We start from the raw sequence: 144,179 nt of genomic DNA, 5'->3' as shown, positions 1-144,179 counted from the left end.
AAAGGTTGGTGGACCCCTGACCATCACACTTAATAAATGGTCAAAGGTTGGTGGACACCTGAGCATCACACTTAATAAATGGTCAAAGGCTGGTGGACACCTGACCATCACACTTAATAAATGGTCAAAGGCTGGTGGACACCTGGCCATCACACTAACAGATGGTCAAAGACTGGTGGACACGTAACAATCACACCGTATATATAAATATCGCCAAAGGTCGGTGGGCACATGACTATCACTCTTATTATGTGGTCAAAGGTTGGTGGACACCTGGCCATCACACTAACAGATGGTCAAAGACTGGTGGACACCTAACAATCACACTTAATATATGGCCAAAGGTTGGTGGACACCTGAGCATCACACTTAATAAATGGTCAAAGGTTGGTGGACCCCTGACCATCACACTTAATAAATGGTCAAAGGTTGGTGGACACCTGAGCATCACACTTAATAAATGGTCAAAGGCTGGTGGACACCTGACCATCACACTTAATAAATGGTCAAAGGCTGGTGGACACCTGACCATCACACTTAATAAATGGTCAAAGTCTGGTGGACACCTGGCCATCACACTAACAGATGGTCAAAGACTGGTGGACACCTAACAATCACACTTAATATATGGCCAAAGGTTGGTGGACACCTGGCCATCACACTTAATAAATGTTCAAAGGTTGGTGGACACTTGACCATCACACCTAATATATGGCCAAAGGTTGGTGGACACTTGACCATCACACCTAATATATGGCCAAAGTTGGTGGACACTTGACCATCACACTAACAGATGGTCAAAGACTGGTGAACACCTGACATTCACACTTAATATATGTCCAAAGGTTTCGTAGACACCTGACCATCATACTTAATAAATGGTCAAAGGTTGGTGGACACCTGGCCATCACATATAACAGATGGCCAAAGGTTGGTGGACACTTGAACATCACACTCATAGGCGTGTGCAGGGAGTGTGCCAGGTGTGCCTGGGCACACCCTAATCACTGTGCAGTGCTGGTTCCCGCTACTGCCGTGGCTTCTCCCTGAGAGTGGGGTAGGGGCTAATCAATATGTCATTTGCCAGCCCCTTCCTTTTCTAAATGAACATTGTGAGCAGATTGATTCACAAACTGTGTTTACTATGCTTCAGTTTGTGAATGAACAGAAAGCCGCTCAGCACAGAGCACTTCCCATTTATTCACTGTCCAGTGCAGCTGAGGCTGCAGAGAAAGGCATGTGTGTTTGAGTTTTGAGGTGCACACCCTAATGCAATAGCCTGCGCACACCTATGATTACACTCAATATATGGCCAAAGGTTGATGGTGTAACAATCCTACAGGCTCACCTGAGTCAGAGGACTGCGGGCCGGAGGTAGGAGTGGAGCCCAGTGGCAAAGACCGCAGGCAGTTAGTAGGTGCTGGATACCGGATGGACACATCGTAGTACTCTGATGAGGACACGGGTTCATAGGACACGGGTTCACCTGAGGTGCGGAAACTAAGTGCTAGCTGGTTTTCACTAGAGCCCCTGATGGTGGGGATAGACTGCGCTGCAAGCTAACACCAGGACGCGGTCCTCAGGATCACCCAGCCAGGCAGAGTGCAGGTTTGGTCCGAAGGCGGAGGAGCAGACAAGGGATAACCAGAGAGAAGTCAGACGAGCCAAAGGTCGGGGCAGGCAGCAGTAAGCGTGGTCAGACAATCCGGATCGGCAACAGAGGTAGCAGTTCAGTAGGTAGGGACAAAGCAGAAGAGTAGTCAGTAGTCAATTCCTGGTCAGCGTTGGATTTGTGGTAGTAGATAAGAGCAGCAGGTGAGGAGAAGCTTGATCAAGGCTCAGGAGCTCGATAATCAGCAAGCTGGTGTGCAAGGGGCTGGACTTATATAGGGAAGTACCAGGTGTGGGGAATCAAGGGTGATGAGCATGGCTTGGCAAGACTAAGGTTGAATAATAGGCTTCAGGGAAGAATGTCCAGAGAGGAATGTCCAGAGAGGAATGTCCAGAGAGGAATGTCCAGAGAGGACGGTAGCCTAGTAAGCAGGGCTACCGCCTGGGATGTGGCTGGTCACAGGTTCGAATCCCGACAGATGGACACCTGACAATCACACCTAATATGTGGTCAAAGGTTGGAGGATACTTGGCAGTCACACTTAACAGATGGTCAAAGGTTGGTGGACACCTGACCATCACACTTAATATATGGTCAAAGGTTGGCCAAAACCTGACCATCACACAAAATTCATGGTCAAAGGTTGGTGGATACCTGACTATCACCCCTAATATTTTGTCAAAGGTTGGTGGACACCTGACCATAACACTTAATATATTGTCAAGGGTTGGTGGACACCTGACCATCACCCCTAGTATATGGTCAAAGGTTGGTGGACACCTAATCATCATACCTAATATATTGTCAAAGATTGGTGGACTCCTGACCATCACACCTACTATATTGCCAAAAGTATGGGAAAACCCCAAAAATGATTAATTTAAGAAGTAAAAAGGTAATGTTAATACTACAAGATCCAAAGACATTTTGGGTAATTGTGCTCTTCCAACTTTGGGCCACAGATTTGAAGGGCCCTAAAAGCTCTTTTGCAATCCACCCCAGCCCTTACTTCCATTAAGGACTGAAGGTTTACAGCCTGCTCTTCCTGGGTGCAAGTCTACTCCTCCCGACCTCCAGTTTTGTCCAGGGCCTACACAGGCTGTTTATATCCATGCTGGTGAGAGGTGTTTAGCTCCCATATCCCAAGTGAACTAGGGCTCCTCCAAACCTGACTTACAACTGCTAAAAACATCTGTGTGAGAAACCCCTATGGCAGGGGTCTCCAAACTATGGCCCTCCAGTTGTTCAGGAAGGACAATTCCCATCATGCCTAGTCATGTCTGTGACTGTCAGAGTTTTACAATGCCTCATGGGACGTGTAGTTCCACAACAGCTGGAGGGTCGTAGTTTAGAGATCCCTGCCGTATGGTTTTATTTAACAAATGAGACAATGATGGCCTCAAAAAGAGGAACTGGCAAGTGGATGAGTCCATGGATGGGCTACCTTGAGGTAATCATCCCATACTTGGTATTTTCTTGGTTTTGGAGTAACTCCAACAAATAACTGGGCTATAAAGTTGAAGGTGTGGGTAATTCCAATGTACAGAAGAAAAGACAATCCATCTTTATTCTTGGATAGACTCCTCAGGGCCTACACAGGCTGTTTATATCCATGCTGGTGAGAGGTGTTTAGCTCCCATATCCCAAGTGTACTAGGGCTCCTCCCAACCTGACTTACAACTGGGCACTGACTCACCCATTCCCATGTCAGGGAATGTCCGAGTTTTACGATGCCTTATGGGACGTGTACTTCCGCAACAGCTGAAGGGCCGTAGTTTGGAGATCCCGGCCCTATGGTTTTATTTAACAAACGAGACAAGGAAGGCCTCAAAAAGAGGAACTGGCAAGTGGATGAGTCCATGGATGGGCTACCTTGAGGTAATCATCTCATAGTTGGTATTTTGTGGGTTTTGGAGTAACTCCAACAAATAACTGGGCTATAAAGTTGAAGGTGCCGGTGATTCCAACAGTAAGAAGAAAAGACAATCCATCTTTATTCTTGGATAGACTACTCAGGGCCTACACAGGCTGTTTATATCCATGCTGGTGAGAGGTGTTTAGCTCCCATAGCCAAAGTGTACTAGGGCTCCTCCCAACCTGACTTACAACTGGGCACTGACTCACCCATTCCAATGCCTGGGAATGTCCGAGTTTTACAATGCCTCATGGGACGTGTAGTTCCGCAATAGCTGAAGGGCCGTCGTTTGGAGATCCCGGCCCTATGGTTTTATTTAACAAACGAGACAAGGAGGGCCTCAAAAAGAGGAACTGGCAAGTGGATGAGTCCTTGGATGGGCTACCTTGAGGTAATCATTCCGTACTTGGTATTTTGTTGGTTTTAGAGTAACTCCAACAAATAACTGGGCTATAAAGTTGAAGGTGCCGGTTCCAACAGCCAGAAGAAAAGACAATCCATCTTTATTCTTGGATAGACTCCTCAATATTCATCATAAATAAATTAATACACAACTTGCCCCGGCAATTGGCCTCAGACTCGCCACAAATGTTTCCTCTTGTCTCCTCAGCAATTTTTTTTTCGGGGCAGATACAGAAATAAAGGCATATTCTTAAAAACCTATTGATTGACTGATGTTCGCTTTATATTTGACATTCGTGGTAAAACCAGATGACTCGATCAATAGAAAATCTCATTCGTCCCCACAATGCTCTATTAAAAAAAAAAAGGAGAGACATGGTAATAATGTTTCAATAACTGCACATTTCTCCTTGGTGAAATTAAAATGTGTCCTGGGAGACCCGGGTGAAAAGTGACACATCGTCTTCTGTTCAAATATTTTTAATGAAATATTTGTTGGCTGGGAATTGGAATTCCCTTTCAATTTAAGCGGAATGGGCCGAATGGTCTCTTTCTTCTTTTTTCCTTGGAAATAGAAAAAAAGATGATGAGACTCGGTTCACGTAAAATGTGAAGACACGGCGTGCCATTCATTTCGGCTTATGAGGGACCTGTCAGATAGAAGAGGCAAAGGCCCCCACAGAGCCAAGGGTTGCAATTATTCACGGGGATAAGACAAATGTTGCCTAGAGTGGAGTTCTGTTCATAAATTCTGACAACCTAATTAAAAACTTTGATAAAACAGTTTTGGCCAAGCTGTGCTAAGTACAACTGAACTGAACAATACACTAATACTAGAGGGTGCAGTGACAGCCATAATAGACTATGTGACTTCTGTGGGGTCCAATGATTTATGCAAATGGTAGCTACATATATATCAAATTAATATTGACTATATGACTAACGTATGTGGATATCCCTAGGAATTATTTGGTTCAAGTGTCTCCAGTGGAGGGTCCTGGTAATACTCCATCATCATAGGTACCTTCATGTGGTAACAGTTTGGTGAAGACCCTTTTCTGTTCCAGCATGACCGTGCCTTCCCCCCGTGTACAAAGTCAGCTCCATAAAGATATGGTGTGACCAGTGTAATGTGAAGGAACTCAAGTGTCCTTCACAGAGCCCTGACCTCAACCCTACTGAACACCTTTGGACTTCAACCCTACTGAACACCTTTGGGATAGATTGGAATGCCAATTGTGAGCCAGGTCTTCTCTTACAACATCAGTAGGCAATTGTTCTCTTCCAACCTTGTGGTAACAGTTTGGTGAAGACCCTTTTCTGTTCCAGCATGACTGTGCCTTCCCCCCATGTACAAAGTCAGCTCCATAAAGACATGGTGTGACCAGTTTAATGTGGAGGAACTCAAGTGTCCTGCACAGAGCCCTGACCTCAACCCTACTGAACACCTTTGGACTTCAACCCTACTGAACACCTTTGGATTTCAACCCTACTGAACACCTTTGGATTTCAACCCTTCTGAACACCTTTGGGATAGATTGGAATGCCAATTGTGAGCCAGCTTTTCTCTTACAACATCAGTAGGTAATTGTTCTCTTCCAACCTTGTGGTAACAGTTTGGTGAAGACCCTTTTCTGTTCCAGCATGTTAACCCCCTACCCCGTGTACAAAGCCAGTTCCATAAAGACATGGTGTGACCAGTTTAATGTGGAAGAACTCAAGTGTCCTGCACAGAGCCCTGACCTCAACCCTACTGAACAGCTTTGGACTTCAACCCTACTGAACACCTTTGGGATATATTGGAATGCCAATTGTGAGCCAGGTCTTCTCTTGCAACATCAGGACCTGTAGGGCACTGTTAATACTCCATCATACAAAGATATCGTAGGCAATTGTTCTCTTCCATCCTTGTGGTAACAATTTGGTGAAGACCCTTTTCTGTTCCAGCATGACTGTGCCTTCCCAAGTACAAAGCCAGCTCCATAAAGACATGGTGTGACCAGTTTAGTGTGAAGGAGCTCAAGTGTCCTGCACCGAGCCCTGACCTCAACCCTACTGAACACCTTTGGACTTCAACCCTACTGAACACCTTTGGGATAGATTGGAATGCCAATTGTGAGCCAGGTCTTCTCATACAACATCAGTAGGCAATTGTTCTCTTCCAACCTTGTGGTAACAATTTGGTGAAGACCCTTTTCTGTTCCAGCATAACTGTGCCTTCCCCCCATGTACAAAGCCAGCTCCATAAAGACATGGTGTGACCAGTTTAGTGTGGAGGAGCTCAAGTGTCCTGCACAGAGCCCTGACCTCAACCCTACTGAACACCTTTAGACTTCAACCCTACTGAACACCTTTGGACTTCAACCCTACTGAAGACCTTTGGACTTCAACCCTACTGAACACCTTTAGACTTCAACCCTACTGAACACCTTTGGACTTCAACCCTACTGAAGACCTTTGGACTTCAACCCTACTGAAAACATTTGGGATAGATTGGAATGCCAATTGTGAGCCAGGTCTTCTCTTACAACATCAGGACCTGTAGGGCACTGTTAATACTCCATCATATAAAGACATCGTAGGCAATTGTTCTCTTCCATCCTTGTGGTAACAGTTTGGTGAAGACCCTTTTCTGTTCCTGCATGACTGTGCCCTCCCTGTGTACAAAGCCAGCTCCATAAAGACATGGTGGGACCAGTTTAGTGTGGAGGAACTCAAGTGTCCTACACAGAGCCCTGACCTCAACCTTACTGAACACCTTTGGACTTCAACCCTACTGAACACCTTTGGACTTCAACCCTACTGAACACCTTTGGATTTCAACCCTACTGAACACCTTTGGATTTCAACCCTTCTGAACACCTTTGGGATAGATTGGAATGCCAATTGTGAGCCAGCTCTTCTCTTACAACATCAGTAGGTAATTGTTCTCTTCCAACCTTGTGGTAACAGTTTGGTGAAGACCCTTTTCTGTTCCAGCATGTTAACCCCCTACCCCGTGTACAAAGCCAGTTCCATAAAGACATGGTGTGACCAGTTTAATGTGGAAGAACTCAAGTGTCCTGCACAGAGCCCTGACCTCAACCCTACTGAACAGCTTTGGACTTCAACCCTACTGAACACCTTTGGGATATATTGGAATGCCAATTGTGAGCCAGGTCTTCTCTTGCAACATCAGGACCTGTAGGGCACTGTTAATACTCCCTCATACAAAGATATCGTAGGCAATTGTTCACCAAATTGTTACCACAAGGATGGAAGAGAACAATTGCCTACGATATCTTTGTATGATGGAGTATTAACAGTGCCCTACTGAACCCCTTTGGACTTCAACCCTACTGAACACCTTTGGGATAGATTGGAACTCCAATTGTGAGCCAGGTGTTCTCTTACAACATCAGTAGGCAATTGTTCTCTTCCAACCTTGTGGTAACAGTTTGGTGAAGACCCTTTTCTGTTCCAGCATGACTGTGCCTTCCCCCCATGTACAAAGTCAGCTCCATAAAGACATGGTGTGACCAGTTTGGTGTGGAGGAACTCAAGTGTCCTGCACAGAGCCCTGACCTCAACCCTACTGAACACCTTTGGACTTCAACCCTACTGAAGACCTTTGGACTTCAACCCTACTGAACACCTTTGGGATAGATTGGAACTCCAATTGTGAGCCAGGTCTTCTCTTACAACATCAGTAGGCAATTGTTCTCTTCCAACCTTGTGGTAACAGTTTGGTGAAGACCCTTTTCTGTTCCAGCATGACTGTGCCTTCCCTCCATGTACAAAGCCAGCTCCATAAAGACATGGTGTGACCAGTTTGGTGTGGAGGAACTCAAGTGTCCTGCACAGAGCCCTGACCTCAACCCTACTGAACACCTTTGGACTTCAACCCTACTGAAGACCTTTGGACTTCAACCCTACTGAACACCTTTAGACTTCAACCCTACTGAACACCTTTGGACTTCAACTCTACGTAACACCTTTGGGATAGATTGGAACTCCAATTGTGAGCCAGGTGTTCTCTTACAACATCAGTAGGCAATTGTTCTCTTCCAACCTTGAGGTAACAGTTGAAGACCCTTTTCTGTTCCAGCATGTCAACCCCCTACCCCATGTACAAAGCCAGCTCCATAAAGACATGGTGTGAACAGTTTAATGTGGAGGAACTCAAGTGTCTTGTAAATACATAAAAAAAATGTTCATAATAGTGAATGCAATGTGTGTAATTATATTTTTTATTTTTTCCCATTGTAAATGCATTAAAAAAAAAAAAAAAAAAAAATGTTCTTATAATAAAACGGACACAAAAGTGAATGCAGTTTGCACCCCGCCACCGCCACTCCGGCAATCAACGGCACACATATCCTGAGCCGCCCGTTAACGAGCCGACAACTCTGCTTGTAGACCATTAAGCCTATTAGTTATTAAATTGTTACAATTGTTATAAAAAAAAAAAAACAGGGAAAAAAAATAAGAACTGGTGAAGCTGTGATGACTTAAAAGCCGCCTCACTTGTGATTAGTTTTATGTAAGAACAGAATGCACATTCATATATTGTACGCAGGGGAAAAAAAAAAAAAAAAAAGCACTTGATCTCTAAAGAAAAAAATTAATAAATAAATCTGTAAAGAGAAAAAAAAAAATCTGTAAAGAGAAAAAAAAAAATCTGTAAAGAGGAAAAAAAAAAAAAAAAACGAAAAAATCAGAGGACGGAACATCGATGGCGCTCTTTTTATTTTCTATAAGTACACTTTGTCCTGTTTCTTTGCTGCCGTGCCAAAGTACAATAGACATAAAAGTAATTTTTGCTGAGCCCAAGGTCACCATTGGGATGACAATACAGAAATCTAATTATAGTTTAATGTAGTGAGCAATCTCCGAGTGCTGGAGCTGGCAGACAAACACCTCCTTGTGTGACCGGTGCCAGGAATGCCACCAGGTCCTCATAATAGGCTTGCAGCAGGATTGGCTGTAATTGGGGATCCTTCGCATTCCTTACATTAGAAGATGAGAACAGCTTGAGACCCGGCTGTCAGTACTGTAGATGGTTAATGGAGACGGGGGAGGGGGGGGGGATAATCTTCTGTCTGTGCAAGCACACAGGGGCCCCTGAGGTCTTCGAGCCCGCCTATAATGGGCCCCAGGAACATGAATATTTAATGAGCAGATTTTCAAATACTTTTACTCAAGTATGGGTTTCGAGTACTTTATACAACTCTGGATAAGACCCAGTGTTGCATTAACCGCTTGCCTCACAGTATATTTACTGCGGCGGTCAGCCCCTCACAGGCAAAGCGACGTAGGTCTACGTCGCTAGCCTGTGAGGCTATGGGGAGCGAGCGCGCGCCCACGGAGGCACGCTCCCGCGCGGTCACGGACCCCCCCCCCCGCGCGTGTGACCGATCACTCGGCGATCTTCGGGGGAAAGGGAGAAAGTCAGGCGGCTGATGTAAACAAGCCGCCTGTCATTCTCATTCTCCCCGGTGTAGAAACACTGATCACACGGTTCTACAATGTAGGACCGTTGATCACTGTTCCTACAGCTCAAGCCACAGCCAATCACAGTAAGAATCACGCCCCTAGGGACACACACAGCCCCTCCCTCTCAAATAAAGTTAACCCCTTCACACCCAGTGTATTTTTACAGTAACAGTGCATATGTATAGCACTGATTACTGTAGAAATGTCACTGGTAACCCCAAAAGTGTCAAAAATGTCAGTCAAGGGTCCGATCTGTCCACCGCAACGTTGCAGTCCCGCAAAAAAACAAATCGCAGATCGCCGCCATTACTCGTTAAAAAAAAAAAAAAAAAAAAATCTTTCCCTTTGTTAGTAAACGCAATAACTTTTGCGCAAACCAATAAAAATACGCTTTTTGCAATTTTTTTTTACCAAACATAGGTAGCATAAAACAAATTGGCCGAAAATGTTAAAAAATTTTGATTTTTAAATTTTTTTTGGGGAATTTCATATAAAAAAATGTGAAAAATATTGTTATTTTTGCAAATTTTAGGCTCTTTTTTTGTTTATAGCGCATGATCAAAAAAAATCGCACAGGTGATCAAATACCACCAAAAGAAAGCTCTGTTTGTGGGAAAAAAAGGACGTGAAATTTGTTTAGGTACAGCGTTGCACGTCCGCGCAATTGTCCGTTAAAGTCACGCAGTGCCGAATCGCAAAATACCCCCTGGTCAGGAAGGGGGTAAAATCTTCCAGGGCTTAAGTGGTTAAGTATTGCAAGTAAATTTTGCTACTCAAGTACTGAAAGTAAAAGTACAAGTACTGTGTTATGTAGTTATTAAAGAAAGAAGTCAAAAGTTTGGACATCATATTGTTTTTAATTATTTCGAATGCAGCTTTTATTTATACATACAGTAGCATTTATTTTTGTATGCGCTGATAATACACAATGTTTTCAGCTTCATGAAACTTCCATCTACTGTTCTGGCAGTGGTAATTTTTATAATTGTAACGAGTAATGATGCAGCACAAAAAAAAAAATATCGGAGTAGAAGTATTGAAATCATTGAAAAAATGTAGTGAAGTAAAAGTGGAAGTAGGAGAAAAAAATTCTACTCTAGGAAAGTACAGATACCGCCTTTCCGTACTTAAGTACAGTAGTGAAGTAGTTCTACTTGGTTACTATACATCTCTGGAACCCAGGGTGAACATGCCAAACTGCCCCCACTCCCCCACCCCCCCATCTCCTTGTGGCTCTCTCCCACCTCACATGATACCACAGTGCCAGGGCAGTCGTCCCTCCTGCCCACTCCGGCCCTAAGGGTGGCTATTGATAAATCCACTGCAAAATTCATGCTAAGATTCTAATTATTCGAATTCAAAGGAGAAAAAAAAAAGTTAGCATTAAAATACAGCCCGGAAAATGATGTGCAAACTCATTTCATCTTTTAGTGAATTGGGACTGATAAGGTAAAGTCATTTTAGAAAAACTGCCAACCCGGCAACGCTGGCTTTCACAAAGCCTTGGGTTAGTACATCTAAGTGTTTGATCCACTTTCTGAACTTGCAGGAATTTTAACTGTGTTCTGGTGCAGTTCCCTCTCCTCCATGAAACTCGGCTCCCAGTGTTCTGAAACCCAGCATTGTCCCTAATGAGCTCCCCGGAGAGTTTCTCTTATTTCCTTTTCTCTAGTCTGTCTTCTGGAAGAGGCAATCTTTAAGAATTCTCCCATAATGTAGGTTGGCTGGGGCCCCCCTAAAAAAAAAAAACAATGCTTTTCTTGTACCTTTTCCTACGGGACGCTTTCATACAGAATCTTTAAGTTCAAAAACAGCAGTTCTACATCTGATAATAATCACGTTAAAATTGAATAATCGGTAATTTAACATTTTGAAAGCAAATCTGTTGCTTGCAAGGTAAGGGCAATGCATTATATAGGAGATTGAGGTATTGAAAAGATCGCTTTTAGTTTTAAAAATGATGCCAACATCTTAAGGAGCTTTCTTACAAATGTCCGATTTTGCAAAAGTTTTTGAACACCGGACCATATGAGCTTGTTGGACATCCCATACCAAAGCCATGACCATTATTAATATGGGGGCGGTCGCCTCCAGCTAAAACAGCCTCTACTCTTCTCTCTCTTTTCTCTCCACTCTCTATGTGACCATTTATGAGGTCAGGTCAGATGAAAGAGAAGACCTGGCTCAAAATCCATGTTCCAATTCATCCCAAAGGTGTTCAGTAGGGTTGAGGTCGGGGCTCTGTGCAAGAAGCTCGAGTTCCTCCACACCAGCAGAATTAGGGTCCAAAGGTGTTCAGTAGGGTTGAGGTCGGGGCTCTGTGCAAGACACTCGAGTTCCTCTACACCAGCAGAATTAAAGTCCAAAGGTGTTCAGTAGGGTTGAGGTTGAGGTCAGGGCTCTGTGCAAGACGCTTGAGTTCCTCCACACCAGCAGAATTAGGGTCCAAAGGTATTCAGTAGGGTTGTAGTCAGGGCTCTGTGCATGATACTCGAGTTCCTCCACACCAGCAGTATTGAGGTCCAAAGGTGTTCAGTAGGGTTGAGTTCAGGGTCCTGTGCAAGACACTCAAGTTCCTCCTCACTAGTAGGGTTGAGGTCCAAAGGTGTTCAGTAGGGTTGAGGTCAGGGCACTGTGCAAGACGCTCGAGTTTCTCCACACTAACAGAATTAAGGACCAAAGGTATTCAGTAGGATTGAAGTCAGGGCTCTGTGCATGACACTCGATGTCACAAGTTAGCCTATAGTTTTGTCTGTATATTTTTACCTCCTTGCTGCAGTGCTTCTGTCTTCCTCCCTTCACATGTGGTGTTTGGGCTTCTATGGGCGTCGCCTGCTCCACTGAGTTATATCCTGTTCCTGTCTATTACTTCCTGGGTCACCTCCCTGTGTGCTTCCCTATATATACACATGCTCAGTGCACTGCTCCTTGCTTGAGCAACATCGCTGTTCTCTGAGCTCCCATCTGTGTACCCCTTGGCTATTGTATCTGATCTCCTGTGTACCGACCCGGCTTCGTTTCTCCGTCTATGTTCGTCTGCTGCCTGTCCTGACCTCGGCTTGTCTCCTGGTTCTCCTTATAGTCTCCTGTTTACCCTGCACACGCCAGCGGTCTCCACATCCTCAGCTGGGCCTACCTGGGGGCCGCGACCTGGTTCCAGTCTGCTGCAAGTCCATCCCCACCATCAGGGGCCCTGGTGAAGAAGCAGGCTGGGGCTTAGACTCCGTGCCCTGGCGAATCCTGAGCTGGGGATCTATAAGGGCTCACTACCACAGACTTGTTGACACTCAAGTTCCACCACACCAGCAGAATTAGGATCCAAAGGTGTTCAGTAGGGTTGAGGTCAAGGCTCTGTGCAAGACGCTCAAGTTCCTCCACACCAGCAGTATTGAGGTCTAAAGGTGTTCAGTAGGGTTGAGTTCAGGGTCCTGTGAAAGACACTTAAGTTCCTCCTCACTAGTAGTGTTGAGGTCCAAAGGTGTTCAGTAGGGTTGAGGTCAGGGCTCTGTGCATGACACTCGAGTTCCTCCACACTAGCAGAATTGAGTTTCAATGGTGTTCATTAGGGTTGCAGTCAGGGCTCTGTGCAAGACACTCAAGTTTCACCACACCAGCAGTATTGAGGTCCAAAGGTGTTCAGTAGGGTTGAGTTAATGGTCTTGTGCAAGACACTCAAGTTCCTCCTCACTAGTAGGGTTGAGGTCCAAAGGTGTTCAGTAGGGTTGAAGTCAGGGCACTGTGCAGGACACTCAAGTTCCTTCACACTAGTAGGGTTGAGGTCCAAAGGTATTCAGTAGGGATAAGGTTAGGGCTCTGTGCAGGACACTCAAGTTCCTCCACACCAAACTGGTCAAACCATGTCTTTATGGAGCTGGATTTGTACTCAGGGGCACAGTCATGCTGGAACAGAAAAGGGTCTTCACCAAACTGTTAATACAAGGTTGGAAGAGCACCATTGTCTACAATGTCATTGTATAATGTACTATTATCAGGACCCTACAGGTACTGATATTGTATGAGAAGACCTGACTCACCATCGGTGTTCCATTTCATTCCAAAGGGGTTCAATAGGGTTGAGGTCAGGGCTCAGTGGAGAACACTCAAGTTCCTCCACACCAAACTGGTCAAACCATGTCTTTATGGAACTGGACATCCCATTCCAAAAAACAAGGCCATTAATATAGTAAAGATACATTTCATCCCGAAGGTATTCAGTAGGGTTGAAGACAAGAAGGCTCAACAAGACACTTGAGTTTCTTCAGTGTAAAACAGGGGGTGTGTCTCGCCATCTGTGCCTTGGATCTTCATGCTCTTGAGGGCTGCACCAGCAGAATAATCTTCAACATAGGACACACTTCTGGGGGTATCTGATGCCTGGTCCTCAGTTTGACAATGTGGTTTTACCCGCTGACTTCTGATGTATCGGCCATCAGGTGATAGCAGAGGGCTGATCAGGGGACTATACATCCCTTAAAGGCTAATAGAGCATTTCTGAGGTCTGATTTAGATGTTGGTTGAGAAGACTTGGCTCAAAATTCCAATCCTTCCCAAATATGTTCAGTAGGGTGGAGGTCAGGGCCCTGTGCAGGACACTCGAGTTCCTTCATGACCTCAAACCTACTGAACACCTTAATGATAGGATGACCTCATCTCAAAGGTGTTCCGTAGGATTAAGGGCAGGTGCTCATGTTGGATGAGAAGACCCTATATCAAAGGTATTCCACAAGTAGGGTTTAAGTCAGGACTCTTTGCAGGACACCTAAGTTCCTCCGCACCAAACTGGTCACACCATGTCTTTATGCAGCTGGCTTTGTACACAGGGGCACAGTCATGCTGGAACAGAAAAGGGTCTTTATGTTACCACAAGGATGGAAGTACAGAGTCTAAGATGTACCTGGGGGGGCATAATCAGGTATGGTTCCATAATATTGCTGATTTTTGCCCCTTAGGTCTGCCTTACTATTGACAGATGACAAGCAACCAAAGTACAGTACCAAATCATCAGGCAAGATTACCCAATATAAACAATGTAGGCTATGTGGGACTTTAGGTGAGACACCAGCAGGTAATGCCCAGTGTCTCCATCCCTGTATGTAAAAAAATAAAGTTGAAAAGGATTAAAAGAGGTGCATGGAAGCCAGGCAGCCCCCCATCTGATGTACTCACCCTCCAGTCTGCCACCAACCAAGTAGACCTGTCTCATGATATAAATAAAGAACAGGGGTTTAGTATACCCAATAAGCTGGCAGATGCCATGGCATGCAGTGTTCATGGGGACACGTATCACAAATAGGGTTGTATTTACCATGGCACCTTTAGTTCATAAGGTACTTAGGTCTAGTTAGCCACAATATCTCTACAAGGATACACTGACATAGCCACATGTAGCCCTAAACCATGGCTTCTAGTGTATTCCATCCCATTATAATTAAGAACCATACACTCAAGCTTTGAAGATGGGGGAGACCTTGTACCTCGAGATACGTTGGCTGTATATCACGTACCTGGTGGAGACCAAGCTGTAGAGGGGACTTCTCTTGCACCTCCTGTCCAACACCCCTGGTAGAGATGACAGGCGATGTAGGACACAGAGTGGCCCGAGGGCCGGTATAGAAGGTGGTGTCTTGACAGGAGACTGATGGCTGTGGATCACCGGATGAACACCTGGAACTGGAACACGGTGATGCTGAATGAGAAGGCAGGAGCGGAGCCGGAACACAAGCCAAGGAGTCGTCAACAGCCGGACAGCACAGGTACAGGAACGTGAGACAGAAGAGGAGTCAGGATACAAGCCGAAGTCGGTACACAGTCTGGCAGTGAGGTACATAAGCATAAGGCAGGAGCAGGGTCAGACACAAGCTGTCAAGGGGTCTGTGGTAGTGAGCCCTTATAGATCCCCAGCTCAGGATTCCCCAGGGCGTGGAGTCTAAGCCCCAGCCTGCTTCTTCACCCTTGCCCCTGATGGTGGGGATGGACTTGCAGCAGACTGGAACCAGGTCGCGGCCCCCAGGTAGGCCCAGCTGAGAATGTGGAGACCGCTGGCGTGTGCAGGGTAAACAGGAGACTATAAGGAGATCCAAGAGACAAGCCGAGGTCAGGACAGGCAGCAGACAAACATAGACGGAGAAACAAAGCCGGGTCGGTACACAGGAGATCAGATACAATAGCCAAGGGAAACACGGATGGGAGCTCAGAGAACAGCGAAGTTGCTCAAGCAAGGAACAGTGCACTGAGCATGTGTATATATAGGGAAGCAAACAGGGAGGTGACCCAGGAAGTAATTGACAGGAACAGGATATAACCCACAGTGGAGCAGGCGACGCCCATAGAAGCCCAAACACCACATGTGAAGGGAAGCAAGACAGAAGCACTGCAGCAAGGAGGTAAGAATATACAGACAAAACTATAGGCTAACTTGTGACACAAGCCGAGGTCAAGGGCAAGCCGGGTCGGTATAACAGGAAATCCAGAAGCAGGTCAGGGCACAGGTAAACAGGGACAAGCTGAAAGACCACTCAGCAATATGCTCCTGTCACCGCTCAGTATAAATAGGCCGTTTGGCGCCAATTACGTGCGCACGTTGCGTACGCGCGTTCGTGCGATCGGGCATTCGCGCATGCGCACATTTTTTCCTGTGTGCCTGGGCATGCGCACAAACGTCTGTTTGGTTCCAGCTGAGCGTCTCTTATACTGTATTTGATGTTCCTAATTAATAAACATTTGAAATGAACCATCAAGCTAGATGACCATTTTTGCTAGGTGCTCCTAACCCCGCATCCAATCATACTCATATGAAGAATGGCGAAGTCCAATTTCTACTGAAAAATCCGTTTATTTAGTATGTGTCAACCATCTGTCATAACATCCTTGCAGTTGTACTCGGCAGAGGTCTAAGCATGTTTTATATCACATCTCTACACTGCAGTTATGTCATTTTCCTGCTCAGAAAAAAATGAACAACAGCTGGAACAAATGTGTGCGAGCAAAAAAAACACAAAGGCAACTTTTACTTTCTCACAGCTATATTCCAGCGAAAATACTTCCAGCTTATCGCTCCTTCCAGTGTGATATACGCTGACTGTGACAACGTGTGTTATCATTGCTACTGAGCAGAATTGAGGATATCAGATATTGTAAGGTGTAACGGGATAAGCGGCATTATCACGAGGGACAATATCCTTGGCAGCTTCTGGGGCTGATAGCGGTGTCAACATATTTTTTGCTCCTTCTCATTATTTCTCACTACAGAGTGAGAGCCAAATGTATGCATAATACAGAAACTCCTTCCCTACCACATTCCGTTGTCTTCTCGTCTATTAGCTATTGAAATAAAATGCTCACAGGGGTATGGCCTGACCGTCACAGTAACAGGCCAAACATTTGTGCACCCTCCTTCCAAATGATTCTGTTAATACTACAACATATAAAGACATTTTAGACAATTGTGCTCTTCCAACCTTGTGGCAACAGTTTGGTGAAGAACCTTTTATTTTCCACCATGAATGTGCACCTATATACAAAGCCAGCTCCACTAAGGCATGGTCTGACCAGTGTGGATCAGCTTCATAAAGGCATGTTCTGAGCAGTTTGGACTAGCTCCATAAAGACATGGATTTACCAGTTTGGACCAGCTCCAAAAGACATGGGTTGACCAGTGTGGACCAGCTTCATAAAGACATGGTTTTACCAGTTTGGACCTGCTCCAAAAAGACATGGGTTTACTAGACTGGACCAGCTTCAAAAAGACATGGGTTGACCAGTTTGGGCCTGCTCCATAAAGATATGGGTTGACAAGTGTGGACCAGCTCCATACAGACATACATTGACTTGTTTAGACCTACTCTATAGAGACATGGGTTGACCTGTTTGGACCAGCTCCATAAAGACATAGGTTGACAAGTTTGGGCCAGCTCCATAAAGATATGGTGTGACAAGTGTGGACCAGCTTCATAAAGACATGAATTTACCAGTTTGGGCCAGCTCCATAAAGATATGGTGTGACAAGTGTGGACCAGCTTCATAAAGATATGAATTTACCAGTTTGGACCAGCTTCATAAAGACATGAATTTACCAGTTTGGGCCAGCTCTATAAAGACATGGTCTGACCAGTGTGGACCAGCTTCATAAAGATATGAATTTAACAGTTTGGACCAGCTTTATAAAGACATGAATTTACTAGTTTGGACCAGCTCTATAAAGACATGGTGTGACCAGTGTTGAACCACTCCAAAAAGACATAGGTTGACCAGTTTGGACCAGCTTCATAAAGACATGAATTTACCAGTTTGGACCAGCTCTATAAAGACGTGGTCTGACCAGTGTGGACCAGCTTCATAAAGATATGAATTTACCAGTTTGGACCAGCTTCATAAAGACATGAATTTACCAGTTTGGACCAGCTCTATAAAAACATGGTGTGACCAGTGTTGAACCACTCCAAAAAGACATAGGTTGACCTGTTTGGACCAGCTCCATAAAGACATAGGTTGACCAGTTTGGACCAGCTCCAAACAGATATGGGTTGACCAGTGTGGACCAGCTCCATAAAGACATGGGTTGACGAGTTTGGTGTGGAGGAACGTGTGGGTCCTGCACAGAGCCCTGACCTCAACATTACGGAACACCTTTGGTAGGAATTGGAAAGCCGATGGTGAGCCAGGTCTTCTCATCCAGAATCAGTACCTGACCTCACAAATGACCAAAAATTCCCACAGACACCCTCTAGGTTCTTGTAGAAAGCCTTCCCAGAAGAATGAAGCCATTTCCATAAAGACATGGTTGGACCAATTTAGTGTTGAGGAACTCAAGTGTCCTGTACACTGACCTCAACCCTACTGAACACGTTTGGGGTGATTTGGAATTCCTACTGTGAGCCAGGTCTTCTCATCCAACATCAGTACCTGACCTCACAAATGTTCTTTTGACTGTAGACTTTGCCTTGGAGGGATGCCGGGTCCCTTACTCTGCATTTTGGTTCCATTCCATCTGCTGTCTGTTACATCAGAAGCCAGTGGTTAAAATTACATTACCAAACTGAGGACCAGGCATCTGATATCCCCAGAAGTGTGCTCCATGTTAAAGATTTTTTTAGCTGGTGTAGCCCTCAAGAGCATGAAGATCTGAAGGCACAGATGGGAAGACATGTAAGTATTATTTTTCCTATTCTTACAATGAAGAAACTTTCGTGGTCTCAACTCTACTGAACACCTATGGGATGGATTAGAATGCCACAGGCTTGACCAGTTTGGTGTGGAGGAACTGGAACTCGAGTGTCCTGCACAGAGTTACATAGTGAGGTCGAAAAAAGACATCCGTCCATCCAGTTTATCCTATGATGTGCGTGTGTGTTTGCTGTTAACGGTACATTGTATACCCCTGTATGTTGTACATTGTATACCCCTGTATGTTGTACATTGTATACCCCCTGTATGTTGTACATTGTATACCCCCTGTATGTTGTACATTGTATACCCCCTGTATGTTGTACATTGTATACCCCCTGTATGTTGTACATTGTATACCCCTGTATGTTGTACATTGTATACCCCCTGTATGTTGTACATTGTATACCCCTGTATGTTGTACATTGTATACCCCCTGTATGTTGTACATTGTATACCCCTGTATGTCGTACATTGTATACCCCCTGTATGTCGTATATTGTATACCCCTGTATGTTGTATATTGTATACCCCTGTATGTCGTACATTGTATACCCCCTGTATGTTGTACATTGTATACCCCTGTATGTTGTACATTGTATACCCCTGTATGTTGTACATTGTATACCCCCTGTATGTTGTACATTGTATACTCCTGCATGTTGTACATTGTATACCCCTGTATGTTGTACATTGTATACCCCTGTATGTTGTACATTGTATACCCCTGTATGTTGTGGTCTTTAAGGTGCCCATTTAATAGTTTTTTTAAACTATCGATGCTCCCTGCAGAGTCCTGACCTCAACCCTACTGTTAGAGGACCTTTGGGATTGGGTCTTCTTATTCAGCATCAGTACCTACCCTCAACCTCACTGAACCCTTTTGGGATGAGATCTTCTCATACCAAAGGTGTTCAATAGGTTTGAAATCTTGTTGGAATGTGAGTGTCCTGCAGAGAGCTCTGACCTCAACTCAACTGAGCACCTTTAGAATGACCTCAATTGATTGTGAGGCAGGTCTTCTCATCCAACAATAGTACCTGACCTCAAAAATGGGCATAAATTCCCAATGACCTCCAAAATCCAACCCTCCAAAGTGGGGAATGTTATAGCCACAAAGAGGGAAACTCCATATGTCCTTGGTTTTGGAATGGGATGTCCAACAAGTTCAAATTGTTATGATGTCCAGGTGGCCACAAACGTTGGGTTTACGCTCTAAATATTTTCACCTATTTCACTTATTTTATTAATTACAAGGAAATGTTGAGTCATACATTTGAAAACAAATATGATCTGTAGAGAAAAGAATGGTAGATGTCATTTACTTGTGTCAGTTTCGACTTATTTCATGGGAAATTGGAATTCTTTAGGAAAAAGTGGAGAGGAACCAACAGTATGTAAATAGAAATATTAAACATGCAGAGATCATTAGAGCATGGTAGTTCTCCGTTCCTCTCATCTCTGCTCCTCTCCCGTTATCACGAGCACACAGAAACACAGCCAAGGCAGAAATTGGCACAAACCCTAAACATTGTTATCCATCATTGCCTGTTTAACAGTTCGTTACTGAACCATACGCAACGGAGTCTAGAACGATGACACGCGTCATTTCTGTCAATCCCAGCTACAACATTCACTGAATTTAGCTTCTGTTACTGTCATTGTTAATCTCACTGCTACCTGTCAATGCATTTCACAACACAGGGTCGTCAGCTGTCCCTGCCAATCAGGTGAACGCACCGGTTCATCAATGTCTTTCCCCTTGTGTCATACATCTGTCACTAAACCGTATCATCAGTTTGCTGACGTTTCTATGAGTGAATATTTGTCAGTTGTCATCTCGCTCATCTCCTCTCCATTTGTACACACATGGCCTACAGCCGTTCTCTAAAGCAAGGGTTCTTCTTTGGGGATCTCCATACCCCTTGTAGGTTATGGCGACCAATTATGGGGGTACGGCATTGGGTGTTACCAAATAATGAAACAGGTTTCTCTGCAATATTGGATCTAAAATGAAAGTGGAGAAATAGACTTGACGTGTCTGATGACATGGAGTAACATTATCTCTGGATCTACTGTGTGACGGTATTCACCGTCACTGGGAGTGAAAGCCAGATACTTAATGGTTTGAATTGCTTCAAGTGGGACAGTAATATTTGTCAGCTGTTTGATTCTGAACATGTTCATTGAAGAGCTAATCACATCGGCTTCTGTTCCATGTCCTTCAATGTCAGAGGCATGCTTGCCCTATTGTTTGTGTATTGAGATAATGTGTATTGTGTTAAGTCTGCCTGTTTGATTGTTAAATGTTAATGACCTCACATTGTTCTCTCCAGATGGCTAGATAATTAGCTCAGGTTAATTCTGTTCCTGTATACAATTTCATCTGCATATGGTAATGTAATCAGGCAATCCCTGACTTGTGTGTTGTAATATGATCAGGAGGGGGAGGTCCATGCTGTATATAAATTCTGTGCGACTGTTCAATAAAGAGTTGATTCCAGTGCAAGCTAAGTTGTTGGCTAGCTTTGTATGAGGTCGGCTGGGAAAATCTGGTATATATGTTCATGGCTGCAAGGAAGCCGTATACTGACGGAAGACGACAAACACAGTGTGGGTCAGCGGTTCCGTTACAGGGTTGACGTCACCACTACCTCTGAACTCCAACACTGGCTGGTGAGGGAGCTCTGTATAGGTAAGTATAGGGTGGTGAGGAGATGGGCTTTAAACAGACTTTTGACCTGGCCCAAAACAGGCAAGGTAGTGGGGTCTCCTTAAACGCACGAACAACCCTTAGCAAATTTTCTTGGAATTTCCTTTCCTGATCCAGTTTCAGGGGTAAATGACGGAACAAGCATGCATGGCTCAAATAAACAGCACAAGATTCAGCTGCCCGCCATGGAAACAGGCGGGGTTGACAACAAGGGGTTGACCTCACCACTACCTCTAAATTCCAACACTGGCTGGTGAGGGAGCTCTGTATAGGTAAGTATAGGGTGGTGAGGAGCTGGGCAACACAGGCAAGGTGGTGGGGTCTCCTCAAACGCACAATCAACCCTTAGCAAATTTTCTTGGAATTTCGTTTCATTTCATCTGCATATGGTAATGTAATCAGGCAACCCCTGACTTGTGTGTTGTAATATGATCAGGAGGGGGAGGTCCATGCTGTATATAAATTCTGTGTGACTGTTCAATAAAGAGTTCTACTTCACCCTCATTCTAGAGTCCTGTCTCTTATTGGGGGGATCTGCTACAAGGGATTGCTATGCTCTTCATACTCCCTCGAATAATCACTAAGCTCTTGTAAGAGCTTGTTCCTGTTCCTGCTTCCATCTCTGGGGAAAGAAAGGTTCACCCACTGGAACCTGGAGCCTTGTCATAGGTCCAGGGTGGGTAGGAGACGGCGAGACCCCAATCAAGCTGCGGCGGTTCGTGGGGCATGCGGTGGTTATGGTGTCTGGTGGAGTGCTTGGAGCCCTCAGGAAGCACTAGGAGCATCAGTCAACGGATGTACCCAGTCGGGGTGCCAGTTGATCCGTTACATACTGGATCTCCATTCCATGTACAAACTTGTGTATTTGTGATTTGCCATTTTTATATAAAGATGATGAGATCCTTATGATTTTCTTTTCCATTTATTCTTTTCCATGGCTTTCCATACGTAAAGTAAAACCAAGCTGTGTGCCCAATTCCACCTACCTCCCTCCAAAAATACAATTCTAGCCTCCTCACTGCCAAGCAGACCTATTTTTCCACTCTCATTAACAACTTATCATCCCGTTCCCGTCAACTCTTCTCCACCTTCAACTCTCTACTTTGTCCACCACTGCCTTCATCCACTAACTCACTCACTGCCCAGGAGATCGCCAATCATTTCAAACAGAAGATTGATACAGTACAGTAGTGAGTGTACAGCTTGTGTAACAGTGTAAATTTACTGATATGCAGCAGCTGTGGGCTTTATTTTACTACATGTCTACCATGAGGTTTATAAATGTACCTTGGTAGATAAGTAGTTAAAAGTCTGTGGACAGCTGACCATAACACTTAGATAAGCTTGCTGGACATCCCATTCCAAAACCATGGTCATTAATATAGAGTTGCCCCTCCCTCTGTGACCATTAGTATAGAGTTGCCCTCCTCCCACCATGGCAATTAATATAGAGTTGCCCTCCACGAGATTTTGGAGGATGTCTGTGGGAACTTGTGCCCATTTGTGAGGTCAGGTACTGATATTGGAGGAGAAGACCTGGCTCAAAATAAAAAAAATGGAGAAGGGTGATGCATAAAAAGACCAAGCGGTTTAGCGAGTCTTCAATTCAAATTCCAATTTATCCCAAAGGTGTTCAGTAGAGTTGAGGTCAGGGCTCTGTGCAGAACACCCAAGTTCCTCCACACCACACTGGTCACACCATGTCTTTACAGAGCTTGCGTTGTAAACAGGGGACATGGAACAGAAAAGGGTCTTCACCAATCTGTTACCACAATGTTGGAAGTGCACAATTGTCTACAATGTCTTTATATATTGTAGTATCAGCAGGACCCTTCACTGAAGACACCTGAACTCAAATAATTTGAGGGTCCACATACTTTTGACCATACAGTGAATATTTACACAGAAATTGCCTCAAAAAAAGGGACCTTTATCAATGTACTTTGGGCTTGCATCAATGATGTAATTTTGACATCAGTTTGAGACGGGTCGGAAATACATAATTGATAGTTGCATTTGAATTGCAGTTTACTTGCTTCTGACCTGCCTTTGTTCTGCCTCAAGCAGGTTTTGCATTCCCATAAACTTTTATGGAATTGGTTTGTGGTAGTGCTGGACCACCTATAACTGGCCTCTACAGTAGGGATAGACCGATATGGTTTTTCCAGGGCCAATACCGATATTTTGGTCACAACGTATCGGTATCTGCCGATATGGGCCGATATTCTGCACATTCAATCACACATCCAATGCAGAGTGACCAGTGCCCTCATCAATGCAGAGTGACCAGTGCCCCCATCAATGCAGAGTGACCAGTGCCCCCATCAATGCAGAGTGACCAGTGCCCCCAACAATGCAGAGTGACCAGGGCCCTCATCCAATGCAGAGTAACCAGTGCCCCCAACAATGCAGAGTGACCAGTGCACCCATCCAATGCAGTGTGACCAGTGCCCCTATCCAATGCAGAGTGATCAGTGCCCCCATCCAATGCAGAGTGACCAGTGCCCCCATCCAATGCAGAGTGACCAATGCCCCCAACAATGCAGAGTGACCAATGCCTCCAACAATGCAGAGTGACCAGTGCCCCCATCCAATGCAGAGTGACCAGTGCCCCCAACAATGCAGAGTGACCAGTGCCCCATCAATGCAGAGTGACCAGTGCCCCCAACAATGCAGATTGACCAGTGCCCCCATCCAATGCAGAGTGACCAGTGCCCCCAACAATGCAGCGTGACCAGTGCCCCCCAACATTGCAGAGTGACCAGTGCCCCCATCCAATGCAGAGGGACCAGTGCCCCCATCCAATGCAGAGTGGCCAGTGCATGGGGTAAGGCGCGACGCCTGATTACACAGAGCAGGGTTCTTCTGCTTACCCGGTGCGGGCGCTGTCATATGAAGTCCCGCCTCCTTGACCAGCTTCTATGATAGACGTCACCTGTGGGCTGTCTATCATAGGTAGGAGCCGGTCCAGGAGGCGGGACTTCGTATGACAGCGCCCGCGCCGGGTAAGCAGAAGAGCCCTGCTCTGTGTAATCAGGTGCTACTCTAATTCCTATCGCCCCTTCCCCTCTGGAGGCAGCCCTACCTTAAGAAAATATCGGTCATATCGCCCAAGTTTGTGGCCGATACCGATACTTTCAAAAAAGTGAATATCGGTCGTCGATTATCAGCCAAACCGATAATCGGTCAATCCCAACTTTGCAGCAAGGAGCACATTAATTGGGCGATGCATGTCAAACAAATCCAAAGAAAATTCCAAGCTCAACTTTCCAACTAGCCTGCAACCAACTGAACACAGTTTAATTTGGTTGGTTGCAGGCTGGTTGGTAAGTTGAGCTTGGACTTTTCTTTGGTTATGTTTGACATGTGCGCCCTTCCATGTGTTCCTTGCTGCAAAGGCCAGTTATAGGTGGGGACAGTAGCCATTTGTTTATGCTCAATGTAAGCTATAGTCAAGGCATACCTCTCATGATAAATATATGGTATGTCACCTCTCCGTCGAACTTTCAACCCCTCAAATAACCGTTGCCATAGCTGGTTACGCGTGCAGCACCACGACAAGTGCAGAGCTAAATAAAGTCCAAGATGGCGCCGTCTTGGCTGCAAAATGCTGGGAAGGTTTTGTTACGCTTTAAAGAATAATGGTCCAAAAACGGAACCCTGAGGCATGCCACCTCCAACCTTGAACCATTCAGCGTATGAATCATTAATTACTACTCCCTGGATGCGGTCTTCAATCCAGTTTTCTACGCAATCACATATTAAATTTTTTTCTAAATCAACAGACATTCATTTACACAATAGGCATCTGTAAGGAACCATGTCAAATGCTTTAGCAAAGTCCAAATATAGAACATCCACAGCTATCCCCCTACGTTTCCACTAATTTCCTATAAAAAGAAAGCAGACTTGTTTGACAACATCTGGTTCCTATAAATCCATGCTGGCTATCGAGTGTATTGTTTTTTTTTTTTGTTCAAATATTTCTGTATATAGTCCATTATCAGCTCCTTCATTATCCCTCCAACAATAGAAGCTAAACATGCAAGCCTTTAATAAGTTGGTAAAAACATAGTTAGCATGTTTAGTTTATCTCAGTAATTGCCAAAACCTGTCATCGAGTCCCACCATAACATCCCATAGGCAAAGCAATTAGTGGAGAGCAATGGAATTCAGTGACCTGCGTAAATATTCACAAAACATGATGGGGTTGAGCACAGTTTTGGAAAACATTATGCTACATCAAATTCATTTGGACCATGCCAGTGAATAAAGAGAGAAATTAGAACATTTGAAAGACATGAACTAAGCTATCTCTGAGGTCTTGTGGATGCACACCTTCAACTTAGCTTAACTCTTTGAGGGCTCGTAGGTAAAGACCTTCAGGTCCAGATACTTCATTATCCCTCCAAGGGTAGAACTAAAGAGAGAATCTAAAACCAAAGACTTTGACATATCTGGACTTAGCTCTCTGAGGTCTTGTAGATGCAGACCTTCAACTTAGCTTAACTCTTTGAGGGCTCGTAGGTAAACACCTTCAGGTCCAGATACTTCATTATCCCTTCAAGGATAGAACTAAAGAGAGAATCTAAAACCAAAGATTTTGACATATCTGGACTTAGCTCTCTGAGGTCTTGTAGATGCAGACCTTCAACTTAGCTTAACTCTTTGAGGGCTCATAGGTAAAGACCTTCAGGTCCAGATACTTCATTATCCCTCCAAGGGTAGAACTAAAGAGAGAAATTAGAACCAAAGACTGACATATCAGAACTAAAGAGAGAAATTAGAACCAAGGACTTTGACATATCCGAACTTAGCTCTCTGAGGTCTCGTGGATGCAGACCTTCAACTTAGCTTAACTCCTTGAGGGCTCGTAGGTAAACACCTTCAGGTCCAGATACTTCATTATCCCTTCAAGGATAGAACTAAAGAGAGAATCTAAAACCAAAGATTTTGACATATCTGGACTTAGCTCTCTGAGGTCTTGTAGATGCAGACCTTCAACTTAGCTTAACTCTTTGAGGGCTCATAGGTAAAGACCTTCAGGTCCAGATACTTCATTATCCCTCCAAGGGTAGAACTAAAGAGAGAAATTAGAACCAAAGACTGACATATCTGAACTTAGCTCTCTGAGGTCTTGTAGAGGAAGACCTTCAACTTAACTTAATTCTTTGAGGGCTCGTAGGTAAAGACCTTCAGGTCCATATACTTCATTATCACTCCAAGGGTAGAACTAAACAGAGAATCTGGAACCAAAGACTTTGACATATCTGAACTTAGCTCTCTAAGGTCTTGTGGATGCAAACCTTCAACTTAGCTTAACTCTTTCAGGGCTCATGGGTGAAGACCTTCAGGTCCAGGTACTTCATTATCCCTCCAACATTAGAACTAAACATGCTGGTCTTTAGTAAGTTGGTAAAAACATAGTTAGCATGTTTTGTTTATGTCAGTATTTGCCAAAACCTGTCATCGAGTCCCACCAAAGCATCACCCAGGCAACGCAATTAGGCAGAGTAATAGAATTCAATGGCCTGTAAATATATCCACAAAACATGATGGGGTTGAGCACAGTTTTGGAAAACATTATGCTACATCAAATTCATTTGGACCATGCCAGTGATTAAAGAGAGAAATTTGAGCATTTGAAATATCTGAACTTAGCTCTCTCTGAGGTCTTGTGGATGCAAACCTTCAACTTAGCTTAACTCTTTGAGGGCTCATGGGTGAAGACCTTCAGGTCCAGATACTTCATTATCCCTCCAAGGGTAGAACTAAAGAGATAATCTAGAACCAAAGACTTTGACATATCTGAACTTAGCTCTCTGAGGTCTTGTAGAGGAAGACCTTCAACTTAACTTAATTCTTTGAGGGCTCGTAGGTAAAGACCTTCAGGTCCATATACTTCATTATCACTCCAAGGGTAGAACTAAACAGAGAATCTGGAACCAAAGACTTTGACATATCTGAACTTAGCTCTGTAAGGTCTTGTAGATGCAGACCTTCAATTTAGCTTAACTCTTTGAGGGCTCATGGGTGAAGACCTTCAGGTCCAGGTACTTCATTATCCCTCCAACATTAGAACTAAACATGCTGGTCTTTAGTAAATTGGTAAAAACATAGTTAGCATGTTTAGTTTATGTCAGTATTTGCCAAAATCTGTCATCGAGTCCCACCAAAGCATCACCCAGGCAACGCAATTAGTGCAGAGTAATAGAATTCAATGACCTGTAAATATATCCACAAAACATGATGGGGTTGAGCACAGTTTTGGAAAACATTATGCTACATGAATTCATTTAGACCATGCCAGTGAATAAAGAGAGAAATTAGAACATTTGAAATACATGAACTTAGCTCTCTCTGAGGTCTTATGGATGCAGACCTTCAACTTAGCTTAACTCTTTGAGGGCTCATAGGTAAAGACCTTCAGGTCCAAATACTTCATTATCACTCCAAGGGTAGAACTAAAAAAGAATCTGGAACAAAAGACTTTGACATATCTGAACTTAGCTCTCAAAAGGTCTTGTAGATGCAGACCTTCAATTTAGCTTAACTCTTTGAGGGCTCATGGGTGAAGACCTTCAGGTCCAGGTACTTCATTATCCCTCCAACATTAGAACTGACTGTGCCCCTATGTACAAATCCAGCTTCATTAAGACATGGTTTGACCAGTTTGGTGTGGAGGAACTCGGGTGTCCTGTACAGAGCCCTGACCCCAACCCTACTGAAACCCTTGGAAACGCAACCCTACTGGACACGTTTGGACCTCTACCCTACTGAATACCCTTCTCTATTTCACCATAACTGTGCCCCTGTGTACAAAGCCAGCTCCATAAAGACATGGTTTGACCAGTTTGGTGTGGATGAACTCGAGTGTCCTGTACAGAGCCCTGACCTCAACCCCACTGAACACCTTTGGGATGAATTGGATAACCTTGTGAAAAGCCTTCCCAAATGTGTGGAGTCCATAGTTTTAGAATGGGATATCCAACAAGCTCTGAACCCTGACCTCAGCCCTACTGAACATCTTTGGATTGATTTGTGAAACAGGTCCTAGCACCCAACGTGGGGCCCAGTTTGGTGTAGAGGAACTCAAGTGTCCTGCACAGGGCCCTGACCCCAGTCCTACTGAAGTCCTTTGGAGCTCAACCCTACTGAACACCTAAGGATGAATTGGATCACTGATTTTGATCCAGGTCTTCTCATCTAACATCAGTATCTGAGCTCACAAATTGGTTCAAATTCCCACAGACACACTCCACAATCTCATGGAAAACCTTCCTAGAAGATTGAAGGATGTTATTTCCAAAGGAAGGGCACCTCCATATTAATAGTCATGGGTGCGGGGGGGGGGGGGGCAACATCATAATAATGACATTGGTTTAATACTTACTGTTTTATACTGAAGGAACTTTAGCATCCTGACCTCAAATCTACTGAACACCTCTGGGGTGAATTGGAACGCCAATTGTAAGCCAGCTCCAAAAAGACGTGGCTTGACTAGTTTGATGTGGAGGAACTCGAGTGTGCTTCACAGAACCCTGACCCTCTACTCTACTGAACACCTCTGGGGTGAATTGGATTGCCAATTGTAAGCCAGCTCCATAAAGACGTGACTTGACCAGTTTGATGTGGAGGAACTCGAGTGTTCTTCGCAGAACCCTGACCCTCAAATCTACTGAGCATCTCTGGGGTAAATTGGAACGCTAATTGAAAGCCAGCTCCATAAAGACGTGGCTTGACCAGTTTGATGTGGAGGAACTCAAGTGTCCTTCAATAAGTCCTGACCTCAACTCTACTGAACATCTCTGGGGTGAATTGGAATGCCAATTATAAGCCAGCTCCATAAAGACGTGGCTTGACCAGTTTGATGTGGAGGAACTAAGCGTCCTTCAAAGAGTCCTTACTTCAACTCTACTGAACATCTCTGGGGTGAATTGGAACACCAATTGTAAGCCAGCTAGATAAAGACGTGGCTTAACCAGTTTGATGTTGAGGAACTCAAGTGTCCTTCAAAAAACCCTGAACTCAACCCTACTGAACACCTTTGGGATGAACTGGAATGTTGGAGAATTAAAGTCCGAAAGGGGTCAATTCTATATTACCAGTCATGGTTTTGGAATGGGGTGCCCAACAAGCACATAGGTGGAGCGGTCAGGTGTCACAAACTTTTGGTCATCTAGTGTACCGGGATCTCATTTATATTGACTAAAGCAATGAAAAATTGAATTATTTCCAACGTTAAGATGTTAAGGTATATTCCAGTTGTCAGTTTTCAAGTGCAAGTTCGAGAGTTCAATTGCCTGGAAAAGTAGCAATTATCCCAGAGGCCCAGTTTAGCAAACAGATCAATGGAAGGTCAAAAAAAAAATCTAGTTATGATGAATCTTTTGGAATTTAAGCCATTTTCCTTTATGTCTATATTTGTACTGAACATTTTCAATAAAAAACAAAATGGAATCATTACTGATTAGTAAAATTATTATTTTTTTTTTTTTTACTTTCATAAAGTTACAACTCAGATCAGGACATTTAGGCAAAATTTCGCCATTTCAGTTAAATGCATTGGAGTCATCGAGAAAAGCGCAATATATATATACAATATATATATATATTGTTTTTTTGCTGCTTTTTAGGGGTTCAATGGGTTGTAATGGCTCTTGATGGGTATTTGTACTTTTCCCTATTATTTTGCGCATCTTGTTGTTAAATGATGTTTTCTCATCCCAAAAAAAAGAAAAGGAAGCGTAAAAAAGAAAAAGAATTAAAAGCAACGGTGTACTTTTTTTTCTATAATCTTATAATCTATAAATACAGAAAAAAATATAATGAATGATAGTACACAATATAAATGTATAATATAATGTATTTTTAATACATAATTTATTTATAATATAATATATAAATACAGAATATTAAAATTGATTAAATGATAGTACACAATATAAATGTATAAAATAATGTAAAATTGATTTTTATACACACGTGATGTAAATATAATATAGTACAATAATATAATTTAATATAATATAATATAATAATGCAGAATGTGAAAATATAAATGTATAATATAATGTATTTTATACACACATGATGTAAATATAATATAGTACAATAATATAATTTAATAAAATATAATATAATAATGTAGAATGTGAAAATATAAATGTATAATATAATGTATAATGTATTTTATACACACATGATGTAAATATAATATAGTACAATAATATAATTTAATATTATATAATAATGCAGAATGTGAAAATATAAATGTATATTATAATGTATTTTATACACACATGATGTAAATATAATATAGTACAATAATATAATTTAATATAATATAATATAATATAATATAATATAATATAATATAATATAATATAATATAATAATGCAGCATGTGAAAATATAAATGTATAATATAATGTATTGTATACACACATGATGTAAATATAATATAGTACAATAATATAATTTAATATAATATAATATAATAATGCAGAATGTGAAAATATAAATGTATAATATAATGTATAATGTATTTTATACACACGTGATGTAAATATAATATAGTAATATAATATAATATAATATAATATAATAATGCAGAATGTGAAAATATAAATGTATAATATAATGTATAATGTATTTTATACACACATGATGTAAATATAATATAGTACAATAATTTAATTTAATATAATATAATATAATAATGCAGAATGTGAAAATATAAATGTATAATATAATGTATAATGTATTTTATACACACATGATGTAAATATAATATAGTACAATAATATAATTTAATATAATTTATTATATAATAATATAATATAATAATGCAGAATGTGAAAATATAAATGTATAATATAATGTATAATGTATTGTATACACACATGATGTAAATATAATATAGTACAATAATATAATTTAATATAATTTATTATATAATAATATAATATAATAATGCAGAATGTGAAAATATAAATGTATAATATAATGTATAATGTATTGTATACACACATGATGTAAATATAATATAGTACAATAATATAATATAATACAATAATGCAGAATGGGAAAATATAAATGTATAATATAATGTATAATGTATTGTATACACACATGATGTAAATATAATATAGTACAATAATATAATATAAAATAATATATTATAATATAATATAATATATAATATAATATAATATAATATAATATAATAATGCAGAACGTGAAAATATAAATGTATAATACAATGTATTTTCTACACACACATACTCACCTATGCCCATGCGTCAAATTGTATTTGTTGTGCCCATGTGACGTGTGACAAGTAATGTAAACAGCTATCTGTGCTGCCACTTGCATTCCATAAAGCCACCTTGTTATCGGTAATTGGATTAGGGCTCGTAGTCACTAAGCAGCGCTCTGTCATTAGACACCATCCTTTTAGCTGATTCAATTTTCCAGAATGGATTTCTCACTAGCACCGCAACAAAATTGCCTTGTGACATGGTAAACCTAATAGCGTGTGTGCCCCGAACACTTTTTGCTAAGTACAAAAAGAAAAAACAAACACGGGGTTTAGCACTGAGCTGGCATTACCAGACGGGGTGAAAGTGAAGTCTTTATGGGCTTACTCAATCCAGTGCCAGGAATGTTGTAGTCGCTAATGAGTTAAGGAAGAAAAACAAACCATTTGAAATGTTAACTTAGGAAAGAAGAAGACGTATAGCTCAGGAATAAGGATACAGGGGGTGGTTTTGCCGAAAACCTAATTTTGTGGCGATGCTATTTTAGTTTCGAGTTTTCTAGAAATTTGGTCAAAATTGTCTTCTAGCAGCAAAAAAATGCTTCCAATCCCGATACAAGGTAGCATGGCTTGGCTTATAACCAAAGCCACATGGTCATGATTCCAATCAAATGTTTGTTTATCTTCAAATCATGTAACATTGTATCATGTCAGTACTGCCATTGAGATCACATGATTTTATTTGTCAACACGTTACAATTGTGATTACATCATAGTGCTTTGTTTTTTAAAAGAAAGGGATGGTATAACTTACCTGGAAGATCAGGTAGAGATCAGGCTGGAGAGCCTGATACGATGAGGAAAGCCTTTCTTACACCTCTGACTTGGGGCACCTGATGGTGTGAACAGAAGGCCCAGGAGTGCAGAGTGGCACGAGTACCTGTAAATCTTGGTAGGAGAACAGGTGTCCACACCAGGCAGGGGTAGTCGCCAGAGGTCTTCAGTGAAGCGGGCAGGCTGGGGGGCAGCTGGTGAACAGCAAACCAAAGCAGGCTGGTACTGGCAATAGCAGGCAGATGAGGCGTATACTGGCAAGACTGCTCAGGCACCGGGGCATGGTCAAGGTACAAGCCGAGTCAGGAGCCGATCGGTGGAGCAGAAGCCAATGGAGCAGCAGGCAAAAGCGGTGGTCAGAAGGTAAGCTGAGGTTGGTAGCAGGTGAGGCGTATACTGGCAAGAATGCTCAGGCACCGGGGCATGGTCAAGGTACAAGCCGGGTCAGGAGCCGATCAGTGGAGCAGAAGCCAATGGAGCAGCAAGCAGAAGCGGTGGTCAGAAGGTAAGCTGAGGTTGGTAGCAGGTGAGGCGTATACTGGCAAGAATGCTCAGGCACCGGGGCATGGTCAAGGTACAAGCTGGGTCAGGAGCCGATCAGTGGAGCAGAAGCAATAGGAGCAGCAAGCAGAAGCGGTGGTCAGAAGGCAAGCTGTGGTTGGTAGCAGGTGAGGCGTATACTGGCAAGAATGCTCAGGCACCGGGGCATGGTCAAGGTACAAGCCGGGTCAGGAGCCGATCAGTGGAGCAGAAGCAAATAGAGCAGCAGGCAGAAGCGGTGGTCAGAAGGCAAGCTGAGGTTGGTAGCAGGTGAGGCGTATACTGGCAAGACTGCTCAGGCACCGGGGCATGGTCAAGGTACAAGCTGGGTAAGGAGCCAATCGGTGGAGCAGAAGCCAATGGAGCAGCTAGCAGAAGCGGTGGTCAGAAAGCAAGCTGAGGTTGGTAGCAGGTGAGGAGTATACTAGCAAGACTGCTCAGGCACTGAGGCATGGTCAAGGTACAAGCCGGGTCAGGAGCCGATCAGTGGAGCAGAAGTCAATGGAGCAGCAAGCAGAAGCGGTGGTCAGAAGACAAGCTGAGGTTGGTAGCAGGTGAGGGGTATACTGGCAAGACTGCTCAGGCACCGGGGCATGGTCAAGGTACAAGCTGGGTCAGGAGCCAATCAGTGGAGCAGAAGCCAATGGAGCAGCTAGCAGAAGCGGTGGTCAGAAGGCAAGCTGAGGTTGGTAGCAGGTGAGAAGTATACTAGCAAGACTGCTCAGGCACTGAGGCATGGTCAAGGTACAAGCCGGGTCAGGAGCCGATCAGTGGAGCAGAAGTCAATGGAGCAGCAAGCAGAAGCGGTGGTCAGAAGGCAAGCTGAGGTTGGTAGCAGGTGAGGCCTATACTGGCAAGACTGCTCAGGCACAGGGGCATGGTCAAGGTACAAGCCGGGTCAGGAGCCGATCGGTGGAGCAGAAGCCAATAGAGCAGCAAGCAGAAGCGGTGGTCAGAAGGCAAGCTGAGGTTGGTAGAAGGTGAGGCGTATACTGGCAAGATTGCTCAGGCACCGGGGAATGGTCAAGGTACAAGCCGGGTCAGGAGCCGATCAGTGGAGCAGAAGCCAATGGAGCAGCAAGCAGAAGCGGTGGTCAGAAGGCAAGCTGAGGTTGGTAGCAGGTGAGGCGTATATTGGCAAGACTGCTCAGGCACCAAGGCATGGTCAAGGTACAAGCTGGGTCAGGAGCCGATCAGTGGAGCAGAAGCAATAGGAGCAGCAGGCAGAAGCGGTGGTCAGAAGGCAAGCTGAGGTTGGTAGCAGGTGAGGCGTATACTGGCAAGACTGCTCAGGCACCGGGGCATGGTCAAGGTACAAGCTGGGTAAGGAGCCAATCGGTGGAGCAGAAGCCAATGGAGCAGCTAGCAGAAGCGGTGGTCAGAAAGCAAGCTGAGGTTGGTAGCAGGTGAGGAGTATACTAGCAAGACTGCTCAGGCACTGAGGCATGGTCAAGGTACAAGCCGGGTCAGGAGCCGATCAGTGGAGCAGAAGTCAATGGAGCAGCAAGCAGAAGCGGTGGTCAGAAGACAAGCTGAGGTTGGTAGCAGGTGAGGGGTATACTGGCAAGACTGCTCAGGCACCGGGGCATGGTCAAGGTACAAGCTGGGTCAGGAGCCAATCAGTGGAGCAGAAGCCAATGGAGCAGCTAGCAGAAGCGGTGGTCAGAAGGCAAGCTGAGGTTGGTAGCAGGTGAGAAGTATACTAGCAAGACTGCTCAGGCACTGAGGCATGGTCAAGGTACAAGCCGGGTCAGGAGCCGATCAGTGGAGCAGAAGTCAATGGAGCAGCAAGCAGAAGCGGTGGTCAGAAGGCAAGCTGAGGTTGGTAGCAGGTGAGGCCTATACTGGCAAGACTGCTCAGGCACAGGGGCATGGTCAAGGTACAAGCCGGGTCAGGAGCCGATCGGTGGAGCAGAAGCCAATAGAGCAGCAAGCAGAAGCGGTGGTCAGAAGGCAAGCTGAGGTTGGTAGAAGGTGAGGCGTATACTGGCAAGATTGCTCAGGCACCGGGGAATGGTCAAGGTACAAGCCGGGTCAGGAGCCGATCAGTGGAGCAGAAGCCAATGGAGCAGCAAGCAGAAGCGGTGGTCAGAAGGCAAGCTGAGGTTGGTAGCAGGTGAGGCGTATATTGGCAAGACTGCTCAGGCACCAAGGCATGGTCAAGGTACAAGCTGGGTCAGGAGCCGATCAGTGGAGCAGAAGCAATAGGAGCAGCAGGCAGAAGCGCTGGACAGAAGGCAAGCTGAGGTTGGTAGCAGGTGAGGCGTATACTGGCAAGACTGCTCAGGCACTGTGGCATGGTCAAGGTACAAGCCGGGTCAGGAGCCGATCAGTGGCACAGAAGCAATAGGAACAGCAGGCAGAAGCGGTGGTCAGGCAAGCTGAGGTTGGTACAGGCAGAGTTCAGGGAGTAGTCAAGACGAGCCGAGTCAGCAGCAGGAGTCAGGAGACCGGATCACAGGTTCTGAGGACACAGAAGGCTGAAGACAAAGCAGCACTGAACCTGAGCACTGGCTCATTTTAAATAGCCCATTTGGCGCCACTTTTTGGCACAGGTGCCCATGAGCACGCCAAGGCGCACGTGTGGATGCGCACAAGTATTTACGCGCCTGCGCATGAGCATTAGCGTGAGCCCATTTCCTATGTCTACAAAAAGGAATGTGGATTAGCCTGTGAAGAAGCACAGAAGTCCGCCCAGAGGAGCCATCTTGTCTACTGGCATGCCTATCCTGGCATTGGGGGTAGCTCTAGTGGCAAGGTTACAGTAAGGGAATTCTTGTCCAGTATGTTTAACTCAAAAAAGTCCCTTTTGTTGTTCTTTTTTTTGTTTTGCTGATCTGACTTCCTGTTAGAAGTTTGCTATGCTTGTTATCCATGTTCCCATAATCCACAAAGAAAAGAGCGTAGGCGTATGACTCCACCAGTGCCTTTGGAAGAAGGCTTACATCTTCAACGAGACCAAAATTTGCCTATTCCTGCCAGTTCTCCTGTACAAAACTGAAGCATGGACTCTGCTCAAACCCAACATGAATAAGTTGGAGGTCTTCCAAATTGGAAGCTTGAGACAAATTTTGAGTTTCATTCTTCTTGTTCACCATTGGAACGAGACAAGTTTGGACAAGTTGTAGCCATCAACGTTCAGCTGAAGACCAAATCCAAAAATGCAGATGGCTATTGTTTTTGTCACATTTGCAGAACGAACACCAGTTGGCTGCCATATAAGCTCCATAGGCAAGACTGATGTGTCTGCTGGAGGGTTCGAGCAGCTTTGCCAAAGAAAACGAGGCTCAAAAACTGTAAGAAATCAGTGATAGACCATCCACGTGCTACAAAAAAATGGCAAACGATCACACATGAGACTCCAAACTCACTGTGATCAAAACTAAACCAGGTAACGTAGGATGACTTCAGCTCTGCTCTTCACTTGCAGGAGAGGTCTCCCAAATGCGTTTCTCCCCATTGACATGACCAGAAATATTGTCACCAATTGCCAATGGTAGAACGTATTGTGAACAACACATGGAAATCCACTGGCACCTATGGTAGCATACTGGTTGAGAGTACAACCTGCTCACCAATCCCCAGATAAAGTAGAAATTAGCCCATTGAATTAGATATTAGGTATTTAGGTACCTCATCCCTGGATAAATTCGGACAGGTAGCAAAAGTGTGGGGCCAGGATGGGATTTTAAGGGTACCGTTATATAACTAATAAAAAAAGTTGTGTCTACAGGGATAGCTAAAAAGTATATAATTTTTATTATATCACATAGAATGAAAAAAATAATAATACAAATACAATACATACAAGAACATTACTGTTACAAGATAATATGATACATCATCATAGTAACAACAGAATTGATAAAATATCGTCAAAGATAATTTCCTTGAAATGTGGACAGGACTCGTCAGGGGTCACAGTTAGTCTGGAGGTGCCAGAACTGGTATGTGTCCCTCTAGTCGTTCCAAATACCACTACCCGACATGTTTCGCGGTAATACCGCTTCTTCAGGGGTATAAAGGATGTAACTTGATAAAAAGCCACTAAAGAATGACAAAAGTAGGTACATGATTATCATACATATATCAAAGCGTGTGTATACATACATGTTCGTTTTGCTATTTCGAATATCGGTGTGTGTCAAGTATGGAGCAGTTGGCGATAAGCCCCTCCTACTTCTGACACTAATACGTCATTTATTCGATCACATGGTAAACATTTTACTTACATGATTATATAAGAAGAGTGTTCTACATTGGCATGCAGGCCAAAGCATATATGTGATACTTCCAGTGGTGGAACTGATGGTTAATGGCAAACGGAGCGTAGGCGTCGGTCGCCAAAAAATTGTCCCCCGGGCGGGCAAGGATGACCAATTGGCAAAAAAGCCTAGACAGTGGAAAATATAGAGAATGCTGGTATATGGAGTATTATATTCATTTAAAGGCTGCAGAAATATATACTGCAGATTATATTGGTTACATTATTCAAATCATTAGATATGAGTAGAAATTGGTGTTGAAAAATTTAAAAATATAAATTGAAACACCTCCAATCTTTATAGATGGGAGGGGGGTGAGGGGGGGGAGGGGGGGAAAAACTCACCAAAAAATGACATCAATAGAGTATATGAAAACCTACCAGACTCTATGCCAAGGCTTGTATGATGGTCAGACGATGGAGAAAGGGTGGAGAAAATATGTGCGATCAGAGAGGCACAGGAATGATATCGCAAATCAAGCGAACCATCATATCTCAATCTCCAATTTAGCCAGTACCGCTCTGTAAAATGTTTAAAGAAAGAGGAAAGTAGCAAAATAAGCAAAAAGGAGAGCTTCAACAAGTTGGTACTAAACATACTCTGAGTCCATACATGGTCACAGATTGCTGAGTAAGTGCAGCTTAATGCCCATACCAAAACTCTCAGGGAGAGGGTACATGGCTAAATGCAGAATGTGCAAGGTAAAAAAAGGATAGTAGGTGATAAGGAGGCTGAAGCGTAGTTACCGTTTACTGATCCATCTGTCGGAGCTCCATCGTCTGCACACTAGCTGGCTACTATACCTGTCTTAAATAGGTCATCAACTCCGCCGTCACACAACGGCGACGCGCGCCTCGGTGACGTCACGGAGTCAGATGTACAACAGCGCACGCGCGTCGGTAGACGCGGCGCGCAGCTGTCAAAGACACAGAGGGCCGTCCCTCCGTCGGTTGCCACGCAACCTGGGACGCCGAAAAGCAACACTAAGCGGATGCGGATGGAATGGCGTGAGGAAACGGATTACTCTGTGTAGACAAAGGGACTGTGTGTAATCATGCACATCAAGAACCTCTGTACATCTCCTGCCCGCCCGTGGGACATCACAGACGACCGAAATAGCCCGCGCCGAACGGTCCATGCCACCAATGGGAGATCAAATGCCTGAATCGGAATGCATACCAATGTGTACATGGTTACATATATGTATACAAAGTTATTTGCACCTATCAATACAAGAATGTTACTTTTACCATATTGTTAACACATTGTGTAGCCACCCACAATGTAATAGCAAACACATCTATATTAGTTGAAAACTGCCATTAGCCGCCTGTCTATGGAGATACCTCTCGACAGAAAAAAATGGCTATGGCTGACAGAGTAAGTATTCTGAGAGGTTAGTGTATAAGAAAAAGCCATGAAGAAAAGAATAGAAAGTGGGGAGAGGGGGGAAGGGGGAGGGGAATAAGGAGGGGAAAGAAAAAAGAAAAAAGCAATAAAGGGGCAAAAAGCCAAATAAAGTAAAAAAGACGACAATAATGTGGATCCAACGAGAAAAGAGGGGGAATGGGGGCATCAAATAGGTTCTATATACTATAGTTTATAAAAAAGCTTTGAAAGTATGCATTTCGTTGAGGCCCGGAGGATCGAGAGCGTTAAGTCTCTCGATCCAGAGAGTCTCGGCCTGTAAGATCCGTTTGTCCCAGTCACCCCCTCTTGGGTCTGGGTGTATGACTTCCAGGATTTGAAATGATACCACAGTATTATTAAATTTGTGGTGTAGACCAATATGTCTGGTCACTGGTGTTAGAATTTTACCATTGCCAGAACAGTAGATATGGTCCCGTATCCGGAGACCAAATTCACGGATGGTTTTGCCTACGTAAAAGGCCTTGCATTTGCATGTCATTAAATAAATGACGCCTTGCGTAGTGCAGTCAGTATATGTCCGTAATCTGTGTCTATCCCCATTGGGAAGAAGGGTCCACACACATTGATACCTATGTTCGTGAATATAGGGATCTCTGTCTACAGGCGTTTATATCTGGTATCATTGATAAAGACATATATGAGTATTTGCAAAATAAACACCCCAGAACCCCTACATTCTATACCCTCCCCAAGATCCATAAAAATCCTATACACCCCCCTGGTCGTCCGATTGTATCGGGGATAGGGTCCCTGACGGAGCAAGCTAGCAGATATGTTGACTCAATCTTAACTCCACACGTACGTTCCCTACCGTCATTCATTTTAGATACATCTGATTTACTGAAACATATAGATGACATGGAAGTACCACCAGAGGCCCTTTTGGTCTCTGTAGATATAGAAGCACTCTATTCCAGTATTCCTCATGAACAAGGAATAGCATCTACTGCACTTTTTTTGAAAGAACTTGACCATTCATTATGGCCCCGTAACAATTTTGTCTTAGCCTTGCTAAGATTCATTCTCACAAGGAATTTTTTTACCTTTATGGAGGATACGTTTTTACAGCTACAAGGCGTAGCTATGGGCACATGCTGCGCCCCCTCCTATGCAAATCTTTATTTAGGTCATTGGGAACGATGGATCTTTTCCAGCGACGCATATGCTGAATATTTTCCGCATGTGCTGTGCTGGTTCAGATACATCGACGATCTATTCCTAATATGGACTGGTCCACAAACACTACTCAAAACAATGTTAGAAGAATTCAACAACAATCACTTTAATTTGAAATTTACATATAATTTCAGTTCAGTGATGATTCCATTTCTAGACATTGAAATCCGGCTATCCGACTCAGGCAGAATAACTACCAGTCTATATAGAAAACCGAATGCAGGCAATACCCTGCTACATGCCACAAGCGCGCATCCGAGTACATTGATAAGAAGTATCCCCTATGCACAGTACCTGCGAGTACGCAGGAACTGTACTGAAGATTCAGACTTCGAAATTGAAGCAGATAAATTGCAGAAACGCTTACTAATACGTGGATACTCAAAAACCACACTAAGAAAAGCATACAACAGGGTAAAAAGCCAATCGAGAAGTGACGTACTATACAAACACAAAACGTTAAAAGAAACGTCCACGGTGAGATTAATCACCACGTTCTCTGACAATTCCACACAATTCAGAACCATTGTTAACAAACACTGGCATCTACTAGCAGATCATCCCATTCTATCGAAATATGTTAAAGATCGACCGGAATTAGTATATAGACGGGCAACCTCAATAAGAGATCGGCTAACTTCTAGCCACTATAGGGAGACCAAACAAACCACTACATTTGGCCCTAAAGGTACATACAGATGTGGGAGTTGCTCTCGATGCCCTTGGGTCCAGGAGGGCCCTATTACCCTTCTTCCCAATGGGGATAGACACAGATTACGGACATATACTGACTGCACTACGCAAGGCGTCATTTATTTAATGACATGCAAATGCAAGGCCTTTTACGTAGGCAAAACCATCCGTGAATTTGGTCTCCGGATACGGGACCATATCTACTGTTCTGGCAATGGTAAAATTCTAACACCAGTGACCAGACATATTGGTCTACACCACAAATTTAATAATACTGTGGTATCATTTCAAATCCTGGAAGTCATACACCCAGACCCAAGAGGGGGTGACTGGGACAAACGGATCTTACAGGCCGAGACTCTCTGGATCGAGAGACTTAACGCTCTCGATCCTCCGGGCCTCAACGAAATGCATACTTTCAAAGCTTTTTTATAAACTATAGTATATAGAGCCTATTTGATGCCCCCATTCCCCCTCTTTTCTCGTTGGATCCACATTATTGTCGTCTTTTTTACTTTATTTGGCTTTTTGCCCCTTTATTGCTTTTTTCTTTTTTCTTTCCCCTCCTTATTCCCCTCCCCCTTCCCCCCTCTCCCCACTTTCTATTCTTTTCTTCATGGCTTTTTCTTATACACTAACCTCTCAGAATACTTACTCTGTCAGCCATAGCCATTTTTTTCTGTCGAGAGGTATCTCCATAGACAGGCGGCTAATGGCAGTTTTCAACTAATATAGATGTGTTTGCTATTACATTGTGGGTGGCTACACAATGTGTTAACAATATGGTAAAAGTAACATTCTTGTATTGATAGGTGCAAATAACTTTGTATACATATATGTAACCATGTACACATTGGTATGCATTCCGATTCAGGCATTTGATCTCCCATTGGTGGCATGGACCGTTCGGCGCGGGCTATTTCGGTCGTCTGTGATGTCCCACGGGCGGGCAGGAGATGTACAGAGGTTCTTGATGTGCATGATTACACACAGTCCCTTTGTCTACACAGAGTAATCCGTTTCCTCACGCCATTCCATCCGCATCCGCTTAGTGTTGCTTTTCGGCGTCCCAGGTCGCGTGGCAACCGACGGAGGGACGGCCCTCTGTGTCTTTGACAGCTGCGCGCCGCGTCTACCGACGCGCGTGCGCTGTTGTACATCTGACTCCGTGACGTCACCGAGGCGCGCGTCGCCGTTGTGTGACGGCGGAGTTGATGACCTATTTAAGACAGGTATAGTAGCCAGCTAGTGTGCAGACGATGGAGCTCCGACAGATGGATCAGTAAACGGTAACTACGCTTCAGCCTCCTTATCACCTACTATCCTTTTTTTACCTTGCACATTCTGCATTTAGCCATGTACCCTCTCCCTGAGAGTTTTGGTATGGGCATTAAGCTGCACTTACTCAGCAATCTGTGACCATGTATGGACTCAGAGTATGTTTAGTACCAACTTGTTGAAGCTCTCCTTTTTGCTTATTTTGCTACTTTCCTCTTTCTTTAAACATTTTACAGAGCGGTACTGGCTAAATTGGAGATTGAGATATGATGGTTCACTTGATTTGCGATATCATTCCTGTGCCTCTCTGATCGCACATATTTTCTCCACCCTTTCTCCATCGTCTGACCATCATACAAGCCTTGGCATAGAGTCTGGTAGGTTTTCATATACTCTATTGATGTCATTTTTTGGTGAGTTTTTCCCCCCCTCCCCCCCCTCACCCCCCTCCCATCTATAAAGATTGGAGGTGTTTCAATTTATATTTTTAAATTTTTCAACACCAATTTCTACTCATATCTAATGATTTGAATAATGTAACCAATATAATCTGCAGTATATATTTCTGCAGCCTTTAAATGAATATAATACTCCATATACCAGCATTCTCTATATTTTCCACTGTCTAGGCTTTTTTGCCAATTGGTCATCCTTGCCCGCCCGGGGGACAATTTTTTGGCGACCGACGCCTACGCTCCGTTTGCCATTAACCATCAGTTCCACCACTGGAAGTATCACATATATGCTTTGGCCTGCATGCCAATGTAGAACACTCTTCTTATATAATCATGTAAGTAAAATGTTTACCATGTGATCGAATAAATGACGTATTAGTGTCAGAAGTAGGAGGGGCTTATCGCCAACTGCTCCATACTTGACACACACCGATATTCGAAATAGCAAAACGAACATGTATGTATACACACGCTTTGATATATGTATGATAATCATGTACCTACTTTTGTCATTCTTTAGTGGCTTTTTATCAAGTTACATCCTTTATACCCCTGAAGAAGCGGTATTACCGCGAAACATGTCGGGTAGTGGTATTTGGAACGACTAGAGGGACACATACCAGTTCTGGCACCTCCAGACTAACTGTGACCCCTGACGAGTCCTGTCCACATTTCAAGGAAATTATCTTTGACGATATTTTATCAATTCTGTTGTTACTATGATGATGTATCATATTATCTTGTAACATTAATGTTCTTGTATTTGTATTTGTATTATTATTTTTTTCATTCTATGTGATATAATAAAAATTATATACTTTTTAGCTATCCCTGTAGACACAATTTTTTTTATTAGTTATATAACGGTACCCTTAAAATCCCATCCTGGCCCCACACTTTTGCTACCTGTCCGAATCCCCAGATAAAGATTAACTCCTTAACGCTGAGGTAACGCAAATTGGCATCCTTTGGCATCAAAGGGTCGTACTGGTGTGTTGCCTGCAGCTAGAGGCATCACCCCAACACCATTCTTTAGAGCGGATGGTTGGCTTTCATATGATAACAACCAATACGGCTAAGCAACCACTTGACCGTTATCACAAGCAGTTCAAGGGGACATCCCCCCTCCCACTGCCTGGCCAGAGTCCTGAACAAAGCTGGAATCAGCTTTGATCGTGTCTCCGATGTGGTAACCCGGAAGTGACATCACAACGTCAACTCTGGTTCACTCAGTAGCCAACCGCGCCAATTTAAAAAACTCCAAGGTATTCAAAAATGCAGATCTTGGCGTTTTGAATACTTTGAAGGGCAGTGGAGGGGTTTGGGGTCTTTCAGAACCCCAATCCCTCCATAAAAAGCAGGAATCCTCAAACTACGGCCCTCCAGCTGCTGCAGAAGTACATGTCCCACGAGGCATTGTAAAACATTGTAAAACTCTGACATTCACAGACATGACTAGGCATGATGAGAATTGTAGTTCCTGAACAACTGGAGGGCCATAGTTTGAAGGCCCATGCACTAGAGTCTCTGCTAAAAAAAATATATATATATTATATATAATGTTTGGGGGTTCCAAGTAATGTTCTAGCTAAAAAATACTGATTTTAACTTGTAAGCAACAATTGTGAGAAATAGGCCTTGGTCTTTAGGGTGGTTAAAGGGTTAGTTCACCTTAACCAAAATACTACCTATGCAGGTAAGGGGCACCTGAAGATGAAAATAAACTGTGGAGCTTTGACTAACGTTGGATAATGCCCTTATTATAGGTGTAGGCCCATTTACATACCTCCCAAAACCAAGCCGTAAAACTCCCAGAGATGGCATTATCATGTCCTGCCTTGTTGCTAGGACGTTGCTAAGACACTCATAGTTATTACTATTGACCCCCACCATCACAGAAGTAAGCTCTCAAACCCCTACACATGTGTGGTCCACTATCTCCTCCATCACAGCATCACTGAGCTCAGAGATACTGCAACAGGGGAGAAAGAACACATGCAAGGAGGTTAAAATCGGCTGGGAGTGTCACCACCAGCCTGAACCATTACCCCCCCCCCCTCCTCCTCCACACCATTACACCACCACCACCAGCCTGAACCGTTACCACCCCCCCTCCTCCCCCACACCATTACACCACCAGCCTGAACCGTTACCCCCTCCTTCCCCACACCATTACACCACCAGTCTGAATTGTTACCCCCCCTTCCTCCCCCACACCATTACACAATCAACATCAGCCTGAACCATTACCCCCCTCTCCTAGCCAACACCATTACACCACCACCACCAGCCTGAACCCCCCCCCCTCCTACTCCCCCACACCATTACACCACCAGCCTGAACCGTTACCACCCTCCTCCCCCACACCATTACACCACCACCACCAGCCTGAACCATTACCTCCCCTCCTCCCCCACACCATTACACCACCACTACCAGCCTGAACCGGTGATACAAGGCAGAATGGATCCATGCGCCAAATTCTGACCCTCCCATCTGAATGTCGCAGCTGAAATCCAGACTCATCAGACCAGGCAACGTTTTTCCAATCTTCTCTATTGTCCAATTTTGATGATCCTGTGCCAATTGTAGCCTCAGTTTCCTGTTCTTAGCTGACAGGAGTGGCACCCGGTGTGGTCTTCTGCTGCTGTAGCCCGTCTGCTCCAAGAATCAATGTGTTGTACATTAAGAGATGGTATTCTGCATACCTTGGACATAACGAGTGTTTTTTTGAGTTACTGTCTGCCATTTTCCTCTGACCATCAGCAAGGCATTTTCTTCCACACAACTGCCGCTCACTGGATATTTTCTCTTTTTCCCACCATTCTCTGTAACCCCGAGAGATGGTTGTGTGTGAAAATCCCAGAAATACTCAGACCAGCCCGTCTGTCACCAACAACCATGCCACGTTCAGTCACTTAAATCCCCTTTCTTCCCCTTTCTGATGCTCGGTTTGAACTTCAGCAAGTTGTCTTCTCCACTTCTAGATGCCTAAATGCATTGAGTTGCTGCCACGTGATTGGCTGATGAGCAATTTGTGTTACCAAGCAATTGACCAGGTGTACCTAATAAAGTGGCCGGTGATTGTATTGTATGTGTAGCTCTAGCCTTTATTTCAATGAAATATATCCTAGTTTAGACTGAAGACTCATAAATACAAATGTTATTCTCCAGCCAGAAGAATGGAGACAAAGAAAAAAAAAAAAAAGTGAAAACTGGAGAAGCCACCATAATTCGATAACACTGGAGCCAATGGAATCAGCTTATATTTATCCATTTCCCTGCAGAATGCAATTTGTGTCCAATAACAAGAAGATTTGCAAAGCCTACAGTGCCGTCAAGTGTTAACTTCCACCGAATGGCGAGGACGGCTGAGGTCTGTAGCATCATCTAGTGGTCATCCCATGGAAGCCATCACCAGATATGAATGCTTTCTCCAAATCCCTTTATTTAGGGGGAAACACGCTGAATGAGGTCCGTTGTCAAGGAGACGCGGCGCAGATCTCCCCTCTCGATGATTTGGTTTATTTCGTTCATTCCCGTCCCACCAAGGGGGGGGGGGGGGGGGGGAACTCACATTTATATTTTAAACACACTGAATTTTTTAAGGCTTTCAAAAACAAACAATGTAATAGCCTTTGGTGCATTTCCCCCCCACTCTCGTCCTACAGTTTTACATATTTAGCGCTTACCGGCAAAGCCTTTGAACTGAGGATATGAAGTGTTAGAAGATGTGAAAAAGAGATTTGGAGGCCCTCAGACCTTCTTACAAATTATTTGCAAACACGTCTGCTTTTTTTTTTTTAATGTCGTCCTAAGGGACCACTAGGAAGACAAATACGTCACTTAAGTACCTGAAATATTCAAGTCAAACGAATGCGCCTCTCAGGAGTGCAGCGTAGTCATTAGAGTTGAGCTAACGGCGTTGGGTGGATCGTGGTTGACCCAGGTTGCCCTGGCTTACACAATGGAAAAGAAATCAGGAAATGTGACACAATGGGTTTTTAAGAGTCACACGTTTCCATCTATAGATTGTAATAAAAAGCTGAGGAGTGATGGCTTCTCAACCGATATCATTAATCGGCTCACAAGTCACATATGTTGGATTTTTTTTTTTTTAAAATGATGAGGATATTTGTGGTATGTCATCACTCGAACACATTTATGGGGGCTGTAGCAAAAGTAGGCATAATTTTTTTTAATGTGAAAAGAAATAGAGGAATCGCCATTTATTTAAAAAAGAAGGTTGTATTGCACTTTCATCAAGAAGACCGGGATCAGCATGTATTGTATAGGAATCGCCGGTTTGCGCTCCACCTGCGTTCCAGCTGACCGGAAATGACGTATCTCAAGCACCACCCAACGCCGTTTCATCAGCCTATGCCTGATGTCCTCAGGGGTTGTTTTTTTTAACTTATATCGGTCATTCTAAATTCACATGTTAGTAGAGTAACTCTTCCTCTATATCTTCTTCCCTTTCTCTATCCCCTTTCTCCTTCACTTTCCCTTTCTCCTTCCTCTTCTCTTTCTCCTTCTCCTTCTTCCCCTTCGCTTTCTCCTTCCCTTTCCCCTTCTCCTTCCCCTTCTCCTTCTCCTCCCCCTTCCCTTTCTCCTTCTCCTTCTCCTTCCCTTTCCCCTTCTCCTTCCCCTTCCCCCTCCCCTTGCTCTTCCCTTTCTCCTTCTCTTCCTTCTTCCCTTTCCCTTTCTCCTTTTCCTTCCCTTTCTCCTTCTTTTTCTCCTTCCCTTTCTCCTTCCCCTTCCCTTTCCCCTTCTCCTTCTTCTTCCCCCTCCCCTTGCCCTTCCCTTTCTCCTTATCCTCCTTCTCCTTCTTCTCCTTCTTCCCCTTCCCTTTCTCCTTTTCCTTCCCTTTCTCCTTTTCCTTCCCTTTCTCCTTCCCCTTCCCTTTCTTCTTCTCCAGCTTCCCCTTCTCCTTTGCTTTCTCCTTCGCTTTCTCCTACCCTTTCCCCTTCTCCTTCTCCTTCCCTTTCTCCTTCTCCTCCTTCTTCACCTTTCCCTTCCCTTTCTCCTTCTTTTTCTCCTTCCCTTTCTCCTTCCCCTTCCCTTTCTTCTTCTCCAGCTTCCCCTTCTACTTCACTTTCTCCTTCCCTTTCCCCTTCCCTTGCCCTTCCCTTTCTCCTTCTCCTCCTCCTTCTCCTTCTTCCCCTTTTCCTTGCCCTTCCCTTTCTCCTTTCTCCTTTTCCTTCCCTTTCTCCTTTTTCTCCTTCCCTTTCTCCTACTTTTTCTCCTTCTCCGTCTCCTTCCCCTTCCCTTTCTCCTTTCCTTCTCCTTTCGCCATCTCCTTCCCCTTCTCCTTCTCCTTCTTCTTCTCCTTCTCCTTCTCCTTCACCTTCTCCGTCTCCTTCCCCTTCCCCTTCTCCTTCACCTTCTCCGTCTCCTTCCCCTTCCCCTTCTCCTTCTTCTTCTCCTTCTCCTTCACCTTCTCCGTCTCCTTCCCCTTCCCTTTCCCTTGCCCTTCCCTTTCTCCTTCTCCTCCTTCTCCTTCTTCCCCTTTCTTCTTTTCCTTCCCTTTCTCCTTTCCTTCTCCTTTCGCCATCTCCTTCCCCTTCCCTTTCTCCTTCTCCTTCTTCTTCTCCTTCTCCTTCTCCTCCCCCTTCCCTTTCTCCTTCTCCTTCCCCTTCCCCCTCCCCTTGCTCTTCCCTTTCTCCTTCTCCTACTTCTTCCCCTTCCCTTTCTCCTTTTCCTTCCCTTTCTCCTTCTTTTTCTCCTTCCCTTTCTCCTTCCCCTTCCCTTTTCCCTTCTCCTTCTTCCCCTTCTCCTTTGCTTTCTCCTTCGCTTTCTCCTACCCTTTCCCCTTCTCCTTCTCCTTCGACTTCCCTTTCTCCTTCTCCTCCTTCTTCTCCTTCTTCACCTTTCCCTTCCCTTTCTCCTTTTTCTCCTTCCCTTTCTCCTTCCCCTTCCCTTTCTTCTTCTCCAGCTTCCCCTTCTACTTCACTTTCTCCTTCCCTTTCCCCTTCTCCTTCTCCTTCCCTTCCCCTTCCACTTCCCTTGCCCTTCCCTTTCTCCTTTCTCCTTTTCCTTCCCTTTCTCCTTTTTCTCTTTCCCTTTCTCCTACTTTTTCTCCTTCTCCATCTCCTTCCCCTTCCCTTTCTCCTTTCCTTCTCCTTTCACCATCTCCTTCCCCTTCCCTTTCTCCTTCTTCTTCTTCTCCTTCTTCTTCTCCTTCACCTTCTCCGTCTCCTTCCCCTTCCCCTTCCCTTCCCCTTCCACTTCCCTTGCCCTTCCCTTTCTCCTTCTCCTCCTTCTCCTTCTTCCCCTTTCTCCTTTCTCCTTTTCCTTCCCTTTCTCCTACTTTTTCTCCTTCTCCGTCTCCTTCCCCTTCCCTTTCTCCTTTCCTTCTCCTTTCGCCATCTCCTTCCCCTTCCCTTTCTCCTTCTTCTTCTCCTTCTCCTTCACCTTCTCCGTCTCCTTCCCTTTCTCCTTCTCCTTCCCTTTCTTCCTCTCCCCCTCTTCCTCCTTCCCCTATCAAAAGTAATGTGCTATCACTGAGTTCTTGATTAAGGTGGGGTTCAGGCTGTCTGACATCCACAGAAGGCTTCAGAACATTGACAAGAGCAATGTGCTCAGACGGAAGAAGATGTTTAAAGAAGGGGGAACCTGCATTGAAGACAAACCACACAGTGGGAAATCATCAATGTCTTCTTCTTTTGCATTGCAGGTAAAAAATGGATTCCAAGCAGAAGCAACATGTTTTCATTGAGTTTTTGATGAAGGAGGGGGTGCAGGCTGCCCAACATTGATGGTCTATCACAGTTTGGTTTGTCTTCAATGCAGGTTTCCCCTTCTTTAAACTTCTTCGTCCATCTGTGCCCATTGCTCTTGTCAATGGTGTCATCTCCATAAACGGCTGTAGCCTTCTGTGAATGGTGGACAGCCTGCACCCCTACTTTGTCAAGAAGTCTACAGTACCTCTTCTTCTTCGTTTTCATTGCAGGTAAATAATGGATTCCAGGCAGAAGCATCATGCTGTCATTAAGTTCTTGACAAAGGAGGGGTGCAGGCTGTCCGACATCCACAGAGGGCTACAGAATTGTTATGGGGATAATACATTGCCAAGAGCAATATGTACAGATGAATGAAGAGGTTTAAAGAATGGGAAACCAGCACTTAGGAGAAACTATGCAGTGGGAGACCACCATTGGACAGCCTGCACCCCTCCTTCATCAATAACTCATTGACAGCACATTGCTTCTGTGCTATTTGCCTGCAACGAAAAAGAAGAAGATATTGATGGCCTCCCAATGTGTGGTTGGCCTTCAATGCTGGTTTCCCTTTCTTTAAACGTCTGTGCACTTTGCTCTTGTCATTGGTGTTATCTCTGTAAACATTCTGTAGCCTTCTGTGGATGTCAAATAGCCTGCACCCCTCCTTCATCAAGACCTCAATGATGGCACTTTCAAGAGTTCTTTGAAATGACAATATACTGGCTAGATGGTACAGATGTCCTTCTATCCTCCACAAATCTTTCCATTTAGTATCTGTCCCATACTTGGCGGGGATTAGGCAATAGAGAGGGCTTCTTTTGCCCTTCTTGTCCAACAACCAAGGTGATGACGAAGGAGGATGTGAGTTGATGTTTTGATGGCAGCATTGGCTGTCAATGTGAGGGTCAGAAGACTGTAGACTACTGGCAATAGGGATGATCTCAGGCTTGGTCAGTTACTAGTCTGAATCGGTCTGAGCTATCTCTTGACAAGACTGACCATCCTGCACAAGGACAGACAGCAGAGCTGTGGGAGGATCCTAGCAAGCTCCACCCACTACAGAAAATCACAGAAAGAGGTGGAGACAAGATAAGAGAGTGAGCAGAGCAGTGGGAGGGGCCCAGCAGGCTCCACCCACTACAGAAATCTACAGGAGGGGCGGCTACGAGACCAGTCTCCCTGCACAAAGAGAGAGAGCAGAGCATTGGGAGGGGCCAGCAGGCTCCACCCACTAAAGAAAACTAGGAGGAGGCGGAGACAAGACCAGTCCCCCTCTACAAGGAGATAGAGCAGAGCATTTGGAGGGGCCCAGCAGGCTCCACCCATTACAGAAAACTACAGGAGGGGGCGGAGACAAGACCAGTTCTCCTGCACAAGCAGAGAGTAGAGCTGTGGGAGAGGCCCAGCAGGCTCCACCCACTAAAGTAAACTACAGGGGGGGGCGGAGACAAGACCAGTTCCCCTGTACAAGGAGAGAGAGCAGAGCTGTGGGAGGGGCCCAGAAGGCTCCATCTGCTACAGAAATCCACAGGAGGGGCGGAGACAAGACAGGGAGAAGGAGCAAAGCTGTGGGAGGGGCCCAGCAGGGTCCACCCATTACAGAAAACTAAAGGAGGGAGGCGGAGACAAGACCAGTCCCCCTGCACAAGGAGAGAGAGCAGAGCTGTGGGAGGGGCCCAGCAGGCTCCACCTGCTACAGAAAACCACAGGAGGGGGCGGAGACAAGACAGGGAGATAGAGCAAAGCTATGGGAGGGGCCCAGCAGTCTCCACCCTTTACAGAAAACTAAAGGAGGGGGGTATAGATAAGACCAGTCCCCCTGCACAAGGAGAGAGAGTAGAGGTGTGGGAAGGGGCCAGCAGGCTCCACCCATTACAGAAAACTAAAGGAGGGGGGTATAGATAAGACCAGTCCCCCTGCACAAGGAGAGAGAGTAGAGCTGTGGGAGGGGCCCAGCAGGCTCCACCCACTACAGAAATCTACAGGAGGGGCGGCTACGAGACCAGTCTCCCTGCACAAAGAGAGAGAGCAGAGCATTGGGAGGGGCCAGCAGGCTCCACCCACTAAAGAAAACTAGGAGGAGGCGGAGACAAGACCAGTCCCCCTCTACAAGGAGATAGAGCAGAGCATTTGGAGGGGCCCAGCAGGCTCCACCCATTACAGAAAACTACAGGAGGGGGCGGAGACAAGACCAGTTCTCCTGCACAAGCAGAGAGTAGAGCTGTGGGAGAGGCCCAGCAGGCTCCACCCACTAAAGTAAACTACAGGGGGGGGCGGAGACAAGACCAGTTCCCCTGTACAAGGAGAGAGAGCAGAGCTGTGGGAGGGGCCCAGAAGGCTCCATCTGCTACAGAAATCCACAGGAGGGGCGGAGACAAGACAGGGAGAAGGAGCAAAGCTGTGGGAGGGGCCCAGCAGGGTCCACCCATTACAGAAAACTAAAGGAGGGAGGCGGAGACAAGACCAGTCCCCCTGCACAAGGAGAGAGAGCAGAGCTGTGGGAGGGGCCCAGCAGGCTCCACCTGCTACAGAAAACCACAGGAGGGGGCGGAGACAAGACAGGGAGATAGAGCAAAGCTATGGGAGGGGCCCAGCAGTCTCCACCCTTTACAGAAAACTAAAGGAGGGGGGTATAGATAAGACCAGTCCCCCTGCACAAGGAGAGAGAGTAGAGCTGTGGGAAGGGGCCAGCAGGCTCCACCCATTACAGAAAACTTAAGGAGGGGGTATAGATAAGACCAGTCCCCCTGCACAAGGAGAGAGAGTAGAGCTGTGGGAGGGGCCTAGCAGGCTCCACCCATTACAGAAAACTAAAGGAGGGGGGTGGAGACAAGACCAGTCCCCCTGCACAAGGAGAGAGAGTAGAGCTGTGGGAGGGGCCCAGCAGTCTCCACCCATTACAGAAAACCAAAGGAGGGGGTGGAGACAAGACCAGTCCCCCTGCAAAAGGAGAGAGAGCAGAGCTGTGGGAGGAGCCCAGAAGACTCCACCCACTAAAGTAAACCACAGTAGGGGCGGAGACAAGACCATTTCCCCTGCACAAGGAGAGAGAGCAAAGCTGTAGAAGGGGCCCATCAGGCTCCACCTACTACAGAAAACTATAGGAAGGGGTGGAGAAAAGACCCGTCCCCCTGCACAAGGAGAGAGAGCAGAGCTGTGGGATTGGCCCGGCAGGCTCCACCTACTACAGGAGGGGGTGGAGACAAGACCAATCTCCCTGCACAAGGAGAGAGAGCAGAGCTGTGGGATTGGCCCCGCAGGCTCCACCTACTACAGGAGGGGGTGGAGACAAGACCAATCTCCCTGCACAAGGAGAGAGAGCAGCAGTGGGCGGTCTTTATTACAGGAAGTCTCACACTGGATGCACAGATCTGGAGGAAATACACAAAGCTCACCGAGATTCAGGGCGAAGTCACATGACCGATGGATTTACGATTCCGGAGTTCAGCTTTAAGCCTCGTAAACGCATTTTAGAGACTCCTCTACGTTATTTATTTGCCTCCTCTTCTCTCCGGAACTCCGATGTTTGTAATCCACTAATCTGCATCTACATAGTAATGTGAATTGTGCGGCGTGCGTTGTCTTTGTGCAGCCTATGGGCTCGTCTGAGGCTTCTCTTTATTGTTGGGGGTTTCCGCCCCCCCCCCCCCTCCCCGGGCTAAACCACAGAGTTTGCTTTGAATAAAACAGATAGAAGACGGCTCCTGATTTGCGGTGAGAAGACAATTCGACCATTTCCTGGGTCGTTGTTCAATTTGATGTGCAGACGCAACTCGGCAGATCCGCGGATGGCGGAGGAAGAACCGAGTGCCGCGTTCCATAGGAAACGCCAGACGCCGTTAACCCCCCCCCCCCCGAACCGTCCTCCATTGAGGTTTTGGGGTCATTTCACAAGAAACACGATCAGCGATTTGGGTTGGTGAGTTTTATTTCTCGCTCTCTCTATGGGATTCGGAGAGCTTTTCCTGCATGACACCGCGCTCTTCTCTAATTATTTTTGTAACTTTTTATTTTTTTCTGTACATTTTTTAAAAAAACATTTTTAAAATAAAACTTTAAAAAAAAAAAAAACTTTAAAAAAAATTAATACTTTTTTTAAAACTTTACAACTTTACATTTCAATTTTTTTTTTATTTAAACTTTACAAAAAACTTTAAAACTTAAGAAACATTAAAACCTTTTTTTAACACTTTAAAACTTTTTTTTAAAAATCCTTTTGAAAACTTTTTTAAAAGTTTAAAACTTTAATTGTTTTTTAAATTTTTTTTTAAAACATTTTATCTGAGTTTGTTGTGAACTGTTGCTACATTACTTACATACAAGTTTTATATTGCACCTGACTGTGTGAATTATTGCCGCCGCACCACGCTGCACCCCGCCTACATGCGGATCAGGAGACAGAGGCAGCCAGGCAAGTAGTATCACCAGTGTCTTGATTATCAGTGCATCCCCAACAGTGCCAATCAGTGCTGCCTATCAGTGCCCATCGGTGCTGCCTATCAGTGCCCATCAGTGCAGCCTCTTAGTGCCCATCAGTTCTGCCAATCAGTGTTGCCTATTAGTCCTCATCAATGCTGTCTATCAGTGTCCTTTATTGCTGCCTACCAGTGCCTCCTCATCAGTACCACCTATCAGTGCCGCCTATCAGTATCTCTTCATCAGTGTAGCCTATCAGTGCCGTCTACCAGTGCCTCCTCATCAGTGCCACCTCTCAGAGCCCTTCAGTGCCACCTATCAGTACCTCCTCATCAGTGCTGCCTATTAGTTCCCATTAGTGCCGCCTTATTGGTGCAGGGGGGGCAGGAAGGGGTGAAGGTGCCCGGTATTGAGTGGGGGGGGCAGGAAGGAGGTGAAAGTGCCCAGTATTGAGGGAGGGGGCAGGAAGGGGGTGAAAGTGCCCGGTATTGAGGGAGGGGGCAGGAAGGGGGTGAAAGTGCCCGGTATTGAGGGGGGGGGCAGGAAGGGGGTGAAAGTGCCCGGTATTGAGGGAGGGGGCAGGAAGGGGGTGAAAGTGCCCGGTATTGAGGGGGGGCAGGAAGGGGGTTACAGTGCCCGGTATTGAGGGGGGACAGGAAGGGGGTGAAAGTGCCCGGTATTGAGGGGGGGGCAGGAAGGGGGTGAAGGTGCCCGGTATTGAGTGGGGGGGCAGGAAGTGGGTGAAAGTGCCCGGTATTGAGGTGGGGGCAGGAAAGGTGGTGAAAGTGCCTGGTATTGAGGGGGGCAGGAAAGGGGGTGAAAGTGCCTGGTATTGAGGGGGACAGGAAGGGGTTGAAAGTGTCCGGTATTGAGGGGGGCAGGAAGGGGGTGAAAGTGCCCGGTACTGAGAGGGGGCAGGAAGGGGGTAAAAATGCCCGGTATTGTGGGGGGGGCAGAAAGGGGGGTGAAAGTGCCCGGTATTGAGGGGGGGACAGGAAGGGGGTGAAAGTGCCCGGTATTGAGGGGGGGCAGGAAGGGAGTGAAAGTGCCCAGAATTGAGGGGGGCATGAAGGGAGTAAAAGTGCCCAGTATTGAGGGGGGGCAGGAAGGAGGTGAAAGTGCCCAGTATTGAGGGGGGGGGCAGGAAGGGAGTGAAAGTGCCCGATATTGAGGGAGGGGCAGGAAGGGGTGAAAGTGCCGGTATTGAGGGGGCAGGAAGGGGGTGAAGGTTCCCAGTATTGAGTGGGGGGGGGCAGGAAGGGGGTGAAAGTGCCCAGTATTGAGGGGGGGGCAGGAAGGGGGGGGGAAGTTCCCAATATTGAGGGGGGGAAGGAAGGATCTAATGTCACACACTGCACAGCACAGTACAGGGATTGCAATCTATGACCTGAGTAGAGGAAATGGACACTCCCCTCTATATGGTCAATCACAGGCTGTGTGCTGAAGCACCATCAACCCCTCAAATCCTTGGGGTTGACAAAGGGATTGCTACCCTCCCTGGGCAAAGTAAGTAAATAAAATTATAGATGGGAGAGAGGAGCATATTGGGGCAAAACAATGTTTGCCTTAAGATGGACTTGAAATAATACAGTGGTCTTCTCCCCCCAGCCTGGTAACTGGACAGTGAAAGAGCAGCAGCAGACTGATGAGGTCATCCCTTTGCTCTCTCCTCCTATCAGCATGCCCCTTTCAGCACATTTACATGCAGCACACCTGACTGGCTCCCAGTTCTGTTCAGGTAGAAGTCAGTAGCTGGGTCCCCCTGCTGACCCAATGGGGCCAGGGCCGGTATGGTGGGACTGTGTTTTGGCGTCTCAACTTATACTGCCTCCATTAAAAAGGAAAAAAATGACTATTGAGCTGCTTTATTGGTTTAATTTTTATCTGTTAGGTAACAGGGTGGTCACGCACAGGCAGCCCCTGCCAGGCCTGTGCCCCCCTGCTGCCCCAATGGGGCCAGGGCATGGGTATAACGGGAATGCCTTTCAACATCTCTACTTTCACTGCTTCCATTAAAATGGAGGAAAAGGTAATGCAGAGCTGCTTTATTGGTTTATTTATATCTATTTGGTAACAAGGTGATCAACCAAAGTCAGCCCCTGCCAGGCCTGTGCCCCCCTGCTGACCCAATGGGGCCAGGGCATGGGTATAACGGAATGCCTATTGACATCTCTACTTACACTGCTTCCATTAAAACGGAGAAAAAAAATAATTCAGAGCTGCTTATTGGTGTAATTTATATCTGTTCAGGTAGAAGTCACTAGCTGGGTCCCCCTACTGACCCAATGGGGCCAGGGCCTGGGTATAACAGTAATGCCTTTCGACATCTCTACTTTCACTGCTTCCATTAAAATGGAGGAAAAAGTAATACAGAGCTGCTTTATTGGTGTCATTTATATCTGTTCAGGTAGAAGTCACTAGCTCCCTGCTGACCCAATGGGGCCAGTGCCCAGTACAGTGGGACTGCCTACTGGTGTCTCAATTTGCACTGCTTCCATTAAAAAGAAAAAAAATGAATACCAAGCGGCTTTATTGGTTTAATTTATATCTATTTGGTAACAAGGTGGTCACTCACAGGCAGCCCCTGCCATGCCTGTGCCCCCCTGCTGCCCCAATAGGGCCAGGGCCCGGCTTGGCAAGACTGCCTGTATCCCCCACATTGGTGTCCCTGCTTACACTGCTTATATTTAATAATGAGCTTCTCTGTTGGTGTCTTCTCTATCTGTTCAGGCATATTGGAGATACGGCGATCGCTTTCCCAAGCTTTGCCTTTGCCTTCCCGAGATCTGAAACGACTGAAATTTACAAAGGCTGGGGCTGGCTGCACTTGTCCTTAGGCATCGGCCCACATGGTGCCGGATCCGAAGTCTCACGCTCTCCAATCCCGTCTTTACGTGCCGTGCCAGCCCAGAGAAGCCAGGCTGGAGCATTATGCGCCGGGGTTTTGGGACGCTGACAGGTGGAGTGGCGTTGAAGGAAGCCGAGAAAGCTTTTTTGGCCAAGCCTTCCAGAAACTCTTTGCTAATGACTATCGAAAAAAAAAAAAAAAAAAAACGGGGAAATTGCTCAGTGGTACTAAAGCATTATTACATTATTACCGGCTTAGGAAGGATCCTTAAATGCCTCCATTTCAATAGCGCGCTTCTAATCTCTGCTTCCTGAGCAGCGGCCAATTTGATTAGCAGCTGAGACAGAGGCGTTAAATAGATGTCAGCAAAACAAGCCTTGGTCATCTGGAGAGCCGGATTCAGCCGCGAGACATGAGCTCACCGGGCGAGCAAAAATCTGTTCATTGCAGTATGGTGCACCCCGTTCCCTCCTTTAAGTTATGCTAAGCTCCCGGCCTTTAAATCATTCATATGCCTGTGAGCCGGAGATTTTTACAAAAGCCAATTCTGTTTCCGGCTTCGCCTTTACAGGAGAGCCGAGGATGGCTTTGTAATCAATGCATGCTTATATGGAAAAATATGCAGGAAATTCATTGAACGCCAATAGGCAGTACCTGCTTGTCAGGTGACCGCCTAAAGCAGACATCGCAAGCCGTATTCCAGATGTTGGGGTCATCACCGAGCTGGGCTTTCCTGTTTGATATCATTTGGTATTTTTGAAGGATTAATCCCATGTACTAGAACAGATTAGGTGTAATCAGAACTAAACTGATACAATATGGGGTGTATTTATTAAAAAAATGTCATAATTCATGCATCGAAGCCGAATGTTCTCAGGTTATATTCTCTGCAGATCGAATATGTGAATGGAAAAACACTGAATTATGGCCACTAGATGGAGCAGAGGAGCATAAAATTCAGGAGCAGAATTTTCCGGTGCTGTTTCTTTGATCTGATTCCTCCTGTATTGAATTGTATTGTAACTGTACTGATTGCCCTAACCCTGTAAAATGCAAATGTAAATTCTGTATAATATAATATAAAAATAATAAAAAGTAATATTAATAAAAAAAATATAATATAATATAATATTAATATAATATATATATGGAATATAATATAATGATAATAATATAATTTGGTGTTTTTGAAGGATTAATCCCACGTACTAGAACAGATTAGGTGTAACCAGAACTAAACTGATACAATATGGGGAGTATTTATTTAAAAAAAATCCCATAGTTCATCCATTGAAGCCGAATGTTCTTAGGGTATGGTCTCTGCAGATCGAATATGTAAATGGAAAAATACTGCATTATGGCCACTAGATGGAGCAGAGGAGCATATCATCAAGGAGCTGATTTTTCTGTGCTGTCTCTTTGATATAATTTGGAATTTTGAAGGATTAATCCCATGTACTAGAACAGATTAGGTGTAACCAGAACTAAACTGATACAATATGGGGTGTCTCTTTAATATAATTTGGTATTTTTGAAGGATTAATTGTATTGAATTGTATTGTAACTGTACTGTTTGCCCTAACCCTGTAAAACACTGCACAAACAGTTGACGCTATATTAATCCTGTATAATTATATAATATAATATATAATAATAATAATAATAATAAATGTTATTATTATTATTAATAATAATAATAATAATAATAATAAATATAATATAATAATAGTAATAATAATATTAATAATTTGGTATTTTTGAAGGATTAATCCCATGTACTAGAACAGATTAGGTGTATTTAGAACTAAATGAATACAATATGGGGTGTATTTATTAAAAAAAAATCTCATAGTTCATCCATCGAAGCCGAATGTTCTCAGGTTATATTCTCTGCAGATCGAATATGTGAATAGAAAAATACTGCAGTTTGGCCACTAGATGGAGCAGAGGAGCATATCATCGAGGAGCTGATTTTTCCTGTGCTGTCTCTTTGATATCATTTGGAATTTTGAAGGACTAATCCCATGTACAAGAACAGATTAGGTGTAATCAAAACGAAATTGATACAATATGGGGTGTCTCTATGATATAATTTGGTATTTCTAAAGGATTAATTGTATTGAATTGTATTGTAACTGTACTGTTTGCCCTAATCCTGTAAAACACTGCACAAACCATTGGTGCTATAGAAATCCTTTATAATATAATAACAATAATAATAATAATAATAATAATATAATATAATAATAGTAATAATAATATTAATAATTTGGTATTTTTGAAGGATTAATCCAATGTACTAGAACAGATTAGGTGTATTTAGAACTAAATTAATATAATATGGGGTGTATTTATTAAAAAAATCTCATAGTTCATCCCCCGAATGTTCTCAGGTTATATTCTCTGCAGATCGAATATGTGAATGGAAAAAAAATACTGCATTTTGGCCACTAGATGGAGCAGAGGATCATATAATCGAGGAGCTGATTTTTCCTGTGCTGTCTCTTTGATATAATTTGGAATTTTGAAGAATTAATCCCATGTACTAGAACAGATTAGGTGTTACCAGAACTAAATTGATACAATATGGGGGTGTATTTGTTAAACAAAAAAAAAATCTTAATTGTTTATCCATCAAAACCAAGTGTTCTGAGGTTTTGTTCTCTGCAGATCGAATATGTAAATGGTAATAAAATACTGCATTATAGCCACTAGATGGAGCAGAGGAGCATATCATCGAGGAGCTGATTGTTTCTCTTTGATATAATTTGGAATTTTCAAGGATGAATCCCATGTACTGGAACAGATTAGGTGTAATCAGAACTAAATTGATACAATATGGGGAGTATTTATAAAAAAATAAATAAAAAAGTTTTAGTTGTTTATCCATCGAAACCGAATGTTCTTAGGTTATATTCTCTGCAGATCGAATACGTGAATGGAAAATTAGTGCATTATGGCCACTAGATGGAGCAGAGGAGCATATCATTGAGGAGCTGATTTTTCTGGGCTGTCTCTTTGATATAATTTGGAATTTTGAAGGATTAATCCCATGTACTAGAACAGATTAGGTGTAATCAGTACTAAATTAATACAATATGGGGTGTATTTATTAAAAAAAATCTCATAGTTCATCCATTGAAGCCGAATGTTCTCAGGTTATATTCTCTGCAGATCGAATATGTGAATGGAAAAAATACTGCATTATGGCCACTAGATGGAGCAGAGGAGCATATCATCGAGGAGCTGATTTTTCCTGTGCTGTCTCTTTGATATAATTTGGAATTTTGAAGGGTTAATCCCATGTACTAGAACAGATTAGGTGTAACCAGAACTAAATTAATACAATATGGGGAGTATTTATTAAAAAAATCTTACAGTTCATCCATCAAAGCCGAAATGTTCTCAGGTTATCTTCTCTGCAGAACCAATATGTGAATAGGAAAATTTTCCTTATGGACACTATGTAAATTCTGTATAATATAATATAATATAATATAAAAAAAATATATATATATATAATATAATAATGATAATATAATTTGGTATTTTTAAAGGATTAATCCCATGTACTAGAGCAGATTAGGTGTAACCAGAATTAAGCTGATACACTATGAGGAGTTTTTATAAAAATAATCCGTCGAAGTCGAATGTTCTTAGGTTATATTCTCTGCAGATCGAATATGTGAATGGAAAAATACTACATTTTGGCCACTAGATGGAGCAGAGGAGCATATCATCGAGGAGCTGATTTTTCCTGTGCTGTCTCTTTGATATAATTTGAAATTTTGAAGGATGAATCCCATGTACTAGAACAGATTAGGTGTTACCAGAACTAAATGAATACAATATGGGGTGTATTTATTTAAAAAAAATCTCATAATTCATCCTTCGAAGCCGAATGTTCTCAGGTTATATTCTCTGCAGATCGAATATGTGAATGGAAAAATACTGCATTATGGCCACTAGATGGAGCAGAGGAGCATATCATCGAGGAGCTGATTTTTCTGTGCTGTCTCTTTGATATAATTTGGTATTTTTGAAGGATTAATTGTATTGAATTGTATTGTACTGATTGCCCTAACCCTGTAAAACACTGCACAAACTGTTGGAGCTATAGAAATCCTGTATAATTATATAATAATAATAATAAATATAATATAATAATAGCAATAATAATAATAATAACAAATATAATAATAATAATAATAATAATAATAATAATAATAACAAATATAATATAATAATAGTAATAATAATATTAATAATTTGGAATTTTGAAGGATTAATCCCATGTACTAGAACAGATTAGGTGTAATCAGAACTAAACTGATACAATATGGGAAGTATTTATTAAAAAAACATCTCATAGTTCATCCAACGAAGCCGAATGTTCTCAGGTTATATTCTCTGCAGATCGAATATGTAAATAGAAAAATACTGCATTGTGGCCACTAGATGGCGGAGAGGAGCATATCATCAAGGAGCTGATTTTTCCTGTGCTGTCTCTTTGATATAATTTGGAATTTTGAAGGATGAATCCCATGTACTAGAACAGATTAGGTGTTACCAGAACTAAATGAATACAATATGGGGTGTATTTATTTAAAAAAAATCTCATAATTCATCCTTCGAAGCCGAATGTTCTCAGGTTATATTCTCTGCAGATCGAATATGTGAATGGAAAAATACTGCATTATGGCCACTAGATGGAGCAGAGGAGCATATCATCGAGGAGCTGATTTTTCTGTGCTGTCTCTTTGATATAATTTGGTATTTTTGAAGGATTAATTGTATTGAATTGTATTGTACTGATTGCCCTAACCCTGTAAAACACTGCACAAACTGTTGGAGCTATAGAAATCCTGTATAATTATATAATAATAATAATAAATATAATATAATAATAGCAATAATAATAATAATAACAAATATAATAATAATAATAATAATAATAATAATAATAATAATAATAATAATAATAATAACAAATATAATATAATAATAGTAATAATAATATTAATAATTTGGAATTTTGAAGGATTAATCCCATGTACTAGAACAGATTAGGTGTAACCAGAACTAAACTGATACAATATGGGAAGTATTTATTAAAAAAACATCTCATAGTTCATCCAACGAAGCCGAATGTTCTCAGGTTATATTCTCTGCAGATCGAATATGTAAATAGAAAAATACTGCATTGTGGCCACTAGATGGCGGAGAGGAGCATATCATCAAGGAGCTGATTTTTCTGTGCTGTCTCTTTGATATAATTTGGAATTTTGAAGGATGAATCCCATGTACTAGAACAGATTAGGTGTAACCAGAACTAAATTGATACAATATGGGGTTTAAAATAAAAAAAAAAAAAAATCATAGTTTATCCATCTAAAGCGAATGTTCTGAGGCTATATTTTCTGCACATCAAATATGTGAATGTAAAAGTACTGCATCATGGCCACTAGATGGAGCAGAGGAGCATATAATTAAGGAGCTGAATTTTCCTGTGCTGTCTCTATGATATAATTTGGTATTTGTGAAGGATTAATTGTATTGAATTGTATTGTAACTGTACTGTTTGCCCTAACCCTGTAAAACACTGCGCAAACTGTTGGTGCTATATAAATCCTTTATAATATAATAATAATAATAATAATACATAAAATACAATAATATTAATAATCATAATAATGAATATAATAATAATAATAATAATAATAATAATAATAATAATAATACATATAATATAATAATAATAATAATAAATATAATAATAATAATAATACATAGTATCAATAATAATAAATATAATATAATAATATTAATAATAATAATAATAAAAATATAATAATAAATATTATCAATAATAATAATAAATATTATCAATAATAATACATATAATATAATAATAGTTATAATAATATTAATAATTTGGAATTTTGAAGGATTAATCCCATGTACTAGAACAGATTAGGTGTAACCAGAACTAAACTGATACAATATGGGGTCATAGTTTTTTATCCATCTAAAGCGAATGTCCTGAGGTTATATTCTCCGCAGAACAAATTTGTGAATGGGAAAAATACTGCATTATGGCCACTAGATGGAGCAGAGGAGCATATCATCGAGGAGCTGAGTTTTCCTGTGCTGTCTCTTTGATATAATTTGGTATTTTTGAAGGATTATTCCCATGTACTAGAACAGATTAGGTGTAACCAGAACTAAATTGATACAATATGCGGTGTATTTATTTAAAAAAATCTCATAGTTCATCCATCCAGTGCCCATCAGTGCCTATCAGTTTCGCATATCAGTGCAGCCTGAACAGTGCCCATCAATGTAGCCTATCAGTTCCTATCAGTGCCTCCCCATCAGTGCCGCCTATCAGTGCTTCCTATCAGTGCCACCTATCAGTGCCCATCAGTGTAACCTATCAGTGTGGCCTGATCAGTGCCTCCTCATCAGTGCTGCATATCAGTGCAGCCTGATCAATGCTCATCAATGCCAATCAGTGTCCATCAATGCCACCTATCAGTGCTGCCTATCAGTGCAGCCTGATCAGTGCCTGCCTATCAGTGCCCATCAATGCCACCTATCAGTGCCTCTTCATCAGTGCCTCCTCATCAGTGCCTCCTCAACAGTGTCCATCAGTGCAGCCTATCAGTTCCTATCAGTGCCTTCTCCTCAGTGCCACCCATCAGTGCTGCCTATCAGTGCCCAATATCAGTGAAGACCGAACAGTGCCTATCAGTGCCACCTAATCAGTGCAGCCTCATCAGGGCCCATCAGTGCCACCTAAAAGTGCTCATCAGTGCCCTTCAGTGCAGCCTCATCAACACACATCAGTGAAGGAGAAAATTTACTTTTTTGCAAAATTTTATAACAAACTCTAACAAACTTTTTTTTTTTTTTTTCAAAATTTTAGGTCTTTTTTCATTTGTTTAGAAAAAATAGCCCCCCCCCCCCCCCAACAAATGACAAAGAAGACCTCATGCCAAAGGTGTTCCGTAGGGTTAAGGGCAGATACTGATGTTAGATGAGAAGACCTTATACCAAAGGTGTTCCGTAGGTTTAAAGCGGAGTTCCACCCAAAAGTGGAACTTCCGCTTTAGGGAGTCCTGACCCCCTGACATGCCACATTTGGCATGTCATTTTTTTGGGGGGGAAGCGGGTACCTAGTTTTGACAGGTACCCGCTCTCACTTCCGCTCGGAGCGCCGCGGGGCCCTGAACGGAAGTTCTCCTCTCCCCCTCCCTCCCTGCAATCTTCTGGGACATGTCAGAGGTCCCAGAAGATTGCCGGCCAATCACGGCACGCAGCGCGACTCGCGCATGCGCAGTGGGTACCTGGGTGTGAAGCCGCAAACTGTCACAGCCGGGTGCCCACAGCAGTGATGCCGGCGCCAAGGGAGAGGATCGAGGCTTCGGGCGGCCGCATCGCTGGACCGTTGGACAGGTGAGTGAAATGGCTGGAACTCCGCTTTAAGGGCAGGTAGTGATGTTAGATGAGAATACCTTATACCAAAGGTCTTCCAAAAGTAGGGTTGAGGTCAGGGCTCTGTGCAGGACACTAGAGCTCCTCCACACCAAACTGCTCACACCATGTCTATATGGAGATGGCTTTGTACACAGGGAGGGCACAGTCATGCTGGAACAGAAAAGGGTCCTCACCAAACTGTTACCACAAGGTTGGAAGAGCACAATTGTCTCCAATGTCTTTGTATGATGTATGCGTAACACGACCCTGTCACGATTCTACGAGTGTGAGCCCACAGGTGAGCAGGTGACATGGGATACCTCCAGGGCATGGAATCTAAGGGCCAGCCTGTGTTCTGCCAGAGACCTCCTAATGGGAGCTTGGATTTAGCTGCGTGCTGACCCCAGGTCACGACCCCCAGGTTCATCCTGCTTGCTGGGAGAGTTCCCAAAGACACAGTGGATGGATGAATGGAGCAAAAGGAGAGCCGGATAAAGAGCCAAGGTCTGGGCAGGCAGCTTCCCAAAGAGACAGTGGATGGACAGATTGATGAATGGGACAAAAGGAGAGCCGGATAACGAGCCAAGTTCTGGGCGGGCAGCTTCCCAAAGACACAGTGGATGGACAGATTGATGAATGGAGCAAAAGGAGAGCCGGATAACGAGCCAAGATCTGGGCGGGCAGCTTCCCAAAGACACAGTGGATGGACAGATTGATGAATGGAGCAAAAGGAGAGCCGGATAACGAGCCAAGGTCTGGGCGGGCAGCTTCCCAAAGACACAGTGGATGGACAGATTGATGAATGGAGCAAAAGCAGAGCCGGATAACGAGCCAAGGTCTGGGCGGGCAGCTTCCCAAAGACACAGTGGATGGACAGATTGATAAATGGAGCAAAAGGAGAGCCGGATAACGAGCCAAGGTCTGGGCGGGCAGCTTCCCAAAGACACAGTGGATGGACAGATTGATGAATGGAGCAAAAGTAGAGCCGGATAACAAGCCAAGGTCTGGGCGGGCAGCTTCCCAAAGACACAGTGGATGGACAGATTGATGAATGGAGCAAAAGGAGAGCCGGATAACGAGCCAAGGTCTGGGCGGGCAGCTTCCCAAAGACACAGTGGATGGACAGATTGATGAATGGAGCAAAAGCAGAGCCGCATAACGAGCCAAGGTCTGGGCGGGCAGCTTCCCAAAGACACAGTGGATGGACAGATTGATAAATGGAGCAAAAGGAGAGCCGGATAACGAGCCAAGGTCTGGGCGGGCAGCTTCCCAAAGACACAGTGGATGGACAGATTGATGAATGGAGCAAAAGCAGAGCCGCATAACGAGCCAAGGTCTGGGCGGGCAGCTTCCCAAAGACACAGTGGATGGACAGATTGATAAATGGAGCAAAAGGAGAGCCGGATAACGAGCCAAGGTCTGGGCGGGCAGCTTCCCAAAGACACAGTGGATGGACAGATTGATGAATGGAGCAAAAGGAGAGCTGGATAACGAGCTAAGGTCTGGGCAGGCAGCAGACAAACTTAATCTAGCCGAGTCGGTACACAAGCGATCAGCCCACAAGAAGCCAGGTTAGGAATGATGGCACAGAAGGGGCTGTTGGGATTCGAACCTGTGACCAGCCACATCCCAGGCGGTAGCCCTGCTTACTAGGCTACCGTCCGCTCTGAACATTCCTCCCTGAACATTCTTCCCTGAAGCCTATTATTCTACCTTAGTCTTGCCAAGCCTTGCTCATCACCCTTCATTCCCCACACCTGGTACTTCCCTATATAAGTCCAGCCCCTTGCACTCCAGTTTGCTGATTATTGAGCTCCTGAGCCTTGATCAAGCTACTCCTCACCTGCTGCTCTTATCTACTACCACAGATCCAACGCTGACCAGGAATTGACTACCGACTACTCTTCTGCTTTGTCCCTACCTACTGAACTGTTACCTCTGTTGCCGATCCGGATTGTCTGACCACGCTTACTGCTGCCCGCCCCGACCTTTGGCTCGTCTGACTTCTCTCTGGTTATCCCTTGTCTGCTCCTCTGCCTTCGGACCGAACCTACACTCTGCCTGGCTGGGTGATCCTGAGGACAGCGTCCTGGTGTTAGCTTGCAGCGCAGTCTATCCCCACCATCTGGGGCTCTAGTGAAAACCAGCTAGCACTTAGTTTCCGCACCTCAGGTGAACCCGTGTCCTCATCAGAGTACTACGCAGTGTCCATCCGGTATCCAGCACCTACTAACTGCCTGCGGTCTTTGTCACTGGGCTCCTCTCCTACCTCCGGCCAGCAGTCCTCTGACTCAGGTGAGCCTGTAGGATTGTTACAGAATAATCAGCCCAACTATGGAGTCCGCAATGACCACTCTGTGTAGACAGGTCACTGAACTTCAAGAATTTGGTACTACGTATCAGGAGAAATTTGCCCAGCTCCAAGAAGTAGTCAAAAGCCAACAGAAGGAGATTATTGAACTACAGAGAACTACAGGGGACCTGAGGAAGGAGGCTCCGCCTCCGAAACGCGTTGTCCGTAGTAACAGCAGAGGCAGTGCACCCGTGTCTTGAATCTCCCACCTCGCAGCTCCGTACAACTTGTGGCTCCGGCTTTGGCTGAGGCTCTCCTGAGGCGCCGTAGATTACGTTGGTATAGTGCGCAGGCACACTAGAACCGGCATCCGGTGACCAGGCAACACAGGAAGTGAAGGAGAGCGGGGAAACAGCGGCGGCAGCCGCGAATGAGGAGACCGCAGAGTCACCATCTGGAGGGACGGGAGGAGCGAGTAGCTCCTGTTGGAATGCTGTAAAGCGATTGTCTTAAAGGAAAAGTGTGAGTGCAATTCCAATGTACTGTGTTGTTGTCCTTTATTAAAGCGTTATTGCCCGAGGTTGCGTGCGCTTTTCTTTACAGATTTGAATTGTTTTGATCCGCCCCCCCCCCCCAGTGGAGTGAGAGAGGAGCAGCAGCAACCAGGACATTTCAGCTATAAAACATACAAACAAAGGAGGTGAACACATGGACAGCGCCATGGGCTGGTGAAGTACTCCTCTTTGTACTTGTTGTATATCAGCATGTGAAAGAATCTGTCCTTCTTGATTGAACTACAGAGGCAACTCCTAGACGTCCGCGGCACGGCCGCAGACACCCGCATGCCACTCCCATCAAAATTCGGCGGTGACAGACGCCAGTATCGGGGATTTCTGAACCAATGCCGCATCTATTTTCAGATGAACCCGGCCCCGTTCACCACCGATAAAAAGAAGGTGCTATTCATGATCAATCTCTTGACGGATGAAGCATTAGCATGGGCATCGCCATACGTGGAGTCTAGCAATCTGCTCCTGGACAACCTAACCAACTTCATCACTGCCATGAGCCTAGTCTTCGATGACCCCAACCGCTGTGCGACGGCCGAGGCGCGACTACATAGTCTGCGACAAGGGAGACGCTCCGTCGCCGAATATACCGCCGAATTTCGCCGTTGGGTCACGGACACCACCTGGAACCCAGCAGCACAGAGGAGCCAATTCCAGCGAGGCCTGTCCGAAGCAATAAAAGACGAACTCGCCAGAGTTGAAGCCCCGGACGATCTGGATAACTTTATTCAAGTATGCATCCGGATAGATCAAAGACTCTCCGAGAGGAAGAGGGAAAGATTCTGGTCCTTGGACCACAGACCCACTTACTCCTTCTCCTCTACCACCCAGCACGACCCACAGTCAGCACCTGAACCTATGCAGGTCGACGCACTACGGAGGTCTCTATCCACAGCTGAGAAGGAGAGACGGCTGGCCGAAAACCTCTGCCTCTACTGTGGAGAGCCGGGTCATTTTGCCATCAAATGTCCCAATAAGATTCGAAGAACTATTGCCGTCACGGAGCTAAAGGAGCAATCACAGACTCCAACCCCGCCAGCAGCCCCTGAAAATAACAACACGACGGCTCATGGATCCCACTTCATCATCCCCATCCTCATCGACATCGAGGGGCGACAACTCCCCTGTTCTGCGATGTTAGACTCCAGGGCGGGAGGCAACTTTATGGACCTAACCTTCGCCCGCGAAAAGAACATTCCACTGACAATCAAGGCAGCCCCTGTTGACATGGAAACCGTCGACGGGCCCGTCCTTCCACCCGAAGACACCACCATCTCTGAACTTTCCGTCAAGGATCTGCTACCCCCTCAATACCGCGAGTTCCAGGATGTCTGCGACAAGAAAAACGCAGACAAGCTGCCACCACACAGACCCTACGACTGCCCTATAGAACTGTTGCCCGGGGCTGAAATACCCTTTGGCAGTATCTACCCCCTCTCGGAGCCTGAACTCAAGGCCTTGAAAGAGTACCTGGACAAGGACCAAAGGAAGGGGTTCATCCGGCCCTCTACCTCCCCTGCGGGAGCCCCCTTTTTCTTTGTAGAGAAAAAAGACTCCTCCCTGCGTCCCTGCATTGACTACAGGAAGCTTAACGACATTACCGTAAAGAACCGGTATCCACTTCCACTGATTTCAGAACTCCTCGAGAGACTCCGGGCAGCAAAGATTTCACCAAACTTGACCTTCGAGGGGCCTACAACCTCGTCCGAATCCGCCCTGGGGATGAATGGAAGACCGCCTTTCGGACACATTATGGTCACTTCGAGTACCTAGTCATGCCTTTCGGACTCTGCAATGCTCCTGCCACCTTCCAGCACTTCATTAATGACGTCCTCAGGGACATGCTCGATCTGTTTGTAGTCGTTTACCTGGAAGACATCTTGATCTTCTCCGAAGACCTCGAGCAGCACCGCGAACACGTCCGCAGGGTACTGCAGAGACTCCGACAGAACTCTCTCTATATCAAGCTAGAGAAATGTGAGTTTGAGCGAACCACCACTCAGTTCCTCGGATACATCATCTCCCCAGAGGGCCTAAGTATGGACCCGGGGAAGGTCCAAGCCGTGATGAACTGGCCCATTCCGAGAAACGAGAAGGAGATACAAAGATTCATTGGCTTCGCCAACTTCTATCGGAAGTTTATCCGGAACTTCTCCAAGATCATAGCACCAATTACCCAACTCACCAAGAAATCAGTCCCCTTCTCCTGGACACCAGAGGCACAGGAGGCCTTCACCAAGTTGAAACTCCTCTTCACTTCTGCTCCAATCCTAATCCACCCAAACCCCGAGCTGCCATTTACAGTCGAAGTGGATGCATCTGACTCTGCGGTGGGGGCTGTTCTGTCACAACGGACAGGGGAGAAGATGCTACTACACACGTGCGCATATTTCTCCCGCCAGATGTCCCCCTCCGAGAAGAATTATGACATTGGGAACAAGGAACTACTGGCGATCAAGGATGCCTTCTCTGAGTGGAGACACCTGCTGGAGGGAGCCACCAACCCCATAATCGTACTAACTGACCACAAGAACCTCGAGTTCATCCGCAGTGCTAAGAGACTCTCAGCCAGACAGGCCAGATGGAGCCTATTCTTTTCCCGCTTTAACTTTCTCATCACCTATCGCCCCGGATCAAAGAATGGTAAGGCTGACACCCTCTCCAGAATGTTTTCCGAGCCCTCGCAGAGTAACAAGGGCCAAAACAACATCCTACCCGAGAGAAGGGTCGTAGGGGTCACCTACTCTAAAGAACTCCTGGGCACAATCAAAGAAGGATACGAAAATGACCCCTTCCTTGCCCATCCCACAAGGAATGTCAGCCTTACGTTTAAGAACGGTCATTGGTTTCATCAGGACCTACAGTTATATGTACCAGAAATCGCACGGCTTGAAGTACTCAGACTCAACCATGACTCCAAGCTGGCCGGCCATCTAGGCACAAGAAAGACCCAGGAGCTTCTCTCCCGCTCCTTCTGGTGGCCAACATACAAGGAGGACATCAAGAGGTACATCTCCTCGTGCACGGTCTGTGCCCGCAATAAGACTCCTCGTTCCTCTCCCGTGGGTTTGTTACAACCTCTCCCGATTCCCTCCCGCCCCTGGGGCTCGATCTCCATGGACTTTGTGGTAGACCTTCCTCCTTCAAAAGGGATGAACACCATCCTGGTCGTAGTCGACCGCCTCACCAAGATGGCCCATTTCATCCCCTACAAAGGCCTACCCACCGCCAAACAGACGGCCGATCTTATTCTCAGAGAGGTCTTCAGGCTGCATGGGATCCCGGACGACGTGGTCTCCGACCGAGGCGTACAATTTGCCTCTAAGTTCTGGAAGAACTTTTGCCTGGCACTCGGGGTTAAAGTGAACCTGTCCTCCGCCTTCCACCCTCAGTCAAACGGGCAGACGGAGAGAACTAATCAGACCCTAGAACAGTACCTATGCTGTTTTAGCTCCCACCTGCAGGATGACTGGCTTGACCATCTCTCCACGGCCGAGTTCGCTTACAACAATGCGGAGCACAGCTCAACCAAGCACAGCCCCTTCTTTGCTAACACAGGCTCGCACCCGGTATTCATTCCCCACCTACCCATTGCCTCCACCCTCCCAGCAGTGGCCGAACGCCTAACAACCCTACAGGAGGCACAAAAGAACATTATAAACAACCTCCAGCTCACCCAGAGCCGCTTTAAACAGGGAGCAGACAGACGCCGCAGACCCACCCCGGGCTTCCATGTGGGAGACAAGGTGTGGCTGTCCACCAGGAACCTCAGATTGAAGGTCCCCTCCAAAAAGTTGGCCCAAAAATACATGGGTCCATTCCGGATCTCTGCGCAAATTAACGAGGTCACGTTCCGGCTCGATCTTCCGGACTCCATTAGGGTGCACCCTGTTTTCCATTGCTCCCTCCTCAAGCCATACGTGGAGAACACCTTCACAGGCCGCCACTCGCCCCCTCCACCACCCGTGAGGGTAAAGGGTGAAGAAGAATACGCTGTCGCAAAGATCCTCGACTCCAGGATCCACCGGGGAAGACTACAATACCTAATTGGGTGGGAGGGCTACCCTCCCGAGGATAACTCGTGGGAACCAGAAGAAAATGTCCACGCCCCCAGACTGGTAAAAGAGTTCCACCAACAGCACCCCGATAAGCCTGCCCCTGCGGTGCCCGGAGGTCACCTTGGAAGGGGGGGAGTACTGTTGGGATTCGAACCTGTGACCAGCCACATCCCAGGCGGTAGCCCTGCTTACTAGGCTACCGTCCGCTCTGAACATTCCTCCCTGAACATTCCTCCCTGAACATTCCTCCCTGAACATTCTTCCCTGAAGCCTATTATTTCAACCTTAGTCTTGCCAAGCCTTGCTCATCACCCTTGATTCCCCACACCTGGTACTTCCCTATATAAGTCCAGCCCCTTGCACTCCAGTTTGCTGATTATTGAGCTCCTGAGCCTTGATCAAGCTACTCCTCACCTGCTGCTCTTATCTACTACCACAGATCCAACGCTGACCAGGATTTGACTACCGACTACTCTTCTGCTTTGTCCCTACCTACTGAACTGTTACCTCTGTTGCCGATCAGGATTGTCTGACCACGCTTACTGCTGCCCGCCCCGACCTTTGGCTCGTCTGACTTCTCTCTGGTTATCCCTTGTCTGCTCCTCTGCCTTCGGACCGAACCTGCACTCTGCCTGGCTGGGTGATCCTGAGGACCGCGTCCTGGTGTTAGCTTGCACCGCAGTCTATCCCCACCATCAGGGGCTCTAGTGAAAACCAGCTAGCACTTAGTTTCCGCACCTCAGGTGAACCCGTGTCCTCATCAGAGTATTACGCAGTGTCCATCCGGTATCCAGCACCTACTAACTGCCTGCGGTCTTTGCCACTGGGCTCCTCTCCTACCTCCGGCCAGCAGTCCTCTGACTCAGGTGAGCCTGTAGGATTGTTACAGGGGCCCAGGCAACCAGAAACTGGTCTGAGTGGGATTTAAATGGGGAGACACATGGGAGGCAATATGGGAAGTAGCTGGAAGGAAGGTATATTAACCATCAGGTGAAGTGGGCGACGGCCATAGCTGCTAAGTCAGTGCAGCAAGAGCAGAGCCCAAGCTTGTGGAACCACAAGTACCAACAGACCTCCAGACCTCCCAAGCTTGTGGAACCACAAGTACCAACAGACCTCCAGCAGCAAAAGGTAAAAAACGTATGCAACCAGTAAGACACAGATCAGCTCCTTCATTGGAGACACCTGAACTTTCGAGGGGTATCTGCATACCTTTGGCCTTCTAATGTTTTGGGGGTAACTAAGAGAAGTCCAGATACAATTTCCCGAGGAAAGGGTCTCTTTAACCATTGTTCCTCCTTTGTGTTCCGTAGCCTATTAGGATGTCTTCTCTCCCTGGGTGGACAGAGTGTGGCTCAGTACATCAGTCTCTGTTCACGACAAGATGATTCCTTTACAAGGTAGAGCTGAGAGCCAGTGGAAGGCCAGTTAACACCGAGTTAATTGGCTAAATATTGTGAGACCGGGCCGCGTCCCAAACCCACAGCTGCTCTTCATGTCAGCACAATCCGTCTCGGCGTTTCTCCTGGAAGCTGCCGCCTTTGCTGTCTAAATTTGCTGCCAGTTTAACTCCTGTAATGACAGTTACTCCCCGCACCCGGCCTCTGCCATCACTGGCTGTGATATCTGTGTTAGTGGTGGTTCCGCCTTACAAGAATGCGAATGCCAGTGTTCACAAAATCCTCCGTGTGGGGGGGTCTGCCCATTAAAGGGCTGATACCAAATCAGAAGGTGCCCCCGTATTGAAGTGTATCCAACATCAGATGCATATTTTATTTACACAATAAAATAATACAATAGAATGTACACAGATCTACACTCCCCGCCCACTTTATTAGGTGCCCCTTGCTAGTAGCGGGTTGGACCCCTTGGTGGCATAGATACAACAAGGTGGTGGAGATTTTCCTCCATAGTGACATGATGGCATCATGCAGTTGCTGCAGATTTGTCGGCTGCACATCCATGATGCCAATCTTCCGTTCCACCACATCCCAAAGGTGCTCTATTGGATGAGATGTGGTGAGGGTGGAGGCCATTGGAGGACAGTGACCTGATCTGGTGAGTGTGGAGGCCATTGGAGGACAGTGACCTGATCTGGTGAGTGTGGAGGCCATTGGAGGACAGTGACCTGATCTGATGAGTGTGGAGGCCATTGGAGGACAGTGACCTGACCTGGTGAGTGTGGAGGCCATTGGAGTACAGTGACCTGATCTGATGAGTGTGGAGGCCATTGGAGTACAGTGACCTGATCTGATGAGTGTGGAGGCCATTGGAGGACAGTGACCGGATCTGGTGAGTGTGGAGGCCATTGGAGTACAGTGACCGGATCTGGTGAGTGTGGAGGCCATTGGAGGACAGTGACCTGATCTGGTGAGTGTGGAGGCCATTGGAGGACAGTGACCTGATCTGGTGAGTGTGGAGGCCATTGGAGGACAGTGACCTGATCTGATGAGTGTGGAGGCCATTGGAGGACAGTGACCTGATCTGGTGAGTGTGGAGGCCATTGGAGGACAGGGACCTCATTGTCATGGTGAAGAAACCAGTGGTGAGATGATTGGAGCTTTGTGACATGGTGCATTATCCTGCTGGGAGGAGCCATCAGAAGATGGGGACACTGTAGTCATAAAGGGATGGACATAGTCAGCAACAATACTCAGGTAGGCCGTGGGGTTTATACCATGCTCAATTGGTACTAAGGGGTCAAAAGTGTGCCAAAACCCCCCACACCATTACACCCCCACCCCCAGCCTGAACCGTTACCCCCTGCCTCACCATTACACCACCAGCCTGAACCATTACCCCCTGCCTCACCATTACACCACCAGCCTGAACCATTAGACCACCACCACCAGCCGAAACCGTTACCCCCCCCCACCACCGTTAAACCACCAGCCTGAACTGTTACCCCCCCCCCCCCGCTACACCATTACGCCACCAGACTGAACCGTTATTATTATTAATATTCTATACAATATGTATCTCGTGTCTTAATATCATAATGACAATAATAAAATGTAATAAATATTAACATGATTACATTGATATTATTATTATTACTATTTGATTAGTAATTATTAATATTAATTATTATTATTATTGTTAATGCAATCATGTTAATTTATTATTAATATTATTATTAGTATTATTATTAATAATATTATTATTCAGATGGTGTACAGAGCATATCTCCCCCCGAAATGTCATTTCCTGCTTGTGTGATCGGCTCACTAATTTTCCCAGAAGTCTGCACTAAGATACAAGTCAGATTTTAGGCATCCCCTGCAATAGAAATTTCAGTTTTGATGAGATACTCCAAGGGCTAAATACTTCTAAAGGGATGCAGACCCTGCAGCTTTCCTCATCAGAACACTGAGAGTGCACCAGGTGATTATAATGAACCAGACCCCTCCCATTCAGAATCAGTCTGCACAGGACATGGGGAAACACACCGCTATTTCTTCAGAGCAAATAAAGGTTGGAATCTGCTACAAAGTTTGTTACAATCCCTGCAATGTAACAATTTGGACATTGTCACTTAGGGGTGTACTCACTTTTGTTGCCAGCGGTTTATACATTAATGGCTGTGTGTTGAGTTATTTTGAGGGGACAGCAAATTTACACTGTTATACAAGCTGTGCACTCACTACTTTACATTGTAGCAAAGTCTCATTTCTTCAGTGTTGTCACATGAAAAGATAGAATAAAATATTTACAGAAATGTGAGAGGTGTACTTACTTTTGTCAGATCCTGTACATCATTGACTGTAATTTAGCGGTATTTCTGCAGGTATGCAGCCCCCCCGCCTCTGTAGATGGTAATGTTCCGGCACAGCGGGTGTTTGTTAGCGGTTGTCTATGTTTGTCCTAAACACTCCTTCCAGTAAAGTGCCGTAATTAGTCTTTACTATCAGTCCCGAGAAGTCAGAACATGAATCAACCTCAAAATGTCTTCGCCTTCACACAGAGCAGACGGCGTCGTTTTTTTTTTTCCCGCTGTAATTCGCTGCGTTCGTTCCATATCTGCAAGTGAAAACAAGGTTGAAAAGTGTCAGATGCCTTCGCTATCCAAGGGCAACATTGTATCTTCATGTATTTGCTTAAAAGCCGTCTTCATCTCCCTTTGATCACGCATCACAAATATTATCTCCGAGATCATCGCTCGCGCTCCAGCTCTGCCGCAACTTTCTCTTTGCTTGGAAAAGAAATATTTAAGGGTTCAATAACGGATCTTTTCTTAAAGTTACATAGTCAGGATGGCCATCTGGTTTATCCGATAGAAAAAATAAATAAATAACATATAGACTCAGGGCTTTTTTTCTCGGAGAATAGGTGCAGGAACTCCCCCTTCTAAGTTGCTTTGCGTCTCCGCCCCCTACCCACCTCCGAGCACTAACCCTTAGTTCCACCCCTTCCAACCTCCGAGCACTAACCCTTGGTTCCACCCCTTCCAACCTCCGAGCACTAACCCTTGGTTCCACCCTTTCCATCCTCCGAGCACTAACCCTTGGTTCCACCCCTTCCAACCTCCAATCACCAACCCTTGGTTTCACCCCTTCCAACCTCCAAGCACTAACCCTTGGTTCCACCCCTTCCAACCTCCCAGCACTAACCCTTGGTTCCACCCCTTCCAACCTCCGAGCACTAACCCTTGGTTCCACCCCTTCCAACCTCGGAGCACTAACCCATGGTTCCACCCCTTCCAACCTCGGAGCACTAACCCTTGGTTCCACCCCTTCCAACCTCCGAGCACTAACCCTTGGTTCCACCCCTTCCAACCTCCGAGCACTAACCCTTGGTTCCACCCCTTCCAACCTCCGAGCACTAACCCTTGGTTCCACCTCTTCCAACCTCCGAGCACTAACCCTTGGTTCCACCCCTTCCAACCTCCGAGCACTAACCCTTGGTTCCACCCCTTCCAACCTCCGAGCACTAACCCTTGGTTCCACCCCTTCCAACCTCCGAGCACCAACCCTTGGTTCCACCCCTTCCAACCTCCGAGCACTAACCCTTGGTTCCACCCCTTCCAACCTCCGAGCACTAACCCTTGGTTCCACCCCTTCCAACCTCCGAGCACTAACCCTTGGTTACACCCCTTCCAACCTCCGAGCACTAACCTTTGGTTACACCCCTTCCAACCTCCGAGCACTAACCCTTGGTTCCACCCCTTCCAACCTCCGAGCACTAACCCTTGGTTCCACCCTTTCCATCCTCCGAGCACTAACCCTTGGTTCCACCCCTTCCAACCTCCGAGCACCAACCCTTGGTTCCACCCCTTCCAACCTCCGAGCACTAACCCTTGGTTCCACCCCTTACAACCTCCGAACACTAACCCTTGGTTCCACCCCTTACAACCTCCGAGCACTAACCCTTGGTTCCACCCCTTCCAACCTCCGAGCACTAACCCTTGGTTCCACCACTTCCAACCTCCGAGCACTAACCCTTGGTTCCACCCCTTCCAACCTCCGAGCACTGACCCTTGGTTCCACCCTCTACCCAGCCAAGTATTATTTTGTATTGGAATGTATAGGATTAGGTTATGATAACAAGATAGCAATAGACAGCCCCCCAGCAGCAATAGACCCCGAGCAGCAGCAAAAGATCTCCCAGCAGCCAGGATCAATAGACTCTCTAGCAGCCAGCAACAGTGGACCCCTCCCTAAACAGTAGATCTTCTAGCAACAATTAACCCTCAGTGTCAAAAGATCCTCCACCAGCAACAATAGATTTCCATACAAAAATAGATCCCCTCCAGCAACAATAGATCTGTGTTCCCCCGCGTTCCCGCTGAAAAAAAGCCCTGTGTATACTATATTGTCAAACGTATTGGGACGCCGGCCTTTACACATATGAACTTTAATGGCATCCCAGTCTTAGTCTGTAGGGTTCAATATTGGGTTGTGAGGTCAGGCAGGAAGGCCTGGCTCGCAGTCTCCGATTTAATCCATCCCAAAGGTGTCTTATTGGGTTGAGGTCAGGCCAGTCAAGTTCCTCCACCCCCAAACTCCCTCATCCATGTCTTTATGGACCTTGCTTTGTACAGTGGTCCAAATCATTTGATGGAGGGGCGGGGATTATGGCGTGGGTTATTTTTTTTAAGGGTTGGGCTTGGCCCCTTAGTTCCAGTGATGGAACCTCTTAACCACTTGCCGAACACCACACGACCATATACGGCGGCAGTCAGCCCCTCCTGGGCAAAGTGAAGTATGGGTAAGTCACTCGCCCACGAGCCTGTAGGGGGTGAGCGCCCCTGCTCGTTCACTGACATCACAGAAGAAGACCGAAGAACCCGCTCTGTATGGCTGGAGATGCAGAAGAAGACCGGTGAACCCATTTTGTATGGCTGAGAATGCAGAAGAAGACCGGTGCACATGCTGTGTATGGCTGAGGATACAGAAGGAGACCAGCAAACTCTATATGGCTGGGTTATTTTGATTTTTTTTCTTCTTTTGTCAAAAAATATTAAATAATATATATGCATGAAGAAATGCAAAAATGCAAAAAAAAAAAAAAAGGGGGGGGGGGGACAAAGAAATAAAAATAAACTTGGGATTTTTTTGCTTTATTTCATTTTCTCATTTTTTTTACTGTCATAGGTTGTCAGAGGGACAGGATATGAGGTAATAGACAGTGTTAAAAGTGTTATTTTAACCAACTTTTTTCTTAATTCAAAAAATATTTCAAATAGCAATAAAATAGATTTAAAAAAATGCATAAAATTAAAAATAAATAAAGGGACAAAGAAATAAAAAAAAAAAATGGGAGTTTTTTTTTTTTTTTTTAATTTAATTTTTTAGGCAAAGAGCTGTCAGAAGGAGAGGATGTGAGGTAACAGACAATTACAGACAACGATCAAAATTTTAGTGTTTTAAAAATGTAAAATTGTAAAGTATTTACTTTTTCAAAATCTATCCAACAAAATAAAAAAAAAAATTGGCTGGAGTTTGGCTTTAATTTATATTGTTCTTTCTGTTTTTCGCATTATTAAAAAAAAAAAAAAAAAAAAATTGAAACTGTGAGCTTCTCAAGGTTTCCCTATTTAGTATGCCTGGGACGGCATTGGTTCAGGACAAAGCTTTACAATTATATGTTTAGTGCAAGTTAATGCCTTACTTTTCCAGCTGGAAGCCGAGATAAGTGAACATAAATTTCAGACCTGCATTCATATTTCCAGCTCATAAAGTTCAAGCAAGATCAGTGCTGATGTCTAAGGATTTAATGCTGGGACATTTTACATTTAAAACATGGATTAGAAGATGGGCTGCTCGGAAAAGGAAACCAATCTGGTAGATCTGATTATTCTGTCCAAAATAAAAAATAAATAAAAATTATTAAAAAAAAAAAAAAAAAAAGTATAACAAAAAGAACACAAACTTGTTACATACTGTATATTGAAAAACAGTGATGGGCTGAATATACTGACGCCACATCCTAATTATCCAACAATTATAGATAGTATCCTATAGAATGGACTGTTGGGGTGCCCAGGTATTACAATTAGGGATGCACTGATAGCATTTTTTAAAAAAAAAAAAATTTTAAGAGTACCGATACTACCATAACTGTTTTATTTACACTTCAGCTGTCAGAAATGGTAAAAAGCATTAAAAAGGTATTTACAAATGACAAATATAATAAAGGTGTAAAAATATTAACGCACAAAGCAAAGAAAAAACAACAAAGATTTCATTATTAATAGCTTAAAAAAAAAAAAGAAGTGAACAAAAAAAATAAAAAATCAGCAGGGAAACAATAAGAAATGGAGAAGGAGAATAAAGAATTCATTAAGGCTGATTACAGTAAAATAAGGGGTTTAAAACAGAGAAACATTTAATTAAATTTTATTTTTTTTACTTACTTGACTGGTTGCTTTAAACTGACTTCATCTGCAGATCGACGTTCATCCCTTTGATATGTAGGTAAAGAAACAGAAAGATACAAAAAGTAACAATGTTTTGTTTAATCTTTCGGCTGAGCCGCTGAGCAATGTTGTTGATAAACATTGTCCGGCTGCTTTTGACAGCTCCAATTGCTGGGACTTCAAAAAAAATTTTACAAATGAATAATTTATTATAATTTTTTTTTCGCAATTTTTTTTCCATGTAAAACATGTAAATATGTGATAAAGATGTAAAAATATTAAAGAACAAGCCGCTGAGCAATGCTGTTGATAAACATTGTCCAGCTGCTTTTTTTTCTTATTGACAGCTCCAATTGCTGGGACTTCGCTTAGACTTCTACTGTCAACAGGGGAACCCCACTGCCAGCTGAACAAGTCATCAGTGCTACAAAGCATTAAAAAGTTATTTACAAATGGAAAATTATTATTATTTATTTATTTATTTGTGATTTTTATTTATTTTTTTACAATGGAAACATGTAAATATATGTTAAAGGTGTACAAATATTAATGAACAAAGCAAACAAAAAAAAAAATCTTTAATTCTTATTAGCTTATAAAGTAGAAGTGAACAAAAAAAAAAAAAATTCAGCAGGGAAATAATAATTAAATGGAGAACAAGTATAAGGAATTTATTAAGGCTGATTAGAGTAAATTAAGGGTTAATAGGGGGTTAAAACAGAAGAACCTTTATTAAAAAACAAAACAAAAAATATTTATTTTTACTTACAGGTTGCTTTAAACTTACTTCCTCTGCAGATCGAAGTTTATCCCTTTAATCTGTAGGTGAAGAAACAGAAAGATACAAAAAGTAACAATGTTTCATTTTATCTTTCGGCTGAGCAATGTTGTTGATAAACGTCCCGCTGCTTTTTTTTCTTAATGACAGCTCCAATTGCTGGGACTTCGCTAAGCTCCCGTTCACACTGGGGCGACCTGTCAGGCGACCTGGTCGTCTGACAGGTCGCCGTAGGTCGCCTTCCATAGAGAAGCTGTGGACCCGTTCTAATAGGAGCGACACAAGTCGCTCCGACTTAGAAAAAGGGTCCGGAGCTTCTTTGGGGCGACCCGGAGCGACCTGCATAGACTTCAATGTTATGAAGTCCGTGCCGGCTGCTCCGAGGTTGCGGTGCGAGCAGCGACCTATGAGGTCGCCCGGCAAAGTAGCGTCGCCCCAGTGTGAACGGGGCCTTACACTTCTGCTGTCAACAGGGGAACCCCACTGACAGCTGAATGAGTCATCAGTGCTACAAAACATTGAAAAGTTATTTACAAATTAATAATTTATTTTTTTTTTTTTCACGATTTTCTTTTTCCATGTGAAACATGTAAATATGTGATAAAGGTGTAAAAATATTAAAGAACAAAGCAAACAAAAAAAATCTTTAATTATGATAAGCTTATAAAGTAGAAATGAACAAAAAAAAGTTCAGCAGGGAAATAATTAAATGGAGAAGAAATTCATTAAGGCTGTTTAGCATAAAATTAGGGGTTAATAAGGTGTTAAAACAGAGGAACATTTAATAAAAAAAAAAAAATATATATTTTTTTTTTTACTTGACAGGTTGCTTTAAACTGACTTCATCTGCAGATTGAAGTTCATCTATTTGATCTGTAGGTGAAGAAACAGAAAGATACAAAAAGAAAATGTTTCTTTTTATCTTTTGGCTGAGCAATGTTGTTGATAAACATTGCCCGGCTGCTTTTTTTAATTTTTTTTTTATTGACAGCTACAATTGCGGGACTTTGTTTGCACTTAAGCTGTCAACAGGGCGTTTCCCTGGGTATACCCCGCCTTCTTGATAGAAGTCAACTCTTCTCTTGATAGGATTTATCAATATATAATTAATCAATTTGGACTAAAACTTCTGAAGTGTCTTAAACCTTTGTACTAAGCACTCCTCGACACTAACCCCCAAAACTTGATGTCCACCAAATGTCTTCTCTTGAGACTACCAGAGAGGTGTCAGGTCACCTGTGACCAGGTGACAACTTCATCCTGTTGGAGGCAGGGGTGCACCGCAAGGTAGTGAACCCAATAGCAGACTGCTGCAGATGGACAGAAATGTGAGCCCAAGATTCCCCAGGGCACGGAGTCTAAGACCCAGCAGGTGTTTACCAGAGCCTCTAGTGGTGAGGATGGACTTCGCTGCAGCTGGGACCAGGTCGCGGCCCCTGGGGTCCCCCGGGTCATGCTCCGTAGGAAGAGAGGGGAAGCAGCCACTCAGGACACAAGGGATGGGGATGGGTAAGCAGAGGTAGATGATAGATGTAGCACACGGCAGAGAGGAACACAAACTAACAAACACTGTTGAACAGCAAAGCAGACCTGCGGTGCACTAGTTAATATAGGCTTCCTGGAATAGCCTGGGGTGGAGCCAAACAGGGAGGAGAGATGATAAAAAAGCAGCCAGAAGGAGAGTCTGGCCTCTAATGCAGACATGGAGGAGAAGGTAAGCTGCCAGACACTATTGCATGTCCATGACAAAAGGCAGCAGCCCGAGACAAGAACAAGGTCATTTCTTCACTGCACTGAAGAAATCAATCAGCAGATCTTCTCTTTGAGGAGAATGTGGTGGTCTCATGAGGTTCAGCTTAACCCAATTTTCAGTTTCAACTTAAAATATTTTTTTTTGGCCCCCATTGAGAATCTATTCATTAGATGGAGAGAAATATGGGCCTCCTATCGTCTGGGCCAGCTTGGTCTAAGACTGAAACTGGCCAGACAGGTTGCTGTGATGGACCCTGGGAAAAATGTATGACCTGTGATCTTCATTGACACCTACCCACTATGGGGTGAGTGTTGAGGAGAGCCCAGTAGAAAGGTTTAAGACACTTAAGATGGTCTCGTTCAAATTTTTGTTGAGAAATCGTATCAAGAGAATCCAACTCTTCTCTTGATAGGATTTATTAATAAAATTTGGACTAAAACTTTGGAAGTGTCTTAAACCTTTGTACTGGGCACTCCTCGACACTCACCCCAAAGCTTGATGTCCACCAAATGTCTTCTCTTGAGACTACCAGAGAGGTAGCAGCCCAAGACAAGAACAAGGTCATTTCTTCTCTTTGAGGAGAATGTGGTGTCTCATGAGGTTCATCTGAAACCAATTTTCAGTTTCAACTTAAAATAATTTTTTTGGCCCTCATCATGGAGAATCTATTCATTAGATGGAGAGAAATATGGGCCTCCTTGGTTTAAGACTGGGCCAGCCTCGTCTAAGACTGAAACTGGCCAGGTGGGCCCTGGAAGAAATTTATGGGCCGTGATCTTCATTGACTCTTACCTACTCTAAACCAATTTTCAGTTTCAACTTAAAATAATGTTTTTGGCCCTCATGGAGAATATATTCATTAGATGGAGAGAAATATGGGCCTCCTTGGTCTAAGACTGGGCCAGCCTCGTCTAAGACTGAAACTGGACATATGAGCCCTGGAAGAAATGTATGGCCCGTGATCTTCATTGACTCTTACCCACTCTAGGGTGAGTGTTGAGGAGGGCCACGTAGAAGGGTTTAAGACACTTCAGATGATTTAGTCCAAGTTTTTATTGACAAATTGCGCCAAGAGAATACACTTTAGCAATAGAAGTTTGGAACTTCTGAAGTGTCTTGAACCTTTGTTTTGGGCCCCCCTAAAAACTCACACCAGAGTGGGTACGTTTCAAAGAAGATTGTGGGACATTTCTTTCAGGGCCCATCTCAGCAGCCTATCTGGCCAGTTTTAGTCTCAGACCAAAAAGGTCCAGACACCCAGGAAACCCATATTTCTCAATATGCTTGGAAGCTTGATATCTGCCGTATGACTTCTCTAAAGACTACCACAGAGGCAGCAGCCAGTGAAAATAATAAAAGGCCCTTTCTTAACTGCAGGTCCTTTGAAGGATGACTCATTCTTGTTTAATGCCCAAAAATACCAAGATCCCACTCCGTTTAGTCCAACACTATAACACACACTTTAGCAATAAAAGTTTGGAACTTCTGAAGTGTCTTGAACCTTTGTTTTGGGCCCTCCTCAACACTCACGCCAGAGTGGGTACTTGACAAAGAAGATCATGGGACATTTATTCCAGAGGCCCATCCCAGCAACCTGTCTGGCCAGTTTTAGCCTCAGACCAAAAAGGACCAGACCCCAGGAAGCCCATATTTCTAGATATGCTTGGAAGCTTGATATCTGCCGTATGTCTTCTCTTAAGACTACAAAGCTCTTCTTCACTGCAGGTCCTTTGAAGGATGACTCATTCTTGTTTAATGGCCAAAAATACCAAGATCCCACTCCGTTTGGTCCAACACTATCACACACACTTTAGCAATAAAAGTTTGGAACTTCTCAAGTGTCTTGAACCTTTGTTTTGGGCCTTCTTCAACACTCACGTCAGAGTAGGTACGGGTCAAAGAATATCATGGGACATTTCTTCTAGGGCCCATCCCAGCAACCTGTCTGACCAAAAAGGTCCAGACCCCAGGAAGTCCATATTTCTAGATATGCTTGGAAGCTTGATATCTGCCGTATGGCTTCTCTTAAGACTACCAGAGAGGCAGCAGCCCGTAAAAGTAACAAAGCCCTTTCTTCACTGCAGGTCCTTTGAAGGATGACTGATTCTTGTTTAATGCCCAAAAAGACCAAGATCTCAATCACTTTGGTCCAACACCATCACACACACCAGTTATTCCCAGTCTGGTCCATCTTTTATGTCTGTTCTGCCATCTTCATCTCTCTTTGTCAACCCTCTGGTTCATCATGGGTTTTTTTTTATACTAACCAACCCTCACTGGATATTAAATTGCCGCATTAAGGGGCTTACAAACTAGTTGTCTAAATTGTTAACTTGTCTATATGATTTAAGTGCTTTTTGAACCCACTATAAACCATTAATGGTAATGGAGTTCTTGGTGGCTTATCGTATCTCCCGGCTTTTATCTGTATACTTTACATCTAATGCATTGCACTAATGCATATTATGTGTATACATGGCGTGTAAATGGAATGCATTACAAGATGATCATTCTTCTGCCTTTTAGTCGACAAAAAAAAGCTCTAAACTGGTTTGTGTTACTTCGATTATCACACTTTCACATATCAACTAATGAGAATATAATCTAAAAAAAAAAAATTCATAGAAGGAAGTCTCACCAACAATGTATACCTTAGGCTTCTATAAAAATATATCCCATTTGGCAGTCATAAATGTATTAGCGCAAGTTCTATGCAATATTAATAAGCATTCTAAAATAAGATAATGTTGTCTCCATTGTCTCGTTGTCTCTTTATAAGTGTGCTTAGTAAGGGAACTGCTGCCAAAATATTTTGTAACTCCATGTAAATATAAAATCTGTATATTAAAAAGCAACTTTATGTCCATTCGTTATTTTAATTTCCATATTCTGAGTCTCATCTTTATCAAATTATTAATTCATCTCTTCTTGGATTCTCTTTACAGATCTTCTTCAGGATTCTATCTTCCGTCCTTATTGCATGGCCATGCTTATTGGAAGCCATCTAAGTATCGATGGGGGTTAAAATGGAAAATTGTATTAAATGCTTACCTTAATTTTTCTTTCCTGGCCCCAGTCCATGGCAGCATGCACGTGGTAGTATGCTGCTATGTTGGCGCCAGGAAATTGGAACCAAATAGTTGCTGTAATTTTCCTTTCCTGGTTCCAATTCCTGGCAGCATACATGTGTTAGTATTCTGCCATGTTGGTGCCAAGAAAATGAAAAATTGTATCAAATACTTACCATAATTTTCATTCCCTGGCGCCAATCCATGGCAGCATACATGTGTTAGTATTCCGCCATGTTTGTGCCAGGAAAATTGTATCAAATGCTTACGGTAATTTTCATTCCATGGCACCAATCCATGGCAGCATACTGTGCATGTGTTAGTTTGTTGCCATGTTGGCACCAAGAAAAATAAAAATTGTGTCAAACACTTACTGTAATTTTCCTGTCCTGGTGCCAATCCATGGCAGCATACATGTGTTAGTATTCGGCCATGTTGGCGCTAGGAAACTGTAAAATTGTATCAAATACTTACCATAATTTTCATTCCCTGGCGCCAATCCATGGCAGCATACATGTGTTAGTATTCCGCCATATTTGTGCCAGGAAAATTGTATCAAATACTTACGGTAATTTTCATTTCATGGCACCAATCTATGGCAGCATACTGTACATGTGGTAGTTTGTTGCCATGTTGGCACCAAGAAAATTAAAAATTGTGTCAAATACTTACCGTAATTTTCCTGTCCTGGTGCCAATCTATGGCAGCATACATGTGTTAGTATTCTGCCATGTTGGTGCCAGGAAACTGGAAAATTGTATCAAATACTTACCATAATTTTAATTTCCTGGCGCCAGTCCATGGCAGCATATATGTGGTAGTTTGCTGTCATGTTGGCACCAGGAAAATGCAAAATGGAACCAAATACTTACCGTAATTTATATATTTAAATTGTATCAAATACTTACTGTAATTTTCCTGTCCTGGTACCAATCAATGGCAGCATACATGTGTTAGTATTCTGCCATGTCGGTGCCAGGAAAATGGAAAAGTGTATCAAATACTTAACCGTAATTTTCATTCTCTGGCACCAATCCATGGCAGCATACATGTGGTAGTTTGCTGCCATGTTGGCACCAGGAAATTGAAAATGGAACCAAATACTTACTGTAATTTTCCTGTCCTGGTGCAAATCCATGGCAGCATACATGTGTTAGTATTCTGCCATGTTGGTGCCAGGAAAATGGAAAATTGTATCAAATACTTACCATAATTTTCCTGTCCTTAGGCCAATCCGTGGCAGCATACATGTGTTAGTATTCTGCCATGTTGCTCCCAGTAAAATGGAAAATTGTATCAAATACTTACCATAATTTTCATTCCCTGGAGCCAATCCATGGCAGCATACTGTACATGTGGTAGTTTGCTGCCATGTTAGCTAGGAAAATGAAAAATTGTATCAAATACTTACGGTCATTTTCTTGTCCTGGTGCCAATCCATGGCAGCATACATGTGTTAGTATTATGCCATGTTCATGCTAGGAAAATGGAAAATTGTATCAAATACTTACCGTAATTTTCCTTTCCTGGCGCTAGTCCATGGCAGCATACATGTGGTAAAATGCTGCCATGTTGGTGCCAGGAAAACTAAAAATTATATCAAATACGTACCATAATTTTCATTCCCTGGCGACGCGCCAATCCATGGCAGCATACTGTACATGTGGTAGTTTGCTGCCATGTTAGCTAGGAAAATGAAAAATTGTATCAAATACTTACGGTCATTTTCTTGTCCTGGTGCCAATCCATGGCAGCATACATGTGTTAGTATTATGCCATGTTCATGCTAGGAAAATGGAAAATTGTATCAAATACTTACCGTAATTTTCCTTTCCTGGCGCTAGTCCATGGCAGCATACATGTGGTAAAATGCTGCCATGTTGGTGCCAGGAAAACTAAAAATTATATCAAATACGTACCATAATTTTCATTCCCTGGCGACGCGCCAATCCATGGCAGCATACTGTACATGTGGTAGTAGGCTGCCATGTTGGTGCAAGAAAACTAAAAATTGTATCAAATACTTTACCGTAATTTTCCTGCCCTGGTGCCAATCCATGGCAGCATACGTGTGTTAGTATTTTGCCAAGTTGGTGCCAAGAAAATGGAAAATTGTATTAAATACTTACTGTAATTTTCCTTTCCTGGCGTCAGTCCATGGCAGCCTACATGTGGTAGTTTGCTGCCATGTTGGCGCCAGGAAAATGAATAACTGGATCAAATACTTTCCGTAATTTTCCTTTCCTAGCACCCGTGTATGGCAGCATACATGTGGTCGTTTTTTGCCATGTTGGCACCAGGAAAGTGGAAAATTGTATCAAATACTTCACATAATTTTCTTTTCTAGGTGTCAGTCCATGGCAGCGTACTACCACATGTATGCTGCCATGTTGTTGCCAGGAAAACAGTTTTCTTTTCCTTGAAATTTCACCAAAAATGACATTTTGACAACATTTCAAAAAATATCAATGTTTTTAAATCAATGGGTGGTTTTTAAAATGTAAATGTAATTTTTTTACAAATCTTCCTTGGGATTCCACCCCCAATCCTTATAACGTGACCATGCTTATTGCAAGCCATCTAAGACTAGAAATGGATAAAACAAAGTTTTAATTTCCTGAAATATCAAATATTAAAAGTTGGAACAATCTGGCAACATTTCACCATTTTTGGCCTAATGTTTTGAAGGCAATGGGTAATTAAGGTAGGTTTTGGTGGGTTTTTTTTAGGGTGCAATGGGCTTTAAACAACTTCTGAGGATTCCAAAAGCTTTTGTATCCTGGACCTATTTGTGTTTATGAAAATGGGCCCTTATTTATTTAATTTCCTGAAATGTAACCATAAATTCAGCGTAATTTGGCAGCATTTCACCATTCTTGGCAGAATATTTTGGAGGCAATGGGTATTTAAGGTGGTTTTTGGTGTTTTAAGGGTGCAATGGGCTTTAAATGGCTCCTGAGGATTCTATAAGCTTCTTTAGACTATCCTGGACTTGTTCATGTTGCTAAAAATAGGCCTTTTTTTTTGGATAGAACAAAGTCTTCATTGAAATTACACCAAAAATGGGAACTATTTGGCACATTTTCCCCATTTTTGCAAGAAATCTTTGGAGGCAATGGGTAACTAAGGTGTTTTTTAAGGGTGCAATTGCTTTAAATTGCTCCTGAGGACTCCAGGCACTTCTTAAGGCCTGTTTGTGTGCTGTAATATTCCAGAAGTGTTTTCAGTAAAGTTCTTGAACTGTTCTTGAGCCTTGTCTGAAGTTACTCCAAAGGGGTGCATAGTGATACATGGTGTATCAGAAGAACAGGGCCTATAAAGTACACATGGGGTATGAAGCAAGGCCACTACAAAAGGTTAACCCAGCAGGACAGGTGGAGAACAGTTGCCACGGGTAACTGAGAACTGGCCGGAAGTGCATAGCAGCCGGTCGTGAAGTGTGGTACCTGGCAAAAGTGACAGATCCTCCGGAAGCGAGGGGGGTCAGTGTTCTGGCTCCCTCGCTAAAGGTCGGTTCCCCAAAAGTACCTGAGACTGAACTTGCGGTATGGAGACCCCAAGTACCTAGCGGCATTGTAGGGGAGAGAGAAGGAATTAATATTGAGCATGCATGAGGTCCGCACTAGGTACTCGAAGGTACCCCATTCTGTCACTGGGAGTGCGGTGGCAGAGTTACGCTGGACTGGTGAAGAGGGCATGGGCTCAGCAGTGTCCCTCCTAAATGCAACATACAACTAGGAAGGTGTAGTAACATGGTACAGCACATTTTACAGAGGAACTCTCATCTCTAAGATGGGGTACCGCCAAAATGTTGACTTTCACATGAATGCTGTCCTGCTTGGTTGCAGGTGTTGATGAGCGTTCACATGCAAGAAAGGTACCCCTATGAGTAAGGTAACCCCTTGAGTAGTCCCTGCCCGCAGGCTGGCTGTTGATCCCACGCTACCTTATATTACACCTCCAAAAATGACCCCGTACAACCCATCTTTCTCATCTGTTATTCTTCCCTCCACAAATGATCCCGTAAAACCCATCTTTCTCATCTGTTAATCTTTCCTCCAAAAATGACCCCGTTCAACCCATCTTTCTCATCTGGTAAACTTCTCTCCAAAAATGACCCTGTAAAACCCATCTTTCTCATCTGTTAATCTTCCCTCCAGAAATGACCCCGTAAAACCCATCTTTGTCATCTGTTAATCTTCCCTCCAAAAATGATCCTGTATAACCCATCCTTCTCATCTGGTAAACTTCTCTCCAAAAATGACCCCGTAAAACCCATCTTTCTCATCTGTTAATCTTCCCTCCAAAAATGATCCCGTATAACCCATCCTTCTCATCTGGTAAATTTCCCTCAAAAAATGACCCCGTACAACCCATCTTTCTCATCTGTCAATCTTCCCTCCAAAAATGATCCCGTAGAAACCCATCTTTCTCATCTGATAAACTTCCCTCCAGAAATGACCCCGTACAACCCGTCTTTCTCATCTGTCATGTTTGTCTTCATCCGCTTTTTTGGTACCCAGGTATCTGTGGCCTATATAACAACGCTTTGAGAATAGTGCCATAAATCTGAAGGTCAGACATCTGTCACACAATGCTCGATCTCATAACTGTTTTTGGTGAATAATATTTCCCTCCAGCATCTACTCTTGCCTTCATCTCTTGGTACATATCATTGATCATTTAGCCCGGGTGACAGAATGATTTGACTCTAAGATTTGTTTCCTTCCCGTATTTCCATCCGTTTTTTTCTTCTTGTCACAGACATGTACTTCGTCTTCCCTTGAATCATCTTTGGTCCGGTGTTTACTGATTCTTCTACTCATTTATCTTTTCACTTAGAAGGTTCCGATCTCTTCCCATGACCACAAGTTCATTGATATGCGCAATGCACCATACTGTCTATTTATTATGGTATGATTTAGGGGTATCTACCTGACCTATTGCAGACCCTAAGATGTGGGTGAACAGAATGGTTGAATTATAATCCTCTTGCTTGAGTCCTTGATGGGTAGGGATATTGAAATTTAAGAGTTTTCTCTTCCCTTAAACTTTGAAAAAATCAGGAGAATTTGGTACAATGCCTAAGATTCAATAGGAAAGGTGAAACACGTTTTTTGACATTTTAAAAGGATGGCCCCATATTTTGGACTTAGTCCTAATGGTGCTTTCCTGGGCCATGTCTTGGGATTGTTGGAGATACAACAACTTTAAAGCTTAGCCTATTACAGATTAACTGCAGTTCACAAATAGGACACTAGGTGTCGCTAATGCTCAGTGATATGCTATGCATTTTCTATGATGTGTTGTAATATCCTGTACACTGTACTGAACTTGTTGGTTATCTCTTCCTGTTCTGTTGTTCTTATTACAATGAGGTGACATCTTTGATTTCTGTGTTATGTTCCAATAAAGAAGCCAGTTCCTGTTTACTCCACAATGTCTGATCTGAATGGACTCCGCTGCACCCAGTGATGTCACTCTGCAACAGGGATGACAGTGTCACCCTTATCTGAATTAATGAGGCATTCATTACAGGGAGCACTAGTAGTTGTTTTTTCACATAATTGGAGGCGGGTTTTGGACTAGCTACAACAGTAAGTGGGGGGAGTCTGGTAGGGCTGCCCCGTCACCGGTAGGCCTGAGGTAGACTGTGGGTGGGGTAACTGTGTCCCGGCATCTGGAATTGAAATTTTGATAAGTATGAAACTTTAGTATACTCCTACAGTACCTTCCTCCTTGACATGGTGGATGTGGAGATGCGGGGCAGTGACATCACGCTATCCACCATGTTCAATCAGAGAATGCATTGCCCAAGTTGCATCAAATAATTCTCTGAAGGACATCAATGCCCAGCAGCCAACCTCCTGCGTTCACAAGGCAGCCACTTGGCATGGGGGAGATTACTGTAATAGCAAAGGGAGAATAATGTAATAGCAGTGTAGTAATGGTGCCTAAAACAGTAATTTCCAGCTTCTCAACTAGGGTTCCATGGAACTCTAGGGTTCCTCCAGAGGTTGCTAGGGGTTCCTTGAGAAAATGAGCAACTTCTGCCTTTCACATATGTTCCCACTGACACCATTTATCTTTTTCGCTGTCTGTAAGGTGGTAATTCTTCCCAATGACCACAAGTGTAAGGAGCATTTTACCTCATCCAGGATTCCATGGAACTCTAGGGTTTCTCCAGAGTTTTCTAAGGATTCCTTGAGCAATGAGCAATTTGTATTGCTCAAATAACTTCCCACTGACACCAATGATCTTTTTAGCTATTTGTAAGGGGGTAATTCTTCCCAATGATCACAAGGGTAAGGAGCATTCTTCCTCAACCAGGGTTCCATGGAGATCTAGGTTTCCTCCTGGGGTTGCTAAGGGTTCCTTGAGCAAAGACCAATTCGTGTTGCTCAGATAAGTTCCCTCTGACACCATTGATCTTTTTAGCTATCTGTAAGGTGGTAATTCTTCCCAATATTCACAAGTGTAAGGAGCATTGGGTACCATGGAACTCTAGGTTACCTCAAGAGGTTGCTAGAGGTTCCTTGAGCAATTTATGCCTCTCAGATAAGTTCCCCCTGACACCATTGATTTTTTTAGCTATACGTAAGGTGGTAATTCTGCCCAATGACCATCACACTGATTTATCATGAGTTGTAGATATAGTAATTTTTATCAGGGGTTTCCTGAGACCGGAAAGTTATTTTAATAGTTTCACCATGTTGAAAAGGCTGAGAAAGGCTGGGATCTCCAAACTTTACTCTCCTTCAGACTTTAGTGAGGGCAGATTGTGGCCAGTGGAAGTAGAAAATGCCCCACTGTGAATGGGAGAAAACAATTCCTCAAGCTTTGTGGTCAGTAGAAGTAAAAAAAAAATACAAAGCACACAGGGTTAGAAGGATGAGGGATAATGTCCAATCATTGGTATTGGTGGGAGGAATAGCGTCCCATCATTGGTACCAGTGGGTGGAATAATGCCTCATCATTGGTGTCAGCGGGAGGAATAGTGTCTCATCATTGGTATGAGTGGGAGGAATAGTGCCCCATCATTGGTGCAAGTGGGAAGAATAGTGCCCTGTCATTGGTATGAGTGGAAGGAATGGAACCCCATCGTTTGTATCAATGAGAGAAATAGTGCCCCATCATTGGTATCAGTGAGAGGAATAGTGCCCCATCATTGGTATCAGTGGGAGGAATAGTGCCCCATCATTGGTATGAGAGGAAGGAATAGTGCCCCATCATTGGTATGAGTGGAAGGAATAGTGCCCCATCATTGGTGCCAGTGGGAAAAATAGTGTCCCATCATTGGCGTCAGTAGGAGGAATACTGTCCCATCATTGATGTCAGTGGGAGGAATAGTACCCCACCATTGGTATCAGTAGGAGGAATAGTGCCCCATCAATGGTGTCAGTGGGAGGGATAGTGTCTCATTATTGGTGTCAGTGGAAGAAATAGAGCCCAGTCATTGATGTCAATGGGAGGAATAGTGTCCCACTTTTGGTGTCATTGAAAGGAATGGTGGCTCAACCTTGTTGACAGTGGGAGGAATAGTGGCCCAAGGGTGGTATAAAAGCAAATAAAGGGCTACATCCAGCCTGCGGGCCACAGTTTGGAGATAGTTGTTCTTAGGGGATGTCTCAGTTACATTGGAACAATACTAAGAACAAAGGTGGAACAATGTAACTCTGGTAAAATATACCATACCTGGAATTCCACTTTAATTGTTGACTGAAGTTCTTCTGTAACAGAGAGTTATGGAGAGTGAACAGGGAGTTCAGTTCTAACCAAGGTTTCAGCCTAAATTGGTATTTTTAGATTTCTTCTGTGTTTAGCAGGTATATAAGGCAGAAGATAGGAGACTGCCAAACCCACAGACCACAGCATTCCCTACAAACCTAAAACCAGAACAAGAGCAAAGAGAGAGCAACAGCTTCTGGAACAGCTAATGAGTGACGTAATGTGCAGGTGAGAGACCCATGAACCTTCATTCAATTAGATTCATACACAGAACCAACTTGGGTCCAGACTGTTCTGATAACATCTCTCAGCAAAGAGTTTTTCCTCTCCGTCTTCCAAGGCTCTTTACTTTCAGCGCGCATTTTAACCTGTGCCAAAAACACATTAGCTGCAGTAAAGTGTACCATGCATTTGAATAGATGGCCAAGGCCGACCCTACGAAGACCAATTACAAAGGCATTTCTCACTCCGTAATACAAAAGCATGCTTTTCTGTGAATCTCCATTTACATGCTCAGGTTACCCTTTCGATAAGCGCCTGGGACAAATATTTCGATTTAGTCAGTGTTACCTTGGTTTAAACCCAACTTGTCAAAAATTCACTTTTGCAATTCAAATTGGTTTACCAAATTTATTCCAAAGTCTGTATCGCTGATGAAATTTATTTGCACTTTGGGTGGATTTTTTTTTTTTTGTCCATTTTAGTTGTTATGACATAATAATTGAACTCAGGTGTTCTTCATTTGGTGAACAGTGCAAAGCGGGTCTTCTAAGCTACGGGCTACAAAGAAGAAACTTATTTTCATTTTTGACTGATCTCCAGTTAGAACAATAAACCAACTACCTTTCCAGATAGCCTTTCCCTATCCGATAAATATATATAAAAAAAGATCAAATAAATACAAGCCCCAATATCACATACTGTACCTGTATGAGGAGCTGGAGTTGAGGAGAGTGTCCTCTTGCACAATTCGTGTAACGAGACCCTTGCTCGCTCGTTTCCGCTCTCCCGACACTCCTCTGATACTAGTGAGTCAGCTTGCAGATCGCAACATCTGATGGTTCGCTCACCCAAGGCTCCGGGATCCGAACTACAGCTATGTGCCGTTCGGAATCCATTAGAACAAACACCAGGCAGGCTGTATGTAAGTTCAAACAGGAAGGCCTTTATTGGAAGTATACAACACACTTTTATACAGAATTTGAAACATCCCGCCCCCAACAACTGCTTTCATATTGGTCAATTGTAAAGTACATGGTGTCCTCCTTCAGGTCCTCCTTAGCCATGCAAATGAGGACTTGAAAATGAGTCAGCAGGGATTGGTCCGATAGCTTGATTAGAAGGACTGCCATGTGTAATGAGACAGAAGCCCCAGGGGGCAATCAATGTACACAATAGCCAGACACAGAACAATGGAGCCGTCTGGAGCCTAAGACAGAGCAGAAGACCCCCCCCCCCCCCACTGTGTAACAGATTTCAAGGAGGAAAACCTCCGCATTCCAAGGTCCATGACAATTCCCATCAGAGCACGCCCAAAACTTGAGACAGGGACTGCTAGGGCAAGGGAAGGGTGTCAAAGCCAGGAAGCCGCAACCATGGACTTGAACTTGGGAACACTGGGGTCAGGTAAGCAGAAGTAGTGATAAGGGCACCCCAACTTTATACAGACCAGTGGAGGGTCAAGACGGGCCACCAGCCAAGTTCGGTACCAGTTGAGAAGGAAGGCTCCAAATTACGAGTAGGACTGAGGTCAGAGATGAGCAAAAGTTTGCCACATGCAGGCAATGATGTACAAAACTGATAGGTAAAATCTTGATCAAGAGTCTAGGCTGACGTCTGTAACACAGGTAGGTAGCAAGGCAGCAGAAGTAGGCAGAAACAGAGATAAGGGCACCCCAATTTCACACAGAGCAATGAAGAGCCGAGTTGGGTTACCAGCCAAGTTTGGTAACAGTTGAAAAAGAAGGAGCCAAATCATGAGTAGGATTGAGGTCAGAGATGAACAGATCTTGGCAATGTGCTGGTAACGATATACAGAACTGATAGGCAAAGTCTTGGTCAAGAGTCCAGTCTGAGGTCGGTAACACAGGTAGGTGGCAGACATAAACAGGCAGAAGCACAGAAATAAGGGCACCCCAACATCACACAGACCAAGGAAGAGCAGAGTCGGGTCACCAGCCAAGTTCGGTAACAAGTGAGAAGGAAGGAGACAAATCATGAGTAGAATTGAGGTCCGAGATTAGCAGAGCTTGGCCATGTACTTGCAATGATGTACAGAACTGATAGGCAAAGTTTTGGTCAAGAGTCCAGTCTGAGGTCGGTAACACAGGTAGGTGGTAGACATAAACAGGCAGAAGCATAGAAATAAGGGCACCCCAACTTCACTCAGATCAGTGGAGAGCAGTGTCGGGTCACCAGCCAAGTTCGGTAACAGTTGAGAAAGAATTATGAGTAGAATTGAGGTCAGAGATTAGCAGAGGTTGGCAACCCTTGGATCAGGTAAGTAGAAGCACAGAGATGAGGGCTCCCCAACTTCAAACAGTGGAGAGCTGAGTTGGGTCACCAGCCAAGTTTGATAAAACTTGAAAAGGAAGGCACCAAATTACAAGTAGGACTGAGGTCAGAGATGAGCAGAGGTTGGCAACGAGTAGGCAATGAGGTACAAAACAAAATCTTGGTCAAGAGTCCAGGCTGATGTTGGTAACACAGGTAGGCAGCAGATACCAGATGAAAGACCATCCAGCAATGATCTCATGCAAGGCCCAGGATTAAATACGCCAAGGGTGTCAGTATCTGTGTTGGATATGCCTGTGGCTCAGCTGAACAAACAACCCAGGACATGATGTCAGGGAAACACTCACAGTTCTGTGTAACTTGAGAACAGTGGATTTAGATGCCCTGACTTTGTCTTTCTTGGATGGGAGAATGTGGCCTGGCCAGTCCGGAGCCAATGGGGAGGCTTCCACAGAAGGATGGCATGTCCCTATCCTGTCCCTCCTCGCCCAGGAACCTCTCCCTGCCAATAGCCACTTTCCCTGTCACACGTGTAGTCTTTCCCTCACCTATCTACTACGCAGAATGTGCGTAAAACCTGGGAGCAGGGTCTTAAAAAGACTCTGTTGACCCAAGATGGTCAATGGGAGTCACCTGGATGCAGTGTAGCCATTTGGAATGCTGCCTGCAGGGACTAGGAAATAATAGAGAAGCCAGGCTTCACCTAACTTCCTCTCCAGCTGCAGTACTGCTTGGGTCGAGCGCCACCTACAGTGGAGGAAGCAGACTACACCTGCCTGCATGCATGCCTTTGTGCACGTGTTCCTATGCCTTACAGCTGGCATGATCTCTCTGATTGTTGACGACAAGGTGTTCCTGACACCCAATTAATTAGCTGAAGTTTTGGTCATGTGGCTGGCTGGGTCACATGGTGTCTGTTGAGTTGAACTTTTCTGCACATATATGTTGTGAAGAGGGCTCATAGAACACAAAAAGTCTTCTTTCTTTTGGTTTGTCGTTTGGACTGGACCTTCTTCCATGCCAACATCACTTCCTGGTGAAATAGACATTGCCCATTGGCTGCCAGATGTGTCCCTCACAGGGGCTTTCATCAGGGATGTGGTGGTAGGATAGGTGGCTGGGCTCGGTCTGCAGGTTCTGATCACTGTTCTCCACTGCAGGAAGAGGGACATGAGGGACATAAGTTTTGAGGATGTTGGAACCTAAAAATAAAATTAGGGTCATGGTGGGTAAGAAATGTATTTTTAAATTGATTTATTTTCAGGCCCTGGCTTAAAAAACGACCTTGTTTTAGGAAATATAGGTTGTCCTATGATATAGGTCTACAAGAAATCTTACAACATTCCAAAAGTATGTGACCAAATGCTTAACTCAGTTGTTCTTTCTCCCTTTCATGGCAGGATCACCAAGCATTATTTTAATGATAGAAGCAGATTAAAAAAATAACATTGAAAATGATTGAAGAGAGATTACCAGTTAAAGCTTCTGTGAGATTTTTTTGTAGTTTGGGAGTGTCCTTCTTTCCATGCCCACATCACTTTACTGACTATGCATGGGCTACCAGAAGGTTTCATCACAAAGCCCTCACAGGGTCCTCAAAGAGTCTTTATCGAGTCCTCAAGACTTTCACAGGTGCTCAAGGAGTCTGTCCTCATTGGCAGTCCTCAAGGTTTCTGTACAAGGTCCACAAGACTTTCATGTCACTCATGGACTCTGTCCTCATTGGTGGTCTTCAAAGAGTCTATACAATTATCTCAAGACTTTATCGGTGCTCAAGGAGTTTGTCGTTATCGGCAGTCCTCAAGGATTGACTCCTGAAGACATTCATTAGGGCTCATGAAGTCTGTCCTCATTGGTGGTCTTCAAGGAGTTTGTACAGATTTCCTCAAGACTTTTATTGGTGCTCAAGGAGTCTGTCCTCGTTGGGGTTCTTCAAAGGGTCTGTAAAATGTCCTCAAGACTTTTATTGATGCTCAAGAAGTTTGTCCTCATCAGCATTCTTCAAGAACTGACTCCTAAAAGATGTTTTATGAGTGCTCAAGGATTCTGTCCTCATTGGTGGTCTTTAGGGAGTCTGTACCCACTCCTCAAGACGTTTATTGGTGCTCAAGGAGACTGTCCTATTTTGTGGTCTTCAAGGAGTCTGTAAAATGTCCTCAAAACTTTTATTGGTGCTCAAGGAGTTTGTCCTCATCGGCAGCCCTCAAAGAGTCTGACCTCGATAGGGAGTCCTCAAAACATTTATTGGTGCTCAAGGAGTTTGTCCTCATTGGCAGCCCTCAAAGAGTCTTACCTCGATAGGGAGTCTTCAAGACTTTCATGAGGTCGCTGGGCTTGATTTGCAGCTTTGCTGGACTCCGCTCCCTGAAGATGATGGTAAAATCAGAAAATTGAGGCTCAAGGAGTTTGTCCTCATCGGCAGCCCTCAAAGAGTCTGACCTCGATAGGGAGTCCTCAAAACATTTATTGGTGCTCAAGGAGTTTGTCCTCATCGGCAGTCCCCAAAGAGTCTGACCTCGATAGGAAGTCCTCAAAACATTTATTGGTGCTCAAGGAGTTTGTCCTCATCGGCAGTCCCCAAAGAGTCTGACCTCGATAGGGAGTCCTCAAAACATTTTTGGTGCTCAAGGAGTTTGTCCTCATTGGCAGTCCCCAAAGAGTCTGACCTCGATAGGGAGTCTTCAAGACTTTCAAGAGGTCGCTGGGCTTGATTTGCAGCTTTGCTGGACTCCAGTCCCTGAAGATGATGGTAAAATCAGAAAATTGAGGCTCAAGGAGTTTGTCCTCAGCGGCAGCCCTCAAAGAGTCTGATCTCGATATGGAGTCTTCAAGACTTTCAAGAGGTTGCTGGGCTTGATTTGCGGCTTCGCTGGACTCCACTCCATGAAGATGATGGTAAAATCAGAAACTTTTTGAGGATGAACCTAAACAAAAAAGAAAAGAAAAAATAATACGGTGTAGGGGGTAAGATATTTTTATGCCCTGGCCTGCAAAGCTGCCCTGTTTTAAGAAACATAGACTGTGCTATGATGTCATCCTATATTGGTACTATCCTATAACCTTCTAGAAGTATATGGCTAAAAGCTCAACTCAGTTGCTCTGTCCTCTTCGTGGCGCGATGACCAGGTATTATTTTAATGGCAGATGCAGATTTAAAAAACATTGACTTGTAAGATGAACATTACCATATTAAAGCTTCTACGAGATTTTCTGGTTGCCATACTTTAATAGTCCAGCGAGAGTCTGCGGGAGGGCTGCCAGTTCAGGGAACAGAGGAGGTCACAGAGCCATCGTCATTCTGCTTATTACCCCTGAAATATGCAAGTTCTGAGCCAGACACCTCCATTCCAGGCCGGGGTGGAGGAACTCATAAATCATGCATGCACTATGAAATCATGAGGAATATGTAAAACTCTTCTTCTGCACTCATCATACCCCATGGCTCTCATGCAATGGGAAACAGCAGCTGCCAATCCATTACGTAGGGTGGGGGGTGTCCTGGAGACAAGGTACAGTTGCTGGTTTTATTTTTTTGTGACCCTGGCATTCACACCAGAGAATGGACCCAAAAGTGTTTATGTGTGGCCAGTAACACACACCTCCTGTATTAGAGCGCCCCCACTCTGCCCAGTAACACACCTCCTGTATTACAGCGCCCCCACTCTGCCCAGTAACACACCTCCTGTATTAGAGCGCCCCCACTCTGCCCAGTAACACACCTCCTGTATTACAGCGCCCCCACTCTGCCCAGTAACACACCTCCTGTATTAGAGCGCCCCCACTCTGCCCAGTAACACACCTCCTGTATTAGAGCGCCCCCACTCTGCCCAGTAACACACCTCCTGTATTACAGCGCCCCCACTCTGCCCAGTAACACACCTCCTGTATTAGAGCGCCCCCACTCTGCCCAGTAACACACCTCCTGTATTACAGCACCCCCACTCTGCCCAGTAACACACCTCCTGTATTAGAGCGCCCCCACTCTGCCCAGTAACACACCTCCTGTATTAGAGCCCCCCACTCTTACCAGTAACACACCTCCTGTATAAGAGCGCCCCCACTCTGACCAGTAACACACCTCCTGTATTAGAGCCCCCCACTCTTTCCAGTAACACACCTCCTGTATTAGAGCGCCCCCACTCTGACCAGTAACACACCTCCTGTATTAGAGTGCCCCCACTCTTACCAGTAACACACCTCCTGTATTAGAGCCCCCCACTCTGCCCAGTAACACACCTCCTGTATTAGAGCGCCCCCACTTTGGCCAGTAACACACCTCCTGTATTAGAGCCCCCCCACTCTGGCCAGTAACACACCTCCTGTATTAGAGCGCCCCCACTCTGGCCAGTAACACACATCCTGTATTATTAGTGTGCCCCCCACTCTTACCAGTAACACACCTCCTGTATTAGAGCGCTCCCACTCTGGCCAGTAACACACATCCTGTATTATTAGTGTGCCCCCCACTCTTACCAGTAACACACCTCCTGTATTAGAGCACTCCCACTCTGGCCAGTAACATACCTCCTGTATTAGTGTGCCCCCCACTCTGACCAGTAACACACCTCCTGTATTAGAGCGCCCCCACTCTGGCCAGTAACATACCTCCTGTATTAGAGTGCCCCCACTCTGGCCAGTAACACACCTCCTGTATTAGAGCGCCCCCCACTCTGCCCAGTAACACACCTCCTGTATTAGAGCGCCCCCACTCTGATCAGTAACATACCTCCTGTATTAGAGCGCCCCCACTCTGCCAAGTAACATACCTCCTGTATTTGAGCGCCCCCACTCTGTCCAGTAACACACCTCCTGTATTAGAGCGCCCCCACTCTTCCAAGTAACACACCTCCTGTATTAGAGCACCCCCACTCTGCCAAGTAACACACCTCCTGTATTAGAGCGCCCCCACTCTGCCAAGTAACACACCTCCTGTATTAGAGCGCCCCCACTCTGCCAAGTAACATACCTCCTGTATTACAGCGCCCCCACTCTGCCCAGTAACACACCTCCTGTATTAGAGCGCCCCCACTCTGCTCAGTAACACACCTCCTGTATTAGAGCGCCCCCACTCTGCCAAGTAACACACCTCCTGTATTAGAGTGCCCCCACTCTGCCAAGTAACATACCTCCTGTATTACAGCGCCCCCACTCTGCCCAGTAACACACCTCCTGTATTAGAGCGCCCCCACTCTGTTCATTAACACACCTCCTGTATTAGAGCACCCCCACTCTACCAAGTAACACCTCCTGTATTAGAGCGCCCCCACTCTGCCAAGTAACACACCTCCTGTATTTGAGCGCCCCCACTCTGCTCAGTAACACACCTCCTGTATTAGAGCACCCCCACTCTGCCAAGTAACACCTCCTGTATTACAGCGCCCCCACTCTGCCCAGTAACACACCTCCTGTATTAGAGCGCCCCCACTCTGCCCAGTAACACACCTCCTGTATTAGAGCGCCCCCACTCTGCCCAGTAACACACCTCCTGTATTAGAGCGCCCCCACTCTGCCCAGTAACACACCTCCTGTATTACAGCGTCCCCACTCTGACCAGTAACACACCTCCTGTATTACAGCGCCCCCCATTCTGACCAGTAACACACCTCCTGTATTAGAGTGCCCCATTCTGACCAGTAACACACCTCCTGTATTACAGTGCCCCCCACTCTGACCAGTAACACACCTCCTGTAATGAGTTCCTTATAATGGATACAAGGTTTCCATTCCTGGTGGAGAATATTCGGCATGTTCCTGTACCCCCCCCCCCCTCCATATATGGTCGTCTATTAGAAACAGATTTGGTGAAATTCTAAGAACAATCTATCAACAAAGTCCCGTCAGTGGGCGTGGCTTTCCCCCCGATCAGAGTGTGTCAATATGTGTGCTCAGATTATTTAATCACCCAAACAAAAAAAGTAACGTAAAAAAGTCTTTCATCCGGGCGCTGGGAGCAGAACCTAATAACAAGCAGGCTCAGCAGAGTCTCACCCCCCAGGCTGCGTTCTCTGGACCTCCATCCAACTTCCATGTCAATGTGCTGATGGCTGCATGGCCCCGAAATTCCAACCGTGTCCTCATGGATGCCCAGACACCCGACTAAAGCTCAACTCCGAGGAAAGAGACTAATCCATCATGTGTGTTCTTCCTTCAATCCTTGAATATATATATATATATATATATATATATATATATATATATATATATATATACACACACTCTATATTACCAAAAGTATTGGGACGCCTGCCTTTACACACACATGATCTTTAATGGCATCCCAGTCTTAGTCCGTAGGGTTCAATATTGAGTTGGTCCACCCTTTGCAGCTATAACAGCTTCAACTCTTCTGGGAAGGCCGTCCACAAGGTTTAGGAGTGTCTATGGGGGTGTTTCACCATTCTTCCAGAAGCGTGTTTGTGAGGTCGGGCACTGATGTTGGACGGCGGCGTGCTATATATACAAGCATATTTTTATTTAGATACATGTTTTGCGCATGTGTGTATAAATCCACTTCTGGACCGGAAGGATTTGGCCCCCTTAACTATTTAACAACCGCCCGCCGCAGTTTTACTGTGACAGGCAGCCCCTCCTGCGCGAACCGACGTAGCTCCACGTTGGTAGTGTGCCTGCAGCTAAGGGGCGAGCGAGCGCGCGCTGCCGCCGGAGCATTCCCGCCCCCACTCCCGCCCCAGGACTTCCTGTAATAAGACCGCTCACTGCTGTTCTCTCCCTGTGCAGGAGGACTGGTCTTGTCTCCGCCCCCTCCTAAAGTTTTCTGCAATGGGTGGAGCCTGCTGGGCCCCTCCCACAGCTCTGCTCTGCTGTGCTTGGGGGCTGGTCTTGTTCGTGTTCTGCTTTTTATTCTATATATTTTTTTGCTATTACTATTGTTGTTTGTTATTATTATTCTGCTTTTTATTTTATTTATTTTTTGTTTGTTTGTTTTTATTATTATTCGTGTTCTGCTTTTTATTCTATATATATTTTTTTGTTATTATTATTATTGTTGTTTGTTATTATTATTCTGCTTTTTATTTTATTTTTTTATTTTTTTTTGTTTGTTTTTATTATTAGGTGCACTGCTTTTTATTTTATTAAATTTTTGTTAATTTTCTTTTGTTTTGTTAGTTATTAGTGTTCTGCTTTTTTTTATTTATTTTTTTATTAATTTTTTTTTTTTGCTGTGTGTTTTACTTTCTTTATGTGAAAAAGACCATGTTTTTATTAACAAACACAAGCACATGATAGTATAGATAATTTTATCTGTTTATTATCGGGATGCCAGGATAATTGTAGTTTTGCACCAGTTGGCATCATTCATGATTGCAACCCAAAAATAATAATATTCATTCTTGTTTTTTCTCAAACAGAAACCAACTTGCAGCAACCACTGATGATAGATGGACGGGGGGGACGGGAAGGTGAAGTGGATAATATTTATTATTTTTTTATTTCAGGAATTTATGCAGTACCTTCGATTTTCACAGCACTTCCCATCAGTCGATGCCCTCAGGAGCTTACAATCTAAGGTCCCTGTCTCACATATATATATATATATATATATATATATATATATATATATATATAAAGCATACTCTACGTATGTTTGTGAGATAAGGGCCTTATTATTATTAATTATTATTATTAATTAGTATTATTATTATTATTAATTGGCCATAACCAATTTAGACCAGAGCCAATTGTCCTACCAGCATGTCTCTGGAGTGTAGGAGGAAACCCACGCAAGGACATGCAAACTCCATGCAGATAGTGTCCTGGCTGGGATTTGAACCATGGACCGGGATGCTTCGTGAAGATTTTTTTGCTGGCCGGTATGACACTGACTAGGTGGCACAAATTAGCAAAGCCTCGTACCCTTCCATTCTCCTGGCTGGGTAGGGTGCCGGCTGGAGGTTTAAGAGAGACAGATGTTAAAATGCAAAAGACATGTAAATCAATGCAGCTCAGAAATGTTCCTGAGCAGAGAATTGGGGCGAAGCCAAGTAACGTGTTTGAAGAACCCCCGAGGAGAAATACATCAAGATATCCTGACTTCCTACACCCATGCAGTGCCGGAGTCCATGGTGACCTCCTACGCCTGGTACGACCTCAACATCATTGCGCTTGTTCCAAAGACCTTTATTCTGGGACTTACATGGGTGTCCTGGGTGTCGGGGAAGGCAAGGGGTTAATGATGGTATGGAACGTCAGGGATGTGTCATTCCCTAGGTCCCAATTAAAACCGTAGCCCGAAGACGTGTCAGAGGGAAGGTGTCACCTAGAGTCATCGTTCCTTTGTTAGATCGGTTGCAGACAGCTTGCAGGGTGGAAGGGAAGGAACATAAAGCTTCGGGGCCGGTGTGTGCCAAGGATTCCACATCCTCTAAGACCGCGCCATCAACAGACTTTACTGAAATTAGAAGATCATTTGCTGCATTAAAGTCAACGAAAACCCGACCACCAAATTTTCATAGAAGCTCCAACGTGTCATTTTCAAACTATTTAAATCTGATTCTTTCATTAAAATAGTCCCACCATGAAGGTCCTTGTTCAGGAATGTCCTTTCATAAGGTGACAACCCATGTTTTCCAATCATGTTCCTGCATTGTTACCCTGGTTGTAGCCATCACTAGATGCATGTGGACCTCAAGGCTCAAGGATTGTCCTTTCATAGAGTGACAACTCTTTGTCCATGCCTCCCAATGGTGCTCCTGCATTGTCACCCTGTCACATGGTCTTCTAATGGAGACTGCAAGTGGCTGTTTTAACACACATTGCATGGTCCACTGTTGTCCCCATCAGGAAACCGGCACTGAGGAGTGCCATGTAGCCATCACTAGAGGCGTGTGGACTTCGGTGCTCAAGGAATGCCCTTTTATAGGCTGACAACTCTTTGTCCATGTCTCCCAGTTGTGGTCCTGCATTGTCCCCCAGTTAACACAAATGGGAGACATGGACAAAGAGTTGTCACCTTATAAAAGGGCATTCCTTGAGCCTTGAGGTCCACATGCATCGAGTGATGGCTATATTGTAATTCTCAGGGTGGGTTTCCCATTGGTGACAACAGTGGACCATGCCTGTGTGTGGAAATGGCCACTCGTAGTCTCCATATGAAGCCCACGTGACAGAGTGACAATGCAAGAGCACAATTGGTAAACATCGACAAAGGGTCATCACCCTATAAAAGGACATTCCTTAAGTAATGCAGTCCACATGCATCTAGTAGTAGCTACATTGTGATTCTCAGGGCAGGTTTCCTGATGGTGACGACAGTGGACAATGCCACTTGTGTTAACTGGGGGACAATGCAGGACCACAAGTGGCATGGTCCACTGTCGTCACCATCAGGAAACCTGCCCTGAGAATCACAATGTAGCTATTACTAGATGCATGTGGACCGCAAGTCTCAAGAAATGTCCTTTTATAGCGTGATGACCCTTTGTCCATGTTTACCAATTGCGCTCTTGCATTGTCACTCTGTCACATGGGCTTCATATGGAGACTATGAGTGGCCATTTCCACACACGAGGCATGGTCAATTGTTGTCACCAATGGTAAACCTACCCTGAGAAGTGCCATGTAGCCACCAATAGATGCATAAGGACCTCAAGACTTGAGGTCTTTTTATAGGGTGACAACCTATTTTCCTTGTCTACAAATTATGCTCCTGCATTGTCACCCTTTCACATGGTCTTCTGATGGAGACTACAAGTGGCCATTTCAACACACATGGCATGGTCCACTGTTGTTACCATCAGGAAACCCACCCTGAGAAATACCATGTAGCCACCACTAGATGCATGTGGACCTCAAGGAATGTCCTTTTATAGGGTAACAGCCTTTTGTCCATATCTAGCAATTGTGGTCCTATATTGTCACCCTTTTACATGAGCTTCTGATGGAGACTACAAATGGCCGTTTCAACACACATGGTATGGTCCACTGTTGTCACCATTGGGAAACCTGCCCTGAAAAGTGCCATGTAGTCCCTACTAGATTAATGTGGACCTCAAGGCTCAAGGAATATCCTTTTATAGGGTGAAAACTCTTTGGTCATGTCTCCCAGTTGTGGTCCTGCATTTTTATCCTATCAACACACATGGCATGGTCCACTGTTGTCACCATTGGGAAACCTGCCCTGAAAAGTGCCACATAGTCTCTACTAGATTTATGTGGACCTCAAGGCTCAAGGAATGTCCTTTGATTGGATGACAACGCTTTATCCATGTCTCCCAGTTGGGCTCCTGCATTATCACCCGATCACATGGGCTTCTGATTGGAGACTACGAGTGGCCATTTCAACACACATGGCATGGTCCACTGTTGTCACCATTGGGAAACCTGCCCTGAAAAGCGCCATGTAGTCTCTACTAGATCAATGTGGACCTCAAGGCTCAAGGAATGTCCTTTGATTGGGTGACAACGCTTTGTCCATGTCTCCTAGTTATGCTCCTGCATTATAACCCCATCACATGGGCGTCTGATGGACACTACGAGTGGCCATTTCAATACACATGGCATGGTCCACTGTTGTCAATATTGGGAAACCAGCCCTGAGAAACACCATGTAGCCACCACTAGATGCATGTGGAACTCAAGGCTCAAGGAATGTCCTTTGATAGGGTGACAACGCTTTATCCATGTCTCCCAGTTGGGCTCCTGCATTATCACCCAATCACATGGGCTTCTGATGGACACTACGAGTGGCCATTTTAATACACATGGCATGGTCCACTGTTGTCACCATTGGGAAACCTGCCCTGAAAAGCGCCATGTAGTCTCTAATAGATTGATGTGGACCTCAAGGCTCAAGGAATGTCCTTTGATTGGGTGACAAACGCTTTGTCCATGTCTCCCAGGTGTGGTCCTGCATTGTTAACTTATCAACACACATAGCATGGTCCACTGTTGTCACTATTGGGAAACCTGCCCTGAGAAGCACCATGTAACCACCACTAGATGCATGTGAACCTCAAGGCTCAAGGAATGTCCTTTGATAGGGTGACAATGCTTTGTCCGTGTCTCCCAGTTGTGCTCCTGCATTATCACCCCATCACATGGGCTTCTGATGGAGACCATGAGTGACCATTTCAACACACATGGCATGGTCCATTGTTGTCACTATTGGGAAACCTGCCCTGACAAGAACCATGTAGCCACCACTATATGCATGTGAACCTCAAGGCTCAAGGAATGTCCTTTGATAGGGTGACAATGCTTTGTCCGTGTCTCCCAGTTGTGCTCCTGCTTTGTTATCCTCTCAACACACATGGCATGGTCCACTGTTGTCACTATTGGGAAACCTGCCCTGAGAAGAACCATGTAGCCACCACTAGATGCATGTGAACCTCAAGGCTCAAGGAATGTCCTTTGATAGGGTGACAATGCTTTGTCCGTGTCTCCCAGTTGTGCTCCTGCATTATCCCCCCATCACATGGGCTTCTGATGGAGACTGACCGGCCATTTCAACACACATGGCATGGTCCACTGTTGTCACCATTGGGAAACCTGCCCTGAAAAGTGCCACATAGTCTCTACTAGATTTATGTGGACCTCAAGGCTCAAGGAATGTCCTTTGATTGGATGACAATGGTTTGTCCATATCTCCCAGGTGTGGTCCTGCATTGTTAACTTGTCAACACGCATGGCATGGTCCACTGTTGTCACCATTGGGAAACCTGCCCTGAAAAGAACCATGTAGTCCCTACTAGATCAATGTGGACCTCAAGGCTCATGGGATGTCCTTTGATAGGGTGACAACGTTAGTCCCTGTCTCCCAGTTGTGCTCCTGCATTATCACCCCATCAAATTGGCATTTGATGGAGACTACGAGTGGCCATTTAAACACACATGGCATGGTCCACTGTTGTCACCATTGGGAAACCTGCCCTGAGAAGCACTATGTAGCCACCACTAAATGCTTGTGAAGCTCAAGGCTGGAACATGTACATTGAGGGCAACAAGGGAACTGGTCTGGAACATGGAAGAAGGTACTGTAAGTATTCCTCCTTTTCCTTCTAATCCTAGACATAATGAGCATGTAAACCTGGCAGGGTAAATTTTCTTCTAGTTTGGAGAGTTGGGCTTTTAGGCAGAACTTCACTCCCCTCCTTTCTACCCCCAAGCCCACCAATTTGTCATTCTGGGTTCAATTCCAAGCACACACTCACCTGTCCAGTGGATCCAGCATTGTCCTACAACAATCCAGCTGTCATCGCCTGTGTGTCCTAAGCCACCCTCCTAAGCACACGATTGTGGTGCGGTAGTGCGGCGTTAACCAGCCCCATCTCCACTGGCAAACAACGAACAATTGCGATCAAAATTTGAATAATGGACGGCCAGCTTAATCCCGAAACGTGTATTTTACCCAGTGACCTTGCTGTCCAGTTCTCATGAAGGACACAGTGAGTGAAATGCGATCCTATCCATCCGCTCTCCTGGTCAAACCACGGGCCCCATCCCCGCCCGCCATATATAATGTCGCCTATCTTCGTCCCCGCGTATAATTGCTGCAATCTCTCCCGGAGAAGCTGCACAATGCATCCTCGGCTCATCCATTTCCCGCCCGTCTATTGCCTTATAATTGGATTATAAAATATCATTTGAACGGCGGCCTCTCGGGGGCAGGGATTGCGTTCGCTACTTTTATTTTTTTTTTTCGGTATGAAGTGAAACATTTCTGATTTAAAATTTCCCCCGGAGTGTTTTGTTCCATTCGATTCGCCGTCTGTTTAACCCATTCATGGAGCCGGTGTAACGATAGAAGATGACGCCGGATATTGTATCAGTTTGCAGCAACGCCGATCGGTTATTCCTTTTGACCGTGGTGGACGGCGATGGGGGGGAGGGGAGAAAGAACGCCATTATTTCCAGCAGCATCAGCAGCTTCTCAAAGTCAGACGGTCTTTTCCAGGATGAATTGGGCACAGCGGCGGCGGTGACACCGGGGTTATTAGCCCGCGGCTGCTGTCTGTCTTTTAATAACTCCCCTTCCCAGGGAGCCTGAGCCGAGGATTACTTCAGGAGGAGCTTTATTAATAGATAAGTCCGAGACCGGGACTAAAAAAAACACGCAAACACGGATTACCTGATTGGTCGACGCTTTTATTAACCACTTCCATGCCGGGCCAAATCTCGTATTCCTCTCCTACATGTAAAAACCATCATTTTTTATGCTAGAAAATTACTCAGAACCCCCAAACATTATTTATATATATATATATATATATATATATATATATATATATATATATATATATATATATATATATATATATATATATATATATATATATATGTGTGTGTGTGTGTGTGTGTGTGTGTGTGTGTGTGTGTGTGTGTGTGTGTGTGTGTGTGTGTGTGTGTGTGTGTGTGTGTGTGTATATATATATATATATATATATATATATATATATATATATATATATATATATATATATATACATACACACACACACACACACACACACACACATTTTTAGTAGAGACCCTAGGGAATAAAATGGTGGTCGTTGCAGTTTTTTTTTGTCGCACGGTTTTTGCGCAGCGATTTTTCAAGCACAAATTTTTGGAAAAAAAAACACGTTCATGAACTAAGAAAAGTATATGTATATACATATATAATTAAATTATGTAAATTAAAAAAATAAAAAATATATATATATATAATTTATTATGTAAATAAAAAAATGTGTATATAAATATATATATATATATATATATATATATTTTTAGTAGAGACCCTAGGGAATAAAATGGCGATCGTTGCAATTTTTTTATGTTGCACGATTTTTTGCACACCAATTTTTCAAATGCAAATTTTTGGGAAAAAAACACATTCATGAACTAAGAATAAAAAAACAGTTAAGTTAGCACAATTATTTTGTATAATGTGAAAGATTATGTTACCCCGAGTAAATAGATAATAATATTTGGCTTGGTAGCCTCTTTGTGGTAGCAAGAAAGTTAAATGAAAAAATTTTGTATACATATATAATTAAATTATGTAAATGAAAAAAAATAAATTTATATATATATATATATATATATATATATATATATATATATATACACACACACACACACACACACACACACATATATATATATATATATATATATATATATATATATATATATATATATATATATATATATATATATATATATATATTTTTAGTAGAGACCCTACGGAATAAAATGGCCATCGTTGCAATTTTTTATGTTGCACGATTTTTGCGCATCATTTTTTCAACTGCGAATCTTTGGAAAAAAAAACACATTCATGAACTAATAAAAAAAAAAACAGTAAAGTTAGCACAATTATTCTGTATAATGTGAAAGATTATGTTACCCCGAGTAAATAGATATTTATTAAGAAAAGTATATGTATGTATATACATATATAATTAAATTATGTAAATAAAAAAATATACATATATATATATATATATATATATATATATATATATATATATATATATATGTAATTTATTATGTAAATAGAAAAATGTGTATATATATTTATATATATATATATATATATATATATATATATATATATATATATATATATATATATTTTTTTTTTTTTTTCTTTTTGTAGAGACCCTGGGAATAAAATGGTGATCGTTGCAATTTTTTATGTTGCACGATTTTTACGCATCAATTTTTCTACTGCGAATCTTTGGAAAAAAAACACATTCATAAACTAAGAAAAAAAAAACAGTTAAGTTAGCACAATTATTTTGTATAATGTGAAAGATTATGTTACCCTGAGTAAATAGATATTTATTAATAGATAAGTCAGAGTCCGGTACTAAAAAAAAAACCATGGAAACGTGGATTACCTGATTGGTTGACGCTTTTATTAACCGCTTCCATACCAGGCCAATTCCGGCATTCCTCTCCTACTTGTAAAAACCATCAATTTTTATGCTAAAAAATTACTCAGAACCCCCAAACATTATATATATATATATTTATAAAATAAATTGAAATTATTTAAAAAAAATAATTGTGGTTATAAAAAAAATTGTGGTTATAAAATAAATATAATATATTTAGAAAAAATAATTGTGGTTATAAAAAAAATTGTGGTTATAAAATAAATAGAAATTATTTAAAAAAATAATTGTGGTTATAAAAAAAATGTGATTATAAAATAAATAGAAATTATTTTAAAAAAATAATTGTGGTTATAAAAAAATTGTAGCTACCACTATTTTATTCTCCAGGGTCTCCACTTTCATAAAAAATGTACCTTTTGGTGGGCTTAGAGTAATATCTAGCAAAAAAAATGTTGATTTTTAACACGTGTGCAAAACATTTAAATAATGTCCTCGGTGGGCAGGTGATTAATGATTCGAGTTGCATCAATTTATATCTTTTATATCTATTTAATTAATATTTGGCAACTTAATTGCTCTCTGTATGAGTCTGGAGTCCTCGCACGCGTCTTCCGATCACTTGGTGAAGCGTGTCAGTGTTCTCTGGCGTCTGACAAAGTCATTCGTCCTCGTCACCTGAAGCTGTGGGTCAGACTGTCTGTGATCCGTCCCCCAAGTTGACAGCGACTATCCAAAAAACCATAATCACCAGAGACAGGCGGCGTGTTTGCAGGGTTCAGGCCCCGCGCCTCCCTGATGGCATTCGGTCTGTTAGATAAGCGCAGACATCGAATAAATACAAAATAACATTTGATTCCGTGCACGGCGTGAGACGGAGCTGGGGGCTACTTATTGGCAGGGAAGGCGGTTGTGCGACTACTGAGATAAGTGAAGGTTCGGGACAGAGCTGGGGACAGCGAGACTCTTCAGATCTCCACAGGAGGAGAACATGGGGGTGATGGAATGAGACGTCTGCTTTTGGGTTAACTTTTCGCTTGCCGGTGGATGAGGAAATATGTTTTCTAAGGTTTGTTTAAGAATAGAGACTTCTAAAGGGAATTATTTTTTTTGGGGGGTCTATTAACCACTTAAGCCCCGGAGGATTTGGCTGCTAAAGGACCAGGGGTTTTTTTGCGATTTTTTACTGCGTGACTTTAACGGACAATTGCGCGGTCGTGCGACGCTGTACCTAAACGAATTTGGCGTCCTTTTTTTCCCACAAACAGAGCTTTCTTTTGGTGGTATTTGATCACCTGTGCGATTTTTTGATCACGCGCTATAAACAAAAAAAGAGCGTAAATTTTGCAAAAATAACAATATTTTTCACATTTTTTTATATGAAATTCCCCAAAAAAAAAAGTAAAAATCAAAATTTTTTAACATTTTTCGGCCAATTTGTTTTATGCTACCTATGTTTGGTAAAAAAAATCGCAAAAAGCGTATTTTGATTGGTTTGCGCAAAAGTTATCGCGTTTACTAACAAAGAGAAAGATTTTTGTCATTTTTGGTGTTTTTTTTTTTAACGCGTAATGGCGGCGATCTGCGATTTTTTTTTCGGTACTGCGACATTGCGGCGGACAGATCGGACCCTTGACTGACATTTTTGACACTTTTGGGGTTACCTATGACATTACTGCAGTAATCAGTGCTATACATATGCACTGTTACTGCAAAAATGACACTGGCAGGGAAGGGGTTAACTTTATTGGGAAGGGAGGGGTTAAGTGTGTCCTAGGGGCGTGCTTTCTACTGTGTAGGGACATTGCTATTGGTGTAAAAGCAAAGATCAACCGTTCTACATAGTAGAACGGTCAGATCTTTACTTTTACACAGGGAGAACTGACAGGCAGCTTGTTTACACAAGCTGCTCTGTCTTTCTCCCTTCACAGGAGCGATCGTAGTGTGGCCGGCGGACATCGAGTCCGCCGGTCACACGCACTGACTTGCCTGTGAACGAGCCGCGGCGGGCGCGCGCCTCGGCGGGCGCGCGCCCGCTCGCTATAGGCTCGCAAGTCAGTGACAGGCGAGTGACGTACCGATACGTCACTCTGCCTGGCCGGGGCTGACCGCCGCAGTATATAGTCGTGCGGCGGTCGGCAACCGGTTAATAAAAATTAAAAAATTAGCATAGCCCTTCACCCAACGAATCTGTGTATACAGTATATTGCCAAAAGTTTCGGGACGCCGGCCTTTACACGCACATGAACTTTAATGGCATCCCAGTCCTTTTATTCAGAAAAAAAAAAAATGGTTGCTTATAACTAAAAAATTCACAGTTTTAAGTAAGCAACAAAAAAAAAAAACCCTGATCAACTCCCCAGAGTAGTACAGTGTTACTATGGCAACACTGTATCGCTCTGGTTACTGTATTTAAAAAAATATATATATATATTATTTTTTTTTTATTAAAAAAATATTACATTTTTTATATATATATATATATATATATATATATATATATTTTGTTTTTTTTTTGTTTTTTTTTTAATTTAAAAAAATGAATACATTTTTCTTTTTTTTTCCATGCTGTCACCAGTCAGTGTCCCTGATCACTGCCAGGCCATATGATAACACTGCATCACACAGGTGACAATGTGTAAATAATTTAGCAAAAATCTTTTTTTTTTTTGTCTTCATTTTCCAAAAAAATAATGACAAAAAATTACAACTTCAAAAAACTCGCTTTGCCTTTTGCTAAATACATTGGACTGACTACTTTCCAAAAAGGGGTAATTTGAGGGGTATTTGATACTGCCCTGAAGTTTTTGGACCTCAAGAAATTAGATCGGCTGTGAGTACATCAGGACTGATCGATTTTCAGATATATATCCCATTAGGGATGGTCGAACAGTTCGGGCCGAACATTTCCCTGTTCAACCGTCCCCCGAACACCCGAATTTGGAATGCCGCACATTGCGTTCTGTGAGCTGATTGGGCAAAGCTTTAAGCTGGTTGTTAGGGTGCGGGCCAAGAAGTCCTTAACAACCGATAAGTCATCAGATGTCATGGGTTTCCCCACTGACAGCTGAATAATAATTTACAAAAATGCTGGCTAAAAATAATAATAAAAAAAAACGGTGTGAGGTCCCCCCACAACCCATACCAGACCCTTATTCCCCAGAGTAGTACAATGTAACTATGGTATCATTATATTGCTCTGGTCACTTCTCCAGAGTAGTACAATGTTACTGTGGTATCATTATATTGCTCTGGCCACTTCCCCAGAGTAGTACAATGTGACTATGGTATCATATTTCTATGGTCACTTCCCCAGAGTAGTACAATGTTACTATGGTATCATTATATTTCCATGGTCACTTCCCCAGAGTAGTACAATGTTACTATGGTATCATTATATTGCTCTGGTCACTTTCCCAGAGTAGTACAATGTTACTGTGGTATCATTATATTGCTCTGATCACTTCCCCAGAGTAGTACAATGTTACTGTGGTATCATTATATTGCTCTGGTCACTTCCCCAGAGTAGTACAATGTTACTGTGGTATCATTATATTGCTCTGATCACTTCCCCAGAGTAGTACAATGTTACTATGGTATCATTATATTTCTATGGTCACTTCTCCAGAGTAGTACAATGTTACTATGGTATCATTATATTGCTCTGGTCACTTCCCTAGAGTAGTACAATGTTACTATGGTATCATTATATTTCTCTGGTCACTTCCCCAGAGTAGTACAATGTAACTATGGTATCATTATATTGCTCTGGTCACTTCTCCAGAGTAGTACAATGTTACTGTAGTATCATTATATTGCTCTGATCACTTCCCCAGAGTAGTACAATTTTACTGTGGTATCATTATATTTCTATGGTCACTTCCCCAGAGTAATACAATGTTACTATGGTATTGTCAGATCACTTCTTGGTAGAGGCCGAAATGCTGAGAGGGCTTCCCTTGCAGCTCGGTGCGAATCACCCCTGGAAGTGGGACAGGAGGTGACGCGTCCCAAGGAGCACTGGATGCTTGTGGAGTGCAGGTAAAGGTTCACAAGGATATCCTGGAACAACTTGCAGGGCCTCCTGGGAATCAAGCAATGTGCAGGTAAAAGCCAGGCCGAGGGTCATACACAGGTATCAGTCCAAACAGGTCGCCAAGACAAGGGGATTGTGCAGAAGCAAGTCCGTTGAGCAAGCCGGGATCGGTACACTGGAAGTCAGGCAGAGGACAAGAGAGCAAGGATGGTCACACAAGCCGAGGGTCAAACACCGGAGCAGGATCGAAGGGTCAGACGAAGCCGTGGGTCAAAGCCAAGAGAGAGAGCAGACAGGTCAGATACAAGCCGGGTCAAACTGGAATCCAGGAAGTAGCAATACACAGGAAACAGGAAGAGCTGAAGACAATCCAGCAATCAGATGGGCTGAGCAGAGTCCTTTTATAGGCCAGTGAATTAGTCTATGGCCTGAGTCCATTGCAGCCATGGGAAGTACTGGCAAATTTGCCAGTTGCAGCACAGCCATTTCACTGACAATGAGTCTATGGCCTGAGTCCATTGCGGCCATTGGAAGTACTGGCGGAGTTGCCAGTTGTAGCATGGCCATTTCTCTGACAGTGCCCCCCCCCAAGGGGCAGCCTCCGGATGCCCAACCGGGCCAATCTTTCCGGGAATCTCCTGTGGAATTCCTGTACCAGCCTGGGGGCATGCAGGTTACTAGCGGGTTCCCAGGAATTGTCTTCAGTGGGGTAACCTTTCCATTTAATAAGATACTGTATGAGCTCACCCCTTCTTCGACAATCCAGAATGGTTTCCACTTCATATTCAGGTTCACCCTCCACTGAAACTGGAGGTGGAGGCAATTCTTCCCTCCCTGGGAAAGGGCTAGAAATTGCAGGCTTTAGCAGGGAAACATGGAATACAGGATGGATCTTGTATGAATTAGGTAAAGCCAGTTCAAAAGCCACAGGGTTTATCATCCTTTTGATTCTAAAAGGCCCAATAAACCTTGGTCCCAACTTTTTAGAAGGGCAAGATAGTCTTAGGTTGTTTGAGGAGAGCCACACCTTATCCCCGACCTTATACATAGGATTTTCCTTTTTCTTGCGGTCATAAAATTTCTTGTACTCCTGTTGGGCTTTGGATATGGAGTCCTGTAGCACCCGGTAGTTATCCCTGATAGCCATTATCCGGTCTTGCACTGCAGGAACTGATGTTTCTGAGAAAGCACTGGGCAAAAAAGAAGGATGGAACCCGTAATTCACCCAGAACGGGGTCTGGTTGGTTGCAGAATGCAGGGCATTATTATACGCGAATTCCGCGCATGGAAGTAAAGAGACCCAGTTATCTTGGGAGCAAGTGCAAAAGCAACGCAAGTATTGTTCAAGGGTCTGGTTGGTCCTTTCCGTTTGACCATTACTCTGCGGGTGGTAGGCTGATGATAGGCATATCTTAATGGACAAGGATTTGCAAAGCTCTTTCCAGAATTTGGAAGTGAATTGGACACCTCTGTCCGATACTATACTGTCCGGGAGACCGTGTAGCCTGACCACTTCTTTAATAAACATGTTAGCTGTTTCCACGGCAGAAGGTGTGCCAATCATAGGCAAAAAGTGCGCCATCTTCGAGAGACGGTCCACCACCACCAGGACAGTAGTGAAACCTTCTGAAGGTGGTAATTCCACTATAAAATCCATGGAAAGTTGCTTCCAGGGCTGTTCCGGGATGGGCAATGGCCTTAACAGGCCCCAGGACTTGGTCTTAGCCCCCTTGTTACGCTGACACGGAATACAAGAACCTACATAGGATTTACAGTCCCGAACTAAATTGGGCCACCAAAAGTGGCGCTGAATGAGTTCACATGTCTTCCTGACCCCGAAGTGCCCGGCAAGCTTGTGATCATGCAAAGTCTTTAGGACCTGTAGTCTGATCTGTGAAGGAACAGAAATCCTTTCTTGGAACCACAAGAATCCCCCGCGTTTTTCCAAGGAAGAGGTCCCAGGCTCGAGACATTGAACTGAGGCTTGCTTAATTGCTGATTGCAGATCCGTTTGAATAAGCAAAAAATTTTGAGCCGAGAGGATGGTGTTAGGTTCGGCTGTGTTTGGGGTATCTGGAAACATTCTGGACAAGGCGTCTGCTTTTCCGTTCTTGGACCCTGGCCTGTAAGTAAGATGAAAATTAAACCGGGAAAAGAACAAGGCCCATCGAGCTTGACGGGGTCTCAGGCGTCTTGCTGTCCTGAGGTATTCCAGGTTTTTGTGGTCTGTGAATATTAAAATGGGATGAGTAGCCCCTTCAAGCAAGTATCTCCACTCTTCCAAGGCACATTTGATGGCCAAGAGTTCCCGATCCCCTACGTCATAGTTTCTCTCCGGAGGTGTCATCTTCCGGGAAAAGAAAGCCACAGGGTGCAGAAGAGTCTTCGGGCCTTGTCTTTGAGATAAGATTGCTCCAGTGGCTATTTCTGAAGCATCCACTTCAAGCACATAAGGTAGGGTTGGATCAGGATGCTGGAGAATAGGTGCTGAGGTGAACAACGTCTTCAGTTTGTCAAAGGCCGTTTGAGCTTCCTGTGACCAATGGAAACGGACCTGTTGGCGGGTCAATTGGGTAATGGGGGAGATAATCATAGAGAACCCCTTCACGAACCTCCGATAGAAGTTAGCAAACCCCACAAAGCGTTGAACTCCTTTCTTATCACAGGGGGCTGGCCAATCGAGAATTGACTGCACTTTCTGTGGATCCATGGAAATGCCGTTTGTTGAGATAATGAGACCCAGGAATTGAATGGAGTCTTTCTCGAATTCGCATTTCTCTGGTTTCACATAAAGTCCGTGTTTCCTTAAAGTAAATAGTACCTTTTTAACATGGGTCCGGTGGAGTTCCAGAGTGGAGGAAAAAATGAGTATGTCATCTAGGTAGACAATCAGAAAGAGATCCAGGAATTCCCTAAAAATGTCATTAACTAGATGTTGGAAGGTAGCAGGGGCGTTACACAGCCCGAAAGGCATGACCAGGTATTCAAAATGGCCAAACCGCGTTCTGAACGCCGTCTTCCACTCATCTCCTTTCCTAATGCGAACAAGGTTGTAAGCTCCACGGAGATCCAATTTGGTAAAGATCCGAGCTGCCCAGAAACGTTGAAACAGTTCTGGGATAAGAGGTAGAGGATACCGGTTTTTAATAGTAATTTTATTAAGCTCCCGGTAATCTACACAAGGTCTTAGTGTGCCATCCTTTTTTTCGACAAAGAATATCCCGGCCCCTGCTGGTGAGGAGGAGGGGCGGATAAAACCCTTTTCCAAATTTTCGTTAATATAAATCCGGAGGGTTTCCAGCTCCTTCTCAGATAACGGGAATATCCTTCCGAAAGGAATCTCGGCTCCAGGCAGAAGTTCTACAGGGCAATCATAAGGCCTGTGAGGAGGCAGAGCTTCAGCCTTTTTCTTATCAAATACGTCCATGAATTCCTCATAAACTGCGGGGACATTTTCCGGGAGATCATGTACTGGTTGGACGGCCAGGCAAGCAGCAGAAGTATCAGATCCAGGTAGGAAACAATGGTTCAGGCAGTAATTAGACGTGAAGGAGATCCTTCTCTTAACCCAATCAATCTGTGGGTTGTGGGCCTGTAGCCAGGGAAGTCCTAAAATAATGGGAAACATTGGTGAGGAAAGGACATCAAATCGGAGGAATTCCTGGTGAAGAGAATCTGTCGTGGTGAAGATGGGGCACGTCTCTTCAGTAACAGGCCCGGAACTGGGCAAAGAACCATCAGCCAGAAGAATATGGAGTCGCTGTTCCTTAGCTTGCATGGGGACACACAGTCTTTGAGCTAAAGAACGGTCCAGAAAGCAACTACATGCCCCAGAATCAACGATCGCCAGAAGCCGAATCTTCTTTTCTGCTACCTGTAGGGAGACAGGGAGAATAAGATGAGTAGGGGATGACCCAGCGACTTGACAGTTCAGCAGAGGCCGTGAATAGGACTTACTGGGTCTCACAGGACAATTGCGTAGGAAGTGGCCAGATTCCCCACAATAAAGGCAGAGGTTAGCTTGACGGCGACGTTGTCTTTCCTCGGGGGTCAAGGCAGAACGGATTAGACCAATCTGCATGGGTTCTCCTTCTGATCTCCCGGAGACAGAAGGCCCAGGATGGGGTGAAGCAGCAAGTGGGACTTTCGGGAGAACCCAGGTAGGTCGGGCCCCTTGAAGGCGCTCTGAGCGTCTCTCCCGCAGGCGTCTGTCCAGTTGGATTGCCAGTGAGATTAGACCTTCCAAAGACGTAGGGGTTTCTACCCGAGCTAACTCGTCCTTAAGGGCTTCAGACAATCCGTGACGGTACTGGTACTTGAGTGCTGGCTCATTCCAGTCTGTATCCGCAGCCCATCTGCGGAAGTCAATGGTATAGTCCTCTACAGGACGTTTATTTTGTTGTAAGGCATGTAGGGCTGATTCAGCCGTAACAGTCCGTTGGGGGTCCTCATATAACTGGGCCATGGCCTGGAAGAAGGAGTCTACAGAGTTCAATGAGGGGCTCTTTTGCTCAAGGAGGTTATGGGCCCAGGTCTGGGGTTCTTCTGACAACAGAGAAATTATGAATCCTACTTTGACAGTCTCTGAAGAGAAGGTTCTGGGCTGAAGGGCTAAATACAAGAGACATGCATTCTTAAAGGATCTGAACCTTCTCCGTTCCCCACGGAAGCGTTCGGGTGTAGGTACCCTGGGTTCAGGTGGGAAAACCATGGCTGCCTGCGCAGGGCCGGCTGGTCCTTGCTGAGTGGAGGTGCCCCCGGAGCTAGCGGGCGTTTGATTGGGGTCGGAAGGAGAGGGTGCGCCAGCTAGGTTCAACACTCGACCCTCTAGTTGAAAATAACCGTCCTGCAGTCTCTGGACCGCCTGTGTTAAAGAGGAGACTTGCTGACAAAGAGCCTCGAGCTGGGAAGCACCTCTGTCGGCCTCTGACATGGCTGGATTGTACTGTCAGATCAGTTCTTGGTAGAGGCCGAAATGCTGAGAGGGCTTCCCTTGCAGCTCGGTGCGAATCACCCCTGGAAGTGGGACAGGAGGTGACGCGTCCCAAGGAGCACTGGATGCTTGTGGAGTGCAGGTAAAGGTTCACAAGGATATCCTGGAACAACTTGCAGGGCCTCCTGGGAATCAAGCAATGTGCAGGTAAAAGCCAGGCCGAGGGTCATACACAGGTATCAGTCCAAACAGGTCGCCAAGACAAGGGGATTGAGCAGAAGCAAGTCCGTTGAGCAAGCCGGGATCGGTACACTGGAAGTCAGGCAGAGGACAAGAGAGCAAGGATGGTCACACAAGCCGAGGGTCAAACACCGGAGCAGGATCGAAGGGTCAGACGAAGCCGTGGGTCAAAGCCAGGAGAGAGAGCAGACAGGTCAGAAACAAGCCGGGTCAAACTGGAATCCAGGAAGTAGCAATACACAGGAAACAGGAAGAGCTGAAGACAATCCAGCAATCAGATGGGCTGAGCAGAGTCCTTTTATAGGCCAGTGAATTAGTCTATGGCCTGAGTCCATTGCAGCCATGGGAAGTACTGGCAAATTTGCCAGTTGCAGCACAGCCATTTCACTGACAATGAGTCTATGGCCTGAGTCCATTGCGGCCATTGGAAGTACTGGCGGAGTTGCCAGTTGTAGCATGGCCATTTCTCTGACAGGCATCATTATATTTCTATGGTCACTTCCCCAGAGTAGTACAATGTTAATGTGGTATCATTGTATTTCTATGGTCAATTCCCCAGAGTAGTACAATGTTACTGTGGTATCATTATATTTCTATGGTCACTTCCCCAGAGTAGTACAATGTAACTCTGGTATCATTATATTGCTGTGGTCACTTCCCAAGAGTAGTACAATGTGACTATGGTATCATTATATTTCTATGGACACTTCCCCAGAGTAGTACAATGTTACTATGGTATCATATTTCTATGGTCACTTCCCCAGAGTAGTGCAATGTTACTATGGTATCATTATATTTCTATGGTCACTTCCCCAGAGTAGTACAATGTTACTATGGTATCATTATATTGCTCTGGTCACTTCCCCAAAGTAGTACAATGTTACTGTGGTATCATTATATTGCTCTGATCACTTCCCCAGAGTAGTACAATGTTACTATGGTATCATTATATTTCTATGGTCACTTTTCCAGAGTAGTACAATGTTACTATGGTATCATTATATTGCTCTGGTCACTTCCCCAGAGTAGTACAATGTTACTATGGTATCATTATATTGCTCTGGTCACTTCCCTAGAGTAGTACAATGTTACTATGGTATCATCATATTTCTATGGTCACTTCCCCAGAGTAGTACAATGTTACTATGGTATCTTTATATTTCTATGGTCACTTCCCCAGAGTAGTACATTGTTACTGTGGTATCATTATATTTCTCTGGTCACTTCCCCAGAGTAGTACAATGTTACTGTGGTATCATTATATTGCTCTGATCCCTTCCCCAGAGTAGTACAATGTTACTATGGTGTCATTATATTTCTCTGGTCACTTCCCCAGAGTAGTACAATGTTACTGTGGTATCATTATATTGCTCTGATCCCTTCCCCAGAGTAGTACAATGTTTCTATGGTATCATATTTCTATGGTCACTTCCCCAGAGTAGTACAATGTTACTATGGTATCATTATATTGCTCTGGTCACAGTGTATTTCATTTTTTTTTTCTTTTTGTACTTTCACTAGTCAGTGTTCCTGATCAGCGCCAGACCAGTTATATGACGACACTGCACTGGTGACAGCATGTAAAAAACAAAAATGGGAACATTTTCCCAAAAATTAAGCCAAAAAAAAATACAACTTCAAAAAACTTGCCATGCCTCTTACTAAATACCTCGGACTGTCTACTTTCCAGGAACTATATATATATATATATACACACACACATATAGATATATTGTTTTTATTTACATAATTTAATAATATATATAATAAAATAAAAAAATATATATTATATATATATATATATATAAAAGGAATAGGGGTGATGGCGCTGCCTATATAATTTAGATATAATAAAAAGCTGTGCTGCAAAGTGCCTTAAACTAAAAGCAATAATGTGTAATATTCAAACAATAATATATTTCATAAAAACTTCAATTAAGTGCAAGTGCAAGGTATAAAAGTGCCTGCAAAAAGATTAGAAAGTGACTGGTGCAATGATGTATGAGCAATAAATAATATATAACATGCAATATTAATGTGCTAAAAAATATATACTACTATATAAAGTGAGCTGTTCCACTAATACCACGTGTTGGTATGGGGAATAAAAAAGTGCCAACAGAGCAACAATAGAAAAAAGTTATTATTTTAAAAAATACAGCTTGCAATGTCCAATAAGAAAGATCCAGTAGAAAAGTCTATTTCATGTGCGGTGACTTCAAAAGCAATAAAAGTGACAACACTCGGAACAAACCGACACTCAGGTGGAAAGGTGACCCCGTGGTGGGTGGTAAGGTGCTGGGATTCCTTTGATAAAATTGCACACTTACCAGAGACACCCACCCCACACAGGGGTATAGAGCGGGTGTATTTATGGGTCTGGCAACCTAGCGGTATCCTCCTATCCCTGGGTGGAGGGCGTGTGCCGAGGATCAGGCTGGTCCTGGTATGGATGTGCCCTAGGATGGTCCCCTGTGTGCCTTCCTGCCTAGGTATATTCCGAGGGATCCACTCAGCTCCACTCCCGATATTTAAACCAGAAAATAAATGGTGGACATAGTGTAATTCCGCGATATGCTTTATTGAGCAGAAATTTGAAAAGGTACTCACATTAAACAGGAAAAAAACGAGCGTGACTGTATTGTCCGAGCGCTTGCGATCCAAGCCTCGTTCCCATATAGGTTTACCGGAAATGACTTGACACGCTGTACGCGTTTCGTAGCTTGTACGTCATCAGCAGCGTCAAGTCACGTCCGGCAAGCTTCCCTTAAATATGTATGCGGTAACCAGGCAACCATGATAGAGCTTCCTGATTTGTTGTGCAGTCCGGGCGGACTACGTAAACATGGCGCCTGCTAGAATGAAAAAACTATGTATAAAGCAGAGATGACTCCGTCCGAATATATTAAAAAACTCTTAGCGAGGCGATATATATAAAAAAATCAGTGTAGAAGGGTTCCTGGTCATGCATATACATATTTCCGGAAAAGTAATATACATTCGGTATTCGAATACATAAGAAAGTTTATATATAAACATCAATACATGTCGATAAAAGTAACTGTTAATAAAATATGAAATATAAAGAAATAAGAAATAAAAAATAAAAAATGTAAAAATATATATAGGAAGAAGATGAATGTAAAGAATATAAAGAATGTGAAAATATTAAAAAGGGGGGGGGGGGGGAGAAGTGTAGAAGACGGGTATATGTAGTTTTAAACTGTGTTTACGATGGGGAAATTAATTGGGAGACATCTAGTGGACATGGGCAGAACTACACAAAATAGTGTCAATAAATAAATATATTGAATTCACATGATTTTAAAAATATATTAAATATTTTAAAAGGAATATTAAAATGTATTAAAATGTTTAACTAAGAGGCGGATAGGAACTGCATGGGGGTAAAAGTGTTGCAAATATCTAGTGTTAAATCTAATAAATGTAATAATCATATGTGGAATTTATTTCCATATGGCACGCATAATTTAAATGAAGTTACACTAGGACGTCTCACATGTATGTGTCATGTCCCAATATGTCACAAATGTTAACTAGATCTAAAAAGTATTGAATAATCCCAAGTTGCACAGATAAAAATGAATACTAAAAATTAGAAATAAAACAATTTAAATCGATATCTAAATTTAGGCCTTTAGGCTGTAGTGTATGTAATCTATAGATCCATAAAGTTTCATTTTTGGAGATCTTTCTTGTTTTGTTGTCTCCTCGCCAATGTGCGGATATACAATCGATGCCACAGAAAGTGAGGCCTCTAGGGTCCTTATTATGCTTCTCCGCAAAATGCCTAGACAGGCTGTGCTTAGGAAAACCTAGACGGATATTTTTAATATGCTCTCTAATTCTGACACATAACGGTCTGGTGGTCCTACCCACATATTGTAAACGGCAAGGACATTCCACCAAATATGTAACATGGTCTGTCTGGCAAGTAATAAGTTTATTAATATTGAAATTTTCCCCTGTTGTTCTCGATTTAAATTGTAATATTTTCCTCGGTTGTTTTGGGTTAGTCTTACAGGCCAAGCATCTTTTGCACCTAATGAACCCCTTAAGGTCTTTGAACATCTTCACTGGTTTAGGTGGATCCACCACGTTGTGCACCAATTGATTTCGTAGTGAAGGTGCCTTTCTGTATATAAACGCAGGTTTATTGGGTAGCAATTTGGAAAGGGTCCTGTCGGATTTAAGTATAGGCCAGTATCTCTTGATGATGCGTTCAGTCTCTCTGAAATTTTTATGGAATCCTGTAATGAAAGCCATTTCTCCTCTCTTGTTTGTACGATTCTTTTTGTTTAGCAAATCGTCCCTATTCATTTTGGATATTATTTCTCTAGTTTTGTATAATTTCTCTTTGTCGTATCCTTTTTCTACAAATCTATCCAATAGGATTTCTGATTGTGTTAAAAAATCTTCGTGTTTATCACAATTCCGTCTCATTCTTATGAACTGGCCTTTAGGTATATTCCCTTTCCAATTGGGATGATGGCAACTATTAATAGGTATATATCCGTTTCTGTCTGTGCTCTTAAAAAAAGTTCTACTTTTTAAAACATGTTCCTCCTTAAAAATTTGCAAATCTAGAAAATTGATCGATTCTTGGTTCCAGTTGCCGGTGAACTTTATTCCAAAAGGATTATTATTAAGTATTGCAAAAAATTCTTTTAAAGTGTCTTCAGTGCCATTCCAAATAATTACAATATCATCTATGTAGCGTTTGTAAAAAACCAACTCTGGAATATGTCGCCCATAGACACACGTTTCCTCTAGTAAGTCCATGAGTAAATTAGCAACACTCGGTGCATATTTGGCTCCCATAGCCACACCTTTTGTTTGCAGATAGTATTCTTTATTATGCCAAAAGAAATTGTGTGACATTGCCAATTCTAATCCCTCAATAATATATTCTATCTGTGTTTGTTTTAATTTACTATGTTGATGTAATGCCTTTTTTACTGCCCGTAGGCCATCTGATTGGGTGATGCTTGTATATAGCGAATTCGCATCTATAGTGGCTAGGAAGCACTGGTCTGTGATGGGAATGGATTTTAAATCCTTAATAAGTTCGGAGCTATCTTTAAGATAGGATCTACCTTTTTTGACTATTGGTTGTAGATAAGTGTCTATGTATTCACCCAGTCTTGAGAACAGTGAATCTATGCCACTTACTATAGGTCTACCGGGTGGCTTCTGTGCGTTTTTGTGGATCTTAGGTAAATAATATACCACTGGTATCTTATTCGATTCAGATATTAGATATTCTCCTTCTTTTTTATTGAGTATTCCTAGTTCCTTCCCCTTCTTCACGTAGTCTTTAAGTTTCTTTTTGTATGTTTTGGTAGGGTTGCTTTTAAGCTTTTTATATGTGTCAGGTATACTAAGAAGGTGGCTCATTTCGGCTTCATAATCAGATTTGTTCAAAATGACCAGGCCACCTCCCTTGTCTGCGGGCCTGATGACTATGTTTTTCTTTTTCTCTAATTTCTTTATGGTGTGTTGGATGTAGTTGTATTTTCTTGGATTGGTTTTTATCTTACGTAGATCCGCCTCTACCATTTGTTTGAACGCACTAATGCATTCTGCTCCCGGTACTTTGGGGTTAAAGAGGGATTTATTCCGTAACCCTGAATGCTCAAATTTAGAATTGACTGATGTTTGCGTGGAACCTTTCAGGCTAAAATGCTTCTTTATTTTGAGTTTTCTTAAAAACTTGTGCAAATCTATAAAAACTTCAAATGGATCCACTTCTTTATTTGGGGCATATTTAAGACCAAGATCTAAGATAAAAAGTTCATCTGAGGTAAAAACAACATCAGTCAGATTAAAAATGCCCTGTCCTAAAATTCGCGTCTTCTTTTTCTTCTGGCCTCCTCTCTTCCCTCGTGTACGTCTTCGTTTTCCCAGTATTGGTTCTGGTATTGTGGTCTCAAATATCCTGTTTGTTGTTGACCTCTCCATGTCCCTTGGTATCCTCCTTCTCCTCTGGGTGGGACCGGTCTTCGATTCCTGGGGTGGAAAGTGTTCCAGTTGTTGAACCTTTGGGGGCCTCCCCAGCCTTGCCTTCCTTGTGGTCTTGGCCATCTTTGAGTTTGTTGGAAGCCATATGGTGGGGGTCTTGGGCGGGGACCCCCCCGAAAAAAACTTCTAGGTTCTTGATATTGCGTTCTGCCTTCCCTATTGGGTGTGAAGGATTCTCTTCTTTCCAAAGGGGAATACCTATTGTATGTAGGAATCTGGAATCTTGAGTTTGGTGTATTAAGAATAGAAGGTCTAGACCTGGGCCCTTGAGAGGGAGAGGATCTAGTATCTGGTCTCCTTAAATTCCTGGGTAGATCAAATCTATTCTGGGGTGGGGTGGATTGCAATTCTCTATGTTCTCTGTTAGGTCTGAAAGAGACGACTTGAGGTGTAACAGAAACAGGTGTTTCTGGTTCCTCCTCAAATTCTCCATCATCTATTGATGACTCCATTGACGATGGGATAGTGGGTGTGGCGGGAATTTCCATTTCTTCCACCTCTCTTGATTGCCATTTATATACTTTATGTTTTTTGTAATCGTTAACGTCTCTGCTAAATTTTTTCTGTTTCTTTAACTGCAATGCTGTATCATACTTATTGATGTAGGAATGTAATTCTTTCTCCTTATTCTTATATTCGTTAAGCTCTGCGTATGGTGTTAGTGCGGTTTTTAAATTGGTGATATTCGTTTCTATATTCCGTAATTTCACTTGTCTCCTTTTAATAATAAGTGTCAGAAGTTCTGTCTCGCACCTATTAAAAAAGACATACCACTCATCTGCCAATAAGGCATCATCTAACCCATCATTGGGATTCACATCCCATCTCAGTCTCCTAGGGGTGATTTTTTCTTTAATATACATTCTAAGGATGGATATGTCCCACCATACTCTGAGCTGTTTTTCTAATGCATGTTTAAGTTGTTTAAATAAACCTTCCATGTCATGTCTATTGGCAACTGTTTCTTGATTAAAAATATCTTCTATGTTAATCTCTCTGTTAGTGACATATCCAAATAGATCCATTGCTGCAGAGTTAGTCATACCCCAAAGAGGTATGTAGATATAAGAAAAATGAGAACTTCCGCGCTATGGATTAAGTGGATAGATAATTAAGTGAAAAAATGTGTGTATAAATAAAATAAAAAAATATGTAGTAAATGTATGAAATATAAAAAATATATATATATATATAGATATATCTAGAAATAGGCTGCAGCCTCCCTGGATGATAGTCCGGAGACTATGCACTGGATATAAAAGGAATAGGGGTGATGGCGCTGCCTATATAATTTAGATATAATAAAAAGCTGTGCTGCAAAGTGCCTTAAACTAAAAGCAATAATGTGTAATATTCAAACAATAATATATTTCATAAAAACTTCAATTAAGTGCAAGTGCAAGGTATAAAAGTGCCTGCAAAAAGATTAGAAAGTGACTGGTGCAATGATGTATGAGCAATAAATAATATATAACATGCAATATTAATGTGCTAAAAAATATATACTACTATATAAAGTGAGCTGTTCCACTAATACCACGTGTTGGTATGGGGAATAAAAAAGTGCCAACAGAGCAACAATAGAAAAAAGTTATTATTTTAAAAAATACAGCTTGCAATGTCCAATAAGAAAGATCCAGTAGAAAAGTCTATTTCATGTGCGGTGACTTCAAAAGCAATAAAAGTGACAACACTCGGAACAAACCGACACTCAGGTGGAAAGGTGACCCCGTGGTGGGTGGTAAGGTGCTGGGATTCCTTTGATAAAATTGCACACTTACCAGAGACACCCACCCCACACAGGGGTATAGAGCGGGTGTATTTATGGGTCTGGCAACCTAGCGGTATCCTCCTATCCCTGGGTGGAGGGCGTGTGCCGAGGATCAGGCTGGTTTTTTTTTTTTTTTATTTACATAATTTATTATATAATTATCTATATATATATATATATATATATATATATTTTTTTTTATTATATATATTAAATTATGTAAATAAAAAATATATAAATATATAATAATATATAAATAATGTAAATGAAAACAATATATTTTATTTATTTTATATATATATTTTTTTTTTTTACTTTTTTTTTACTTACATAATTTGTATTTCTATTTACATAATATATATAATAATTAAGTTATATTTTTTAAATTATGTAATTATAATTATAATATTAATTTATATACACAACAAATATTTGTACACCAAGTGAGCCATTCACTAGGCATGCAACTGTGCCAAATAAATAAATAAAAATTGAGCTGGTGCCTTTGACCATATAAGATGCGCTTTGTAAATACATCTCGACCCATAAATGCGCCCTATGGCTGCCAATGTGAATTTCTCTGATAATATTCAGCATGCCGCTATTATGTTCAGCTATGGCGCGGAGCAGACAGGGAAAGCCGATGGCGGGGGGGGGTGAACTGATGTAAGTTGCCCTGCCCCTCACCCCATTATCACTTCCACATTTGTGTTCACAGATGATTCTAACATGGAGCTTAAAAAAGAGTATTTTCATTTTTATTTTATTTTATTTTATTTTTTTTTTGCGTGTGCGTTTAATCCTGCTTTCAGGGCAACTATAAAATATTTTATGGCGCCATTACTCTAAAACCCTGATAAATATTTATGAATTATACGGGCTTTACCCTGGAAAACTTGGCAACTAAAGGATACATTTGGCTCCTGAGTAGCAGAACATGAAAGCTCCCACAGAACCGCGCTCCCATCGTGCCAGGAAGTGAGGGATACAATAGATTTTATTATGTATGGATCATTCATAACTCAGGAGTGCATGATGGTGGGGCGACTACTCACACTCGGGAAAGATAACCAGACCGTTCATGGCTTATGACATACACTATATTACCAAAAGTATTGGGACGCCTGCCTTTACACACACATGGACTTTAATGGCCTCCCAGTCTTAGTCCGTAGGGTTCAATATTGAGTTGGCTCCACCCTTTGCAGCTATAACAGCTTCAACTCTTCTGGGAAGGCCGTCCACAAGGTTTAGGAGTGTCTATGGGAATGTTTGACCATTCTTCCAGGAGCGCATTTGAAAAATATTTTTTTGTTTTTTTGTTATTTTTTTTTTACATTTTTTTTTTTTAGCGCAAATAAAAATAATAAAAAGAAACAGTGGTGATCAATTGTTTTATAGCAGAAAGTAAAAAATATTGTTTTTTTATTTTTGAAAATTGTCGGTCTTTTTTTTTGTTTATAGCGCAAAAAAAAAACCCCCAAAACAAACAGTGGTGATTGAATATTACCAAAGGAAATCTCTATTCGTGTGACGAAAAAAATAAATATATCCCATAGTTTGTAGATGCGATAACTTTTTTGCGCAAGCCAATTAATATACGTTTATTGAGGTTTTTTTTTGTTTTTTGTTTTTTTACAGAAAATATGTAGCAGAATATATATTGGCCTAAATTGGTGAAAAAAAATTATTTTTTTTTTTTTTTGGATCATAGCAGAAAGTAAAAATATTAGTCTTTTTTTAGTGCAAAAAAACCCCAAAACAAACAGTGGTGATCGAATATCACCAAAAGAAATCTCTATTTGTGTGACGAAAAAAATAAATATATCCCATAGTTTGTAGATGCGATAACTTTTGCGCAAGCCAATTAATATACGTTTATAGAGGTTTTTTTTTTTTTTTTTTTTTTTTTACAGAAAATATGTAGCAGAATATATATTGGCCTAAATTGGTGAAGTAATTACATTTTTTTTTTTTTTTTACATTTTTGGTCTTTTTTTTTGTTTTAGCGCAAAAAAAAAAAAAAACAGTGGTGATCAATTGTTTTATAGCAGAAAGCAAAATATATGTTTTTTTTTTTTTTTTTAAATTGTCGGTCTTTTTTTGTTTACAGCGCAAAAAAAAAAACAAAAAAAACAAACAGTGGTGGTTGAATATTACCAAAATAAATTTGGGTGATGAAAAAAATTTATATATCCCATTGTTTGTAGACGCGATAACTTTTGCGCAAACCAATCAATATGCGCTTTTTGAGTTTTTTTCTTTTTTTTTTTTACTGAAAATCTGTAACAGAATACATATTGGCCTAAATTGGTGAAGTAATTACATTTTTTTATTTTTTTTTTTGTTTTATAGCAGAAAGTAAAAAGTATTGCTTTTTTTTTTGTTTTTTCATTTTTCTGTATTTTTTTGTTTATAGCACAAAAAACAAACAGTGGTGATCGAATATCACCAAAAGAAATCTCTATTTGTGTGAAGAAAGAATAAATAAATAAATCCCATAGTTTCTAGACGCGATAACTTTTGCGCAAGCCAATCAATATACGCTAATTGAGTTTTTTTTTTTTAATGAAAATATGTAGCAGAGTAAATATTGGCCTAAATTGGTGAAGAAATTAAATTTTTTTGTTTTTTACATTTTTGGTCTTTTTTTTTGTTGTTGTTGTTGTTGTCTTATAGCAGAAAGTAAAAAATATTAGGTTTTTTTTTTTTGTTTCAAAATTTTTCGTTATTTTTTTGTTTATAGCGCAAAAAATAAAAACCACAGAAGTGATTAACCACTTGCCGACCGCCGCAAGTATATTTACTGCGGCGGTCAGCCCTGTACAGGCAAAGTGACGTAGTACTACGTCGCTTGCCTGTGAGCCTCTAGGGGGCGAGCGCGTGCCGCCGGAGGCGCGCTCCTGCTCCCGCTCGTTCCTGCACATCCCCGCGCGCGTGACCGGCAGACCCAATGTCCGCCGGTCAGTCGCGATCTCCCGGTGGAGAGGGAGAAAGGCAGGCGGCTGATGTAAACAAAGCCGCCTGTCACTCTCCCTGATGTAAGTGCAGAGATCATATGATCCTGCTATGTAGGATCGTATGTCTCTGGGGTTACATCACTAGCCACGCCCCCCCACAGTTAGAAACACGCCCCTAGGGACACACTTAACCCCTGAATCACTAATAAAGTTAACCCCTTCCCTGCCAGTGTCATTTTTACAGTAACAGTGCATATGTATAGCACTGATTACTGTAGTAATGTCACTGGTCCCCCCAAAAGTGTCAAAAATGTCAGTCAGGGGTCCGATCTGTCCGCCGCAATGTTGCAGTCCCGCAAAAAAAATTGCAGATCGCCGCCATTACTCATTAAAAAAAATCAATAAAAATGACAAAAATCTTTCCCTTAGTTAATAAACTTTTGCGCAAACCAATCAAAATACGCTTATTGCGATTTTTTTTTTACCAAACATATGTAGCAGAAAACAAAGTGGCCTAAAATGTTGAAAAATTTTGATATTTACATTTTTTTTTTTGGGAATTTCATATAAAAAAATGTGAAAAATATTGTTATTTTTTCAAAATTGTCGCTCTTTTTTTGTTTCTAGCACAAAAAGTAAAAATCGCACAGGTGATCAAATACCACCAAAAGAAAGCTCTGTTTGTGGGAAAAAAAGGACGTCAATTTCATTTGGGTACAGCATCGCACGTCCGCGCAATTGTCCTTTAAAGTCATGCAGTGCCGAATCGCAAAATAGGGCCTGGTCTTTGGGCAGCCAAATCCTCCGGGGCTTAAGTGGTTAAATACCACCAAATATTCCGGAGTGGTTATTTATGTCATGCAATTTGGTCAATTTTAGGACAAGTCCTGGTTTTCTCCATTCTACGCAATCATGAGGTTTCCACCGTCTCTACCTGGTGGGAGACGCTCATATATGGAACTGACCTGAACCCGGCACATAAGCCTCTTCCCCGTCACGTCTTCTACTGTCTATAAAAATCACATTCTAAAAATAAAAGAAAAAAAGGTGAAGCATTTTTCCCTGATTACATCAATTGACATCTGTTAGATGCATGAAGATGACAGAATGAGTTTGTTGCTCAGTGTGTGACCCCGGTGATCGGATGAAGACGGATTTGCCGGGACTGGAGAGCAAAGAGGACATTTTGCCCTTGCTTGGCCTACACCGCCAACAGCCGCCCCCCCCCCCCCTCTCCACCCCCCGGCTCTGTCATTCCACGCAATGCTAATTTGACACAGCACATATTGAGATGGATTTTACCGCATGGAAGGATTTAATGAGAACGTTCTAATAAAGGCCGCATGGCAAAAACAGAGAAATTAACTTTCTACGGAATCATTTTTTTGGCAACAAATAACTCAACATGATTACTTTATGCTTACCGCGGTTCTCGTACTTATATAATATTAGAGTGTATGGAGCCCTCCTCTGAGTATATCGAGCCCACCTCCGAGTGCATGGAGCCCACCTCCGAGTGCATGGAGCCCACCTCCGAGTGCATGGAGCCCACCTCCGAGTGCATGGAGCCCACCTCCGAGTGCATGGAGCCCACCTCCGAGTGCATGGAGCCCACCTCCGAGTGCATGGAGCCCACCTCCGAGTGTATGGAGCCCACCTCCGAGTGTATGGAGCCCACCTCCGAGTGTATGGAGCCCACCTCCGAGTGTATGGAGCCCTCCTCCGAGTGTATGGAGCCCTCCTCCGAGTGTATGGAGCCCACCTCCGAGTGTATGGAGCCCTCCTCCGAGTGTATGGAGCCCTCCTCCGAGTGTATGGAGCCCTCCTCCGATTGTATGGAGCCCTCCACCGAGTGTATGGAGCCCTCCTCCGAGAATATGGAGCCTTCCTCTGAATAAATTGAGCCCTCCTCCGAATGTATGGAGCCCTCCTCCGAGTGTATGGAGCCTTCCCCTGAGTGTATGGAGCCTTCTTCTGAGTGTATGTAGCCTTCCTCCGAGTGTATGGAGCCCTCCTCTGAGTGTATGTAGCCTTCCTCTGAGTGTATGGAGCCCTTCTCTGAGTGTATGTAGCTTTCCTCCGAGTGTATGGAGCCCTCCTCTGAGTGTATGTAGCCTTCCTCCGACTGTATGTAGCCTTCCTCCGAGTGTATGGAGCCCTCCTCTGAGTGTATGTAGCCTTCCTCTGAGTGTATGGAGCCCTCCTCTGAGTGTATGTAGCCTTCCTCCGAGTGTATGGAGCCCTCCTCTGAGTGTATGGAGCCTTCCTCTGAGTGTATGGAGCCCTCCTCTGAGTGTATGTAGCCTTCCTCTGAGTGTATGTAGCCTTCCTCCGAGTGTATGGAGCCCTCCTCTGAGTGTATGGAGCCCTCCTCCGAGTGTATGGAGCCCTCCTCCCAGTGTATGGAGCCCTCCTCACAGTGTATGGAGCCCTCCTCACAGTGTATGGAGCCCTCCTCACAGTGTATGGAGCCCTCCTCACAGTGTATGGAGCCCTCCTCCGAGTGTATGGAGCCTTCCCCTGATTGTATGGAGCCTTCCCCCGAGTGTATGTAGCCTTCCTCCGAGTGTATGGAGCCCTCTTCCGAGTGTATGGAGCCCTCCTCTGAGTGTATGGCGCCCTCCTCCTAGTGTATGGAGCCCTCCTCCCAGTGTATGGAGCCCTCCTCCGAGTGTATGGAGCCCTCCTCCCAGTGTATGGAGCCCTCCTCCCAGTGTATGGAGCCCTCCTCCCAGTGTATGGAGCCCTCCTCCCAGTGTATGGAGCCCTCCTCCTAGTGTATGGAGCCCTCCTCCAAGTGTATCGAGCCCTCCTCCAAGTGTATCGAGCCCTCCTCCAAGTGTATCGAGCCCTCCTCCGAGTGTATGGAGCCCTCCTCCCAGTGTATGGAGCCCTCCTCCCAGTGTATGGAGCCCTCCTCCTAGTGTATGGAGCCCTCCTCCCAGTGTATGGAGCCCTCCTCCAAGTATTTGGAGCCGAGAAGGCTCCATACATTTTTTTCTATAAAAAATAATACATATCAATACATATTTTTGTAGAAAAAAATGTGTTGAAGGTCTCTCTGGCCCTGAAGAAGCCCCAGGCGAAACATGTTGGCTCTTTGTGGACCTATTGTTCATAATCGCTATGAGACATGTATATATTACCTTTCGGCATTGTGTATCAGTGTCCCTTGTGGGAACACATCCATTTTTTATATGTAAATTTGTATGCAAGCATTTTTTCCCTTTTATCTTCATGATTTAATAAAATTATGTTTTTTGTAAGAATGTTGTATTTGTGACCATATATTATATTATATTATAATATATGAAACAAATTATATATTATGTAATTTTTATATAATATTATAATTATTAGAGAAAAAAATTGGGCTAACTTTGTTTTATTTTTTAATTTAAAAAAATTGTATTTTTTTAAAATTGTGTTTGTAAGACCGCTGCGTAAATACGGTGTGATAAAAAATATTGCAGCGATCTCCATTTTATTCTCTAGGGTCTCTACTAAAAAAAAGAAAAAAATATATATATACACACATATGTATATGTATATGTATATATATATATATATATATATATATATATATATATATATATATATATATATCTATATATCTATATATATATATATCTATATATATATATATATATATATATATAATGTTTGGGGGTTCTAAGTAATTTTCTAGCAAAAAATACTGATTTTAAGTTGTAAATAACGTGTCAGAAAAAGGCCCCATCCTAAAGTGGTTAAAGGGCCCATTTCTTTTTTATTTATTTATTTATTTATTTATTTATTTATTTTTGCTTTTTAGTGTAGATGTGAGATCTGAGGTCTTTTTTGATCCCCCAGATCTCACATTAAAGGACCTGTCCTGATTATTTCTATTACAAGGGATATTTACATTCCTTGTAAAAGGAATAAAAATTATCAATTTTTTTTTTTTTCAAAAAAAACTGTAAAAAAAAAATTGTAGATAAAATAAATAGGAATAAAAGTGATCAAAAACATTTTTTTTTTTTTTAAAGGACCCCAGATCTCACATTAAAGAGGACCTGTCCTGCTTATTTATATTACAAGGGATGTTTAAATTCCTTGTAATAGGAATAAAAATTATCAATTTTTTTTTCAAAAAACTGTGTAAAAAAAAAATTATAGATAAAATAAATAGGAATAAAAGTGATCAAAAATAGGAATAAAAGTTATCAAAAACATTTTTTTTTAAAAAGGACCGCAGATCTCACATTAAAGAGGACGTGTCCTAATTATTTCTTTTACAAGGGATATTTACATTCCTTGTAATAGGAATAAAAATGATCAATTTTTTTTTTTCAAAAAACTGTAAAAAAAAAATAAATAAAAATATAGATAAAATAAATAGGAATAAAAGTGATCAAAAACATTTTTTTTTTTAAAGGACCCCAGATCTCACATTAAAGAGGACCTGTCCTGCTTATTTCTATTACAACAGATGTTTACATTCCTTGTAATAGGAATACAAATGATCAATTTTTTTTTTAAAACTGTGTAAAAATAAAAAATAATAGATAAAATAAATAGGAATAAAAGTGATCAATTTTTTTTATTTTTTTTTTTAAAAGGGCCCCCGATCTCACATTAAAGAGGACCTGTCCTGATTATTTTTATTACAAGGGATATTTACACATTCCTTGTAATAGGAATAAAAATTATCAATTTTTTTTCAAAAAAACTGTGTAAAAAAAAAAAATTGTAGACAAAATAAATAGGAATAAAAGTGATCAAAAACATTTTTTTTTAAAAAGGACCCCAGATCTCACATTAAAGGACCTGTCCTGATTATTTCTATTACAAGGGATATTTACATTCCTTGTAATAGGAATAAAAATGATCAGTTTTTTTTTTTTTTAAAACTGTATAAAAATAAAAAATAATAGATAAAATAAATAGGAATAAAAGTGATCAAAAACATTTATTTTTTAAAAGGATCCCCGATCTAACAGAGGACCTGTCCTGATTATTTCTATTACAAGGGATATTTACATTCCTTGTAATAGGAATAAAAATGATCATTTTTTTTTTTTTAAAGCTGTATAAAAATAAAAAATAATAGATAAAATAAATAGGAATAAAAGTGATCAAAAAAATTTTTTTTTAAAGGGACAGTGTAAAAATAAAAGGTAAAATAAATAAGAATTTTTATTTATTTTTTAGATTGTGTTTGTAAGACCGCTGCGCAAATACGGTGTGATAAAAAAATATTGCAACGATCTCCATTTTATTCTCCAGGGTCTCTGCTAATATATATATATATATATATATATATTATATTTGGGGGTTCTAAGTAATTTTTTAGTAAAATAATACTGATTTTAACTTGTAACTCCTTAAGTACAAAAAAAAAAAGGTATGAAAAATATAATCAGCTTTAAGCAATTTCTCCGGTGTCCCCCTACATATGGATCTATAGGTGGCACAGGCTGGACACGGCCGCCATCATAATGGCGTCTGGCGAATCGCGCTTCTCTGCAATGAGATGGGAACGGGCAGTAAAATGTGACAAGCTCCTAAAAAAATAAATAAAAACCCAATAAATGGAGCAGAAAGCCGGTCCCAGGTGGAGCCAATAAGAGTGCGGCGTCCAGGTGTTGGTGTGTGCGGCGAGCCCCTGGCAGCGACTCGCTCTTCTTTCCTATCCCAGTCACATCTGTTTATTTTCATTAGCAGGATCCTCTGACAAGTGAATGGGGTCTCGGTGGGATTGGCCGTGTCGGTGGGATTGGCGGTGTCTCTGGCTGGGAAGAAATCTGGACAGATGTGTTAACTCCTTCACCGTCTTTACAAAATATCGCCGCCTCCGGACATCGCGCCTCCGCAGCTGAGAGATCCTTCCATTATTGGGGAGATATGTTACATTGTCATATTCCTGTCACTTCACATCCCGCTACATTGTACACACTCCTCACACCCCTCACACTCTTCATACCTCTCACACCCTTCCATCCATTCCTTTACTAACGTGTCCGCCATCCATTCATGCAGAAACTTTGGGGTTCAAGTGATCCCCTATTATTGACGAACTTAAAGAAAAATTCCAGAATAATGAATAATTTTACATTGTTACATTGTTCAAGCTTTGAGCAACAATGTATATACTGTACCTGTGGGATCCTTCTAGAAGCTGGAAATCACTGTAGTAGACACCGCTACTACACCACTACTACTACACCCTTACTGCCCCACTACTACACAGCAACTACACCACTTCTACACTGCAAATATACAGCAACTACACCACTACTACACTACACTTGGTGTCAGTGGGGGGAATAGTGTCCCATCATTGGTGTCAGTGGGAGGAATAGTGCCCCATCATTGGTGTCAGTGGGAGGAATAGTGCCCCATCATTGGTGTCAGTGGGAGGAATAGTGCCCCATCATTGGTATCAGTGGGAGGAATAGTGCCCCATCATTGGTGTCAGTGGGAGGAATAGTGCCCCATCATTGGTGTCAGTGGGAGGAATAGTGCCCCATCATTGGTATCAGTGGGAGGAATAGTGCCCCATCATTGGTGTCAGTGGGAGGAATAGTGCCCCATCATTGGTGTCAGTGGGGGGAATAGTGCCCCATCATTGGTGTCAGTGGGAGGAATAGTGCCCCATCATTGGTGTCAGTGGGAGGAATAGTACCCCATCATTGGTGTCAGTGGGAGGAATAGTGTCCCATCATTGGTGTCAGTGGGAGGAATAGTGCCCCATCATTGGTGTCAGTGGGAGGAATAGTGCCCCATCATTGATGTCAGTGGGAGGAATAGTGTCCCATCATTGGTGTCAGTGGGAGGAATAGTGTCCCATCATTGGTGTTAGTGGGAGGAATAGTGCCCCATCATTGGTGTTAGTGGGAGGAATAGTGCCCCATCAATGGTGTCAGTGGGAGGAATAGTGCCCCATCATTGGTGTCAGTGGGAGGAATAGTGCCCCATCATTGGTGTCAGTGGGAGGAATAGTGTCCCATCATTGGTGTCAGTGGGAGGAATAGTGTCCCATCATTGGTGTCAGTGGGAGGAATAGTGTCCCATCATTGGTGTTAGTGAAAGGAATAGTGCCCCATCATTGGTGTTAGTGGGAGGAATAGTGCCCCATCATTGGTGTCAGTGGGAGGAATAGTGTCCCATCATTGATGTCAGTGGGAGGAATAGTGTCCCATCATTGGTGTCAGTGGGAGGAATAGTGCCCCATCATTGGTGTCAGTGGGAGGAATAGTGCCCCATCATTGGTGTCAGTGGGAGGAATAGTGCCCCATCATTGGTGTCAGTGGGAGGAATAGTGTCCCATCATTGGTGTCAGTGGGAGGAATAGTGTCCCATCATTGGTGTCAGTGGGAGGAATAGTGCCCCGTCATTGGTAGATGAACCTCCGTGTCTCTTCTTTTACCAACATTTTAGCAAAACACAATCTCTCCATTTCGCTCTACCCCCCCCCTCACCCCCCCCTCCCCCAAGACAGGTAGAAGACGCATAAAGGCAGCAGCAGGAGTAGCGTTGCATTCGGCACTTCATATCCTGATTCATATTCAGTTGCTCCCCCATTTTCCGATATTTCCTTCCTTTATCTCTTATATAACCAGTAGGAATTTATAAGATAATGAACTCCTCCGGTGCACCAGGCGAGGCGATTGATGTCTTCCTTCCCTTTGGGTGTTAAGCGATCTCGGCAAATCACCGTTGGGTAGTGACAGCCAATACAGAGGTCATACAAAGCCGTTGAATTGCCGAAGAATGATTACCTGATCCATGGGAGGTGTGAACGCCAGCGGCAATTAAAAGCCCGGTGCACCGGATTATTTAATGGAGCGCAAATGACTAAACGCGAGAGACGCCTAATACCGCGCATGGCGAGAAGAGAGAGAGCCCTGGAGGAGACAGCACAGGACACGTCTTCGCAGGATGCCATCCGAAATCCAAGCCTCCTTGTTAACATTCCATATTAAGCCATTGGCAGTGATTTATTAAAACCACCCCTAACGCGAAGAGTCCCGGACCAGATTAATCATGCATTGCAGTGGCAGTAATTTGTGATGGTATTGGATCTGTCACAACACCTCTTTCTAACTTTATTATCTATCTCACTCCATGTGTGAACAGACCGGGGCCTGATGTGTGGGGGTAGGGAGAGGAAAATGGGAGGGGGGGGATGACTTTAGAGGAAGCTTATGTAACATCTCTATGATTTCCCACTCAACCTATTCGGGATCTGCTCCAGATGTGACAGGCCGGTCATTCCATGACACGCTTCATGTTTATTTTCTTTCCCACCTTCTTTTTATTAAAGATATCTGGATGGGCCTTGCCTGGTATGTGAAGCCATTTATCAAAAAGTTAACGGGAAAAAAATCCAATAGCGGGAATGAAGGCAATAAATCAATACATTCAGCTCCTGAGCAATGCCGTTCCTCTGGGAGTAAAGCCTTGGAAAACACATGTAGCTACTGCTGACATCATTAGGAGATGTCTTGGGTGGAATATAAATGTTCCGTCCTGGTTTTTACGGGAAGACAATGAACAGACCATCCCGGCCAACTCCCTGAACCTACTGGTGGGCCCTTTCCCAAGAAACAAAGCTAAAGACAAATAAAAGACAACAAGGAACTTCCCAGGGAGGAATGGAAACCATTGGCCTGAAGGTCAACTATTACCAGGGGGATTGGAAACTTTTGGCCTTGGGGTACTTTCAGCCAAGTGGCCCTTTTCGCACTTGGTGAAAAGTATACCATGGTCACTTGTTGAAATATAAACGTTCCGTCCTGGTTTTTACGGGAAGACAATGAACTGACCATCCCGGCCAACTCCCTGAACCTACTAGTGGGCCCTTTCCCAAGAAACAAAGCTAGAGACAAATAAAAGACCAAAAGGAACTTCCCAGGAAGGAATGGAAACCATTGGCCTGGAGGTCAACTATTACTAGGGGAGGACAGACTGGAAACCATTAGCCCATTAGCCTGGAGGTCAACTATTACCAGCGGGGGGCCTTGAAACCATTAGCCTGGAGGTCAACTGATACTGGGGGCGATTGGAAACCATTGGCCTTGGGGTAAATACAGCCAAGTGGCCCTTTTCGCACTTGGTGAAAAGTGTGCCATGGTCACTTGGTGAAATATAAATGCTACGTCCTGGTTTTTACGGGAAGACAATGAACAGACCATCCCGGCCAACTCCCTGAACCTACTGGTGGGCCCTTTCCCAAGAAACAAAGCTAGAGACAAATAAAAGACAACAAGGAACTTCCCAGGAGGAATGGAAACCATTGGCCTGGAGGTCAACTATTACCGGCGGGTTATTGGAAACTATTTGCCTTGGGGTAAATACAGCCAAGTGGCCCTTTTGGCACTTGGAGAAAAGTGTGCCATGGTCACTTGGTGAAATATAAATGTTACGTCCTGGTTTTTATGGGAAGACAATTAACAGACCATCCCGGCCAACTCCCTGAACCTACTGGTGGGCCCTTTCCCAAGAAACAAAGCTAGAGACAAATAAAAGACAACAAGGAACTTCCCAGGGAGGAATGGAAACCATTGGCCTGGAGGTCAACTATTACCAGGGAGGAATGGAAACCATTGGCCTGGAGGTCAACTATTACCGGGGAGGAATGGAAACCATTGGCCTGGAGGTCAACTATTACCGGGGGGGGGGGGGATTGGAAACTATTGGTCTTGGGGTAAATACAGCCAAGTGGCCCTTTTCACACTTGGTGAAAAGTGTGCCATGGTCACTTGGTGAAATATAAATGCTACGTCCTGGTTTTTACGGGAAGACAATGAACAGACCATCCCGGCCAACTCCCTGAACCTACTGGTGGGCCCTTTCCCAAGAAACAAAGCTAGAGACAAATAAAAGACAACAAGGAACTTCCCAGGAGGAATGGAAATCATTGGCCTGGAGGTCAACTATTACCGGCGGGTTATTGGAAACTATTTGCCTTGGGGTAAATACAGCCAAGTGGCCCTTTTGGCACTTGGAGAAAAGTGTGCCATGGTCACTTGGTGAAATATAAATGTTACGTCCTGGTTTTTATGGGAAGACAATTAACAGACCATCCCGGCCAACTCCCTGAACCTACTGGTGGGCCCTTTCCCAAGAAACAAAGCTAGAGACAAATAAAAGACAACAAGGAACTTCCCAGGGAGGAATGGAAACCATTGGCCTGGAGGTCAACTATTACCAGGGAGGAATGGAAACCATTGGCCTGGAGGTCAACTATTACCGGGGAGGAATGGAAACCATTGGCCTGAAGGTCAACTATTACCGGGGGGGGGGATTGGAAACTATTGGTCTTGGGGTAAATACAGCCAAGTGGCCCTTTTCACACTTGGAGAAAAGTGTACCATGGTCACTTGTTGAAATATAAATGTTACGTCTTGGTTTTTACGGGAAGACAATGAATAGGCCATCTCGGCCAAATCCCTTAACCTACTGGTGGGCCCTTTCCCAAGAAACAAAGCTAGAGACAAATAAAAGACAAAAAGGAACTTTCCAGGGAGGAATGGAAACCATTGGCCTGGAGGTCAACTATTACCAGGAGGGGACTAGAAAACATCGGCTTTGGGGTAAAAACAACCAAGTGGCCTTTTCATGGTAGCAGCAGATTTCAGAAAAAAGTCTGCCATGGTAGCTTGGTGAAATATTAATTCTAAGTCCTGGTTATTACAGGAAGACAATGAACAGACAACCCCCAGGCAACTCCCTGACCATCCTATGGGCCCTTTCCCAAGAAACAAATCTAGAGACAAATAAAACACAAAAAGGACATTTCCCGGGGAGGACTAGAAACAATTGGCCTGGGGGTCAAATATTACCAGGGGAGGACTGTAAATCATTGGCATGGAAGTCACCTGTTACCATGGGGGGGGGGGGGGTCTGGAAACCATTGTCCTTGGGGTAAATACAACCAAGTTGCCCTTTCATGGTAACACCCAATTTTGGAGAACAGTGTGCCATGGTCACCTGAAAAATCAATTCTAAGTCCTGGTTTTTACAGGAAGACAGTGAACAGATAACCCCTGGCCAACTCCCTGAACCTATTGGGGGGGCCCTTTCCCAAGAAACAAAACTAAACACAAATTTAAAAAAGGGGACTTCCCAGGGATGACTAGAAATCATTGGCCTGGATGTCAACTATCACAGGGGGGAACTGAAAATCATTAGCATCGAGGTCAACTATTACCAGGGCGGGTCTGGAAACCATTGGCCTGGAGGTCAACTATTACCAGGTGGGGACTAGAAACCATTAGCCTGGAGGTCAACTATTGCCAGGATGGGCCAGGAAACTATTGGCCTGGAGGTCAACTTTTACCAGGGGGGAACTGGAAACCATTGACCTAGAGCTCAACTATTACCAAAGGGGGACTGGAAATCATTGGCTTTGGGGTAAACACAACCAAGTGGCCTTTTCATGATAGCACCATATTTCAGAGAAAAGTGTGCCATGGTCACATGGTGAAATTGAAATGCTAAGTTCTGGTTTTTACAGGAAGACAATGAACAGACAATCTCTAGGCCACTACCTGACCCTCCTGTGGGTCCTTTCCCAAGAAACAAAACTAGAGACAAAACACAAAAAGGAAAAAAAGCAACTTCCCAGGGAGAACTAGATGCCATTGGTCAGGAGGTCAACTACTACCTGGGGGGGCATTGGCCTGGAGGTCAACTATTACAGTGGCGGGGGGGGGTTGGAAACCATTGGAAACGGTACAGAAGTACCAAGGATGAAAAAACAGCTAAAACCAGGATTTTGTTGTAAAGAAAAAATGGTAGATGATATGATATACAGCGTATAACGTTATTTAGGGCTTACATCTACTGTACAGTGCCTTGCGAAAGTATTCGGCCCCCTTGAACTTTGCGACCTTTTGCCACATTTCAGGCTTCAAACATAAAGATATAAAACTGTAATTTTTTTGTGAAGAATCAACAACAAGTGGGACACAATCATGAAGTGGAACGAAATTTATTGAATATTTCAAACTTTTGTTAACAAATAAAAAACTGAAAAATTGGGCGTGCAAAATTATTCAGCCCCTTTACTTTCAGTGCAGCAAACTCTCTCCAGAAGTTCAGTGAGGATCTCTGAATGATCCAATGTTGACCTAAATGACTAATGATGAAAAATAGAATCCACCTGTGTGTAATCAAGTCTCCGTATAAATGCACCTGCACTGTGATAGTCTCAGAGGTCCGTTTAAAGCGCAGAGAGCATCATGAAGAACAAGGAACACACCAGGCAGGTCAGAGATACTGTTGTGGAGAAGTTTAAAGCCGGATTTGGATACAAAAAGATTTCCCAAGCTTTAAACATCCCAAGGAGCACTGTGCAAGGGATAATATTGAAATGGAAGGAGTATCAGACCACTGCAAATCTACGAAGACCTGGCCGTCCCTCTAAACTTTCAGCTCATACAAGGAGAAGACTGATCAGAGATGCAGCCAAGAGGTCCATGATCACTCTGGATGAACTGCAGAGATCTACAGCTGAGGTGGGAGACTCTGTCCATAGGACAACAATCAGTCGTATACTGCACAAATCTGGCCTTTATGGAAGAGTGGCAAGAAGAAAGCCATTTCTTAAAGATATCCATAAAAAGTGTCGTTTAAAGTTTGCCACAAGCCACCTGGGAGACACCAAACATGTGGAAGAAGGGGCTCTGCTCAGATGAAACCAAAATCAAACTTTTTGGCAACAATGCAAAAGGTTATGTTTGGCGTAAAAGCAACACAGCTCATCACCCTGAACACACCATCCCCACTGTCAAACATGGTGGTGGCAGCATCATGGTTTGGGCCTGCTTTTCTTCAGCAGGGACAGGGAAGATGGTTAAAATTGATGGGAAGATGGATGGAGCCAAATACAGGACCATTCTGGAAGAAAACCTGATGGAGTCTGCAAAAGACCTGAGACTGGGACGGAGATTTGTCTTCCAACAAGACAATGATCCAAAACATAAAGCAAAATCTACAATGGAATAGTTCACAAATAAACATATCCAGGTGTTAGAATGGCCAAGTCAAAGTCCAGACCTGAATCCAATCGAGAATCTGTGGAAAGAACTGAAAACTGCTGTTCACAAACGCTCTCCATCCAACCTCACTGAGCTTGAGCTGTTTTGCAAGGAGGAATGGGCAAACATTTCAGTCTCTCGATGTGCAGAACTGATAGAGACATACCCCAAGCCACTTACAGCTGTAATCGCAGCAAAAGGTGGCGCTACAAAGTATTAACTTAAGGGGGCTGAATAATTTTGCACGCCCGATTTTTCAGTCTTTAATTTGTTAAAAAAGTTTGAAATATCCAATAAATTTCATGATTGTGTCCCACTTGTTGATTCTTCACAAAAAATTACAGTTTTATATCTTTATGTTTGAAGCCTGAAATGGGGTAAAATGTCGAAAAGTTCAAGGGGGCTGAATACTTTCGCAAGGCACTGTACATGTTATCAGCCATGTCTGTTTCAGTAGACTGTAGAAGGAACCTGTAACCTCCTGTCAGTATTCTCAGGAGGAGGTATTCACTACCTCATACAGACCCCCCCCCCCCCACCACCCATCCCAACTATGTCCTAATCTCCAGCATGGGGGGGAGTGTGAAATAACTTCCATGCTAATAATAATCTTGTTACACAGATACATTTCCATCAGACGGATACAAATGATCCACTTGGCCCCGGGCCCTTTCATGTGAGCCAGCTGAGTGCTTTATGCCTTGGTGAGTAATGATCTCAGACTCTTCTTCTAGAGGCCGATCCTTTCACCTCATCAATCTGGAAGGGTGAAGACACACAGCAGCTGGGGTGACCGGTTCTCTTTACCTGAACCCAAATCCATCTCTATAATGGCCAATGCCAACACATGGCTTCTATGGAACCCAAACTATCTGTGAGGGGTCCAAAGGCTCCTGGGGCTGATTGTAGAACACTTTTCTATAGGCTGAAGATGAACAGCTAAAGGGGGGGCACCCTTCTGTTTGATGTGTTCTTAGGGAGGACACCACCATATTTCATGAGCAGGTCCGCTAAAAGCTTTTTCCCTATCGCTGCCAGAGGGGCCAAACCTGGCAACAGAGCGGATACAGAAGCATCCTTTCCTGCCTAGTATTTCAACCATTAGGCAGCTGAAGCTTAGGTTTAAGCTTGTATTTTATCTTCCCTGGTTCCTTTTCCACCCTCATCAACATGCTAACAAAATGTTCATTGTTATTACATAGCTTAATTTACACCACTTCGTCTCTGCTCTTCTCTATGCAATGCAGGCGGATCGTGGCTGGTGGAAGAGGCCAGTAGGGGGCTGTACATAGCTGACCTGTAAGAGCCCTGACCTCATCCCTACTCTTGGAAGACCATTGATATAAGGTCTTCTCATCCAACATCACCCCCCACAGTACTGTGCCCCCTATGAACTCCATATTAAAGGGCATGGGAGGGCAACATCATAATAACGACCATGGAGAGAAGGCAACAAAATATGAAAGGCCATAGGAGGGTAACTCCTTAATAATGACCATAGAGTGAAGGCAACTCCATATTAAAGGCCGGGGGAGGGCCACTTCATATTAAGGACCATGGTGGGAATGCAACTCCATTTTAAATGCCATGGGAGGACAAATCCATATTATTGGCCATTATGGGAAGGCAACTCCCATATTAAAAACCATGGGAGGGCAACTTGATAATAATGACCATGGTGGGAAGGCAACTCCATATTAAAGGCCATGGGAGGGCAACTCCATATTAATGACCATGGAGGGAAGGCAATTCCATATTAAAGGCCATAGGAGGGCAACTATATAATAATGACCATGATGGGAAGGCAACTCTATATTAAAGGCCATTGGAGGGCAACTATATAATAATGACCATGGTGGGAAGGCAACTCCATATTAAAAGCTTGGGAGGGCAACTTCATAATAACGACCATGGTGGGAAGGCAACTCCATATTGGCCATGGGAGAGCAAATCCATATTAATGACAATGGTGGGAATGCAACTCCATTTTGAAGGCCATGGGAGAGCAACTCCATAATAATGACTAT

The sequence above is a fragment of the Pelophylax lessonae genome, assembly GCF_965119305.1.
Source record: "Pelophylax lessonae genome assembly, chromosome: 7".
Lineage (NCBI taxonomy): Eukaryota > Metazoa > Chordata > Amphibia > Anura > Ranidae > Pelophylax > Pelophylax lessonae.
Note: the sequence above shows the minus strand (reverse complement) of the source record.